Genomic DNA, 144,179 nt, shown 5'->3' with positions numbered 1-144,179 from the left:
CCAACTCTCCTTGCTTGGTCATCTTAAAATCATCTTCTCCATGCCCTAACCCATTCTGTCCAAAAGAGGACATAATGCCTTGCACTGACTTCCCCCAAACACACAGGACTGTACCCTTAACACAGCTGCTATCTATCAATAGCTGACTTACTTTGCTGTACAATAGAAACTAACATACTATTGGAAAGAAACTATTGCTGTTGTTGTTCAGTCACTAAAGTGAAGTTACGTTGCTCAGTCATGTCCGACTCTTTATGACCCCATGGACTGTAGCCTACCACGCTCGTCTGTCCATGGGATTTTCCAGGCAAGAGTACTGGAGTGGGTCACCATGTCTTTCTCCAGAGGATCTTCTTGACCCAGGGATTGAACCCAGGTCTCTCCTATTGTAGGCAGACACTTTACTGTCTGTGCCACCGGGGAAGTTAGCAAAGGCTCAAGGATATGAGAAGCACCTGGCAAAGAAGCACAGGACTACAGCAGAGGCGGTCACTCTGAGTGGACAGATTCCGTTTCACTCTGCAGAATATGGGAGAACTTAGTCTCTATAGTTTTCATCATTTGTGTTTCAGTCAAAATTCTTAGGTGTGAATTTAACATGCTATTGTATTACAACTTTCCACAAGCAAATATTCCACCAAAGAACAACACATACCCCTCAAAAAAATTAAATTCAGGTTTAAGATGAAAAAAAAAAAAAAAAGCTAGCTGCAGTGGTAATTTTCAGTATAAATGCATTCAATTATTCTTATTCTTGCATCCCAGGTTAATGCTGTAGATGAGACAAAGAAAATCATTCTGCTATTTATTTCCCATCTCATTCCTTTAAATCATTTCATCAAAATAATCTGAACATGAGTATATGGATACTTGTTTTGTTATAAGAATGTACAGTTTAAAAGTCCCTGAGACACATCCAAGAATGGATTGAAATGTATTCAATGTAATTCCATCTATGGGGTCACACAGAGTTGGCCACGACTGAAGTGACTTAGCAGCAACAGGAGCAATGTAATTATTTGCCATATTTTGACACTGGCTTTCTTTGGGATTAAAATGAAAACTGACCTTTCCCAATCCTGTGGCGATTGCTTAGTTTTCCTGATTTGCTGGCGCACTGAGTGTAGCACATTAACAGGATTTGGCTGGAATTCCATCACCTCCCCTAGCTTTACTAATTACCAAGGACTTGGCTCCCTTCCCTGATACTTAAGGAATGTGACTTTTAAAAAAGATATGCATGATATATATACACATATATAATATATATAAAATAATATTTACAATTTTCCAGGCCTGGTTTACAAAAAGCAGAGGAACCAGATATCAAATTGCCAACATCCATTAGATCACACAGAAAGCAAGGGAATTCAAGAAAAACATCTAATTCTGCTTCATTGACTACGCTAAAGCCTTTGACCGTGTGAATCACAGCAAACTGTGATCTTCAAGAGATGGGAATATCAGACCTCCTCACCTGTCTCCTGAGAAATCTGTTTGTGGGTCAAAAAGCAGCAGTTAGAACCTTGCATGGAACAACAGACTGGTTCAAAATTGGGAAACGAGTACGACAAGGCTCAGCCTGTTTACTTAACTTATATACAGAGAACATCATGAGAAATGCTGGGCTGGATGAAGCACAAGCTGGAATCAAGATGGCCAGGAAAATATCAATCACCTCAGATATGCAGATGATGCCACCCTTATGCCAGAAATTGAAGAGGAACTAAAGAACCTTGATGAGGGTAAAAGAGGAGAGTGAAAAAGCTGGCTTAAAACTCAACATTCAAAAAACAAAGATCGTGGCATCTGGTTCCATCACTTCATCGCAAGTAGAAAGGGGAAAAAGGAGAAACAGTGACAGATTTTCTTTCCTTGGGCTCCAAAATTACTGTGGATGATGACTGCAGCCATAAAATTAGAAGATGCTTGCTCCATGGAAGGAAAAGTATGACAAATCTAGACAGTGTATTAAACAGCAAAGATATCGCTTTGCCAACAAAAGTCTATATAGTGAAAGCTATGGGTTTTCCAGTAGTCATGTGAGAGTTGGACTATAAAGAAGGCTGATTGCTGAAGAATTGATGCTTTTGAACTGTGGTGTTGGAGAAGACTCTTGAGAGACCCTTGAGCTGCACGGAGATCAGTTAAACCTAAATGAATACAGCCTGAATATTCATTGGAAGGACAGATGCTGAAGCTGAAGGTCCAATACTTTAGTCACCTGTTGTGAAGCACTGACTCATTAGAAAAGACCCTGATGCTGGGAAAGATTGAAGGCAGGAGAAGAAGGGAACAACAAGGGATGAGATGGTTACATGGCATCAGCAACTTGATGGACGTGAGTTTGAGTAAACTTCAGAGGTTGGTGATGGATAGGGAAACCTGGCGTGCTGCAGTCCATGGGGTGGCAAAAAGTTGGACATGACTAAGTGACTGAACAACCATATATATATATATATATATACATGAACACACGCACACACACACATATGTGCTTAGTTGTTCAGTCATGCCCAATTCTTTGTGACCCCATGGACTGTAGCCCACCAGGCTCCTCTGTCCATGAGGACTCTCCAGGCAAGAATACTGGAATGAGTGGCCATGCCCCTCTCCAAAATGCACAAACACACATATATAAATATATATACTTTATTAATACTGCATAAGAATCTTCCTCTCTGGTGTCTGGCCTTTTTTTTTTTTTTTTTTTAACCAATTTACTGATGCTGTGTAGTAAGTCATTTCGAGACTACAAAGAAGGCATTCAGCCTGGTCAGTTCAGTTCAGTTGCTCACTTGTGTCCAACTCTTTGCTATCACATGGACTGCAGCATGTCAGGCTTCCCTGTCCATCACCAACTTCTGAAGTTTGCTCAAACTCATGTCCATCAAGCCGATGATGCCATCCAAACATCTCATCCTCTGTCATCTCCTTCTCCTCCTGCTTTAAATCTTTCCCAGCAACAGGGTCTTTTCCAGTGAGTCAGTTCTTCACATCAGGTGGCCAAAGCATTGGAGTTTCAGCTTCAACATCAGGCTTTCCAATGAATATTCAGAACTGATTTCTTTTAGGATGGACTGGTTGGATCTCCTTGCAGTCCAAAGGAATCTCAAGAATCTTCTCCAACACCACAGTTTAACAGCATCAATTCTTCAGTGCTCAGCTTTTTTACAGTCCAACTCTCACATCCATACATGACTACAGGGAAAACCATAGCTTTGACTAGATGGACCTAGTCGGCAAAGTACTGTCTCTGCTTTTTAATATGCTGTCCAGGTTGGTCATAGCTTTTCTTCCAAGGAACAAGCATCTCTTAATTTCATGGCTGCAGTCACCACCTGCAGTGATTTTGGAGCCCCCCAAAATAAAGTCTCTCACTGTTTCCACTGTTTCCCCATCTATTTGCCACAAATTGATGTAACCATACACCATGATTAGTTTTCTGAATGTTAAGTTTTAGGCCAACTTTTTCACTCCTCTTTCACTTTCATCAAGAGGCTCCTTAGTTCTTCTTCACTTTCTTCCCTAAGGGTGGTGTCATCTGCATATCTGAGGTTATTGATATTTCTCCTGGAAATCTTGATTCCAGCTTGTGCTACTTCCAGCCCAGCGCTTCTCATGATGTACTCTGCATATAAGTTAAATAAGCAGGGTGACAATATACAGCCTTGACGTACTCCTTTTCTTGTTTGGAACCAGTCTGTTGTTCCATGTCCAGTTCTAACTGTTGCTTCCTGACCTGCATACAGATTTCTCAGGAGGCAGATCCGGTGGTCTAGTATTCCCATTTCTTGAAGAATTTCCCACAGTTTGTTGTGATCCACACAATCAAAGACTTTGGCATAGTCAATAGGGTAGAAGTAGATGTTTTTCTAGAACTCTCTTGCTTTTTTGATAATCCAGTGGATGTTGGCAATTTGATTTCTGCTTACTCTGCCTTTTCTAAAACCGGCTTGAACATCTGGAAGTTCCCGGTTCACATATCATGGAAGCCTGGCTTGGAGGATTCTGAGCATTATTTTACTAGCATGTGAGATGAGTGCAGTTGTGCAGTAGTTTGAACATTCTTTGGCATTGCCTCCCTTATATGCAGAGTACATCATGAGAAACGTTGGGCTGGAAGAAGCACAAGCTGGAATCAAGATTACTGGGAGAAATATCAATAACCTCAGATATGCAGACAATACCAGCCTTATGGCAGAAAGTGAAGAGGAACTAAAAAGCCTCTTGATGAAAGTGAAAGAGGAGAGTGAAAAAGTTGGCTTAAAGCTCAACATTCAGAAAACAAAGATCATGGCATCTGGTTCCATCACTTCATGGCAGATAGATGGGGAAACTGGAAACAGTGTCAGACTTTATTTTTTGGGACTCCAAAATCGCTGCAGATGGTGACTGAAGCCATGAAATTAAAAGACACTTACTCCTTGGAAGGAAAGTTATGACCAACCTAGATAGCATATTCAAAAGCAGAGACATTACTTTGCCAACAAAGGTCCGTCTAGTCAAGGCTATGGTTTTTCCAGTGGTCACGTATGGATGTGAGAGTTGGACTGTGAAGAAAGCTGAGCACCGAAGAATTGATGCTTTTGAACTGTGGTGTTGGAGAAGACTCTTGAGAGTCCCTTGGGCTGCAAGGATATCCAACCAGTCTGTCCTAAAGGAGATCAGTCCTGGGTGTTCACTGGAAGGACTGATGCTGAAGTTGAAACTCCAATACTTTGGCCACCTGATGCAAAGAGTTGACTCATTGGGAAAGACCCTGATGCTGGGAGGGATTGGGGGCAGGAGGAGAGGGGACAACAGAGGATGAGATGGCTGGATGGCATCACTGCCTCGATGGACATGAGTCTGAGTGAACTCCAGGAGTTGGTGATGGACAGGGAGGCTTGGCGTGCTGCGATTCATGGGGTCGCAAAGAGTCGGACACGACTGAGCAACTGAACTGAACTGAACTGACTTCAGACAGATTAAAAGAAGAAAAAATTTTATTAGAACTATGACACTATAAAAGAAGAAAACACATTATTTTTTCACATACATGTAAGCGTCCACAAGAAAATGAAGACTTCTCAAATTGGCAAAATCTAAGTGCTTATATATTAGGTAAACAAAGAGAAGCAACTGTGAGAAAAGAGTAGAGACAGGAGTTATTTTTACAAGGTTTGTTTGTACAGACTACTCAGTTTCAACCCCTGGCTCCCCTGATAAAAATGTTTCCTCTTAGTATGGTATGGAAGGCATTTTCACTTGAGAAGAGTTTTATCTTCTGCTTTCAGGAAGAATGGGGTGGAGCGGGGCAGGGGGAGGGGGCTGTGGTCAGAGCATTCTTCTTGCACCTGCCATTTTTTTAAGTGCATTTAGCTCAAAATAATCCTTATGCCAAAGTGGTATATTTTGTCATTCCTTCAATAGTATTGGTTCTCACATTGTTCTTACTCTGGGTGATCAGCTCACAAAAATCCATAATTTATATATGTAGATTCTTTGCCATGTTTTGAGTGATACATATTTTTAAAATACAAAAAATTTTAGTATAAAATAATTATATATTAGCTCTATGCCAAAAATATAGTAAATGCCCAAGAAATATTAATTATTTTTATTGTGAGGGTAAAGTATTTAAATAAAAGTATAATAGAATTCAATCATTATATGCCGCATGGTCTCAATAAAACAGGACTTATTTTTATGGATAAAGAATAACTTGAAATAAATCAAAATGCTCACAATGACTCCTTCTAGGAAATGAGAGGCAGAGTAAATAAATAATGTCTTTCTGGATCTTTATGCTTAATAGCATTTACAAATCTTCTGCATTAAGGATGCTTAAATTACTAAGAGTGACAGCAGAACCAAATAGAACAGTCAATGAATAGAATGTCTGACACACATTATGCAATTAATCTGTCACAAAAATAAATTTAAAAATCTCATGTATTCAGTATTATCCAAATACTAAATGGTTTTGCTTTGCCATTTTATTCTAGCAATGTGACGAAACACCAACACAAGATATAGTCTAAAGGTCCCACACAGTTCCACGTGCTACTCTACAAAGCTTATTTAATCCTCACTCAGTATCTCAAAACTTTTCACTTTCATGCATTGGAGAAGGAAATGGCAACCCACTCCAGTGTTCTTGCCTGGAGATGGAGAATCCCAGGGACGGGCGAGCCTGGTGGGCTGCTGTCTGTGGGGTCAAACAGAGTCAGACACGACTGAAGCGACTTAGCAGCAGCAGCAGCAGTATCTCAAAAAGACATTGCAGAAACACAGAAGCAGGGCTAAATACCCACTCCATTCTTCATTTGGTCTTTGTGGGCCTTTATTACCCCAGTTGTAAACCCAAACAATACTGTTATGAAGAATAATGGAACTTACACCATAAAAGCAATGTGCACTCTATAAAGGGCAAGACAGCTTTGAGTTAACTCTTATCCTCCTACATTTTACATATCTTGGGGGCATAATCAGGTCTTTGTAATCCCAGTAGCCATCAGAGTTTTTAAAATAAAAAAAAAAGGATCAATAATGGCTTCTTAAATAGAATGTTTAAATGTCTTCCTCTTCCTCCATCCAATAATAGTTCTGACACTTCTGTTTTATAGATTATAAATCTTCAGTGATTAAGATGATTTTTGATAAAAACCAAAACTATTCTTAAAATTCAGCTGAGTGAACCTTTCTTCTGCTTTGTGTGTTGTACTTTCCTAGAAAACTGTTAACCTGCAAGGAGAAACTGTGTTACTTGTCTTGGATTCAATATAATACAATGTGTGGCAAGTGGTAAGCATTTAATATATAACCAAAATTCTTTCTTTCTTGTTCCAAAAAGTGAAAGGGCTTTATAAAGCTCGATAGCTTTAAGGAAATGTTGGAGTAATCACCCTAAATATATAAAAATTGCTGATGATCAAATTGCTGTGGGCAATTTGATAATAAGCCGCTCCTTGTGTTATAAAAGAAAGAATGAACATAGCAACATGCTTTGTCCATGATTTCAGCCTGACGTAATCCTAAAATTGGAAAGTGTGATTTGTGACACATGGACCTGAGTCAAGGACAAGTTTTCCTTAATGAATAGGCTTTATTGAATTAGTCATTGAGGGAGTAAATATACACAACCCAGTATCAGGGCTTATCTTCAAGACTTATAAGGGCAGGCTTCCCGTGACCACTCTAACGCTCTGCCCTTCAGCCCACACTGCACTCTCTCCATAGCTGAACCATGGCACAAGTATCAGGTACGTTAAAACTGTTGACAAACTGATAAAATGTCTTGGTTGAAAGCAATTTTAAAAGTTAAAGGTCATTAGTCAATTTTTTTCCCAACAAATATTACACAGATATTTTTTCACAGATACCCTCTATATTAAAATAGCCCTTCATGTTTTTTTCTTCTCCAACACACATAATATATGACATTTACAAGTGCAAATACCCTACCAGGCTATAGAATAAATAAGTACATTCACTATATTTTAACACCATCTCTTTCTCTCCTCTCAAGGAAGCAAGAAACAATAAGATTATGTGTAAATCCACCCTAATTTGTATTGTAAAAGTAATTACAAATTTTAATTCAATTCTTAGATGTAACAAATTACCTGCTAAATACATGACAACCAACTACTATTGTGAATTAAAGAGGATAATGGGATTCCCTGGTAGTCCAGCTGGTAAAGAATCCGCCTGCAATGCAGAAGACCTCAGTTGGATTCCTGGGTTGGGAAGATCCCATGGAGGAAGGTATGACAACCCACTTCTGTATTCTTCCCTGGAGAATCCCCATGGACAGAGGAGCCTGGCGGGCTACAGTCCAAGGAGTCGCAAAGAGTCAGACACGACTGAGCAACTAAGCACACACACATGCAATGTCACACAGAAGGGGTACACTTTGGGGGTGAAAAGTGCTACTGGTACACAGTTCAAGAGGATTCACAGGAAAGAAAATGTTATCAAGGAATCCTATGATGAGTTTGAACAAAGTCAAATGCTATAAACATCTGAATAAAATCATTAATGCACCGCTCAACAGATCTCTGAAAATTACTACCTATGAATACTGACTGATTCTAGCTCTCACTTCTGAGAATCCTATACTTGCCTATTCATGTACAAAGAAGAAATTTCTAAAAGAAATAAAACATTAGCAGCAAAGGGAACACTCTTGCACTGTTGGTAGGAAGGTAAATTGATACAGCCACTATGAAAGACAGTATTCAGAGTCCTTAAAAAACTAGGAATAAAACCACCATAGGACCCAGCAATCCCACTCCTAGGCATATTATACCCTGAGGAAACCAAAATTGAAAAAGACACATGTATCCCATTGTTCACTGCAGCACTATTTACAATAGCTAGAACATGGAAGCAACCTAGATGTCCATCGCAGATGAGTGGATAAAGAAGTTGTGGTACATATACAGAATGGCATATTACTCAGCCATAAAAAGCAATGCATTTGAGTCAGTTCTGATGAGGTGGATGAACCTAGAACCTATTATACAGAGTGAAGTGAGTCAGAAAGAGAAAGATAAATATCATATTCTAACACATATATACAGAATCTAGAAGAATAGTACTGAAGAACTTATTTACAGGGCAGCAGTGGAGAAACAGACACAGAGAATAGACTTATGGACATGGGGAGAGGGGAAGAGAGGGTGATAAGTATGGAAAGAGTAACATGGAAGCTTACATCACCATGTGTAAAATAGATAGCCAAGGAGAATTTGCTGTATGGCTCAGGAAACTCAAACAGGGGCTCTGTATCAACCTAGAGGGGTGGGATGGGGAGGGAGATGGGAGGGAGGTTCAAAGGGAGGGGATATATGTATACCTATGGCTAATTCATGTTGAGGTTTGACAGAAAACAACAAAATTCTGTAAAGCAATTATCCTTCAATAAAAAACAAATTAAAAAAAAACATTAGCAGTGTATCATTTGAAGATGGTATGACTAATATTTACTTTGTTGCTGAATTTTTTAAAACAGAGAGGTTGCTCCTCCATCTACCTAATTAAACATCATTATTTAAATGACAGATTAAAATTTTGGATCTAATCCTTATTCATTCACTATTGTGGGGAAAACTTAAAACCACTAAAAAGCGATGAGAATACTTTCATGATTATCAAATTCTTGGTAGTAAATTATGTCTGTTTCTTTTTTTTCTCTTCTATGATATTATACATGTTTTAATGCCATTCTCCCAAATCATCCCCCCCTCCCTGTCCCACAGAGTCCAAAAGGCTGTTCTATACATCTGTGTCTTTGTTTCTTTCATTAGTAATTCAATCCTAAGTAAGACTTATAACCTAGGAAAATAAGATTTAGACTAAAGAATTATTTGGTTATTTAAAAAACACATATGGTGATAAGCTGTACCTTTTTCCCATGAAAACTGAAAAACTGCAACCAAATAGTATTGAAAGCTAAGGATAGGAGCTTTATCTACACCCCTCCACATGTTTTACAGGATTTAGGTTATTACTTGTACTCTCATTCAAACTGATTTAAAATCTTAATGAATTTTCCTATTTTAAGTACAATGGTGAACTAGGTTTTGCACATCAATCTTCCTGTTACAAATAACTTAATGACCTGTAAAAGTACTTAAAAACATTTTTTTGAAAGCACTGAAAAATAATAAGACAGTAAAAAAATCATCAAGTCAGAAAAGTAAGAGGGGATTTCAAAAAATAGTGCTGGAAATACTAAATATTTACATTTGAAGAAAAAAAGATAAAGATACCTTACAAAAACTAACTCAAAATGGATCAAAGACCTAAATGTAAGAGCTAAAAGTATAAAACTCTTCATAGACAACATAGAGAGAAAGTTCCATGATACTGAATTTGACAATGATTTCTTAGATATGACACTAAAAACATAGGCAACAAAAGGAAAAAAAATAGATAAACTGGACTAAATCAAAATTTTAAACTTTTGTGGATAAAAGAATACTATCAATAGAATAAAAAGGCAACTGAAAAAATATTTGAAAATTACATACCTGATAAAGAATTCATATCTGGAAGCAACTCCTAATACTAAATTAAAATAGGGCAAATTAAAAAATGGGTTAAGGGACTTCCCTGGTGGTCCAGTGGTTGGGAGTCTGCCTGTCAATGCAGGGGACATGAGCCCAATCCCTGGTCCAGGAAGATTTCACATGCCATGGAGCAATTGAGTCTGTTGCTACTGAAGCCCATGCACCCTAGAGACCATGCTCTGCAATAAAAAAAGCCACTGCAATAAGAAGCCCATGGACTGCAACTAGAGAGAATCCCTGCTCACCACAAGTAGACAAAGCCCATGCAGCAAAAAAGACCCCACACAGCCAAAAATAAACAAACAAAAAAAATGTAACGGGCTAAGGACTTGAATAGACACTTGTCCAAAGAAGACACACAACTAGCCAATAAGCATAAGAGAAGATGCTCAACATCACTAATCACTGGGGAAATGCAAATTAAAATCACAATAAGATACCACTTCACACCCATTAAAAGTTATTTAAAAAAAAAAAAAAAAACAGGAAACAACAAGTATTGATGAGCATGTGGAGAAACTGGAACCCTTGTGTGCTGCTAATGAAAATGTAAAATGGTGCAGCTGTTGTGGAATATAGTGCATTGATTCCTCAAAAAATTAAAAATAGAATTACTATATGATCCAGCAATTCCACCCATGGGTATATACCCAAAGGAAATGAGAGCAAGGATTCAGATACTTGTACACCCATGTTCATAGCAACATTATAAACAACAGCCAAAAAGTAGAAACAAGTAAAGTTTCCAATCAGTAGATGAGTTGATAATCAAAATGTGGTATGAGTACACACAAACATACACACAGAAAGAGGAATATTATTCAGCCTTAAAAAGGAGTGAGATTCTGGTACATGTTATAACATGAACCTTAATGACATTATGCTAAGTGAAACAAGCCAGACACAAAAATACAACTACTGCATGATTCTACTAACATGAGGTGCTTAGAATAATCAAACTCATACAAAGTAGAACAGCAGTTACCAGGGGCTGAGGTGAGTGGGATAAGGAGAATATTGTGTAATGGGTTCAGTATGAGATGATGAAAAAGTTCAGGAGACGGATAGTGCTGATGTTTGTACAATGGTAATATATTATACTTAATGCCACTGAACTATGCACTTAAAAACAGTTAAAATGGTAAATTTTATGTTATATATTTTACATTATGTATATTTTACCACAATTTTCCTTTAAGTGAAATGGGAATGAAAATTCAGCATGGAAAGCAAATTCTAAAGCCACATTTTCTCTGAAGGGTCCTTGCTGATCTTGAAAAATTAGAACCTTTGTTTTTATTGATTATCAGGGTGACTGATACAGAAATAAAACTGAGGGCCTAAGCCCCTCTCATAAGAAGCTGGAATTCCAAAGAGATACAACCTTAAGTGAGAATAACCCAAAGCAGATAACAACTTTGGGTCAAACTGCTTTTCTCAAACTGTAAACCTGGGTTATAAACTGCATCCTGGATTGCAATACTCCCAAAGTGTCTGTCAAAAGCAAATGTAAATTTCCTAAGTATATACTCTATGGCCCAAAAAATATTCTTAACTTTTCAAATGTAGTATTCAAGGCCCAGATAAAGATAATGGAATGCACAGGAAACTAAAAAGGAATAAGAATTATCTGAAACAACAAAAAGGAAAAGGGGGTAAGGAAATAACTTAAGAAATCGGAATTATCAGATGTAGACCAAAAAACAATTTTGTTTTCTGTGATAGGATAAATAAAAGACAACTCTGAACTTTTAGCAGAGAACTGAAAAGTAACAGTGAAAGTCACTCAGTCGTGTCAGACTCTTTGCAACCCCATGGACTGAAGCCTGCCAGGCTCCTCTGTCCATGGAATTCTCCAGGCCAAAATACTATAGTGGGTAGCTGTTCCCTTCTCCAGGGTAGGCCTCGGCTCTACCCTCTTTCCCTCTCTCTCTCTCTGACGACCTCCGGAATAGGGAACTCTTGCCATTCGACTGTTCTACATGCAACACTCCACTCAAGCCGGCCCCTAGACTAAGGTAAGATCTGGACGGTGTTCTAGAGGCACCCTAGAACTCAGTCCTCTCTGGGTCCCAGGGATCCCTGGCCCAGGGCCACTCTGTAGGCGACGGTGGGGGACGCTCCACCTCAACACAGAGCTCTCTTCTCATAACTCCTATTGCAACTACGGGTGATGACTCAAGCTCTCAATAGGAGCCTCTGCTTGCCTTTCAATTATGGGGTCTGGCCAATCTGTCCCAAAAGATTCCCCTCTGACCTGTGTTCTCAAAAATCTCAAACCACTTGCACTCACTGAACTCAAAGCTAACCATTTAAAACAACTCTGTACACAGATTTGGCCTCAATACCAATTAGACAATCAAGACCGCTGGCCTGAAGCTGGCACATTTGATTTTAACATTCTTCAAAATCTCACAGACTTCCTTAAACGAAATGGCAAGTGGTCGGAGGTGCCCTATGCCAAGCCTTTTGGGCCCTTTGGAGCAGGCCCTCCCTATGCAAGGCTTGCTCCACCCACAAGATCCTTCTATGCACCTTGCCTCCCAAGCAAAAGGGCTCTTCTTCCTCAACTAACCACAGACTGTGACCTTCTGCACCCCCGGAGTTCGACCCGGCGGACGAGCCCCCTCCCTACCCGCTACCCCACCAACCCTCTCCTTCCCCTTCATCCAACTCACCTACTGGCCAGGAAACCTCTCCTGACTCCCCCTTGACCCCGCTACCCCATCTCCCCGACTCCCCCTCCCCTTTTCCCCCCCTGCCACATGGTCACGTACCCAACACATATTTCCCCTGAGAGAGGTGGCAGGACCAGAGGGCCCCACCCAAGTCCATGTTCCATTTTCATTGTCAGATATGAGCCAGATAGAGGAAAAGTTAGGATCATTTTCTGAAAATCCTACCAGATACAGAAGAGAATTCCTGAGACTCTCCCAGGCCTATAACCTCACATGGAGTGATGTCTATTATATCCTAAATGCCACTCTCATCCCTGACGAAAAAGACCATATCTGGCAAGTGGCAAAAGCCCACGGTGATCATTTCCATAACCAAGATTGGGATAGCCCAGTGGCTGATGAGGTGATGCCTCAATTAGATCCCCACTGGACTTACCAGCCCAGTGACCCAGGTATCAGGAGACTCAATCATATGATTACCTGCATTCTAGAAGGAATGTAGAAAAATACTCATATCCATGTCAATTATGATAAAGTCAGAGAAATCACCCAAGGGGCAGATGAAAATCCAGCCTTATTCTTGGCACGCCCCACAGAGGCAGTCCAGAGGTATACCAACCTAGATATCACCACCCCTGCTGGGTTACTCTACCTTCAAGTTCAATTCATCAGCCAGTCTGCCCCTGACATGAGACACAAGCTTCGACAACTAGAAAAGGGCCCTGAGACCCTCCAAAGAGACCTTCTAGAAGTAGCCTTCAAGGTGTTCAATAATAGGGAGGAGGAGGCTAAGAGAGAAAAAGAACGTGAGAGAAAAGCTAAATATGCCTTTTTGGTGGCAGCAATTAAGGGATGAGATCAGTTTGGCCCAAGTCATCCCAGAACGGGGCTTAAGACCCCCTCCCCCCGACCCTGCTTCCGATGCAACCAGTCAGGACATTGGGCAAAAGCATGCCCAACCTGTGGCCAATGGGGACACTGGAAGATGGACTGTCCCCAGGGATGCCCTGGCACCCCTGGGGAGGTCCCACCTCCCAGATCTGGAGAGTAGAATGTCCACAGGGACACCCTGGTGCCCCTGGGGAGATCCCCACTTCTCCCCAGAACCCCAGCCCAACCCTACGAGAGTTGTTGCAATGACAGGGGCTGGGTTCCAGCCCCCCAAGCCCGTGTCCTGAACACGAGCTTGGAACTTAGGGTAGACGGGGTAGTGGCCAGGGAAAAGACCTCTTTTATAGTAGACACTGGAGCCACTTTCTCTCTCTTAACTTCCTACTCTGGCCCAACTCAAGACTCAGAACTCACAATCAAGGGGGTCTCTGGAGTTCCCCTAAGGCAAAAAATCAGCCCTCCATTACTCTGTCAATTTGGAAAATCGACCCTTATACACTCATTCCTCATAATGCCTCAGTACCCAATGGCACTCCTAGGGAGAGATTTGTTATCCAAATTAGGGGTCTTTATTACCATACCCCACCTTGATACAGTCTATATATTCTGCATGCAGATGACACCTAGATGGTCCCTATCCCTCACCCCTGACCTTCCCTTAGATCTACCCGCCTTAGACCCCCAACTCTGGGACACTGATCACCCATCCATAGCCAAACATCAACCCCCAGCCCACATTACCCTAAAAGACCCCTCGACTATAATCACCCAACAACAGTACTCTCTCACCGCAGAGGCCCACAAGGGACGTAAGCCTATCATAGACCATCTTCTTCAAGCCTCTAGCCTAATTCCTACCCATTCACCACACAACACCCCTATTCTGGCAGTAAGGGAGGGACCAAACTCTTGGAGACTGGTCCAGGATCTGTGAAAAGTCAATGAGGCCATCACATCGACATTCCCAGTAGTCCCTAACCCTTACACCCTTCTGTCTACCATACCCCCGACTGCACCCACTTCACGGTATTAGATCTCAAAGATGTCTTTTTCACCATCCCCCTCCACCCCCACTCCCAACCCCTTTTTGTCTTCACTTGGCAAGACCCTGACACTCACGTTTCCCAACAACTAACATGGACAGTTCTCCCCCAGGGGTTCAGAGACAGTCCCCACTTTTTTGGACAGGCTTTACAAAAGGACCAACAGACACTCAACCTAGCCCCGAGTCATCTCCTTCATATGTAGATGACCTCCTCCTTTGTAGCCCAACCCAAAAACTCTGCCTCCAACATACTGCCAAACTCCTTGGGGCCCTGGGTATCCCAATCTAAGGCCCAAATAGCCCAGACAAACATCACCTACCTGGGGCTCGCCATATCCCATCAACAAAGAACTATTCCCCCAGATAGAATCCAGGCCTTAATTAATTGTCCAGTTCCAAAAACGAAAAGGGAGCTCCTGTCAATCCTCGGCCTCCTAAACTTTTTCCATATCTGGATCCCTAACTTCTCCCTCATTGCAAAGCCGCTCTATAAGGCAACTAAAGGATGTCTGGATGAGCCCCTCTTTAACCCCTCCTCACTGGCCAATCCTCTTCATCAGCTCACCCAGAGCCTCCTTCGAGTGCCAACTCTCCACCTGCCAGATCACACCAGACCATTCTTTCTCTTTGCACATTCCAACCAAGAACAGGCCCTGGGACTTCTGTGTCAGCGGACCGGAGACACCTGGGCTCCCAAAGCCTATCAATCAAAACACCTTGACATAGTGACCAAGGAGTGGCCTCCCTGTATACAGGCCATGGCTGCTGTCGCAGCCCTCATACCTGAAGCAAATAAACTCTTTAGACATGCCCCTTTAACCATCTGTTCTCCACACACCTTCCGAGACTTACTATCACATCGGGCTTTCCTCTCCCTTCCCCCTTCCAGGGTACAGGTCCTATTTGCCTTTCTCCTAGACCCTCGGCTCTCATTCTCCCCCTGCTCTCCCCTTAACCCCGCCAGCTTATTACCCATGTCCTCTGCAACAGACTCCCTTCTACATAGCTGCAGCCTAACAGTAGATCTTGAAAGGTTGTTTTTGAATTACAAGAATACACTGGGATTCTTGGCCCCCAGAGGAGAAGAATTCAATCCGGGGCCAGAGACGAGGCTTGATCGCTCAGAGCTTTTGTGTAATAAAGTTTTATTAAAGTATAAAGGAGATAGAGAAAGCTTCTGACATAGGCATCAGAAGGGGGCAGAAAGAGTACCCCCCTGCTAGTCTTCAGCTGGATGTTATATAGTCACTAGCAGTCTGTTAATGAAAGAAAGGAATGTCTTAAAATTCAGAATGGCACCAGGCCCCTCACCCATAAGATGCATTTTGGGATAATCTTGGCACCAAATGGTTTATCCTGGGCCATAAAATGATTAACTTGAATCTTGAAGAAGGGCAGACCACCATACAAATAGTTTCATTTACATAGATTAGGGGAACAATATCTGAGTATAACATACTGGTTTGTCAAGTAGGTTCTGGGCCAAGAGGCAGAACCGACTTGGAGACAGAGTTTGGGGTAAAGGCATAGTACATTAGCATAGCTTAAGACAAATATTTCCATAAGAAAAAGGCATTGGTTATCTCTAGGCTCAAGAGTAGCTAACTTCAGGCAAAACCAGGTGTCATTATGGCAACACAGTATTTTAAGAGAAACCTCCCTTTGAATTTGTATAGAGAAGGAAAAAATATTGCTAGTTTGTTTCCTCCTGCCGCTTAAGAGAGATAAAAATGTCTGACACTTGCAGGCTATTTCCTCCATTTGGAGACCCCTGGCCTTCCTGCCTGTTACCCTCTCATTCTCCCCTTTTCTTTTAGGAGAATTATGTTGCCTAGGGAAAAGGGGCATCGTTCTCATTCTATAACTACTTCCGAGCTGAACAAGGGGCGTTGTCCCTAAATTGGTGAGGCAACATATTCTCCTAATCCTCATATTGAGGATATCTGATCCAGGGGCCCCAAATAGTAGCTGGAGGAAGCTACAGCAGTAGCAGGAGTTTGAGCAACCATTTGTAACTTAAAAGCTTTCATGCGGCTAGAAACAAATCCAGTTATACAATTACAGATGCAGGGAGCAAACAGCAAGAACAAAACAACGAGAATTATTGTAATTAAGATAGTTGTCCACCATGGGGAACTAGTTAACGTTTCCCAAAGTGAGGCAATTGAGGCTTCAGGAGTGTCCAAGGCCCTAATCATCTTGTTCATGTGGTTAGTAAAATGAGTAACATTCGTGCTCATATCAGGTATATACAGCATTGGGTATGAATAATGGCACAAGTTCCTCCTTGTGCAGCTGTCAGAATATCTAGAGCCAATCTGTTTTGTAAAACCACCTTTCTAATTTGTGCTTGTTCAGCATTAAGAGCTGAAATAGCCTTTTGAGAATCTTGTAATGCCTGTTAAGTAAAATTAGTCAAAGCATCCACTCCTAACATCTGTGGTTCCCAAAGAGGGAACAAACGCTGTAGCCAAATAATCATACCAATAAAATACAGACCTTGCCCACAGAGTTCTAAGGTGGGGTAAATTAGCAGGCTTTTCTGGAAGCTCTGAAAATATAAAGCCATGAGTAAAGGCTAGACCCAGGGTGCATCTCCCTATCCAACCAGGGGGAAGCCATGCCCATAGGTAAGAGCCACATGTCCAATAAGTCCCATTTGGAGCAAGCCAGCACGACTGAGATATCCAGTCCCAATTCGTGCCTGGCCAGACAAAGGGAGAACCTGAACTGGGATTGGAAAACACGGGAATGATTACATTGCATGTTTCCTGAGACAAATATCTCACTTGTTTCCAATCATTGTAATTAAGTTGTTGGCTAACTTTTGGGGACGGCTCTGTTTGTTCCCAGCATATAGAGGCAGTAGATATTAAACGTCCTTTTTCAGGAATTAGCCATGTAACCTCATCCCGTATTTGATAAACGTCAGGTAAAAAACCATTAGATCTAGACCTATTTACCTTATATGTAGCAAAATAGTCGTTGAACCGAGACAATGTATAATCAAAATTAAAAGTCACATTATGTCCATAGTTAGAGTACAAAGTGTTGCACCAGTCCATTTTAGGGTTGGTAGATGTCATCAGATGAAGAAGAGGCATCGCATGTGATTGTTGTCGAAGGTATTCACAGACTTGGAGAAAGTCTTTTCCTTGAAGTGGGGATGTCCACCACGGGAAGCCTTCCACTGACAAAGAGGGGAGTGCTCCGCAGACCCAGCAGTTAGACCGATTGTGGAATGCAGCATAAGAGTGAGCCCAGGACAGGAAGACATTGTCTTGAGGATCCAACGGCAGACTCAGGATATTTGGAGTCAGCAGAAGTAAGCTCACATAGGTTATCAGGCCCATCTAAAAGGTACAAAGTCAGAGCATAGAAAGTAAAGACATAAAATGAAGTCACTTAATTTTGGTCAGGGTGCCACCTCTTAACTCGAGTATGATGTACCCACGAATCAATTCCTGGCACTTTGACAGTTGTGGGAGAAGAAAGAATAACCTGGTAAGGACCTTCCCAGAGAGGCTCGAGGGATGGGCCCCCAGATCCCAGTGTTTTTATGAGGACCTCGGTTCCTGGCTCAAATAGAGGCTTGCTTGTCTCGGAGGCTGGGTCAGGAGTCATCTCCCGGAGTTCTGTTAATGTCTGTTGAAAAGCTGAGAGCTGAGTTACATAATTAGTTAATTCCAAGGCTTCAGGGTCTATAACAATGTCTGTGTGTAAGAAAGGCCTTCCATAAATACATTCAAAGAGGGACAGTCCCTCCTTTTTGGGGGTAGTTCGAGCCCTCATTAAAGCTATGGGTAGGACTTTAATCCATTTGTCCTGTGTCTCTTGAGTTAATTTGCGCAGATGTCTTTTGATAATGTCATTAGCTTTTTCAACTTTCCCGGAGGATTGGGGTCTCCAGGAACAGTGTAAGTGATATTCTATTCCTAGAGCTTTAGATACCCCCTGAGTTACAGCAGCTTTAAAGGCGGAGCCATTGTCACTCTGAAGGCTCCGTGGCAGCCCAAACCTGGGGATAATTTCATGGATTAAAATCTTTATAACCTCCTTAGCCTGTTCACTACGACAGGGAAAAGCCTCAGTCCATCCAGTAAAGGTATCTACCCAAACTTGTAAGCAAGAATATCCATTCGCTTTTGGCATATGAGTAAAATCAATTTCCCAATCCTCTCCAGGATACTTCCCACTTCATTGTAATCCAGATTTTGCTAGCTTTTCAGTCTTTGGGTTATTTTTTTTGACAAATCTCACACCTTTTGATAATATTCTTTAAAGTTTTCATTACATTTTTACCTTCAAACAAACGAGAAACCATTTGGTAAGTACTCTCAGCACCCAAATGAAAACTCTGATGTAAACCCTTAAGAATTTTCCACTGAGCATTTTCAGGAATTATTAATCGTCCATCCTCAGACTGTAACCATCCTTTATCAGTAATCTTTGCTCCTCGTTTCTCATATCTTTCTAATTCTTCCTCAGTATATTGTGGTCTTTCCTGTTCCACAGGACCTGTCCAGATCAAAGGCGTCTGTAGTGAAGGGTTTTGTAAAGTGCCGCTTTTCTGGCTTGACAGCCAGCCAGATGATTACCTTCGGCTATTTTACTCCCATCCCTGCTGTGCCCTTTGCAGTGCATAACAGCTACTTCTTTACGACAATATATAGCAGTTAAAAGTCTCTTGATCTCTCTGAAATGCTTAATAGGTTCTCCTGTTGCTGTTTTAAAGTGTCTCTCTTTCCATATTGCAGCATGAGCATGTAAAGTCAAATAAGCATACTTAGAATCTGTGTAGATATTTACCTGCTGCCCTTTGCTTAACTCTAGAGCTCGGGTCAGGGCCACAAGCTCCGCTAACTGAGCACTGGTTCCCTGGGGGAGAGATTTTGCTTCTAAAACCTGTTCAGCAGTCACCACGGCGTAACCTGCTTTACGCTTTCCATCCTGAACAAAAGAACTGCCATTTGTAAATATTTCCATGTCAGGATTGTCTAATGGGGTATCCTTTAGATCCTCCCGAGCTGCATAGTTCAAAGTTAGGAATTGAGAACAATCGTGATCAGGTGTTTCATTTTCCTTCTCAGGAAGGAAAGTGGCAGGATTTAAATTTCCACAAACTTTAAGCTTAGTTACTGGTCCTTCTAACAACAATGACTGATACTTAAGAAGCCTACTGTCTGTAATCCAAATATTAACCTTAGAATTTAAGATTCCACTCACATCATGAGAAGTCAGTACAGTAAGGTTTCATCCATTAATTATTTTTAAAGCTTCAGGTGCTAATAAAGCCGCTGCCCCAATTACTCTTAGGCAGTGGGGCCACCCACGTGAAACTACATCTAATTCTCTGCTTAGATAAGCAACAGGTTGTTGGTGAGGCCCTTGGGGTTGTGTCAAAACTCCCAATGCCACACCTTTTCTTTCAGTGACAAACAAATTAAATTCTGACCCTGTGGGCAAGCTCAGAGCTGGAGCTTGCAGGAGAGCAGTCTGAAGAACCTTAAAAGCCTTTTGAGCTTCTGGAGACCAAACAAGTTTGTCGGTTTGGGCCTGCTGAGTTTCAGCTGTAAGTTTATATAAAGGCCGGGCAAGTTCCCCATAACCCGGAATCCAAATGCGACAGTAACCTGTGATTCCCCAAAATCCTCTCAGTTGTCTTAAAGTCATAGGTAGGGGGTGATTTAGTATAGGTTTAATTTTCTCAGGGCTTATGGCTCTAGTCCCTTCTGATATGATTAGGCCCAGATATCTAACCGATTGTTGACAAAGCTGAGCCTTTTCTCTTGATGCCTTGTAACCACAGTCTGTCAGAAAGTTTAAGAAATCTTCTGAGGCTCGCGAACAAGCTTCCTCTGTCTCAGCACAGAGCAAAATATCATCTACATATTGTAACACCACTGCTTCAGAGCTATTAAAGTTTTGTAGATCCCGTGACAAACTTTGTCCGAATAAGTGAGGACTGTCACGAAATCCCTGGGGCAAAACTGTCCAGGTTAACTGAGAAGCTGGCTGCGTAGGGTCTTCAAAGGCAAATAGGAATTGACTTTCTTCCGCCAAAGGCACTGAATAGAAGGCATCCTTTAAATCAATTACTGAGAAATATTTGGCCCGTTCAGGAATTTTAGACAAGAGTATAAGGATTAGGCACCATGGGGTGTAAAGGAACTACAGCCTCATTTATTATTTGTAAATCTTGAACTAGTCTCCATTTACCATTCGATTTCTTTATACCCAAAATAGGAGTGTTGCAAGGACGGTTACAGGGAATTAATAGTCCCTGCTCCTTTAAATTTTCGATGATGGGTTTTAACCCTGCCTTAACTTCAGGTTTCAGAGGATACTGCTTCTTATGTGGAAATATGTGTGGGTCTTTGAGCTTAACAACTACAGGAATAGCATTTTGTGCTCAACCCACAGATTTTCCATCAGCCAATACTCTAGGATTTACATTTTATTCAACTAAAGGGAGAGAAAGGGAGGGCTCCATATTCATGAAAACAGAGGCATGGACCTTGCTCAGTATATCCCTTCCCAAAAGGGGTGAGGGAGATTCTGGCACAATCAGAAACTCGTGTGAAAACAGCACAGAATCCTAGTTGCAAGATAAAGAATAACTGAAATAATACCTTTTGGCTCATCCAGACAGTCCCATTACGGAAGCAGATCGGGAAGAAAGTGGGCCAGGGGCTTCAGTAAGCACAGAATAAGTTGCCCCAGTATCTAAAAGGAAATCGACAGATTGGCCCCCCACAACTATTAATACCCGGGGTTCCTCAGGTGTAATTAGGACGGGAGCTTGTGTGGGGACCCCCGGGCACCTTCAGTCCTGATTGTCTTGAGAGTCCGACCCGGGAGACCTACGCCTCCGGGGGCAGTCTCTCTTCCAGTGTGGTCCTTTGCAGACCGGACATGGAGCCGGGGGCGGCTTAGATGCCTGAGGGCAATCCCGCTTGAGGTGCCCCTCCTTTCCACAGCAGTAGCAAGCCCATCCCTTTTCACCTGGGCCCCTCTGGGCATTTTTCTCAGGCTGTTTAAGAACGTTTTTCATAGCCATGGCTAAGGCTTCCGCCTTTTCCTTTGTCTTTTTTTGCCTTTCTTTCTTTTCCTCATATTCCCTATCATAATAGACTGTCTGAGCCAGTTGTAACAGAGTATCTAAAGACTGATTTGGTCCATACGCCTGTTTTAATAGCTTACGGCGGATATCTGGAGCCGACTGAGTGAGAAATCTATCCTTTAAGATCACTTTTCCCTCTTCACTTTCAGGATCAATCTCAGTGAATCTGCGAAGGCCTTCTCTCAGTCTATCTAGGAATTTACCAGGAGCTTTCTTCTCCTCCTGTTCTATATCTGCCAATTTGCCATAGTTTAAAGGCTTAGAACGTGCCTGCCTAAGTCCCTCAAGAATACATCTAACAAAATGACTCTGATCCCATCTTCTTTAGCTGTGTTGTAGTCCCAGTCTGGTTCTATAGTTGGGACCGCCTGATTCCCAGTGGGGAGGGCCGCTATCCCGTTCTCCCTCTTCCCTACTGATTCATTACCAAGCCACTCATCTCCATAAGCAACCGCTTTTCCCAAAACTCGAGTCTTTGACTCAGGAGTCAGCGTTTGTCCCAAGATATACATCACATCCTTCCAAGTGAGGTCATAAAGCAGAGTAACACCTTTAAAAGCTCTAATATATTTTTCTGGGTCCTCTAAATAGTCTCCCAGATCCTCCTTGATTCTTTGTATTTCTTGATAAGAAAAAGGCTTATTAACTCTTCACAGACTGATTATTTCTCCCGGTGGGTGTTTCATAAAGAGGCAACAGCTTGTGTGGCTGTTCCTCAGTCTCTCTGTCTGCTCTGCGCATATGATCCCAGGGATAGATTGGAGAAACCTGTTTTTCCCCTTCTCTTTGTCTCCTGTCCTCCATCTCATCTCTTACTTCGATGGTCTGAGTTTCTACTGAAACCAGAGTAGTCTGAGGTCGTACTGAGACAGGAGTTGTTTGGACCTCCATGTGGGCAGTTTGAATCCCAGTTTGGAGTCCCCGGTACGGGGGCAAAGTAAGAGGACAGGAGGGAGCTGAAGATTTCACGCCCAAATCTATACCCTTAGGACATAAGTCTAGCATATTTTGCAGAGAGAAAAGGGCAACACATATGCTACTTCTACCCATTTCCCTTGTTCCTTACAGAACCGGTCTAATTGTAGAACAGTATTATACTTAAGAGACCCTCCAACTGGCCACCGTTCGCCGTCCTCCAATGGATACCGTGGCCATGCAGTATCACATAGGAAGACCAGGTGTGTCTTCTTTAAGCCCTGGGGATCAAATCTATCCCAGTTTTTCAGGATACAGTTCAAAGGAGTGAGGCTGGAATTGTTAGCTCCCATCTGTAAGAGAGAAAAAAAGCGACCAGCGCCATTTTTTCTCCCGGAGGCGTCCCTCCCTGCTCTAGATGGGGGTGTAGACAGACGTTACACCAAAAGCTTTTCCTTCCTGGTCGGACTTAGTCTGTCCCTTACCGACGCAGGCGCCATACTCGTCCCTCCCGGTTCTACCACCAAGATGGGGTGGGGATGTACCAGGGGTAGACTTGATAGCATCCCTACTTGACGTCCAGCTCTTCACCCTTAACCTTGTTTGCCTCTGATGTCACCCGGGGTGAATCAGAGTAACCTTCTGGAATGCCTCCCAAGCTAAGACTACCGGGGGAAACATTCGTCACCTGAATGCCTGTGCACGACCCTGAGTATTTCCTGACCACAATAAGACCGACGCGAACGTAAAACTGAGATGTTCTTTCCAAGCATCACCACACCAGTATAACAGCCTCTTCTGATCCACTAAGAGCCGGCATTACCAAAGGAAAAAACCCATTGCAGTCCCAATCTGAGTAACCTTTAACCTCAGAGATGTTCTGGGAGCTAGAGCTCCATCTAGCTTCCGAACTTTCGATTCCTAGCGAGGCTAGACACTTTCTTGACTACCAATCCAAGTTTGGGACCTAAGCCACAGTACACAGTAACAGTATAGATCACAAGTCCCTTGAAAGTCTATGATCTGATAGATTAAGTTAGTACTTCTAATTCCCCAGGAGTTATGAAATGGTCAAAGAGACCGAAAAGTTTGACCGAGAAAGGAGAGTTCGGTCCACACGCTTTGCCCATTTCTGGTCGGTTCCCGAAGGAGACATTGGGTGTCTCTTGGCATTGGCAGGTCGGTATAACGCCCCGACAGGTTTCTGCCATAAGCCGTATGAGATCACCGTGGAACCACAGAGCAGGGCCCCTTACTTGCTTCATGCAGGGCATGCCATTCATTCACACAAGCACACCGTAGAGTTAGTAAAGCACGGCAGAAAACGTGTTCGCTAAGAGAACAAAGAACTAAAGCTCCAAGCATCCTTACCTTGTCCTGAAGGATCCCGGACGAGCCCCCAAGATGAAAGGTTGTTGTTGAATCACGTGAATACACCGGGATTCTTGGCCCCCGGAGGAGAAGAATTCAATCTGGGGCCAGAGACGAGGCTTGATCGCTCAGAGCTTTTGTGTAATAAAGTTTTATTAAAGTATAAAGGAGATACAGAAAGCTTCTGACATAGGCATCAGAAGGGGGCAGAAAGAGTACCCCCCTGCTAGTCTTCAGCTGGATGTTATATAGTCACTAGCAGTCTGTTAATGAAAGAAAGGAATGTCTTAAAATTCAGGATGGCACCAGGCCCCTCACCCATAAGATGCATTTTGGGATAATCTTGGCACCAAATGGTTTATCCTGGGCCATAAAATGATTAACTTGAATCTTGAAGAAGGGCAGACCACCATATAGTTTCATTTACATAGATTAGGGGAACAATATCTGAGTATAACATACTGGTTTGTCAAGTAGGTTCTGGGCCAAGAGGGGAACCAACTTGGAGACAGAGTTTGGGGTAAAGGCACAGTACATTAGCATAGCTTAAGACAAACATTTCCATAAGAAAAAGGCATTGGTTATCTCTAGGCTCAAGAATAGCTAACTTCAGGCGAAACCAGGTGTCATTATGGCAACACAGTATTTTAAGAGAAACCTCCCTTTGAATTTGTATAGAGAAGGAAAAAATATTGCTAGTTTGTTTCCTCCTGCCGCTTAAGAGAGATAAAAATGTCTGACACTTGCAGGCTATTTCCTCCATTTGGAGACCCCTGGCCTTCCTACCTGTTACCCTCTCAATCTTACCCAAAACCCCTTCCAACATTTAACAGGTCAGCCCATCCTAGACCCAGACACCCCACACTGGTTTATTGATGGCAGTTCTCAAAAATCCCCACCCTTTGCAGCAGGATATGCCATCATCCAGGGGGACCTTTGTCACAATCACAGAACCCAGACAATTGAAGCTTCACCTCTGCCACCTCACATCACCTCCCAACAGGCAGAACTGATAGCTCTCACCAGAGCTTTAACTCTGGCTAAAAATCTAAGGGTTAACATCCACACAGACTCCAAATATGCCTTTAACATACTTCACTCAAACATCCTAATATGGAGAGAAAGAGGTTTCCTAACCCAAAAGAGATCCCCCATTATTAATTCAGACCTGATCCACAAACTTCTAGAGGCAGCACTCTTACCAAACAAAGCTGCCATCCTCCACTGTAGGGGACATCAAAAGGGAAGTCTCATATCAGCCTACAACAATGCGGCAGACCAGAAGGCAAAGGAGATAGCCCTGTCCCATCCTTCCCTCCAGTCCCCTGTCATCTTAGGTCTGACTCCTCCCGACCCTCCCACCACCAGAGAAATCCTTTCTTGTCTACACTCACTTTTTCATCCCTCATCCAAGACACTCCAACAGTTCCTCCATAACCACGTCCCCATATCCAATGCTGACCAACAATATTTAGATAATCTTACCTGCTCCTGTCAAACATGTCAACGTACTAACCCCAATTCCAACCTTAAACTGACATCCTTTCCAACCCATCAAATGCGAGGCAGCCTCCCAGCACAGGATTGGCAGATGACTTTACTCATATGCCCCCGGTCGGGAGAGTCAGATACCTCCTGGTCCTTGTGGACACCTTTTCGGGATGGGTAGAAGCATTTCCCACTACAAACAAAAGAGCCCATACCGTGGCCCAAATCCTCCTCACAAAAATTATCCCAGGTTTGGCCTGCCTTCATCCCTACGGTCTGATAATGGCCTGGAATTTACATCCAAGGTCACCCAACAACTTGTCCAATTCTTACAGATACCCTGGAAAGTTCACATTCCATACCGTCCCCAGTCCTCAGGAAATGTAGAAAGGATGAATAGAATAATCAAAGAAACACTTACCAAACTAACCCTCGAAGTACATCTGGATTGGACTAAACTTTTGCCAATTGTTCTCTTCAGAATACGGGCTTTGCCCAGAAAGCCCCTGGGCCCAGCCCCTTTGAGGTGATGTATGGAAGGCCCATGCTCCCTCCTGGACCCCCCCTTGAACCTCCTCCCATGCCAAGCTTCTTACACTCCCTTCTGCTGGTGGAACTCCGCAATGCCCTCTGGAAATATGTCAACCACAACTTGCCTGCCCCTGACCCCCAAGCCTCCCTGCCCCCTTTACAAACTGGGGACATGGTCTATCTGTCTGATAATCCCCAGAGTGACCTAACCCCAAAGTAGCAGGGACCATTCAAAATCATCCTCCTTACTCCAACTGCAGCAAAACTCGAGAAGGTCACCTCCTGGGTACACCTGTCTTGCCTGAAACGGGTCACCTCCGATCCTGTGCTGCCCTCCTTAACTGACCCCTATCAGGTCTCCCTCACAGGACCCACCTCCTTAAAATTCACCCAGCGACAACCTCTGTCAACCATCCGAGAGGACACTGAATGACCTGGACTCTCTTCAACCTACAACTGTTCCTGACCCAACTACTACAAGACCTCTGGACCAGTGCCCTGACAGACCCTCCTTCAAAGATCTGACTACACTGGTGTCTCAACTGTGGCTCCAGGGAACCTCCTACAACCTGACTCTAGACGAAATTGATTTCTTTACTCTCATTCTCTACATCATTCTACATCCTAATGAACACTGTTCTCCCTCAGATTCAAACAACCACCAACTTGGGGCCTTTTTCCCCTCGCCCTGACTAGCCTCTCCCTGTTTCTCTAACTATAATAGTACTCTTAATCTTAATCCTTGCTATAGGCCTAGGAACTGTCTCCCCTCAGGACCGGCCACCTATCCTTCGTCTTTCCTTGGGTATCGCCTACATTGCTAGTTGTGTTCTACTCCTAGGGTGCTATTTCCTCTGCACTGCCTAACTAACAGCTCCATGACTCCTCTGTTCCTTATCTTTGCTGCACTCCCCAGCCTTCTGGCTACTCCCTGCCCCTGCTGTGACATTTATTCCTATGTACATTCCTCATGTTATAATACAGCTCCAAAACCATGCACCATGAACCTCGGGTGTGGGAAGTCCAAATCCCTACTCACTGTTAAAGTACAAAAGAAAGGGAGTTACATGAGTACCTGCCATAAGCCAAATGGAAGAAACATATGTTTCTATCCCATTACCCACTGGGGGTACTCAGACAGGGGCGGGGTACTAGATCAAAATCGGGAAAAGAAACAAGAACAAGTCATAAAGAACATAATTTCCTGGTTACAGGTGACCCCTGAGACATATAAATGCCTAGACCTTCTTTCCCAATTATGGCCTCTCCTAAAACCTCCCTCTGGCAACCAACACCTTACCCACCTTCTAAACTCTTCCTTCCAATTCTTCCAATACACACAACACATATCCCAGTGTTGGATATGCATGTCACTGTCTCCCTCACCACACATAGCAATTCCTTTACCTTCAACCTGGCTGTTATAGGGCAACTATACTTGCCCTTCCCAACAAAAAACTACACAACTCATTGGGCCAGTCTCTGACAATGTCCTACTCTCAACCTCTTCAAACCTAACCTGTATTAACTACTCTAGTCCCAACTACACTGATCTTACAAACTCTGCTCCCTCCTTCTGTTCCACTGGGGTCCTCTGGAACAGCACAAATAATTGCACCAATCTGGGAATCTTCATTCTCTGCGGGACCTATGCATATTCATGTCTCCCCTTGGACCCCGCTGGACCTTGCATCTTGGTCTTCCTGACCCCGGTCTAACATTCCTCAAAGAAGAGGTAGAACAAATAGTCTACCCCTAAGGGGAACTTTGCCACAGGAAAAGACGAGCTATCATAGCCCCCCTCCTGATCGGGACTGGCATAGCAGCAGCCCTAGGCACCGGGCTTGGAGGCCTCTCCACCTCTGTCTATTTCTACTACAAGCTGTCCCAAGAACTTAATGAAGACACGGAGCAGGTAGTGGAGTCCTTCGTTTCAGTCCCAAAACAAATTAACTCATTAGCCTCTGTGGCCCTACAAAATAGGCAAGCCCTGGACCTTCTCACCACAGAAAAGGGAGGGGCCTGCCTTTTCCTAGGAGAGGACTGCTGCTATTTTGTTAATAAAATGGGCATAGTCCAGGGCAGAGTCAAAGAACTTAGAGACAGAATTGAATGCAGCAGAAAAGAGTTACAAAACCTTTACAGTCCCCAAAACCTATTCCAACAGGTCCTCCCTTGGTTGCTCCCTTTCCTGGGACCACTGGTACTTATCATTCTATTCCTTTTATTTGGACCCTGTCTCTTCAATCTCTTTCAAAGGTTTCTCCAAGAACGGATTCAGATCATCTCTCAATTTCAGGTCAATACCATTCTTCTTCTTAAGAGCCTCACCCCAAGCTCAGAAAAACCCTGGGCCCTAAGACAATCCTCCATTCCAGACCCCAAATCATTGCCCCTATCCAGCAGGAAGTAGCCAGAGAGATACGGCACCCTTTTCCCCATTTTTTTTTTTTTTTTTAATGATTTCAGCGTCTGGAATGAAGGAGTCTTTTGGGCCTAGAAAAGAAAACAACAGTTTCAAAGGCCCTTGCTGAATCATCGTACTTCGGAGAAAATAAAACAGAATTTAGGTCCCGCCCTGATGCTCCAGGCCGGTTGCATCTATCTGGGACTTATTACCCCCTGTCCAGAAACCTTCCACCCCTACACCTGCCCAGAAGATTTATCACCCCCTGTCCAGAAACCTTGCACTACCTACACCTGCCCAGAAGACTAATCACCCCCTGCCCAAGTACAAATGCCATCTCAACTAAAGAATACCCAAAACATCCTGTCTGATTAATGTTTTCCTTATCGCTTCCACAAACCTCCCTATACATATGGAGCCTCCCTGATTCCTCTCCGTGCTCAGCCTGGTCGTTAGGCCGACTCTCACCCCTCCTTGCCTGAATAAAGGTAAACTACTTCTGTTGAGGTCGTCTTTCCTCTTTCTGCATCGGCCCGAACTATACCTTACATGTATCCCAGCTTCTCACTTCTCCTTCACTTATGATGCAGAAGGTGCCATGGTCTGGGCACAGGTTGGACAAGAATTTTCAGACATGAGACAGAATGAGAGGGAAATAAAGTTTATTAGAGTGGGAGACGCTGTTAGAACAGCAGGCCACCTCGAGGGAGAACTGATGTTAAACAGGGGTCCTTAGTCTGCTTTTATACCCAGAGTGCAAGGGGCGGGATAGGGGTCTTGCGGGTCATTTGCTGACTGGGTGAGTCACGTATACTAGATGGGGGGAAAGAGTAAGGCAGATGCCTTCTCCCTATGTGGTAGGAGGGGAGACAGGTTATACTGCTCAGGAGGACCTGAAATCCATTAATAGTTACCACATGGGAGAAGGAAGGATGATCAGGGTCTTGTTTTTCTGTTCCTGCATTCCAAGACCTGCCTTGGTTTTATCTACTCTGTTGTCCTTGGGTCACCACAGAAGGCTCAGCTTCTCTGTCCACCAATGCTGAGTCAAATCTTGGAGACAGAGTTTTGGGTAGAAAAGGAGAGTTTCATTGCTTTGCCAAGCAAAAGGGGACACAGTGGGCTCATGCCCTCAAAGTCCTCTATCCCCACTTGGGGAAGACAGTGAGAACTTTTATTGTCCAAAGACGGCGTGATCAGCTCTTGGACAATCTTCTGGTGGGTTGGTGGTGAGGTAAGCAAGTCAGCATCATCGTCCTTCTGGTCCAACTGGTCTAGGGTCTACATGCTGTGGGGAGCATACCATGGTTAATCGTTAACTTCTGCCACCAGGAGGGGTTTCAGTATCTGTAAACAAGCGCAAAGCCTTATTGTGTGTATCCTTTGATGGGGAAGCAAGACCTTACCCCAATGCTCCTCTTGACTATTTCTCTGGTTTCCCAATTCCTTCCTTCCCTAATTGACAACTGTTTGAATCTGCCCACTGGAGCTCAAGGAAGGTCATGGAGGCTGAGTGAAGGCTGTTTCCTGTGATCAGAGAAAGAGGGGACACAAAGGCCTTGGGCCCAGGAGCCCCACAGGGCCATGCATGCCTCCATGTATTCTTACACCCCTAATTGATTGCTCATTGTTTGCTAAAACCTCCATTATAGCGTTGAATAGTAGTGGGTGGGAACGCTTGCTTTCTTCCTGGAAATGTCTTCATTTGTGCATGCGTGCGTGTCTGCTCAGTTGTGTCAGACTCTTGAAACCCTATGGACTGCAGCCCACCAGGCTCCTCTGTCCATGGAATTTTCCAGGCAAGCACACTTGGGTGGGTTGTCATTTCCTACTCCAAAGGATCTTCCAGACCCAGGGATTGAACCCACTTTGAGTGTTTACCAATTAAGCAAGTGAGATAGCGGCTGAACTACAGCAGGGTATTACAAGTATGTGTATGTGTATGTGTGTGTGTGTGTGTGTGTGTGTGTGTAATCAAATTAAGCAAGTATTCCTCAATCACTATTTTCTTGTTTTTTTTTTTTATCACGAATGGCCATTGAATTTTATTAAAGACTTCTAAAAAATTATCTGTGAAAATAATTGAATGAATGACATTAACAGATTTCCCAATATTCAACCAGCCTCTTTGTTTTCTATCCTTTTTGGTCATGAGGTATCACATTCTTAATGGTGGTGTTGGCATCTATTCTCTATTTCTTTAAGTTTTGTCTTTTGTACTTCTACTTACTTTTAATTTACCTTACTTCACTTTTTCCAGTTTTTTTTTTAAAGTGAGAATTTATTTTCCTTCTTTTGAAAGTGAAAGTGAAAGTAGCTCACTTGTGTCCAATTCTTTGCAACCCCATGGACTGTATAGTCCATGGAATTGTTCAGGCCAGAATACTGAAGTGGGTAACCTTTTCCTTCTCCAGGGCATCTTCCCAACCCAGGTATTGAACCCAGGTCTCTCACATCACAGGGAGATTCTTTACTAGCTGAGCCACCAGGGAAGCCCTTTCTTTCTTCTACATTTTATTGAAGAAGTTTTTAGTGCAATGCATTTTACTCTGATCACTTCTTCCAATGAAGCCTACAGCTTCTGATATTTAATGTTTTCATTAGTGTGATCTTTAAGAAATTCTAAAGGCTCAGTTTGTATTTTTGTTTTCAACAAGAGTTGTTTAATACAATGTGTTTCAGTTTCTAGAAGGAAGCACGTTTTCCCAGAAGTAATTTCTGGTTTTATCTCATTATGATCAGAAAATATTGTTTATCATATTTTTACTTTATGCAACTCACTGATGTTTGCTGATATTTATTAATATATGATCAGTATTTGTGACTGTTCTATGCGCATCTATCTCCAAAAGATGTATTCTCCACTATTATGCAAAAAAGAATGTATTCTCTATAAATTCAAGAGAACTACTTTCTTCATTATATTTATTCTTCTGTCTCCTTACTTTATTTTTTGTATACTTGATTTGTCTTTTCTGAAAATGGTATATTAAAGTCTTATATTTTTTAGGACCGTTAATCCATATCCCCTTGCCTTTTTGTAGATTTTCCTTCATAAACACAATGCTATGTTATGTGGTGCATACACTTTCTTGATTTCTGGGAGAAATATCAATAACCTCAGATATGCAGATGACACCGCCCTTATGGCAGAAAGCAAAGAGGAACTAAATAGCTTCTTGATGAAAGTGAAAGAAGAGAGTGAAAAACTTGGCTTAAAACTTAAGAGTATGTGGAGAAATGGGAACCCTCTTACACTGTTGGTGGGAATGCAAACTAGTACAGCCACTATGGAGACCAGTGTGGAGATTCCTTAAAAAACTGGAAATAGAACTGCCATATGACCCAGCAGTGCCACTGCTAGGCATACACACCAAGGAAAGCAGAATTGAAAGAGACACATGTACCCCAATGTTCATCACAGCACTGTTTATAATAGCCAGGACATGGAAGCAACCTGGATGTCCACTGGCAGACAAATGGATAAGAAAGTAGTGGTACATATACACAATGGAATATCACTCAGCCATTAAAAAGAATACCTTTGAATCAGTTCTAATGAGGTGGATGAAACTGGAGCCTATTATACAGAGTGAAGTAAGTCAGAAAGAAAAACACCAATACAGTATACTAACACATTTATATGGAATTTAGAAAGATGGTAATGATAACCCTGTATGTGAGACAGTGAAAGAGACACAGATGTATAGAACAATCTTTTGGACTCTGTGGGAGAAGGCAAGGGTGGGATGATTTGAGAGGATAGCATTGAAACATGTATATTATCATATGTGAAACAGATTACCAGTCCACGTGTGATGCATGAGACAGGGTGCCCAGCGGTGGTGCACTGGGATGACCCTGAGGGAATGAATGGGGAGGGAGGTGGGAGGGGGGTTCAGGATGGGGAACATATGTACACCCATGGCTGATTCATGTCAATGTATAGCAAAAACCACTACAATATTGTAAAGTAATTAGCCTCCAATTAAAATAAATAAATTAAAAAAAATAAAAAGAATATGAGGACCCAAAAATAAATAAATAAATAATAATAAGAAAACTGAGATCATGGCATCTGGTCCCATCACTTCATGGCAAATAGATGAGGAAACAATGGAAACAGTGATAGACATTATTTTGGGGGGCTTCAAAATCACTGTAGGTGGTGACTGCAGCCATGAAATTAAAAGATGCTGGCTCCTTGGAAGAAAAGCTATGACCAAACTATACAGCATATTAAAAAGCAGAGACATTATTTTGCCAACAAAGGTCCATCTACTCAAAGCTATGGTTTTTCCAGTAGTCATGTAAAGATGTGAGATTTGGACTATAAAGAAAGCTGAGTGCCAAAGAATTGATGCTATTGAACTGTGGTATTGGAGAACACTCTTGAGAGTCCCTTGGACTAAAAGGATATCAAACCAGTCAATTCTAAAGGAAATCAGTCCTGAATATTCATTGGAAGGACTGATGCTGAAGCTGAAACTCCAATACTTTGGCCACTTGATGCGAAGAACTGACTCATTGGTACAGACCCTGTTGCTGGGAAAGATTGAAGGCAGGAGGAGAGGAGATGACAGAGGGTGAGATGGTTGGATGGCATCACCAACTTGATGGACACGAGTTTGAGCAAACTTCAGGAGTTGGTGATGGACAGGGAAGCCTGGTGTGCTACAGTCCATGGGATCACAAAGAATCAGACATGACTGAGCAACTGAATTGAACTGAACTTTTCTTAAGCTTTGTATTGTAGATGTAGGATTTGGAAGAAAGGATAATGAGATGGGAAAATGTTGTTTATATTTAATTCCTCTTGAGGTAATAGTTACCTTTACAGACCTAAAGTTTTGAACAAGTGTACAGAAAGGAGTCCTCTGAGACTATAAGTCAGTCACTCCCTGTGGAACAATTTCGAATCCACTGGAAACGGCCTCTGTGGCAAAATTAAACATATACTATGCTTAGGGAATACAGAGAAAAGTTACATGTTCACATTGTCTATAATTTCATTGTCTTTCCTAGGTCCTATCCATTATTTCCAGAGAAAACACATAATTAAATGTCTGCTCTCGTGTAAAAACCAGTCCAATCTGCTGTGTTAAAGAACCCCTTTAGGGACTTCCCTGGTGGTCCAGTGGTTAAGACTTTGCCTTCCAATGCAGGTGGTGCGGGTTTGATCCCTGCCTGGGTAGCTAAATATCCCACATGCCTTGCAGCCAAAAAACCAAAACAGAAAACAGAAAAAATACTGTAACAAATTCAGTAAAGACTTTGCCGGGGAGGGGGGGGGGGGGGGCGGTGGAGGGGTGGAGAAATGGCCCCTTTAGATAGTGTTCACTCTCCATGTAGGTGACTCAGACAGTTTCTGCAACCATTGTATTTATTTCCTCCCATGGACTTTGGATGCCTTATGGGACACTGGTTTGTGGAGAAAGATGGCATTCTCCAGGCTTCCCAGGTGGTGCCAGTGGTAAAGAATCTGCCTGTCAATGAAGGAGGTACAGATTCGATCCCTGGGTTGGGAAGATCCCCTGGGGAAGGAAGTGGAAACCCACTTCAGTATTCTTGCCTGGAAAGTTCCATGGACAGAGGGCTACTGTCCATAGAATCACAAAGAGTCAGACACAACTGAACACACACACATGCATGTACATATGGGGTCTCCAGCCTCAGCCTCTGTCTCCCCTACTTGCTGGGCGATGTCTCATGTCTGTCAAGCCTCTGAAGGCCTGCTGGTCCTGAACAAGAAAGTTCACAGGCTGGTGTAAAGGCACCAAGTGAGTGGATTTCCCACTCCAGGGGCTCCTCAACTGACTTGACCACAGCTCCAGATGGTCTATGTTCTCTGTGGCTGATCAGGCAGTGGCTCTCACTCAGCCCTGGAATATCAGCTAGAGGGTGATATTTCATGTGGTTGCAGAAAATACAACTTCACCAAAGTAGTTTAACAAAGGTTCAATTTTGATACAAGGAGTTTACAGCTGGTACTCCAGAGCTGATGTAACTATCCAAAGAACTTGATTTTTTTCTTCCACCCATTCTGGTATCTTTTGTCCTCAGAGTGGCAAGATGGCTGCTTCAGCTTCAGCCTCATGTCAGAACTGCAGGCAGAAAGAACACAGACACAAGAAGGAAGACAGGATGACACTTCTACTGCAAAAGCAAAGCCAACCCACAGGGCTTCTTCTACCACCTCTTGGTCATATGCTTACCCCAGCTATGAGAAACACAGTACACCTCAGCATTTCATGTGGGTACATTGCTGTGACAAGAAAAATTGTAGTTTTGTTAGTAATGAGGAGGGACAAATGCTAGTGAGCTGATGACTAGCAGCACCTGTCCTATGAGCTGGGGTGAATTTGCTGTACACATCTCGCCCTAGAGAGACCTCATTCTCAACGGTATGGTGAATTATTTTGACGATTCCCAACCAAACTTTCCTACAGTCCTAAACTCTTCCTCATTCTACACATGAACCAAGGAAAGAACAAGAAAATAGAACCTCAGTGCCCAAGTCTGGTTCCAAAAAACACAGTCTTGTAACATATTAAATATCCTGCAGATAAACTTTGGAATAAACTACATCTCACATGCTGGTAAAGTAAGGCTCAAAATTCTCCAAGCCAGGCTTCAGCAATACATGAACCGTGAACTTCCAGATGTTCAGGCTGGTTTTAGAAAAGGCAGAGGAACCAGGGATCAAATTGCCAACATCTGCTGGATCATGGAAAAAGCAAGAGAGTTCTAGAAAAACATCTATTTCTGCTTTATTGACTATGCCAAAGCCTTTGACTGTGTGGATCACAATAAACTGTGGAAAATTCTTCATGAGATGGGAATACCAGAGCATCTGACCTGCCTCTTGAGAAATATGTATGCAGGTCAGGAAGCAACAGTTATAACTGGACATGGAACAACAGACTGGTTCCAAATAGAAAAGGAGTACGTCAAAGCTGTATATTGTCACCCTGCTTATTTAACTCATATGCAGAGTACATCATGAGAAATGCTGGGCTGGATGAAGCACAAGCTGCAATCAAGTCTGCTGGGAGAAATATCAATAACCTCAGATATGCAGATGACAACACCCTTATGGCAGAAAGTGAAGAGGAACTAAAAAGCCTCTTGATGAAAGTGAAAGAGGAGAGTGAAAAAGTTGGCTTAAAACTCAACATTCAGAAAATGAAGATCATGGCATCCGGTCTCATCACTTCATGGCAAATAAATGGGGAAACAGTGGAAACAGTGTCAGACTTTATTTTTCTGGGATCCAAAATCACTGCAGATGATGACTGCAGCCATGAAATTAAAAGACACTTGCTCTTTGGAAGGAAAGTTATGACCAACCTAGATAGCATATTCAAAAGCAGAGACATTGCTTTGCTGACAAAGGTCCGTCTAGTCAAGGCTTTGGTTTTTCCAGTACTCATGCATGGATGTGAGAGTTGGACTGTAAAGAAAGCTGAGCACCAAACAATTGATGCTTTTGAACTGTGGTGTTGGAGAAAACTCTTGAGAGTCCCTTGGACTGCAAGGATATCAAACTGGTCCATCCTAAAGGAGATCAGTCCTGGGTGTTCACTAGAAAGACTGATGTTGAAGCTGAAACTCCAATACTTTGGCCGTCTGAAGTGAAGGGCTGACTCATTTGAAAAGACCCTGATGCTGGAAAAGATTGAGGGCAGGAGGAGAAGGGGAGGACAGAGAATGAGATGGTTGGATGGCATCACCAACTCAGTGGACATGAGTTTGGGTAAACTCTGGGAGTTGGTGATGGACAGGGAGGCCTGGCATGCTGCAGTCGTGGGGTCACAAAGAGTTGGACACAACTGAGTGACTGAACTGAACTCAACTGAAGTGAACAAAGAACAAATACTAGAAATTACTGAAGAGCCACTAAAGTAAATAAAAGGGAAAGTATTTCCATCTTTGAAACAAGGACCACATAAGGGAAATCCATGTTTGAAAAGTTTTTTCCAGACGGCACTCCCCAGACCACAATGCAAGAACTGACCAGAACTTTGCTATCTAATACATATACCTCTTGTTTCCTGAAGCTGGGGAGAAAAGTTTAGGACCATATGTGATTGCTTATTCCTCTGCCTTCCTGTTTCCTTTCCCCTAGAAGGGGAGTGACTGTTCTCAACTCTAATTAGCTGGACTTCTACCCTTGAACTGCAAGGAGATCCAACCAGTCCATTCTGAAGGAGATCAACCTTGGGATTTCTTTGGAAGGAATGGTGCTAAAGCTGAAACTCCAGTACTTTGGCCACCTCATGCGAAGAGTTGACTCATTGTAAAAGACTCTGATGCTGAGAGGGATTGGGGGCAGGAGAAGGGGATGACAGAGGATGAGATAGCTGGATGGCATCACTGACTTGATGGACGTGAGTCTGGGTGAACTCTGGGAGTTAGTGATGGACAGGGAGGCCAGGTGTGCTGCGATTCATGGGGTCGCAAAGAGTCGGACACGACTGAGTGACTGAACTGAACTAAACTACTGTGTAAAATGTTAGTGTCTAGTGACTACACCTTTTTCGGAAAATTGGAGAAGTGATAGGATGTGGACAATCCATTGGTTGACAAGGCCATCATCTTTTGAAAAAAAAAATCGATTAATATTTTTAAAAATATTGCAATCTGATCATTCAGATTTTTCCATATTTTGGGAAGCATTAGCATGCATCCGAGTCACCTGGAAGACTTGTTAACATACAAAGTTACTGAGTGAGTAGACCTGAGAATTTGCACTCCTAACATTTCCCTGGCATTGCCAATGCGGCTGGTCCTCAACAGTGATTTGGAAGTGATTACACTGGAGCAAATATCTTGTTTTTGACAAAGCAAGGGACAGTGGCTTCAAAATTTTTCAAAGCATTTCCTCTGCTCCAAGTATTACCAGCTAGATCCAGGGTGCCAAAGACCCTTCTCCTCTTCAGGATTCTGAAGGAAAAGTATACGCACAAAGAATTGAATCTAATAAAGCAAAACACCATATTGTTAGCAATATCCTAGGACTCCCTAGTAAAGATGAAGTGGAGACATAACAGAAACCACAGTTAGGAGTCCTCCTTCTCCTGGAAATGGAAGAGAGCCCAGTCCAATTCTGTTCATTCTCTCAGTTGTGTCCAACTCTTTGCAAACCCATGGACTGTAGCACACCAGGCATCCCTGTCCATCACCAACACCCAGAGCTTGCTCAAACTCATGTCCATTGAGTCAGTGATGCCATCCAACCATCTCGTCCTCTGTCTTCCACTTCTCCTCTGGCTTTCAACCTTTCCCAGTATCAGGGTCTTTTCCAATGAGTCAGTTCTTCATGTCAGGTGGCCAGAGTATTAGAGTGTCTGCTTCAGCATCAGTCCTTCCAATGAATATTCAAGACTGAGTTCCTTTAGGATTAACTGGATCTCCTTGCAGTCCAAGTGACTCTCAAGAGTTTTCTCCACACAGTCATCAAGACAGTATGGTACTGGCACAAAGACAGAAATATAGATCAGTGGAACAAAATAGAAAACCCAGAGATAAACCCATGCACCTATGGACATCTTATCTTTGACAAAGGAGGCAAGAATATACAATGGAGAAAAGACAATCTCTTTAACAAGTGGTGCTGGGAAAACTGGTCAACCACTTGTAAAAGAATGAAACTAGAACACTTTCTAACACCATACACAAAAATAAACTCAAAATGGATTAAAGATCTAAACATAAGACCAGAAACTATAAAACTCCTAGAGGAGAACATAGGCAAAACACTCTCCGACATACATCACAGCAGGATCCTCTATGACCCACTTCCCAGAATATTGGAAATAAAAGCAAAAATAAACAAATGGATCTAATTAAAATTAAAAGCTTCTGCACAACAAAAGAAACTATAAGCAAAGTGAAAAGACAGCCTTCAGAATGGGAGAAAATATTAGCAAATGAAGCAACTGACAAAGAACTAATCTCAAAAATATACAAGCAACCCCTGCAGCTCAATTCCAGAAAAATAAAAAACCCAATCAAAAAATAGGCCAAAGATCTAAACAGACATTTCTCCAAAGAAGACATACAGATGGCTAACAAACACATGAAAAGATGCTCAATATCACTCATTATCAGAGAAATGCAAATCAAAACCACAATGAGGTACCATTTCATGCCAGTCAGAATGGCTGTGATCCAAAAGTCTACAGGCAATAAATGCTGGAAAGGATGTGGAGAAAAGGGAACCCTCTTACACTGTTGGTGGGAAGGCAAACTAGTACAGCCACTACGGAGAACAGTGTGGAGATTCCTTAAAAAACTGGAGATAGAACTGCCTTATGACCCAGCAATCCCACTGCTGGGCATACACACTGAGGAAAGCAGAATTGAAAGAGACACGTGTACCACAATGTTCATCACAGCACTGTTTTATAATAGCCAGGACATGGAAGCAACCTAGATGTCTGTCAGCAGATGAATGGATAAGAAAGCAGTGGTACATATACACAATGGAGTATTACTCAGCCATTAAAAAGAATACATTTGAATCAGTTCTACTGAGGTGGATGAAACTGGAGCCAATTATACAGAGTGAAGTAAGCCAGAAAGAAAAACACCAATACAGTGTACTAACGCATATATATGGAATTTAGAAAGATGGTAACGATAACCCTGTATGTGAGACAGCAAAAGAGACACAGATGTATAGAACAGTGTTTTGAACTCTGTGGGAGGGGGCAGGATGATTTGGGAGAATGGCATTGAAACATGTATAATACCATATATGAAACGAATTGCCAGTCCAGGTTGGATGCAGGATACAGGAAGCTTAGGGCTGGTGCACTGGGATGACCCAGAGGGATGGTATGGGCAGGGAGGTGGGAGGGGGGTTCAGGATTGGGAACACGTGTACACCCGTGGTGGACTCATATTGATGTATGGCGAAACCAACACAATATTGTAAAGTAATTACCCTCTAATTAAAATAAATAAATTTAAATTAAAAAAAAAAAAAGAGTCTTCTCCAATACCACAGTTCAAAAGCATTAATTCTTTGGCGCTCAGCTTTCTTTATAGTCCAACTCTCACATCCATACATGACTACTGGAAAAACCATAGCTTTGACTAGACAGACCTTTGTCAGCAAAGTAATGTGTCTGCTTTTTAATAAGCTGTCTAGGTTGGTCTAGGTTGCTCTTCCAAGGAGCAAGTGTCTTTTAATTTCATGGCTTCAGGCACCATCTGCAGTAATTTTGGAGCCCAGAAAAATAAAGTCTGTCACTGTTTCCATTGTTTCCCCATCTATTTGCCATGAAGTGATGGGACTGGAGAAAAGGAAAGATATAAGCATCTGAATGCAGAGTTCCAAAGAATAGCAAGAAGAGATAAGAAAGCCTTCCTCAGCGATCAATGCAAAGAAATAGAGGAAAACAACAGAATGGGAAAGACTAGGGATCTCTTCAAGAAAATCAGAGATACCAAGGGAACATTTCATGCAAAGATGGGCTCGATAAAGGACAGAAATGGTGTGGACCTAACAGAAGTAGAAGATATTAAGAAGAGGTGGAAAAAATACACAGAAGAACTGTACAAAAAATATCTTCATGACCCTGATAATCACGATGATGTGATCACTGACCTAGAGCCAGACATCCTGGAATGTGAAGTCAAGTGGGCCTTAGAAAGCATCACTATGAACAAAGCTAGTGGAGGTGATGGAATTCCAGTTGAGCTATTTCAAATCCTGAAAGATGATGCTGTGAAAGTGTTACACTCAATATGCCAGCAAATTTGGAAAACTCAGCAGTGGCCACAGGACTAGAAAAGGTCAGTTTTCATTCCAATTCCAAAGAAAGGCAATGCCAAAGAATGCTCAAACTACCGCACAATTACACTCATCTCACATGCTAGTAAAATAATGCTCAAAATTCTCCAAGCCAGGCTTCAACAGTACATGAACTGGGAACTTTCTGATGTTCAAGCTGGTTTTAGAAAAGGCAGAGGAACCAGAGATCAAATTGCCAACATCTGCTGGATCATGGAAAAAGCAAGAGAGTTCCAGAAAAACATCTATTTCTGCTTGATTGACTATGCCAAAGCCTTTGACTGTGTGGATCACAATAAACTGTGGAAAATTCTTCATGAGATGGGAATACCAGACCACCTGACCTGCCTCTTGAGAAATATGTATGCAGGTCAGGAAGCAACAGTTATAACTGGACACGGAACAACAGACTGGTTCCAAATAGAAAAGGAGTACGTCAAAGCTGTATATTGTCACCCTGCTTGTTTAACTTATATGCAGAGTACATCATGAGAAATGTTGGACGGGAAGAAACACAAGCTGGAATCAAGATTGCCAGGAGAAATATCAATAACCCCAGATATGCAGATGACATCACCCTTATGGAAGAAAGTGGACAGGAACTAAAAAGCCTCTCGATGAAAGTGAAAGTGGAGAGTGAAAAAGTTGGCTTAAGCTCAACATTCAGAAAACGAAGATCATGGCATCTGGTCCCATCACTTCATGGGAAATAGATGGGGAAACAGTGGAAACAGTGTCAGACTTTATTTTTTTCAGCTCCAAAATCACTGCAGGTGGTGATTGCAGACATGAAATTAAAAGATGCTTACTCCTTGGAAGGAAAGTTGTGACCAACCTAGATAGCATATTCAAAAGCAGAGACATTACTTTGCCAACAAAGGTCCATCTAGTCAAGGCTATGGTTTTTCCTGTGGTCACGCATGGATGTGAGAGTTGGACTGTGAAGAAGGCTGAGTGCTGAAGAATTGATGCTTTTGAACTGTGGTGTTGGAGAAGACTCTTGAGAGTCCCTTGGACTGCAAGGCGATCCAACCAGTCCATTCTGAAGGAGATCAGCCCTGGGATTTCTTTGGAAGGAATGATGCTAAAGCTGAAACTCCAGTACTTTGGCCACCTCATGCGAAGAGTTGACTCATTGGGAAAGACTCTGATGCTGGGAGGGATTGCGGGCAGGAGGAGAAGGGGATGACAGGATGAGACGGCTGGATGGCATCACTGACTCGATGGACGTGAGTCTGAGTGAACTCTGGGAGTTGGTGATGGACAGGGAGGCCTGGCGTGCTGCGATTCATGGGGTCACAAAGAGTCAGACACGACTGAGCAACTGAACTGAACTGAACTGATGGGACTGGATACCATGATCTTCGTTTTTTGAATGTTGAGTTTTAAACCAGTTTTTTCACTCCCCTCTTTCACTTTCATCAGGAGGCTCTTTAGTTCCTCTTCACTTTCTGCTATAAGGGTGGAGTCATCTGCATATCTGAGGTTGTTAATATTTCTCCTGGCAATCTTGAAGCAACAGTTAGAACTGGACATGGAACAACAGAGTGGTTCCAAATTTGGAAAGGAGTACATCAAGGCTGTGTATTGTCACCCTGCTTATTTAACTTATATGCAGGGTACATCATGCGAAATGCTGGGCGACTAAGCACAGCTAAAAGAAGAGCTCATTGACGCAATCAGGCAAGAACTGAGCAAGTCAAATACTGCATAGAGAAGGAGAGATAGGACTTTCATCTGGGGAGAGAAGAAAAAAAAACCTACAAGGAATGACTGATAACAACAATAAGACCCTTACATTTTGTGAGCTGTAAGAAGAAAATGGAGACATGCAGTTGGAAGGAGGGAAAAACTAACATATTTTGAAAGCCTTCAAACATTACTACTCTGGGGATAAGCTATTTCCCTCCCAGTTTGCTGCTTTTTTTTTTTTTAATTTTGATTTTATTTTATTTTTTTGTATTAGTTTTGCCAAATATCGAAATGAATCTGCCACAGGTATACCTGTGTTCCCCATCCTGAACCGTCCTCCCTCCTCCCTCCCCATACCATCCCTCTGGGTCGTCCCAGTGCACCAGCCCCAAGCATCCAGTATTGTGCATTGAACCTGGACTGGTGACTCGTTTCATACATGATATTATACATGTTTCAATGCCCTTCTCCCAAATCTTCCCACTCTCTCCCTCTCAAACAGAGTCCCTAAGACTGTTCTATACATCAGTGTCTCTTTTGCTAAACTTAAAAGCTTCTGCACATCAAAGGAAACTATTAGCAAGGTGAAAAGGCAGCTTTCAGAATGGGAGAAAATAATAGCAAATGAAGCAACTGACAAAGAACTAATCTCAAAAATATACAAGCAACTCCTACAGCTCAACTCCAGAAAAATAAATGACCCAATCAAAAAATGGGCCAAAGAACTAAACAGACATTTCTCCAAAGAAGACATACAGATGGCTAACAAACACATGAAAAGATGCTCAACATCACTCATTATCAGAGAAATACAAATCAAAACCACTATGAGGTACCATTTCACCCCAGTCAGAATGGCTGTGATCCAAAAGTCTACAAGCAATAAATGCTGCTTTTTTTTTCTCTGACTTTTAAAGCAGGATGGAGGAGAGTCGTATAGGAGTTCCTGTATCAGTTATGCAGAAAATACTAAACCCATCAGGCAAGATCACTGTGCATTGAAAATATTTTCATGTCAAGAGAAAACCACACATTTCCATCCATTGCTAAAATAAAGAGGAGAAAGGCTTTAAAAAATCAAGACATACGCAAAGTGTTACATCGATCTTGTCTAAAGTCACACTTCTCATATAGCTCTAAAGAAAAAGACTTGCAATTTTTAAAACTTTAAGTCCATTAATCTTTGTTATTATTGTAAAGGTCTTCTCTGGGCAATTATTTGGTAAAAGGTCTTTCATGTTTTGTATACATTAGAATTTTTAGTTTTTTCTTTAAAAATTTGCAAGAAAACTTTTCATAACCAAAGTAATAATATTTTTCATCATCTCTCCGATTGAAATTCTTTTTTTCACCCAATAATCCAAGCTGTTTTATATCTGGCCCAAGTTCCAAGTGCCGAGTCTATTAAAAGCCGTCCAGTGTTTTTTGTTGGCCATTCAATTCTGGCTTCCGTTACTAGTTTTGTCAAGTCTGTTTTTGATGGCTAAGAGGAAACCTCTTATCTAACCCTGTATGTATTTACTGAAAAGATCTCTAACACCTTTTTTTGGTTTCTTTTTTCTTGGATTCACTGCACTGCAGCACACTGCAATTACCACTCATCGTGAATGTTGTGAAACATCTTCCCGGCTCTTTTCCTCTCTCCTGTTCCAGTTTAGTACCTGCTTTGTCATCTCCATTCATTCTGCACCAATATCATGCCTTCATTTTGAAGCTTAAATTTTCTCCATGCTTACTTTTAACTAAAACTTAATCTGAATCTATTATAAGTAAATAATCATCAAGATTTAAATTTAATAACCAATAAATGTAGCTCTGTGTCACTGTAACCCATGTTGTCTACACAAAGTGTTCATAAAAGTATCACAGCACTCATTAGGAAGATTGTTCAAAGGGAAACAGTCTTCAGACATCGACTAAATCGGTGATGATGTGCTTATTATGTTCTGACACTAGAAACGGTAAATGTGCCCAAGGTTTACATTGCAATACAACAATAATATGTGATACAACAGTTAGAGTGAAGTGTATTTCTACCCAAACAACAGAACTGTGTTGAATAGTAAAATATTTTACAGTGTAAATTTAAATTCAAGCAAATTATCATGAAATAAAAGTTCAGTTTCCCAGGTATAGCTATATTTCAAATTCCCAATAACCACATATGGCTAGTGTCTACCATACTGGATACTGCAATTTCTAGAAAATACTCAAATATTTGGAAATTAAATATGTTCTCCTTAATAATCCATGAGTAACAAAAGATATCACAAAGAATATGCAAAATATCATAAACTGAGTGATAGTGAAAAGAGAACACACAAAACATAATGAGATGCAGATAAGCATGTGTAGAGGGAAGTTTTATAACTTTCTACCTTCGTGTTAGAAAATAATAACTTTTAATAGTTTACAGGATATTGTCCATAGCATGTTGTAGAGACTCGGGATATTATTATGCTCTTCTGAAGGATCCTGGGTTTGCTCCAGCAGGCACTTAAATTACTGGTCGATGCCTCTGTGTCAAGTTCCCTATAGCCTCTCCCTGTACTTGGTCACCTCTCAGGGTCTTCCAACAATTGTTTAAAACTCTCATTATTTTGAATTTTCTACAGAGTGTATGAAAGTTATTACAGGATAATTCAAAGCTGGAAAGCTTCCCTGAGATTTTTAGCCACTGCTTTGACCACCAAGGAGGAAGCAGCCTGTGGACTCACTGGTCACTTCAGACTCTCCAGATCTCTCTCTTTCATGCTTTGCTCCTGCGTAGGGGTTTTTTTGAGAATAATGAATTCCAAAGGTCACTATTTTCACAGCTTTGGCCAAGACAACCCCCTCTCCTCCCCCTACCCATGACCTCATCCTCAGCACCTCTTTCTTTCTGGTTCCCAGACCATGGGATTTCCATGCTTTCCCTGTTCTCTGATGCTCAGGGAGTGATGGTGTGAAGCAACAGCTCCCCTTCCTTCTGAAATGTCATGGGAGGGATTTTCCTTGATTTTTAGTAGTAAAGGAGAGAAAACCCCATATTCCGAAAAATTTTAAGCAATTCCTTTAGAATTTTTAATGAATGACGTGTTTTGAGTGACTTGCCATTTGCCATTTAGTGACTTGACATTTTGTGAGTGACAGTGCCTGTCATTTGGTCAATACTTTTATTTTCTAGGATGAGATCAATTAAGCCAACAGGGTTAAAACAAAAGTACCTAAGTTAAAGATATTTATCTTCTTATCTTAAAGGAAATGCGAATGATTTTAGCTGTTAGTTTAGTGGCTATGAAGTAATGGGTCTATTCACTTAGGGAAAAAATGACTTTATCTCACTTATCCTTGAAGAATTTACAGATTCTCCCAGTTTTTTTTTTTTTAAATGTTTCAGATTTTTAATGTGACTTTAAATTTTTTCTTTTCTCATTGTGTAAATTTAAGGTGCGCTCTGTCTTACTTTGGTAGACTGGTATATTGTAGTTGGTTTTCATTTTAACAATCTTTAGCACATCACATACTTATACTACAATATTATTGTCTACATTCAATCTACTGTACTATAGACCTCTATGGCTTTTTAGTGCTTGTGACAAGTTTGTGCCTGGAACACCATCAGTCTTATCCCCTGTGCCCCCACGTCTTGGTAACCAACATTCTCTTCCTTTTTAAAACAGGTTTGACTTTTTAGATTCCACATATTACACAGTACTTGTCCTTCTTTGACTTATCTTGCTTCCAATTCTCCCAAATTCAATACATAAACATAAGACAACTCTAACTGGAATACCAAAAATGTACTTTTTAGAAAATTCAACAAGTAATTTTAATTTTCACACAGAAGAAGAAATGCCTGAAAATAACAAAAGAAATACAAAAATGGTGACTGGGGAGGAAATCAGAAGTGGAGGGGGTGAGTTGACATTACAATCAAAGCCACAGGAATCAAGTCAATATTTTATTCACATAGGAGTTGAGAAGATGGAAGACAAGAAGAGAGGCAAAAATTCTCACAGAAATCATAGGGAATTTGAAAATTTACCATATGATAACTGCTGTTTCAGTTCAGCAGGAGATGATCACCGACTTAGTAAATGATCTGGCACAAAGGCTATCTTAAGCATACTCCGATGTGTCTCTGTTCTGACTCCAGACCCTTTTAGCTAAAGACCTGCTCCAGCTTTCTCATGGGTCCTCTGGGTGAGGACGAGATGACACCCCGAGTTGCAGGACTCTCGGAGGCCCGTAGGCTGCTCCCAAGGAGGTTCACATGGTCTCCTGCTTCTTTCTTTGCAGCTTCCCTTCCTTCCTCCCTCCATTCTACACCCCCAAACACCTGGCTGGGGAACCTGGGTACACGCCCATACACCCCACGCTTTCTCCCTTCTCTCAGGGGAGAAGGGACGGGGTTGCAGGTCAGGCAGAGGCTCTGTTCTCCATGCGGGAGGGTGGGCATCAGAGGGGCGGTATCAGGTATGTGACTTCCCTTGTCCAAGCCTCCCCGGGAAGAGCTCCTCCGATGCCCAAGTCCACTTGGACCTCCAGGGGGATGCGTGTTCTGCAGCCAGGTCTAGGCCCCATTCCCTGAGCAGACCTGGCCCCTGGATACCCCTGCCCTGCTTTGCTCCTTCCCATGGGGTCCCTTTGCTGCAGGTGGTGGCCTCTTTCAAGAGCGAATCAAGAGCAGCTCCTTGTGGCCCTCCCCCATTTCTAGTTGCCTTCTCCTCCCCAGTCCAGAGCCTGTCCTGCCCCACTGGCACAGGGCTTTAAAAACCGTCGTGCCTTCCTCTTAACAGGCAAGGACACAGCCCAAGAGATGCAGAGTTGCCCGGTCCACAACCATGCTGATCTGCTGCATCGAGTTTTAAGCCAAGACTCCAATGGCCGGGATGCTGCCGGGGTTCTACGACAGAAGGGAACACAGGCCTGCCTCAGGAGGCTTGGCTTCTCTCAGAGTTCTGTTGCAGAGAGGGAACCCTAGAGATACATGAGGAATGGCTGGGGGTGCAGAGCAGGAGGGCCCCTGTGTTCTGGAAGGTGTGATGAAGGACCTGAGAACTCAGGAGCCCACTCACCTCCTCTCGCCTGACCAGAGGCTGCCCTGGAGACAGGAGGGGCCAGGGACCCCTGGAATGGAGCCAAGTGAGGGGCCTGGGAGCCGGACTCCCCAGGGAGGCAGGCAGGAAGCCGCGGAGGACTGCACCTCAGATGGGCACGCTCTGCGGGAGGTGGCGTCCAGCTTGCTCGGGCTCCTTCAGTATGCGGTGCAGGCCCCACAGCCAGGCCTGGTCCCTGTGCCCCTCCTTGGCGCCCAGCCACCAGAGGCCCCAGTTCTCATGGGGCGCGGTGCGGGGCTGAGGGGCGGCCCTCGTGCTCCCACAGGACCCCTTCGATGTGCCGCATGAGCTCCCTCAGCTGGGCCTCCTGCTCGGCTCCGTCCCGCTTGTTGTTGGAGCCACAGTGTCGCCTTGAGCAGACCTTGTCCAGCTTGGCCAGCGCCCTGTTGTCGGTCTCCCGCAGGTACGTCCCCAGCGAGCAGCCGTCTATGTCTTCGTTCTGCGTGAACACCAGGATGGTGCGGGCCAGGACGCCCGCCCCGAACACCTCCTGGAGGCGCCCAGCCATCCACTGGTCCTCCTTGGTGAACCGGCAGAGTTGAGTCACCAGGAACACCGCGTGAGGCCCGGGTGGGAAGTGGGCCCCGGCCTCGCCTACGCCCTGAGTGGTCCCCCTCGGCGCCGCCCAGCGGGACAGGATTTCAGGTGTGTAGATGACCTGCAGCTCCCTCCCTGCCCACGGGTGGCGCCCCTGCTGGAAGGCCTGGGTCACCAGGCGAGCACTGAGCATGGACTCTAACATTCTCCTCCAGAGGATGGTGGCGCTTTTCCCGCTCCCAGATTTTCCCACCAGGATGAGCCTCAGCACCTGCGGAGTCCCTTCATCCCCCCGCAGCCCTGGAAGCATCAAGAGAAGGTGGAGGGCCGCGGTTAGAGCCTGTCCCCCACTTTAGCCTCCCTGGGGCAGACGTCTGGGTGCGGGCAGGACAAAGGAAGACCAGTGTCTGCATCCGAGATGTGCCCTAGGTTCACATGCTTTCCTTCCTTTTCTCTTTTCTGAATTTTTTGGGTGAAAATAAGGTAGAAAATACATAATATAAAATGTACTGTTTGAACCACGTTTAGGTGTAGCCTTCGGTACATTCACATTGCTGGGCAGTCATCACTTGAGCATCTCAAGAACTTTCTGTCTTCCCGAATGACACCCTGTCCCATTAAACACTCACTCCCCATCCTTCCTCCCCACCACCTGACGTCCACTGCTCTTTCTGCCTCCATGTGTTTGACTGTTCTAAGGACCTCACATTGCTGTAATCAGGCAATTTTTGCCCTACTTTGTCTGGCTTATTCACTTTGCATAATGTGTTCAAGCTTCATTCATGTTGGAGCAAGTGTCAGAATTGCCTTCCTTTTTAAGGCTGAATAATATTCCACTGTAGGTGGAGGTGTAGACTTCCCTGGTGGCTCAGATGGTAAAGCGTCTGTCTACAATGAGGGAGACCCGGGTTCGATCCCAGGGTGGGGAAGATCTCCTGGAGAAGGAAATGGCAACCCACTCCACTATTCTTGCCTGGAAAATCCCATGGATAGAGGAGCCTGATAGGCTACAGCACGGGTCACAAAGAATTGGACACAACTGAACGACTTCACTTACTTAGGTGTAGGTGTATATATGAATGTAGGTGTATATATGAATGCATATTCATATATATATGATATGGAGTTAGGGGGTTGTTTCCACTTTTTGCTATTGTGAATAATGCTGCTGTGCACCTCAGCGCACATATATTCAGTATCTGTTTCAACTCTATGGGGTATATTCCCCAGAAGTGGAATTGTGGGATCATATGGTAGAATGCCACATTTTATGCTTCTGTTTTGAAACTTCTTCTCGAGCCACCTATTCCCACCAGGTGGGATCATCCCCTCATGAACTGGGAGCCTGAGCTTCCTCAAGCACCTCTGGTTGGAGACCTTTCCCAGGAAGAGGGTGAAGTTGGAAGCACACACCCTCTGTTTCCATCCTCTCCCTGCCATAATTGAACACACCACATTACCTTCACTTTTCCCGTCAAGGAGTGTTGTGAGGGTGGGGTCCTTTCAGCCAGACCCCCAGCTCCACAGCACAGCTCACACTGGGGTCACAGTCCTAAGCACCACTGTTGAAGTTTGGGCTGGACACCCTCACCCAGGAGAATATCAGAACCATCAGCTGTGAGTGTGTTTCATGCCCATCTAATACTGAGGACTCTACATCCAGATTTTAGAAATGACCGCAGCTGGAGGGCACGAAGGTAATTCCCTTCTCCTGGCCTTGCAGGTATCAGGACCCACAACACATAGAGAAGCACCAAAACCTAGCTGATTTCCAACTTGTTCCCAGGGAAAACACTGCTGTGTCTCAGTGCAGAGCCCTCAGCCTCTTGAAGCCAAGACTGGCACTGTCTTCTTCCAGGTCTCCCCAAGCAGGGGTGTGGTTTCTCCTACCTTTCTGCCTTGGTGGACTGACCCACCCACCAACTCTGACTGGAAGATCTGGGCTCCCTCCAGCTTCTGCAGGTGACCTGAATGACTGGGAGTTCCACAGAAGGAAGAAAGGGCAATGTCCGTCTGTACTCTCAGATGCAAAGCTGGAGGAAGACAGTGGTCTCCTGCCTGGGCAAGCCTGGAGACACTGATGCCACGCCTTTGGACTTAAAAGCCAAATACACTGAGCATGGAAGAGGAATTTTAAAGTAATACTTAACCCCGATTGCTGCAAAAAGGGTAAATCAGGTGTGAACAAGGGACTGTCACTTTCTATGCAGCTTAATATTATGGGTTTCTCCCAATGGCTCAGGCCACTGAAGTTTGTCTAATAAAAACATAGGTGCATGGAACTGCATAATAAATTGCCAATCAATTCCTTTATCCAGGAAAGTGATGGATTTCCAGCATTCCTAAATTCCTAAGTTCTGTCTCTCCAGGTTAGATGGTAAGTTGAGCCCATGAAAGTGAAGCCCCTGACCCTGATGAAACAGCTTTTGGAGGGAGGGAGCCCTTTGGGAAGACAGAGCCCAGACCTGTGGGCCCTTGATTGCATCCTATGTGTTCACTAGTGCTTTGCAGCCTCCGTGGTCCTGAGAGTCTCACAGCAGAGCCAGCACGACACCCACCAGGGGCCTGGGGCGAGTCATCTGTCACACCCACGAACACATCCTTCCTGACACTCAGTGAAGGGGCAGTGGCTGTGGTCTGTCATCCCTTTTGACCCAGAGCACCATCAGGGACTCTTCCCTTCTGTCTGGCTGGGGTGAAGGGAGGCCCAACCCAAATGCCCAGTGATGGCCACCCCGGTGGGCGAATCTCTGACTGGGGAGACTCCTGCTGCCCCTCCCAGCACACCACCTGCCCCTCAGGCCCCAGGCCCGCCTCTCTCAAGTTCATGTCTGCTAGAAAGTTGTTTTACCTCCTGACCCATCTGGAGAAGGATCCTGAGATGCGCCTTCTTCAGGTTACTCCAGGAAAAGGATTTTGAATTCTTCTTCCTCAATCTAGAAAAAAACCACAATGTGTCTTACTGATGTTTCCTCTGAGCTTTCAGGGGCTCCTGACTTTTGTCATTCTCTTGCCCATGGAAGCTGTTTGCATTGGTTTGTTGGCATGGGACTGCATAAGAGGGTGTCTGAGATACCCGCTACCTCCTTTAGGGACCCTGTTTCCCCCTTCCTTCCCCTGCACTTGTTCTCCACTTGGGGAGATTCTGTGATGGGGAGAAATGACCAGAGACGTGTCCTGACAGACACTGTCCTGGGAGCAGTGGCCAGGGTGCTGGGTGGACGTGAGCAGGATGTTGCTGGAGGGGCTGGTGAGGAGCTCATGGGGCCAGAACAATCTGTGGGGGGAGCCTGGCAGTGAGGGCCGCAGAGGCCAAGTGCTGGGTGGTGAGGAGGGTGGCAGACACGCACAGGCTCCCTCTCCACGTGGGGTCCAGTCCTGCTGGGAGCCCCGGGTCCTCAGCGCTCAGCTCCAGGGCACCAACTCGGGTGGTCACACTGCTGGGGCCTCCGTGTCCCCGGAGATGTGGATGCTGAGTCCAAACTACATATTCCTAAGATCTTGTCCCCTTGGAATATTCGAGGACATTTTATGATGTTTTCTAGAGCAATTCCCAGTCCTCTTTGCCAAGGAGGGCATTGTCACCCACCAGGAACTCCTGTCATCCACTCTCAAGCCCAGAGAGCTGTCTGCCCAGCCCCCGGCCCCCTCACCCCAGACCCTGCCCGATGGGGCATCACCACACATGCACCATGAGCCATTGTTTGTCTCCAACATGGAGCAGATCTGTCACCTTGTGAGGTTTCTCAGGAGAAAAGTGAGACTCACAGAGCATCCTGCCCAAGGATAAATGGGGAGCACCAGGCAGAGCCCAAAGGCTGCAAGGTCCTCTTGATTCCCCTGGCTCCTCCCATTGCTCCTGAAATAGGCACACTCACACAGACACTCACAAACATACAAACAAAATATAAACATAAACACAACACAGACACTACACACATGCACTTACAGAAGTAGAAACATAGCACACACGTACGACACACGTGAACACACATTTACTCACAAACATATGAACATACGTACACAGCACACAAACATAAGACACAGAGACCATTCACACACATATATTCAAACAACCAATAGATAGTAACAACATACACCATTCATGCATACACTCACAAACATACAAACACATGTATAAACGTACATGCAACACAAACATAACACACACAGAAAACACACATATATTCATCTATGTACAAATAGACACACACAACACTCACATACACACATAACACACACACTTATTTATACACATATACACACAAAATCACTATGCACAGCATCCCCACAACACACTCTCAAGCACAATACACACACACAGACTCACACACACAGGCACGGTCACCACGGCCTTGGACTTACCACCCTGCTGTCCGTGGGACAGGAGGAATGCCCATGTCTTGTGTCTCCTGGGGCCGTGTGCTCTCCTGAACATTCTGTTTCTCCTTTGAGAGCTAACACGCTGCAGGCCGAATGGAGGAGATCAGTGACAGTGCCCCAGACGTACACACACATAGAGGACATGGGGGATATTTTTTCAGTAATATGTGATCCAGACACTCAGCTCAAGAACTGCCCTTGAGAGCGCAGCCATCAGCCGTGAGAAGAGGGAAGAGGAAGTGGGCGGAGCCCCCCAGCAAGGCCCCCTACTCAGAAAGCTCTGCAGGCTGCACTTGTCTGAAGCCCTGGTGGCAACCCCCTCCAGTATTCTCACCTGGAAAACCCCATGGACAGAGGAGCATTGCAGGCTGCAGTCCATGGGGTCACAGAGAGTGGGACACGACTGAGTGACTTCACTGGTAACATCAGCAGGGGAAATAGGAACACTAGTGTTGTCATTACTTTTATCCTGAATTAGGACAAGTGGAACTCAGAGGCTTAAACCAAAGCAGCAGATCTTTCAGAAAACGTGCTGCCAGCAGAATGATTTTTTACTGATTTCCTCCCTTTTTGAGAATTCCCCTTCCTGCAGACATCCTCTGTCTTCTCCATCATGACACATACTCCCTGACTCTCTTCCATCCCCAGCTCCTCCTTCAGCTGCTCCATTGGCTCCAGGGTTGCCAGTTTGCTGACCCTAGATCTTGAGATTCATCACCTCCATCATCCCATGAGCCTCACCGGCCAATTCTTTACAATAAGTGTCTCTCTGTACCTGTGTATATCCACACACATTCTGTGCCTGAACATTCCAAGATCTGTGTCACATCAGAGTCTGGGTCTAAGGTTTGCTTTCTGTGTTTTCTCCTGCCTTTAGCACATGCTGTAATGTTGTTGAAAGTCAGACATGATAATATCAGATATGAGGAATTAAGGTGAATAGGCCTGTGGTGTGAGAGTTTATGTTGACCTGGCTGGGAGCTGGGCTGTGTTTAACGTTTGCTGGAGCTTCATTCTCCTCTGGTGCCCTTGTTTGTCTCCCCAGTTGTCTGTGGGTTTCCCTAAAACCCCTTCTTAAATAGAACTTGTATCTTGCTGTTCACTCCTCTTTATTCACTGTTTTCATCCTGTGTCCTGTGATGTGGGGAGGAGTGAGGAGGGAAGCATTATTTGGGGATTGAATCTCACTCTTTCAGTGGGTCTGTGTTCCTGGGCTGTGGGCATCACAGTGTTTTTTTGTTTGTTTGTTTTTTCTTTTCCTCCTCTTTTCCCCCTTTAAGTGTTACTGGCCATGTCTGGTCACTTCTGACCTTTCCCACCTTATTTTATCCTAAGATTTTCTTTTCTTTGATGGTCTGGCCTTCAAGAACATCTTTGGTTACTTGAATGCTTCATTTCCACCTTTATTCTCTGGAACTGCTGCAAACAGCTGGTACTAAAAGATTTTTCAGGGAGTGTATTCTATTAATAAAAATATTTCAATTAAGATTTTGGAGGTTTAGTGGTGCTTCGGAGGATTCAAATGTTCACTATTAACACTATTTTAATCTTTTTTCTAGAGGAAATATATACTGAAACCATAAAAGACAAAGAAGCTGCATGTATAAAAATGTAAAGAAGGATGTGAAATTATCATTATTTGTAGGTGCTTTGATTATATATCTGGGAAAGATTAAGAGAATAAATTAATAAACTATGCAAACAATAGAATTTAGTAAACCGATGGATGCAAAATTAAAAAAAAAACATAAAATTTGTCTTACAAACAATAGCCAAGTACAAATAACTTGTGATTTTTAAAACAACTGCAATACAAAATAAAATTAAAAGCCCAAGAATAATTTAAAAATTGTTTTAAAAATATAATAGAGAAAACCCTGAGAAACTTCTGAGACTATGAAGCAAACTGAATTCTCCCATGTTTAGTGAAAATATACATTAACTAGAGAACTTTCAGATGTTCAAACTGGATTTAGAAAAGGCAGAGGAACCAGAGATCAAATTGCCAACATCCGTTGTATCACAGAAAAAGCAAGAGAATTCCAGAAAAACATCTACTTCTGCTTCATTGACTACGCTAAAGCCTTTGACTGCTATGTGGATCACAACAAACTGTGGGAAATTCTTAAACAGATAGGGATACCAGACCACCTTATCTGCTGCCTGAGAAATTAGTATGCAGGTCAAGAAGCAACAGTTAGAACTGGACATGAAACAACGGACTGGTTCGAAATTGGGAAAGGAGTATGTCAAGGCTGTATATTGTCACCTTGCTTATTTAACTTATTTTCAGAGTACATCATGTGAAATGCCAGGCTGGATGTAGCACAAGCTGGAATCAAGATTGCTGGGAGAGTATTTGGTTCTTCTCGGAGATGCCCAGCCGGGGTGAGTGACCTGAGGACTGCATTGGGCTGGTCCCTGCTGAGAGCTCGATCCTGCACAAGGAAGAGCTCAACAAAGATTAAAGAACAAAAAGTTGTTGTGGATGAACTTTCTAACCTGAAGAAGAACAGGAAAGTACATAGGCAGCAACAGAATAGCAACATATTCTTTCTTGCAGACCGAACAGAAATGCTTTTTGAAAGCAAAAATATATTGGATGAGCTAAGGAAAGAATATCAAGAACTAGAAAACTCAGAGAAGACCAAAATCAAGAAATAGTCAACTTGATTTTACATAGCAATGTGTGGCATTTGTTGTGCAGTAAGCTTTTCTGTTGAGCATTTTGCAAAGATTTGAAAGAGGATTTACTGTGTAATCTTAAACGACGGGGGCCCAATAGTAGTAAACAGTTGTTAAGGTCCAATGTTAACTACCAGTGTTTATTCTCTGGCTGTGTCCTTTACTTAAGAGGTGTGTTGACTGCCCAGCCTGTGGAAGATGAAAGAGGCAATGTATTCCTGTGGAATGGAGAAGTCTTTAGTGGGATCAAGGTCTAAGCCGAAGAGAATGATACTCAAATCATGTTTCATTATCTTTCCTCTTGTAAGAATGAATCTGATATTTTGTCGCTCTTCTCAAAAGTCCAAGGTCCTTGGTCTTTTATATATTATCAAGCATCTAGCCATTCTTTATGGTTTTGTAGAAACTTTTTTGGTCATCGTAGCTTGCTTTGGCATTTTAGTAACTTGGGCAATAGTTTCTGCCTCTCTTCAGTTGGTGCTCAAGCATCTGGAGTGGCTGGTCAGTGGCAGGATGTTCCAGCATCTGGAATTTTCAGAATTGATCTCAAGTCTGTTTCCATTTCCAAATCTGTAGTTTAAAAGTTGTATCCTTGGAAGTACAATTCTGGGCGGGGGCGGGGGGGGGGGGCAGGGGGCGGGGAGGGAATGATATCAGAGAATGTGTTAATAGCCTGACTGAGATTTCAGCAGACTTGCCAACATTTGTCTTGGTGGCAGCAAATGAAGCCAAACTGTATCTTAAAGAACCTGTTGTCCCTTTAAGTATGGCATTGCCACAAGCCGCATTTGAGACCCATTGCAGCAGCATTTCCAGGAGGCCACTGACAAGAGACCCTTCAGGTCTTTCTTACTGATGGACACATGAAGGAAGTAGTTCAGCAGTTCATTGGTGTCCTGAGTATCGCAGTCAAGAGACGTGTCTTGTGTTTACCTAGGGATGAAAACCTGACGCCAAGCGAAGTTTTGAAAACTAGTAATAGGAAAGCAAATGTTGCAATTCTGTTTTCTGGAAGGATTGATTCCATGGTCATCACAGCCCTTGCTGACCATCATATTCCTTTAGATGAACCAATTGATCTTCTCAATGTGGCTTTCATGACTAAAGAAATGACCATACCAGTTAATTTTAACAAAAAAGAAAGAAAACAGAAAAATCATTGTGAAATACCCTCTGAAGAATTCTCCAAACGTGTTGCTGCTGCTGCTAGCCCTGGTGAACAGTTCAATGCACCAGATCGAGTCACAGGAAGAGCGGGACTGAAGGAACTGCAAGCTGCCAACCCTAACAGATTTGAAATTTTGTTGAAATTAATGTTTCTCTAGAAGAACTGCAAAGATTAAGAATAACTCGAATATCGCACTTAATCTAGCCCTTGGATACAGTCCTGGATGATAGCATTGGCTGTGCAGTCTGGTTTGCTTCCAGAGGAGCTGGTTGGTTAGTGACCCAAGATGGAGCAAAACTGTATCAGAGCAGTGCAAAGGTAGTTCTTACTGGAATTGGTGCAGATGAGCAGCTTGCAGGTTATTCTTGTCATCATGTCTGCTTCCTGACACATTGGCTGGAAGGACTGAATAAGGAAATTGAAATGAAACTGGGTTGAATTTCTTCTAGAAATCTTGGTCATGATGATAGAGGTATCAGTGATCACGGAAAAGAAGCAAGATTTTCTTTCCTGGATGAAAATGTTGTCTCCTTTCTAAATTCCCTACCAGTCTGGGAAAAGGCAAACTTGACTTTACCCTGTGGGATTGGTGAAAAACTAATTTTGCGTCTTGCAGCAGTGGAACTTGGTCAAACAGCCTCTGTTCTTCTGCCAAAGTGGGCCATGCAATTTGGATCCAGAATTGCAAAAATGGAAAACAATAATGAAAACGCATATGATAAATGTGGAAGGCTCCAAATAATCTCGTTAGAAAACCTTTCAGTTGAAAACTAGATGTTTTATAGTGTAACAACATTTACTGAATGATGGTTTTTTAAAAAATAAAATAAAATACTCTGCTGCTTTCAGTTAAAAAAAATGCTGGTAGAAATATTAGTAACCTCAGATATACAGATGACACCACACTTATGGCAGAAAGCAAAGAGGAGCTAAAGAGCCTCTTGATGAAAGTGAAAGAGGAGAGTGAAAAAGCTGACTTAAAACTCAGCATTCAAAAAATGAAGATCATGACATCTGGTCCCATCATTTCATGGCAAATAGATGGGGAAACCATGGAAACAGTGACAGACTTTCTTTTCTTGGGCTCCAAAATCACTCCAGATGATGACTGCAGCCATGAAATTAAAAGATGCCTGGGTACTCTTTCTGCCTCCTTCTGATGCCTATGTCAGAAGCTTTCTCTATCTCCTTTATACTTTAATAAAACTTTATTACACAAAAGCTCTGAGTGATCAAGCTTCGTCTCTGGCCTGGATTGAATTTTTCTCCTCTGGAGGCCAAGAATCCTGGCATCTTTGCATGGTTCAGCAACAACCTTTCATCTTGGGGGCTTGTCCAGGATCCTTCTGGACAAGGTAAGGATGCTTGGAGCTCTAGTTCTTTGTTCTCCTAGTGAACACGTTTTCTGCTGTACTTTACTAACTCTATGGTGTGCTTGTGTGAGTGAATGAAACACCCTGCATGAAGCAAGTGAGGAGCCCTGCTCTGCAGTTCTGCGGTGACCTCATACAGCTTATGGCAGAAACCTGTTGGGGGTTTATACCGACTTGCCAATGCCAAGAGGCACCCAATGTCTCCTTTGGCCCGAGCATAAATGGACAAAGTATGTGGACCGAACTCTCCTTTCTCCGTCAAACTTTTCAGTCTCTTTGACTATTTCATAACTCCTTGGAAATTAGAAGTACTAACCTAATCTATCGGATCATAGACTTTCAAGGGACTGGTGATATGTGCTGTTACTGTGTCCTGTGACTTAGGTCCCAAACTTGGATTGGTAGTCAGGAAGCGCCTAGCCTCACTAGGAACTGAACGTTCAGAGGTTAGATGGAGCTTTAGCTACAACAGCGTCTCTGAGGTTAAAGGTTACTCAGATTGGAACTACAATGGTCCTTCCCCCCCCCCCCCACCCCACTTTGGTAACACTGGCTCTTAGTAGACCAGAGGAGGCTCTTATACTGGTGTGGTGACGCTTGGAAGAAACATCTCAGTTTTATGTTCCTATCAGTCTTATTGTGGTCAGAAATATACTCAGGGTCATGCACAGGCACTCAGGTGACAAATATTTCCCCCAGTGGCTTAGCCTGGGAGGCATTCTGGAAGGTTACTCTGATTGCACCCCGGGTGGCATGAGAGGTAAGCAAGGTTTTAATGGTGAGGAGCTGGACAGCAGTCAGGGATGCCATCAGGTCTACCCCTGGTGCATCTCCACCGCATCTCGATGGTAGAACCTGGAGGGACGAGTATGTCGCCTGTGTCACTAAGGGACAGACTAAGTCCGACCAGGGAAGGAAAGCTTTGGTGTAAAGTCTGTCTACACCCCCGTCTAGAGCAGGGAGGGATGCCTCCGATAGAAAGATGGCACTGGTTGCTTTTTTTTTTTTTATCTCTTACAGATGGAAGATAACAATTCCACCCTCACTCCTTTGAACTGTATCCTGAAAAACTGGGATAGATTTGATCCCCAGGGTTTAAAGAAGACACACCTGGTCTTCCTATGTGATACTGCATGGCCACAGTTATCCATTGGAGGATGGTGAGTGGTGGCCGGTTGGAGGGTCTCTTAAGTATAATACTGTTTTACAATTAGACCGGTTCTGTAGAAAACAAGGGAAATGGGTAGAAGTAGCATATGTATTGCCCTTTTTCTCTCTGCGAAATATGCCAGACCTATGTCCTAAGGGTATAGATTTGGGTGTGATTCCTTCAGCTCCCTCCTGTCCTCCTACTTTGTGAGATGAGATGGAAGACAGGAGACAAAGAGATAAAGAAAAGCAGATTTCTCCAAATACCCCTGGGATTATATGTGCAGAGCAGCCAGAGAGACTGAGGAACAGCCACACAAGCTGTTGCCTCTTCATGAAGCATCCACCGGGAGAAATAATCAGTCTATGAGAGTTAATAAGTCTTTTTCTTATCAAGAAATACAAAGAATCAAGGAGGATCTGGGAGACTATTTAGAGGACCCAGAAAAAATATATTAGAGCTTTTAAAGGTGTTACTCTGCTTTATGACCTTACTTGGAAGGATGTGATATATATCTTGGGACAAACGCTGACTTCTGACTCAAAAACTTGAGTTTTGGGAAAAGCGGTTGCTTATGGAGATGAATGGTTTGGTAATGAATCAGTAGTGAAGAGGGAGGAGGAGATAACCGCCCTCTCCACTGGGAATCAGGCGGTCCCAATTACAGAAGCAGACTGGGACTACAACACAGCTAAAGGAAGATGGGATCAGAGTCATTTTGCCAGATGTATTCTTCCCCCTCCCCCATCCTGAACCCACCTCCCACTTCCCTCCCAATACCATCCCTCTGGGTCATCCCAGTGCACCAACCCTGAGCATCCTGTATCATGCATCGAACCTGGACTGGAGATTCGTTTCACATATGATAATATACATGTTTCAATGCCATTCTCGCAAATCACCCCACCCTCGCCCTCTCGCACAGAGTCCAAAAGACTGTTCTATACATCTGTGTCTCTTTTGCTGTCTTGCATACAGGATTATCATTACCATCTTTCTAAATTCCATATATATGCGTTATTATACTGTATTGGTGTTTTTCTTTCTGGCTTACTTCATTCTGTATAATAAGCTCCAGTTTCATCCATCTCATTAGAACTGATTCAAATGTATTCTTTTTAATGGCTGAGTAATACTCCATTGGCAGAAGGCAATGGCACCCCACTCCAGTACTCTTGCCTGGAAAATCCCATGGACAGAGGAGCCTGGAAGGCTGCAGTCCATGGGGTTGCTAAGAGTCAGGCATGACAGAGCGACTTCACTTTCACTTTTCATTTTCATGAATTGGAGAAAGAAATGGCAACCCACTCCAGTGTTCTTGCCTGGAGAATCCCAGGGACGGGGGAGCCTGGTGGGCTGCCGTCTATGGGGTCGCACAGAGTCGGACACGACTGAAGTGACTTAGCAGCAGCAGCAGCAGCAATACTCCATTGTGTATATGTACCACAGCTTTTTTGTCCATTCATCTGCTGATGGACATCTAGGTTGTTTCCACATCAGATGTATTCTTGAAGGACTCATGCAGGCACGTGCTAAGCCTGTGAACTATGGCAAATTGGCAAACTTAGAACAGGAGGAGATGGAAGCTCCTGGTAAATTCCTAGATAGACTGAAAGAAGCCCTTCACAGATTCACCGAGATTGATCCCGAAAGTGAAGAGGGAAAAGTTATCTTAAAGGATAGATTTCTCACTCAATTGGCTCCAGATATCCGCTGTAAGCTATTAAAACGGGAGTATGGACCAAATCAGTCTTTAGATACTCTGCTACAACTGGCTCAGACAGTCTATTATGGTAGGGAATGTGGGGAAAAGAAGAAAAGGCAGAAAAAGACAAAGGAACAGGCGGAAGCCCTCACAATGGTTATGAGAACCATTCTTATACAGCCTGAGAAAAATGCCCACAGGGACCCACGTGAAAAGGGATGGGCTTGCTACTACTGTGGAAAGGAGAGGCATCTCAAGTGAAATTGCCCTCAGGCATCTAAGCCATCCCCAGCTCCATGTCCGGTCTGCAAAGGACCACACTGGAAGAGAGACTGCCCCTAGAGGCGTAGGTTTCAGGGGTCGGACTCTCAAGACAACCAGGACTGAAGGTGCTTGGGGGGCCCCACGCAAGCTCCTGTCCTAATTACACCTGAGGAACCCCGGGTATCAATAACTGTGTGTGTGTGTGTGTGGGGGGGGGGGGGGCAATCCATTGATTTCCTTTTAGATACTGGGGCAACTTACTCCGTGCTTACTGAAGCCCCTGGCCCATTTTCTTCCCGATCCACTTCCATAATGGGACTGTCTGGACGAGCCAATCTGCTTTATTGACTATGCCAAAGCCTTTGACTGTGTGGATCACAATAAACTGTGGAAAATTCTTCAAGAGATGGGAATACCAGACCACCTGACCTGCCTCTTGAGAAACCTGTATGCAGGTCAGGAAGCAATAGTTAGAACTGGACATGGAACAACAGACTTGTTCCAAATAGGAAAAGGAGTATATCAAGGCTGTATATTGTCACCCTGCTTATTTAACTTATATGCAGAGTACATCATGAGAAACGCTGGGCTGGAAGAAACACAAGCTGGAATCAAGATTGCTGGGAGAAATATCAATAACTTCAGATATGCAGATGACACCATCCTTATGGCAGAAAGTGAAGAGGAACTAAAAAGCCTCTTGATGAAAGTGAAAGAGGAGAGTGAAAAAGTTGGCTTAAAGCTCAACATTCAGAAAATGAAGATCATGGCATCTGGTCCCATCACTTCATGGGAAATAGATGGGGAAACAGTGGAAACAGTGTCAGACTTTATTTTTTGGGGCTCCAAAATCACTGCATTGGCGACTGCAGCCATGAAATTAAAAGACACTTACTACTTGGAAGGAAAGTTATGACCAAACTTGATAGCATATTCAAAAGCAGAGACATTACCTTGCCAACAAAGGTCCGTCTAGTCAAGGCTATGGTTTTTCCAGTGGTCGTGTATGGATGTGAGAGTTGGACTGTAAAGAAAGCTGAGCACCGAAGAATTGATACTTTTGAACTGTGGTGTTGGAGAAGACTCTTGAGAGTCCCTTGGACTGCAATGAGATCCAACCAGTCCATTCTGAAGGAGATCAGCCCTGGGATTTCTTTGGAAGGAATGAAGCTGAAACTCCAATACTTTGGCCACCTCATGCGAAGGGTTGACTAATTGGAAAAGACTCTGATGCTGGGAGGGACTGGGGGCAGGAGGAGAAGGGGATGACAGGGGATGAGATGGCTGGATGGCATCACCAACTCGATGGATGTGGGTCTGAGTGAACTCCGGGAATTGGTGATGGACAGGGAAGGCTGGTGTGCCGCGATTCGTGGGGTCGCAGAGTCGGACACAACTGAGCGACTGAACTGAACTGAACTGGATGAGCCAAAAGATGGGCCTGATAATCTACGAGAGCCTACTTCTGCTGACTCCAAAAATCCTGAGTCTGCCGTTTGATATTCAAAACAATGCCCTCCTGTCCTGGGCTCACTCCTACGCTGAATTCCACAATCAGTCTAACTGCTGGGTCTGTGGAGTGCTCCCCTCTGTCAGTGGAAGGCTCCCCATGGTGGACATCTCCACTTCAAGGAAAAAACTTTCTCCAAGTCTGCAAATACCTTCAACAACAATCGTATGTGATGCCTCTTCTTGAACTGATGACATCTAACAACCTTAAGATGGACTGATGTAACTACGGACATAATGTGACTTTTCATTTTGATTTTAACTTGGTTTAATGACTATTTTGCCTTACGTCTGTAACTGTATAATGGGGTTTTCTAACCATCTAAAAGCTTTTAAGTTACAAATGATTGTCCAAGCTCCTATGAGTGCCACAGCCTCCTTCAACTATTACTTGGGCCCCCTGGGTCAGAGACCCTCAATATGAGTGTTAGGAGAATATGTTGCCTCAACAATTTAGGGACTACACTCCTAAACAACAGGAAGTAGTTATTGAATGAAAACGATGCCCCTTTCCCTTGGCAACATAATTCTCCTAAAAGAAAAGGGGGGAATGAGAGAGTCATTACCTAGGCATGTTGATAAGAAGTCTAGGGGTCCCCAAGGAGAGAGGGGTCTGGAATTCTCAAGGAGGAAGAAAGGACAAACCTTTTTTTCCCTCTACATCCCTTAGGATTATATAACAATAAAATATCCTGCTTGAGGACAGTCTCTGGATTAAGCCTTCTGGCTAATTCTGTTATCTTAAAATGTAAATTATGGGAATAGGTCTGGTCTTTACAAAGATTATATAACAGTAATGTATTCTGCCTAAGGACAGTCTCTGGATTAAGCCTTCTGGCTAATTCTGTTATCTTAAAATGTAAATTATGGGAGTAGGTCTGGTGAGGTCTTTACAACCTCCAGGCATTCTTTGGATTCATTGGAGAGTATATAACTCCACTGCTAACACTAGCAAGCAGGTACTCTTTCTTCCCCTTTCTGATGCCTGTGTCAGAAGCTTTCTCTGTCTCCTTTATACTTTAATAAACTTTATTACACACAAAAATAAATAAATAAAAAATAAAAGATGCCTGCTCCTTGGAAGAAAAGCTTTGACAAACCTAGACAGTGTATTAAAAAGCAGAGATATTACTTTGCCAACAAAGATCTGTTTAGTGAAAGCTATGGTTTTTCCAGTAGTCGTGTATGGATGTGAGAGTTGGACCATACAGAAGGCTAAGCGCTGAAGAGTTGCTGCTTTTGAACTGTGGTTTTGGATAAGATTCTTGAGAGTCCCTTGGACTGCAAAGAGATCAAATCAGTCCATCCTAAAGGAAATCAACCCTGAATATTCATTAGAAGGACTGATGTTGAAGCTGAAGTTTAATACTTTGGCCACCTGATGAATAGAACTGACTCACTGGAAAAGACCCTGATACTGGGAAAGATTGAAGGCAGCAGGAGAAGGGGACAACAGAAAATGAGATGGTTGGATGGCATCACTGATTCAATGGGCATGAGTCTGAGCAAGCTCTGGGAGTTGGTGATGGACAGGGAAGCTTTGTGTGCTGCAGTCCATGGGTCGCAAAGAGTCAGACACAACCAAGGGACTGAATAACAATAAATATTAATAGAACCACTTTGGAAAACACTGTGGAGTATCTCAGAAACCTGAATATTACACACAGGCCACCTTCACCATTCTACCACAAGGTTCATAGCCAACAGAAATGTGTGCTTGTCAACCAAAGGTAATGTCCACAGTATTTATAGCAGGATATCCAGAATAGCAAACCACTGGACATAGTGTCAATGCTCTCACCACAAGAAAAGAAAGGAAGGAAGGAAAATGTTAACTATGTGAGGTGATGGATATGTCAATTAGCTTGTGTTGACTATTTCACATTGTACATATCAATCCATCAAGTTGTATATATGTTAAAGATATACAATTATAATTTGCCAATTTTACCCCCAATAAAACCTGAGAAGTAAAACATCTGGGGGAAAAAAAGCTGATTTTTAAAATGAAAAAGCAAAACAGCATGGTCCAAATTAATGGGGTTAACTATATAAATATCTTCATATTACAAATTAAATATGTTGGGTTATAGTCATACAATGAAATAGTATACAGCAGTGAAAATACACAACTTATTGCTACATATAACAATATGGATACATCTCAAAATACAATGGTAAGCAAAAAAAGCCAGATACAACAGAATACCTCATGCATGATTTCATTGCTATAAAGTAGAAAAACAGCTAATGTTAATCTATGCTATCACAAGTTCAGTGAGAGGTCACCCATAGAGGGAATAAGGGGTTTTGGTTTGCCAACAACATTCTGTGTCTTGAGTTGAGTGCTCGTTACTTGGGAGTGTTCAGTTTGTGACAACTGAAAATTTAATGTGCTGTAAATTTATATGTTCAAAATTCTCCAAGCCAGGCTTCAGCAATATGTGAACCGTGAACTTCCTGATGTTCAAGCTGGTTTTAGAAAAGGCAGAGGAACCAGAGATCAAATTGCCAATATCCATTGTATCACAGATAAAGCAAGAGAGTTCCAGAAAAACATCTATTTCTGCTTTACTGACTATGCCAAAGCGTTTGACTGTGTGGATCTCAATAAACTGTGGAAAAGTCTGAAAGAGATGAGAATACCAGACCACCTGATCTGCCTCTTGAGAAATTTGTATGCAGGTCAGGAAGCAGCAGTTAGAACTGGACATGGAACAGCAGACTTGCTCCAAATAGGAAAAGGAGTATGTCAAGGCTGTATATTGTCACCCTGCTTATTTAACTTATATGCAGGGTACATCATGAGAAACGCTGGGCTGGAAGAAGCACAAGCTGGAATCAAGATTGCCGGGAGAAATATCAATAACCTCAGATATGCAGATGACACCACCCTCATGGCAGAAAGTGAAGAGGAACTAAAAAGCCTCTTGATGAAAGTGAAAGTGGAGAGTGAAAAAGTTGGCTTAAAGCTCAACATTCAGAAAATGAAGATCATGGCATCTGGTCCCATCACTTCATGGGAAATAGATGGGGAAACAGTGGAAACAGTGTCAGACTTTATTTTTCTGGGCTCCAAAATCAGTGCAGATGGTGACTGCAGCCATGAAATTTAAAGACGCTTACTCCTTGGAAGGAAAGTTATGACCAACCTAGATAGCATATTCAAAAGCAGAGACATTTCTCCAAAGAAGACATACAGATGGCTAACAAACACATGAAAAGATGCTCAACATCACTCATTATCAGAGAAATGCAAATCAAAACCACTATGAGGTACCATTTCACGCCAGTCAGAACGACTGTGATCCAAAAATCTACAAGCAATAAATGCTGGAGAGGGTGTGGAGAAAAGGGAACTCTCTTACACTGTTGGTGGGAATGCAAACTAGTACAGTCACTATGGAGAACAGTGTGGAGATTCCTTAAAAAACTGGAAATAGAACTGCCTTATGATCTCGCAATCCCACTGCTGGGCATACACACTGAGGAAACCAGAAGGGAAAGAGACACGTGTACCCCAATGTTCATCGCAGCACTGTTTATAATAGCCAGGACATGGAAGCAACCTAGATGTCCATCAGCAGATGAATGGATAAGAAAGCTGTGGTACATATACACAATGGAGTATTACTCAGCCATTACAAAGAGTACATTTCAATCAGTTCTAATGAGATGGATGAAACTGGAACCTATTATACAGAGTGAAGTAAGCCAGAAAGAAAAACACCAATACAGTATACTAATGCATATATATGGAATTTAGAAAGATGGTAACAATAACCCTGTGTAGGAGACTGCAAAAGAGACACCAATGTATAGATCAGTCTTATGGACTCTGTGGGAGAGGGAGAGGGTGGGGAGATTTGGGAGAATAGCATTGAAACATGTATAATATCATGTATGAAATGAGTCACCAGTCCAGGTTCGATGCACGGTACTGGATGCTTGGGGCTGGTGCACTGGGACGACCCAGAGGGAGGGTAGACGAGGGAGGAGGGAGGAGGGTTCAGGATGGGGAACGCGGGTATACCTGTGGCGGATTCATTTCGATATTTGGCAAAACTAATACAATATTGTAAAGTTTAAAAATAAAATAAAATTAAAAAAAAAAAAAAGCAGAGACATTACTTTTCCAACGAAGGTTCGTCTAGTCAAGGCTATGGTTTTTCCTGTGGTCATGTATGGATGTGAGAGTTGGACTGTGAAGAAGGCTGAGCGCCGAAGAATTGATGCTTTTGAACTGTGGTGTTGGAGAAGACTCTTGAGAGTCCCTTGGACTGCAAGGAGATCCAACCAGTCCATTCTGAAGATCAGCCTTGGGATTTCTTTGAAAGGAATGATGCTAAAGCTGAAACTCCAGTACTTTGTCCACCTCATGCAAAGAGTTGACTCATTGGAAAAGACTCTGATGCTGGGAGGGATTGGGGGCAGGAGGAGAAGGGGACAGCAGAGGATGAGATGGCTGGATGGCATCACTGACTCGATGGACATGAGTCTGAGTGAACTCTGGGAGTTGGTGATGAACAGGGAGGCCTGGCGTGCTGCAATTCATGGGGTCGCAAAGAGTTGGACACGACTGAGAGACTGAACTGAACTGAAATTTATATGAGCCCTTTCCTTTATTAATACTATATTTCACAAACAACTTAAGATTAAAAACAAAAAGAAGAAAGTTACTGATGAACACACATGAGCGCAGAATAAAAAAAAAAAAAGCAACATGCCTGGAAAGAAAACTATCATGAAACTATCGGTACACCTTCCTAGGTATTCGAATGCATTTAATTCAATTCTGATTTTTTTTTTTTTTAAGTCCTCTGTAACTTTGGTTTTGTATACTAGATAGGGACATTGGTTCTGAAGTATGAAAGTACACTTGTAAGGATAGCCAGCTTCCAGAAGGACTAAAATAATCTCAAAGGATGCAGTCACCAGAAAATGCCCCAAGCCCTACGTTCCACCACAGAGTCCACAACAGGGTCCGCAGGATGCTAAGCCAGGCCCCACCTCCCCAGGTCTTCCCCGCTTCGTGCTCAACTGGGGGAGGAAGATCACACTGTGTGCTTGCACGGGTGTCACTGGCTGAGTTCACCAGGAGCAGATTCTGAGATAAAAATGCTGCATGAGTGAACTTTCTTTAGGAGAGCTCTTGGGATGGAAACCTGTGCGGCCCCGAAAGATGTAGGACAGGGCGGAAGGAGACGCTGAGCTGTGATGAGTCACAAGAGGCTGCAACCGCATCACCTGGTTCTGGAGCTTGGAGGGTGGGGCAGAGGGGTCCCAAACTGGGATCCTTGTGCCTCTGCAGGGACCAGTCCTAAAATGTGAGTGCTGTGGGAGTAGGGGGGACCATCTCGGAAGAGAGGAGTCTCTTCAGCTGAGAATAACCCTGAGGGGATGCCATAAGGCTGTGGGAGGGTGCTGGCTGGCCCATAAGAAAAAGACCCAGATTGCCCCAGAGTCAGTCTCTCCCATCAGGGAGCTTCCACAAGCCTCTTAGCTGTCTCCATCAGAGGGCAGACAGAATGAAAACCACAATCACAGAAAACTAACCAAGCTCATCACATGAATCTCAGCCTTGTCTAACTCAATGAAGCTATAAGCCACGCTGTGTAGGGCCACCCAAGAAGGACTGGTCATGTTGGAGAGTTCTGACAAAACATGGTCCACTGGAGAAGGGAATGGCAAACTGCCAAGGTCCAGCCCTGGCTGATCCAGGGTATTCAAAGGAAAGACGACTTCGGCGACCTATTCAAATGTTAATTAGAGATATAAAGAGTAATAGAATGAGGATAGCTCAGTAGGAAAATTCAGTGGAGAAAAGAAGCTGAGTAGCTTGGTTTACGCGGAAAATCAATATAACCTGTGACACCAGGTTAGCTCTGACCACGGAGGCCGCAGGCGCCCTCTCGAATAGCGGAAGGTGCCCCACCTTAGACACCTTCTTGAGTAGGTCTTAGAAGCCCAGTCAAATAAATGGTCGCAGAGGATTTCCACGCTCCAGATGGAGACTCAGCTGGAAATTGAGGGGAAGAATGACATGGGGAGACCAAGCTTTGGCGAGCAAGGCCCGTAGCTTTATTTTCAACAGGGGCTTATATAGCCTAAGTTACACATAGAGGATAATAGGGGATGCAAAGTCAGCAGTCTTTGATCCTTATCAAAAACCAGGGTTTCTTTCCTGCAAATTTATCGTATACAAATGGTTTAGGTGATTTACATCATCTTCTGGCCAGAAGGCCTATTAACATTTTATGACTCTTGACAAAGACTTATTTTCTCTAAGAGTAATTATTTTAAGGTTTGGCACCATCTTCTGAAGGTGTTAGATAAAATTTCATTCCTATAGGCGGATGTGTAATGGGTTTACAACAAAGGAAAGAATTTATTACCTTAAAGGTCTAAAGTTGCTAACACCAAGGCCACTACCTATATTTTTTCTACATACCAACTATATTAATTAATACACATTCAAGGATACAATACAGGGGATGTGAAAACTTGGCAGCAAGCATTGGCTCATCAATGAAATCTTTTACTAGTTTTATTCTGACAGTTTCTAACTCTCTGAGAGGCTCTAAGCTATTTGAATATCTTAAGCTTCCCGTGCCCCTCGAGGCTGGGAGACAGAAAACAATCGTATGCATAGCTGTAGGAGTCCGGGTAAACTTGTCAGGCGAGTTAGAGAGCTACCTGAGGGGTTTGGATTTAAACACTCCTAGTTGCCCAGGAACTTTATTAATTGGAGCTGTAAGTTAACTCTTTGACAGAGAGAGCAAGATGGTGGTGGGGGACAGCCTCCAGTAAAGTCAGAGGTGAGAGCACAAAGCAATAAAGTAGGCAGACTCTGGTTTTTTGGGGGTAGATGCTCGAGAATATCCAGGGGGACTCCTGAGACTCGATCCCGCCTTTGCGTATGCCGAGCCTCCTTCCTCACGACCTTTGTCACGAGTGGAATGTCTCTCGCCGGCTCCTGGCAGCAAACCACTTCAGTATTCTTGCCTTGAGAATCCCATGAACAGTATGAAAAGGCGAAGAGCGACTGAACTGAACACTCCTGTCAGCAGGGAGACTGGAGGCTTCAGTCCTGAAACTGTGGTGGGGGTGGATCTCAGTGGCAGACGACAGCAGATACTATACTGAGCAGAATTTGGGCCATTTCACCATCTTCAAAAAGTCTACAAATGACAAATGCTGGAGAGGGTGTGGAGCAAAGGGAACCCTACATTGTTGTTGGGAATGTAAATTGGTACAGCCTGAATGGAAAAGAGTATGGAGGTTCCTCAGAAAACTAAAAATAGATGTGTCATGTGAACCAGCACTCCCACTCCTGGGCATATATCTGGAAAATATAAAAATGTTAAATCAAAAAGATATGTGCATCCCTGTGTTCATAGCAGCATTATTTATAATAGGCAAGACATGGAAACAACCTAAATGTTCATCAACAGATGAATGGTTTAAGAAAATGTGATATATATATATGCACACACACACAATAGAATATTACTCAGCAGTAGAAAAGAATAAAGCCATTTGCAGAAACATGGACGGAGCTAAAAATTATATGAAGTGAAGTAAGTCACAGAAAAATGAATATTAATATCACTTATATGTGAAACCTAAAATACAAATGAACTTACTTACAAAACATAAATAGACTCACAGACATAGAAAACAAACTAATGGTTATTAAAGGGGAGAGGAAGTGAGGAGGGATAAAATATGACTTTGGGGTTAACAGATACAAGCTACTGTATATGAAATAGATAAACAGCAAGGACCTACTTGCATAGTATAGTAAACTACATTCAATATTTTATAATAACCTATAATGGAAAAGAATCTGAATATATATATATATATATATATATATATATATATATATATATATATATTCTGTTGTTTATTTGCTAAGTCATATGCAACTCTGTGCAACCCTATGGACTGTAGCCCACCAGACTCCTCTGTCCATGGGATTCTCTAGGCAAGAATACTGGAGTGGGTTGCAGTGACCTCCTCTAGTGGATCTTTCCAATGCAGGGATCAAACCCACATCTCTTACGTCTCCTGCACTGGCAGGCAGTTTCTTTACCACTGGAGTGGGTTTTTATTTCTTCTCCAGAGGATCTTTCCAACCCAGGGATTGAATCCATGTCTCCTGCATTGGCAGGTGGATTCTTTATCTCTGAGTCACCAGTTCAGTTCAGTTCAGTTGCTCAGTCGTGTCCGACTCTTTGCGACTCCATGCGTGCAGCATACCATGGCTTTCTTGTCCATCACCAACTCCTAGAGCTTGCTGAAACTCGTGTCCATCGAGTCAGTGATGACATCCAACCATCTTCGAAGATATATATATATATATATATATATATATATATATATAAATTTGCTGTACACCTGAAAGTAACAAAAATTATAAATCAATGCTAATTGTGATTAAAAAAAAAAATTGGGACCATTTCACAGGGCTTTCTGGAGCCAGGGCTATAATCCAAAGCAATGGCTAAGATTTTGGAATCTTAGTGGTTCAGCAGGTGCATGGGGGTAAAGGTTTCAGAGAGCAACACTGAAGCACCAAGCAAATTACTGGGAAATGCTTTCTGTTTCTATTTAACCACAAAATGTAGTCTTCACTCCACCCAGCCTCACCTTCCTGTGGTCAGAGACTGCAGGAGTAGAAAACACAATTTTCTTCAAATAAAGCAAATACCAGATCAGGTAGCTTTCCTGGAGAGGAGCTGAGATCTCACCAGTTCTGCCAGAGAAGGTGAGACTGGCCAAGACAAGGCCAATGGAGCTTATGAGAGGGCTACGGGAAGGGGCAGAGGGAAGAGGAATAGACAGGGCCGCCCGCATGGGAGTGGAAAGGTTGTAGGAGGGGAAGCTGAGGGATTTATTCATGTGATGCCATACATCTCATATTTAATAGGACAGGCCTTTTTCATGCTTATAAGAGTTTTAGTTGTTCTCAATATTCTCTATGATATAATGTTATGTATAAGAGTCAAGATATAAAATCATTAATATGTTACCACTAGAAAAACAAGACACACAAAAAGAAGGAAAGATTTTCATGTAAAATAACCTCTAATTTAGGGGTGGGACTATATATAATTTTTATTCTAGTCACAAACTTGTCTCTATGTTATTTCAACAATGTGCCCCTATTTTAGTGATGAACATTTATCACAAAAGGTAGACAAAAGTTTGTGTTTTTAGAACATTTAACACTTAAAAAAATTTTTTTTGATGGCACAATACACACAAGATTCTCCTCTGGAGCAAGAGTGCACAAACTACCTACCTTCCATGGGTCATATACAGCCTGCCACCTGTTTCAGTGTAACACAGTTATCTAATCCATTTACGAGTTTACTGTGATCTGAGGTTGCTTTTGTGTTCCAACCAGGGCTGAGAGGCTGTGACTGCAAAAGTCTAACTGCTGGCCCTCTTCAAATTTGCCAACTCCTGTTTAAGAGTAATAAATGCAACTCTAATAAATGATTTATACTAAGTGATAATCAACTTCTTTTTCTTGAAAATATGTCCAGTTTCACATGCATATTCTGGAAGCAAATGTAACTCAAAAGGAACAGGGCAAGCTATAGCTCATCCTTAGTTTGTACCACACACACATTTATATTCAGAGCCAGACCTTGGTCCTTGGTAAGTTGATGATTTATTTATTCCAGAAAGAAGTTTCAAGGATTAAGAATTTATGCAAAACACTAAGTGGTTTCTGTTTAGACGTTATACAAAGAAAAAGCTGCAGATATTTTTCCATCTCCTCTCTCCAACCTCCCACTTTTTGCTATGTATTATTTTTACTTTTTTCAGGTGTAGAATATTAACATTCTATTGTGAAACCACCAGTGCTACTGTTTCTATGTTGATTATAGAAAATTGTGAAGCTAGCCTGACCCCCTTTCACAGTTCCTCATTTGCATTTTTCTTGGATAACTTAAGAATTTCTTCTTTGTGCTTGGAATGTGATATGTTATATCAGATGAAAATTCAATATTGAATATTCTGTATCAAGTTTCCCAGGAATGAAATGTGCTCTTTTTTTCTAGAGAGTTAGATTTTAGTTTGGGATATTTTTCCCATTTCAGAGAAGTTATTAGATTATGCTTCCTCAGTTGTATTTATTGATTTGTTTACTCTAGCAACACCAGTCCTTTTTAAGTAGAATTTATGGTCGGTTCTACTCATGTTTTAGTTTTTCTCTAAGTGTTGTATCTTCTAGCCTTTCAGATTTGTATCTGTTGTGTTTCTTATTAAGCTTTTCCTATTAATAAGACATCTATTTTTGACTTATATGTTTTCTGACCACTTTGCTTCTAACTCTTTGATGGATCCTGTAATGATAATACCTTTTGTCTTCACTTTGTTTCTTCAAGTTTGTAGTTTCTTCTCTTTCTTTGTTCTACCATCTCCTCTTGGAACTTTGTGTTTTTGAGTTTGTGTTCTTATTATAATGTTTCATAGTCTAAAACACTTACGAAAGTGTTCTCTACTTTTGGTTATGGCCTCTGTAATTTGGTTCCATTTTATGTATCATATACATGTATGTGGAGAGAGATGCATGTGTACATGTGTGTAGGTGTACACACAAATTTTGCTTAACTTCTTCCTTTTTCATATTTTGAGTGGTGTTTGCCCAGTTGATGCATTGGGATTTTTTTTTTTTTTCATCATGATAACTTTCTGTTTTCTATTAGCCAAAAAGTTCATTGGAGGATTTCCATACTTACAGAAAAACCCAAACAAACTTCTTTGCCAACCCAATATTACGTAGTATTGTGATCTGTTTGTCTCACAGGCCTATGGTTTTATAGTCATTCCTATAACCACTACATAAACCATCATAGTTTTCAAATTTTTAAATTTTATTTTATTATGGTAAGACTACTTAAGATGAGATCTAACCACAAAACAGTCTGGAGGTGCCTCAAAAACTTAAAGTTAGAAGTACTATATGATACAACAATTCCACTCCTGGGCATTTATCCAAAAAAATTGAAAACTGGATCTTGAAGAAATATTAGCACTTCCATGTTCATTGTAGCACTGTTCCAAGTGGCAGCTTGCAATACTAGCCAAGACGTAGCCAATACTAGCCAAGAGGTGGAAACAACCTGAATGTCCATTGACAGATGAGTGGATTAAAGTGTGGTATTGACAGGCAGTGGAATATTATTCAGCCTTAAAAAAGAAGGAAATCATGCCATTATGAGACAATATGGATGAAATGTGAGAACATTATTCTTTAGTTGAATAAACCAGTCACAGAAATACAAATACTGTATGAATCCACTTATATACAAATTAGGCAAAGTCACAGAATCAGTGAGTGGAATGGTGGTTGGCAGAGGCTGTGGGATGGGTAATGTACTGTACACTTACTCTTTTGTTAGGAGGGGCTGACCTTGTCTTAACAGTGAACTTTCTAGCCAGTGTCTGTTGTGATAACGTTACCTAGAAACCTGTGGTTTTCCTTTAAGACACGTTAGTGACCCCACAGCAGACCCTTCAGAACTGGAAGACAATTTAAACAACATTCCATTAAACCTATTCTAACTCCCTTTACACTGAAAAATAACCAAATTCCAGAGAACAACTGACTCTCCAAGGCTCGTAGAGGTTGACAAGAGAGGATTAGAACCTTCCCTACTGACTTCCTGTTTTGATTCACCCAACACTTCACAAGAAACCCTGTATCCCTCAAGGCGCAAGGTATGGGGTGAAGGAGGGGTGGCTATAGGGAGCAGATGAGCTACTCTGAAGAAAGAATATAACCTGTAACTGCAGCTGGATCGTTAAACTACAATGTGTTCTAATCTATTGCTGTTAGGTTTCAGTCCACAGTTTTCTTATATCAATATTTCAATGCATTTAGCAGCACTGCCTGCTTATTGAGTGGCTGCCATTCCCTAGAGATCTTTGTAGAAATCATTCTACAAAAGCCTCATGACACGCCTGCAAGATTGGTTTTATTGTCCCTTTTCATTGAAAAGGGAACTGAACCTTGGGTAGCTGAAGGAATTTTCTAGAAGTGGTGGATCTGGGCTCACGGCATAAGTCACTTCTTTCCTGAAGCACTGGGTTTTTTCATTTTATAGCCTTTCCTTCAGCTGGGGGTGCTTGACATCTTAAAACCACTGGAGAAACTTTTTTAATGATTTTTGTCCCCGACTATGTCTCCCATGTTTGGCTTCCCGATATTGGACAGAGACTAAATAAGATCCATGAAGTCTGAAAGCATCCTCCTTGCCTTCCCTAATTGCAGGCTTGCTACTCATTCACCATTTGGGAAAAAGAGTGAACTATTTTCCTCTCATCTACCTTTGAGCTGGTATAAACTACAGAATGGATGGAGCTGAGAAGGAACCTAGGAGAGGCTGTAGTGTGTAGTGGTTAAGAATGAGCATGGTAGTCAGACGTACTTTGAATTGCATCACTGTTTGGCCCAATATGATGACCTTGGGCATGTTTCTCAGTATTTGAACCACAGTTTCCTTGCTTATAACATCAGAATAATAGTACCTTCATTCTAGAGTATTTATAAGGAATAAATATTCCTGTAAAAAATGCATATAGGAGTGTCTGGAATATAATATATATTAATAGTATTTACAAAGGCATACATACATGTTAAATCTTTTACTGAAGAACATTTCAGACATTTACAAAGGAATAGTATAAAAACCTCCGTATATCCATCATCAAGCTTTGACAGTTATCAACTCCTGACCATTCATGTTTCATGTGTATTCAACATACTTTCCATCCTAATCCTGGGTTATTTTGAGGCAAATAATAGACATTGTATCATTTACCTATAAATATTTTAGGATGCATATTTAAAACAAAAAGTTTGAAAAATATAACTACAAATTAAAAGGTAGTATAAATTTTTTATATTGTCAACTATCCTTTCATTAGATTTCATGGATTATCTCATGATTTGTTTACAGTTTAGTTTGTTTGCATCAAGATGCAAATATAAGTTGAATAAGATGACCCCAGGTCACTTTATGTATTTCCTGCCTCAGACTATGAATCACTCATTTCTCCAACCAGTCATTTTGGCTTGGTTTTTTCAGCAGTAACTGGTCCTGAAGACTATAATCTGGACTGGTCTAACTAGAACATCAAAGGTATGTTCTTCTTTCCTGTTATATTACTTTTAATTGAAAGCATTTATTTTTGTTTTTTTTCTTAGGATTTCTTGTCTCTGCCTATATGGCCCATCTGTTCTTACATTAGAGCCCTAGAATGTTCATCTTAGTTGTTTTAAATTCCTGGTCTAATCATTCCAAGATCCCTCTGTGGACAAAGAAAGCTTGCCTGCCATCTCAATAAGCAATGAATGTTGCCCACCATCAGGTCATCAGCATTGCAGCCTCTGATAGTGTGCCCTGAGGGGAATTTAGAATGGAAAAAAAGAGGATACTGGCCCTAGATAGCTAACATGCATATCAAAGGAGTGGTTTCAATGAGCCCAGACTCTTACATCTTCCCATTTATACAAAAGCTCTACAATCATTAACTTGAGTGTCTGGTTTTTTTGTGATGAGAAGTGATCTTCTGATGTTTGACCATGCATTTTCTTTTCTTTTGTTTTGTTTTCAAAAAGACTCCTATATATCCTGTCTCCTCCACTACTTCTTTGGAACAGTTCCTCAGAGTCATCTGAGAGAGTGTCTCCCAAGCTATAGTCCTCAGTAATTCCTCAAATACAACATTTTTCTTAACTTGTAGGTTGTGCATTTTTGTTCAGTCGATGCCTGTCATGTCTGGTCCTAATGCTTGCTCTGTCTTCTCAAATTATTATTATTATTATTTGCTCTTTATTATGTCTGTTCATTTTTCTCATCAGCTGGACCTGATGTACTGGGTAAACAGAACTGCTGCTGTAAAGACTTTAGTAACGTGGTGACAGGGTTGGGGAGGGGACATAGTCTATTGTACTACGAGCACATTTCTGTTCTAGTGAGCCTTTGCCTCTGGACTGTGAGCTTCACAAGTGTTTTTCTCCCCCACCCCAGGTGGGACAGGAGAGTTCAAGTAGACTGGAAGTGGATATTTCCCTTTTCCTATGTGAGCGGCTTAGAGCTGACTGTAGTTGTATACTTTTTTTCCTCCAAGTGAGTTCAGTTCAGTCACTCAGTGGTGTCCGACTCTTTGAGAACCCATGGACTGCAGCACGCCAGGCTTCCCTGTCCATCACCAACTCCCGGAGATTATGCAAACTCATGTCCATTGAGTCGGTGATGCCATCCAACCATCTCATTCTCTGTCATCCCCTTCCGTCCCACCTTCAATCTTTCCCAGCATCAGGGTCTTTACAAATGAGTCAGCTCTTTGAATCAGGTGGCCAACATATTGGAGTTTCAGCTTCAACATCAGTCCTTCCAATGAATAATCAGGACTGGTTTCTTTTAGGAAGGACTGGTTGGATCTTCTTGCAGTCCAAGGGACTCCCAAGAGTCTTCTCCAACACCACAGTTCAAAAGCATCAATTCTTTGCTGCTCAGCCTTCATTATGGTTCAGCTCTCACATCCAAACATGACTACTGGAAAAACCATAGCCTTGACTAGACAGAACATTTTTGGCAAAGTAATGTTTCTGCTTTTTAATATGCTGTCTAGGTTGGTCATAACTTTTCTTCCAAGGAGCTAGTGTCTTTTAATTTCATGACTGTAATCACCATCTGCAGTAATTTTGGAGCCCCCCAAAAATAAAGTCTTTCACTGTTTCCACTGTTTCCCCATCTATTTCCCATGAAGTGATGGGACCAGATGCCATGATCTTTGTTTTCTGAATGTTGAGTTTTAAGTCAACTTTTTCACTCTCCTCTTTCACTTTCATCAAGAGGCTCTTTAGTTCTTCTTTGCTTTCTACCATAGGGTAGTATCATCTCCATACCTGAGGTTATTGATATTTCTCCCAGCAACCTTGATTCCAGCCTGTGTTCCATCCAGCCCAGCATTTCTCATAATGTATTCTGCATAGAAGTTAAATGAGCAGAGTGACAATATACAGCCCTGACATACTCCTTTCCCAGTTTGGAAAGAGTCTGTTACTTCATGTCCAGTTCTAACTGCTGCTTCCTGACCTGCATACAGATATCTCAAGAGGCAGGTCTGGTGGTCTGGTATTCCCATCTTTTTCAGAATTTTCCACAGTTTGGTGTGATCCACACAGTCAAAGGCTTTGGAATAGTCAATCAAGCAGAAATAGATGTTTTTCTGGAACTCTCTTGCTTTATCTGTGATACAATGGATATTGGCAATTTGATCTCTGGTTCCTCTGCTTTTTCTAAATCCAGCTTGAACATCTGGAATTCATGGTTCACATGCTGTTGAAGCCTGCTTGGAGAATTTTGAGCATTACTTTACTAGCGTGTGAGATGAGTGCAATTGTGTGGTAGTTTGAACATTCTTTGGCACTGCCTTTCTTTGGGATTGGAATGAAAACTGACTTTTTTTTTTAAATTTAATTTTATTTTTAAACTTTACATAATTGTATTAGTTTTGCCAAATATCAAAATGAATCCGCCACAGGTATACATGCGTTCCCCATCCTGAACCCTTGGAATGAAAACTGACTTTTTCCAGTCCTGTGGCCACTGCTGAGTTTTCCAAATTTGCTGGCATATTGAGTGCAGCACTTTCACAGCATCATCTTTTAGGATTTGAAATAGCTCAACTGGAACTCCATCAACTCCACTAACTTTGCTCGTAGAGATGTTTTCTAAGGCCCACTTGACTTTGCATTCCAGGATGTCTGGCTCTAGGTGAGTGACTACACCATCGTGAGTATCTGGGTCATGAAGACCTTTTTTGTACAGTTCTTCTGTGTATTCTTACCATCTCTTCTTAATATCTTCTACTTCTGTTAGGTCCATACCATTTATGTCCTTTATTGAGCCCGTTTTTGCATGAAATGTTCCCTTGGCACCTCTAATTTTCTTGAAGTGATCTCTAGTCTTTCCCATTCTATTGTTTCCTGAGCGACTTCACTTTCACTGTCTTTCAGTCCATTTTATTTCGCTGATTCCTAAAATGCCAACGTTCACTCTTGCCATCACCTGTATGACCACTTCCAATTTGCCTTGATTCATGGACATAACATTCCATGTTCCTATGGAATATTGCTCTTTACAGCATCAGACCTTGCTTATATCACCAGTAACATCCACAACTGGGTGTTGTTTTTGCTTTGGCTCCATCTCTTCATTCTTTCTGGAGTTATTTCTCCACTGATCTCCAATAGCATATTGGGAACCTACCAACTTGGGAGGTCATCTTTCAGTGTCCTTTCTTTTTGCCTTTTCATACTGTTCATGGGGTTCTCAAGGCAAGAATACTGAAGTGGTTTGCCATTCCCTTCTCCAGTGGACCACATTTTGTCAGAACTCTCCACCATGACCAGTCCATCTTGGGTGGCCCTACATGGCATGGTTCGTAGTTTCATTGAATTAGATGAGGCTGTGGTCCATGTGATCAGATTGGTTAGTTTTCATTCTGTCTGCCCTCTGATGGAGGAGGATAAGAGGCTTATGGAAGCTTCCTGATGGGATAGACTGACTATGGGTTGGGAACTGGGTCTTGTTCTGAGGCAGGGACATGCTCAGTAAATCTTCAATCCAATTTTCTGTTGATGGTTGGAGCTGTGTTCCCTCCCTGCTATTTACCTGGAGCCAAACTATGGTGGAGGTAATGAAGATAATGGCGACCTCCTTTAAAAGATCCTATGCATGCACATGTAGTACACTGCCCCCAACCCTGCAGCAGGCCACCACTGACCCATGACTTGGCTGGAGACTCCTAGACACTCCTGGGCAAGTCTTGGTCAGTCTCTTGTGGGGTCACTGCTCCTTTCTCCTGCATCCTGGTGCATACAAGTTTCTGTTTGTACCCTCCAAGAGTTTATCTCTCAGTCCTGTGTAAGTTCTGGTAGCTCTGTGCTGTGGTTAATGGTGAGTTAGGCTCTGATAAAACCACAGAAGGTCAAAGCCTGGTTAACTGCTTTCCTCTGAAGGCAGGCCTTTTGAGAAGAACAAGATACCCTGTCCTGTATCAAACTGGTTTCTTTTCCCCTCCCCTGCAGGAAGCACCAGGGGATTTTTTGGATATGTACTATCAGAACCTAGTGGGGCTTCCAGGATTAAAACACACAAAAGTGTGGGGTCACTCTATGAATGGGTCATCCTGACTGTCAAGCAATTGGTCAATCACAGCCTAGGTTTTCCTGCCCCAGCACAGTGTCCATGGTGAGTCAGTCTCTGTTCAACTAAGCCATGACTCCCTGTATTTGCCTGTCTGTTCTCCAGTCTAGGGGGCAGCACTTTGCCCTGTGTCCTTAAAGGAATCTGTTAAGGATTTAAGAGTTGATTTTTCAGTCTGTTCAGCTTTTGACTAATTCTTTGAATGGAGTAGTGACTTCCAAGCTCTGGACCTGTAACTAGAAATTTGAGGTCAACTTTGTCAATTGGATTCCATATTCCATCTGTGCTTTCAGTAAGTTAAAAAGCTTTCCTCACTCTCAGGTTTTGAAAGAATTTGTCTGTTTTCTTCCAAAAGTACATAGTTTAATGTTTTAACAAATATCTGATGCATTTGGTACATTTCTTTGGTTGACACAAGGGATGAATCCACTTTTATATGCTTTAAAACGATTATTTAATTACAATGTCCATCTTCTCTCCACTGATATAGGATATTGCCTTTAGTATATACTAAATTTTCCTAGGCAAATGAGTATTTTTCTAGATTTTCTGTTTTCTTCCACTGATTTTTCTATTTGCGTGCCAGAACTCTAAGGGGCTTTTCCATATTATTTATATTCTGGCTTCCCTCTTTGTTCTTTTTTTTTATTCTCATTCCTATAGTTACTTCTTCTTCTCTTTGCATTGACAGATTTCTCAAATACCATGGGAAAGTGAGGTGGAGATGGTTTTAGTTTTAGTAACAAAGTATTTCCCCATTAAGTAAGTAGGTGAGTATAGAAATAGGTAAGAGAGTACATGTCAATTCACATTTTGTAGAATGTTTTTACCATGAATGACTATTGGTAGATTATATTAATGATTTTCCTCTTATTGAAACTTCTCCCTCACTCTAGTTTTCTAGAATAAATCCCACTTGGTAAAGATTGAACCCTTTTAAAAATGTCAGATTCTGTTAATATTTTATTAAGATTTTTGAACTGACATTCATTAATGAGATATATAACTAGATTTTTTTTATACAGACTTTATCAGCTTTGCAGCTCAAAGTTACATTTACTTTTTAGAATTTGAAGTTTTCCCTTATTTCCTTATATTCTGGGATAACTTAGTTAAAAGTGGGATTCTTTGATTGCTGAGGGTTTAGCAGAATTCTCCTGTGAAACCATATGAGACTGATGCTGTTTCATGGGGGGCTCTTCAACCACAAGACCCTTTGACTGTGTGGGTCACAAAAAAGTGTCAAAAATTCTTAAAAAGATGGGAGTACTAGATCACCTTACCTGTCTCCTGAGAAACCTGTATGCAGCTCAAGAAGCAACAGAACTGGACATGGAACAACTGACTGGTTCAAAATTGGGAAAGAAGTACAAGGCTAAATATTGTCACCCTTTTTGTTTAACTTACACACAGAGTGCATCATGAGAAATGCTGGGTTGGATGAATCACAAGCTGGAATCAAGATTGTTGGGAGAAATATCAATAACCTCAGACATGCAGATGACACCACCCTTATGGCAGAAAGTGAAGAGGAACTAAAGAGCCTCTTGATGAGGGTGAAAGAGGAGAGTGAAAAAGTTGGTTTGAAACTCAGCATTCAAAATACTAAGATCATGGCATCAGGTCCCATTACTTCCTGGAAAATACAAGGGGAAAAAGTGGAAGCACTGACAGATTTTCTTTTCTTGGGCTCCAAAATCACTGCATTGACTGCAGTCATGAAATTAAAAGACACTAGCTCCTTAGAAGGAAAGCTATGACAAACCTAGACAGCCTATTAAAAAATAGAGACATCACTTTCCAACAAAGGTCCATATAGTCAAAGCTACGGTTTTTCAAATAGTCAGGTACGAATGTGAGAGTTGGGCCATAAAGAAGGCTGAGCACTGAAGAACTGATGCTTTCAAATTATGGTGCTGGAGAAGACTCTTGAGAGTCCCTTGGACAACAAGGAGATCAAACCAGTCAGTCCTAAAGAAAATCAACCCTAATATTCATTGGAAGGACTGATGCTGAAGCTGAAACTCCAATACTTTGGCCACCTGAAGCAAAGAACTGACTCACTGGAAAAGACCCTGATGCTGGGAAAGATTGATGGTGGAAGAAGGGGATGACAGAGGATGAGACGGTTGTGTGGCATCACCGACTCAATGGACATGAGTTCGAGCAAGCTTTGGGAGCTGGTGATGGACAGGGAGGCCTGGCATGCTGCAGTCCATGGGGTCGCAAAGAGACATGAGTGAGCAACTGAACTGAACTGACTGAACACTAATACTTCTCAAACAAAAAGTAAGAGAGGAGAAAGTAGTTCACAACTTTTGTATGAGCTCAGTATTATCCAGACAAAGATATTACAAGAAAAGGAAACTACAGACTAATAACCTTATGAATATAGACATAAAACCCTCAACAAAATACTAATAGAGTACAGCAACTTATAAGAGCAAGTATATTCCTGGATTTACCCCAGGAAAGCCAGATTGATTCAATACATGAATGTCAGTCAATGTGTTCCACCATATCAGTAGAATGAAGGACAAAAATCACATGATCATCTCAATAGATACAGAAATAAGTTTGACAAAATCCAAGACCCATTTAATGAAAAAAACACTCTATAAACTAGGAAGAAACAGAGTCATGATATCCTTTCACTTATTATCCTTGTATGCTTCTCAACTGTTTTACAAATTCTAGACTCCTTGGTATTTTAAGCAAAGTTCTTCATGGTGGGGCATCCATTCAGATCTCCACTATTCTTAGTCCTGCAGTCATACCCGAGGCTCCTGCCCTTCTGCCTGCATTGCTTCCTACAGCAGCTCTCACACTTCTCCCAGTCCCCCCACCTTCCCAGACATACACACACATGCTGTGGATGACTACGACCCCAGTTCATCATGGAATATTCATTTTAAATCTCACTTTTTTTTTTGGTCCTTGCCATGTGTCACATGAGATCTTAGTTCCTCAGCCAGGGGTTGAACCCGTGCTCCCTGCAATGGAGGCATGGAATCTTAACTCCTGGACCACCAGGGAAGTCCTTTAAATCTCATATTCTAAAGGAAAGTTTTCTGACTCATCCAAGACTGACTGAAGTGCCTCTATTTGATTCTATCACGTTTATTGCACACCCAGATCAGGCTTGCTATGCATATTTCTTGTCTGTATCTCCAAGTATATTGTAAAATCCTTGGTGACAGAAGACTCCATTTTGAATTATATCCTGATATTTAATATGTCCAAGACCTTTAATTTATGATTTGTCACTCAGATGTCACTTGAGATCCCCTACTCCTTGATGAATTGGTGAAATTTGATCCAGGCTGAAATTACCACAAATGTAAGAGTTCAAAGTCCTTCCCACAATTTCTGAGTTCTTTTTACTTCTTCCTCAGCTTTTTCTGTTTCCTCATTCCTATGAAATTAAGCATTGTTTCTATTTCAGCCTATGACTCTAACGCAGAGTTTTCACTGTTTTTTAAAAACCAGCATTCACACACATTTATTCATATTCAGCCTTTTCTTTCTTTTTTCAGTTTTAGACAATTTACCAGAGACTCTGCAGAGTACAAGAGTCAGCACACAGGATTCCTCTCCCTTTTTGGTCACTCACTTTTCTTTGCTCTCCTCTCTTAGAAAAAGAAAAAGAAAAAAAAAACAAATAAAGGGACTTCCTTGGTGGTCCAGTGGTTAGGAAGCCTCCTTCCAGTGCAGGGGATGCAGTTTCGATCCTTGGTCAGGGAACAAAGATCCCATGTTTAGTGAGGCAGTTAAGCCCATGAGCCACAGCAAAGATCCTGCGTGCCACAGCTAAGACTCAACACAGCTAAATAAGCAGATATTTACAAAATCTTTTTAAGATGTTTTAACTCATGTATGAGATCCTGTCCCTGAGTAGATAGTAATATCTCTCTTTTAGTTCAACAAGCTTTGGTTGAAAAAACAACAACACACCTTACTCCTCATCTTCCCCACATTGGAAAAAAATCAATTGAACAAACATTAGAACCTTTCCTGTGTATTCAGAATATTAAATAAATAACAGGTGAACAACAAATGTGGGCCAAAGAATATTCAGAACACTCAATCAGGTTTAACAAGAAGATATATTTGTACTGATTTCTGGTATGCAACTTGTTTTCTATGAATATTTAAAAGACTCAATTCTAAATCTTTTAGCTCCTGGAGAAGATCTGTCTCTTTTTAAATTTTCTCTGTTTTTCCTCCTCCAGCTGTTTGCTGCCTGTTATTTCAGGCTGTTTGAGTGCTGAAAGCACTGAAAATGTCTTCTCTAGGTTCCTGATTTTCCCCTGTGTCTCAGGATCTCCTGCTGTTGACTGAGCTAAGATACTTGATGATGCACTTCCTGTTTTGCAGATTTTTGCCTCCTTTGCCCTTTATTTTGTAGGGGCTGTTTATGATAATGGCGTAATATTTCTCCCTTGTGGTTTCATATTCTGGGGTGATTTCTCATACAGCTTGAGAACAGTACTTGTTTGTTTCTTACCGCTGGATTTCTAAAAGTCTTTCCAATCTTGGCTCCTCACTGGGTACTTCACTTAGAACTGCTTTGTAAATTACTGATTTCGCTGGAAATACTATGCCCCCAAATTTCTACTAATACTGTGGCCATATTTCTGTATTTGATGGCAGGTTGTGTCTGTGAAGAATAAAGCCGGTAGAATCCAATTGTGTAGTCATTGACACGTAACCTGGCAGCACACGTAGCCGTTTACTGTGCTCCTCTGTATTTGGGTACCAAGGAAAGTCTGTGTAAGCAGAGGCCACTGGTTTGGAAATATCTGTTTTTAACACCCCTTGCCTTCCTTAGTCTCCTTGATTTCCAAACCCAAACAGTACTAATACGGCTGTATGAAAGTTTCAATAGACTGCATATCAAGAACCAGGTCCAAAGTGAAATTTACAACCACATAACAAGTGGCAACAAGCAAATTTTTGCTTTGACAAGAGTTTGGCTAGAAGGCCAAGATCATCATCAATGGTGTCTTTTTTGTTGTTGTTGTTGTGGCAGAGTTTATTTTTTAATTTAGAGAACCTTGGGTATACTGACAAGTTCATGGAGTTTTAACAGCCAGGGCCTATTTCAAAGGTGTAATCTGATAGGAAGGAAGAAGTAGGCAGAGAGCTCTTTGCTTGCCTCTGGAGTTGATGACAAGTGGCCCCACCAGTGTTGCTCAAAATATTCTAGAACCTGTGCTTCCAGTTTGACCAAGACAGTCCATTTGCCAGGTTTGCTCATGGTTGTGTTGGCAAGTATTGTTCTGAGCAAAGAACTGATGGGAAAGTAGACACAAAGGCTGAAAAAGCAGAAAGAACAAAGATTGGGACCTCAACAAACCCAGGCACCTCTCACTGCACCAAGACAGTCAGACAGTAAAGCCATTGGCATTTCTTTTTTTGTTGTTGTTGATTTATTTATTTATTTCTTTTACTTTACAATATTGTATTCATTTTGCCATACATCAACATGAATCTACCACGGGTGTACACGTGTTCCCCATCCTGAACCCACCTCCCACCTCCCTCCCCATACCATCCCTCTGGGTCGTCCTGGTGCACCAGCCCCAAGCATCCTGTATCCTGCATCGAACCTGGACTGGCGATTCGTTTCATATATGATATTATACACGTTTCAATGCCATTCTCCAAAATCATCCCACCCTTTCCCTCTCCCACAGAGTCCAAAAGACTGTTTCATACATCTGTGTCTCTTTTGCTGTCTCGCATACAGGGTTATCATTACCATTTTTCTAAATTCCATATATATGCATTAGTATACTGTATTGATGTTTTTCTTTCTGGCTGACTTCACTCTGTATAATTGGCTCCAGTTTCATCCATCTCATTAGAACTGATTCAAATGTATTCTTTTTAATGGCTGAGTAATACTCCATTGTGTATATGTACCACTGCTTTCTTATCCATTGATCTGCTGATGGACATTTAGGTTGCTTCCATGTCCTGGCTATTATAAACAGTGCTGTGATGAACATTGTGGTACATGTGTCTCTTTCAATTCTGGTTTCCTCAGTGTGTATGCCCAGCAGTGGGATGGCTGGGTCATAAGGCAGTTTTGTTTCCAGTTTTTTTTAAGGAATCTCCACACTGTTCTCCATAGTGGCTGTACTAGTTTGCATTCCCACAACAGTGTAAGAGGGTTCCCTTTTCTCCACACCCTCTCCAGCATTTATTGCTTATAGACTTTTGGATAGCAGCCATTCTGACTGGCATGAAATGGTACCTCATTGTGGTTTTGATTTGCATTTCTCTGATAATGAGTGTACGTTGAGCATCTTTTCATGTGTTTGTTAGCCATCTGTATGTCTTCTTTGGAGAAATGTCTGTTTAGTTCTTTGGCCCATTTTTTGATTGGGTCGTTTATTTTTCTGGAATTGAGCTGTAGGAGTTGCTTGTATATTTTTGAAATTAGTTGTTTGTCAGTTGCTTCATTTGCTATTATTTTCTCCCATTCTGAAGGCTGTCTTTTCACCTTGCTTAGAGTTTCCTTTGTTGTGCAGAAGCTTTTAAGTTTAATTAGGTCCTATTGGTTTATTTTTTATTTTATTTCCAATATTCTGGGAGTGGGGTCATAGAGGATCCTGCTGTGATTTATGTCAGAGAGTGTTTTGCCTATGTTTTCCTCTAGGAGTTTTATAGTTTCTGGTCTTACATTTAGATCCTTAATCCATTTTGAGTTTATTTTTTGTGTATGGTGTTAGAAAGTGTTCTAGTTTCATTCTTTCACAAGTGGTTGACCAGTTTCCCCAGCACCACTTGTTAAAGAGATTGTCTTTTCTCCATTGTATATTCTTGCCTCCGTTGTCAAAGATAAGGTGCCCATAGGTGCGTGGATTTATCTCTGGGCTCTCTATTTTGTTCCATTGATCTATATTTCTGTCTTTGTGCCAGTATCATACTGTCTTGATGACTGTGGCTTTGTAGTAAAGCTGGAAGTCAGGCAGGTTGATTCCTCCAGTTCCATTCTTCTTTCTCAAGATTGCTTTGGCTATTCGAGGTTTTTTGTATTTCCATACAAATTGTGAAATTATTTGTTCTAGCTCTGTGAAGAATACCCTTGGTAGCTTGATAGGGATTGCATTGAATCTATAAATTGCTTTGGGTAGTATACTCATTTCCACTATACTGATTCTTCTGATCCATGAACATGGTATATTTCTCCATTTATTAGTGTCCTCTTTGATTTCTCTCACCAGTGTTTTATAGTTTTCTGTATATAGGTCTTTAGTTTCTTTAGGTAGATATATTCCTAAGTATTTTATTCTTTATGTTGCAATGGTGAATGGAGTTGTTTCCTTAATTTCTCTATTTTCTCATTATTAGTATATAGGAATGCAAGGGATTTCTGTGTGTTGATTTTATATCTTGCAACTTTACTACATTCATTGATTAGCTCTAGTAGTTTTCTGGTGTAATCTTTAGGATTTTCTATGTAGAGGATCATGTCATCTGCAAACAGTGAGAGTTTTACTTCTTCTTTTCCAATTTGGATTCCTTTTATTTCCTTTTCTGCTCTGATTGCTGTGGCCAAAACTTCCAAAACTATGTTGAATAGTAGTGGTGAAATTGGGCACCCTTGTCTTGTTCCTGCAGTTAGGGGAAATGCTTTCAATTTTTCACCATTGAGGAGAAGATCCTTTAGCAATTGGTGGAGAGCTGGTTTGGTGGTGCTGAATTCTCTAAGCTTTTGCTTGTCTGTAAAGCTTTTAATTTCTCCTTCATATTTGAATGAGATCCTCACTGGGTACAGTAATCTGGGCTGTAGGTTATTTTCTTTCATCACTTTAAGTATGTCTTGCCATTCCCTCCTGGCCTGAGGAGTTTCTATTGAAAGATCAACTGTATCCTTATGGGAATCCCCTTGTGTGTTATTTGTTGTTTTTCCCTTGCTGCTTTTAATATTTGTTCTTTGTGTTTGATCTTTGTTGATTTGATTAGTATGTGTCTTGGTGTGTTTTGCCTTGGGTTTATCCTGTTTGGGACTCTCTGGGTTTCTTGGACTTGGGTGATTATTTCCTTCCCCATTTTAGGGAAGTTTTCAACTATTATCTCCTCAAGTATTTTCTCATGGTCTTTCTTTTTTTCTTCTTCTTCTGGGACTCCTATGATTCGAATGTTGGGGCATTTACCATTGTCCTGGAGGTCTCTGGGATTGTCCTCATTTCTTTTAATTCATTTTTCTTTTTTCCTCTCTGATTCATTTATTTCTACCATTCTATCTTCCACTTCACTAATCCTATCTTCTGCCTCCATTATTCTACTATTTGTTCCCTCCAGAGTGTTTTTGATCTCATTTATTGCATTATTCATTATATATTGACTCTTTTTTATTTCTTCTAGGTCCTTGTTAAACCTTTCTTGCATCTTCTCAATCCTTGTCTCCAGGCTATTTTATCTGTGATTCCATTTTGATTTCAAGATTTTGGATCATTTTCACTATCATTATTTGGAATTCTTTATCAGGTAGATTCCCTATCTCTTCCTCTTTTGTTTGGTTTGAAGGGCATTTATCCTGTTCCTTTACCTTCTGGGTATTCCTCTGTCTCTTCATCTTGTTTATATTTCTGTGTTTGGGGTGTCCTTTCTGTATTCTGGCAGTTTGTGGAGTTCTCTTTATTGTGGAGTTTCCTTGCTGTGGGTGGGGTTGTACAGGGTGGCTTGTCAAGGTTTCCTGGTTAGGGAAGCTTGTGTTGATGTTCTGGTGGGTGGAGCTGGATTTCTTCTATGGAGTGCAATGAAGTGTCCAGTAATGAGTTATGAGATGTCAATGGGTTTGGAGTGACTTTGGGCAGCCTGAAGATTGAAGATCAGAGCTGTGTTCCTGTGTTGCTGGAGAATTTGTGTGGTATGTCTTGCTCTAGAACTTGTTGGCTCTTTGGTGGTGCTTGGTTTCAGTGTGGGTATTGAGGCGTTTGGTGAGCTCCTGTCAATTAATGTTCCCTGGAGTCAGGAGTTCTCTGGTGTTCTCAGGATTTGGACTTAAGCCTCCTGCTTCTGGTTTTCAGTCTTATTTTTATAGTAGCCTCAAGACTTCTCCATCTATACAGCACCATTGATAAAACATCTAGGTTAAAGATGGAAAGTTTCTCCACAGTGAGGGACACCCAGAGAGGTTCACAGAGTTACATGGAGAAGAGAAGAGGAGGAGGGAGTTAGACGCGACCTGAATGAGATGAGGTGGAATCAAAAGAGGAGAGAGCAAGCTAGCAGTAGTCACTTCCTTATGTGCTCTCCACAGGCTGGACCGCTCAGAGATGTTCACAGAGTTATACAGAGAAGAGAAGAGGGAGGATGGACACAGTGGTGGCCAGGAGGATAAAGGAGGGAATCAAAAGAAGAGAGACAGATCCAGCCAGTAATCAGTTCCCTAAGTGTTCTCCACCATCTGGAACACAAAAAGAGATTCACAGAGTTGGGTAGAGAAGATAAGGGGGAGGGAGGAGATAGAGGTGACCTGGTGGAGAAAAAGGAGAGTCCAAAGGGGGAGAGAGCAGTCAAGCCAATAATCTCGCTCCCAAGTAAAAATGGGTACTGAAGATTGGGTTCTTAAAGGTACAAAATTGATAACAAATACCAAAAAGCAAAGATTAAAAATCTACAGTAGAGGTTGGATTTTCAAAAATACAATATTAAAGAAAAGAAAGGAAAAACAAAAGACAAAAAATTATAAACAAAAAATATATATGAAGTTTGCTTTAAAAATAGGGCCTTTTTTTTTTTTGCAAAGTAATAGTAGGTTATAAAAATGAAAATTAAAGGAGTAATAGAGGACTTAAAAATTAAAAAAAAATTTTTTTTAAAGAAGAATGATAGTAAAAATAGTAAAAAATATATCTAGGACTTTCTCTGGTGTTGTTGTGGGCAGTGTGGGGTCAGTTCATTTTCGGATAGTTCCTTGGTCCGGCTTATATTTCTCAAGATCTATAGGCCCCTTCCTATGTAGTCGGTACTAACTACAGGTTTGTAATCTATTGCATCTGTCACTTCCAAAGTGGTTCCCTCTGAGCTTCTTCTGTTTGCTGGTCTCTTCAGTGTCTGATTTCTGCCCTGACACAAGGGGTCGGTGGTGGACACTTTTTTAGGCTCACCTGTTCAGTTGCACTGTGGGGAGGGAGAGACGCTGCAAACAAATAACATTGGCATGTGCTTGCAGTGTCTCAGCCACAGTGGGCCTGCCCCCGCTCACGGGGCATGTGCCCTCTCTGCCCACACTGCTCAGGCTCTAGGTTGCTTTGCTGGGAACCATCTGAGGCCAGCCCTGGGCTGAATGCCCCTTCCAGGTCTAAGCCGCTCAGGTTCAGACACTCAGATAGTCCTCAGAGGCGCAGACTTGGTTGGACCTGCATTTTGTGCCCTTCCCAGGTCCGAGCAGCTCAGGCGATGAAGTGTTTGCCGAGCGCCATCGCTGCAACTTATCGCCTCCCCCGTCCCTGACGCTTGGTTTTCTGGGTGTACAACTGGCACACCTTCTCAGACGGATGTTGACTGTCCAGAAGCCCAAGAAGTCTTAGTTAGCAAAGAAGCCTGCTTGCAGTTTGGTAGATAATGCCTCTCTGCAGCTGCGATTGCCCACTTCTGGTTCTGGCTGCCTATCACCGGAGGGGAATGGTCTGCTGCCGGCTAGCTCTGTTCAGTCCTTTGTTCTATGAGTGGGCCTGGCAGTGTCTTATGTTAGGGCTTTTCATGTGGTAGCTATCCCAAAGTCTGGTTTGCTTGCCCAAGTTAGTTCCCTCAGATTGCCCTTGGGGCATTCAGGCCCGGTCTTTAAGCAATGCAGCCCCTGCTTGCTAGTGGCAGGTGCAGGCATCTGTGCTGCTTCTCCTCTGGGGCAGTTATCGTTGGGCACGTAATCTGTGGGTTTTAATTATTTATTTATTTATCCTCCCAGTTATGTTGCCCTCTGTCGTTCCAAGGCTCGCCACAAACTCAGCAGTGAGATTGTTTCCTGGTGTTTGGAAACTTCTTTCTTTTTAAGACTCCCTTTCAGGGACAGAACTCCATTCCTACCTCTTTTGTCTCTCTTTTTGTCTTTTATATTTTTTCCTACCTCCTTTCAAAGACAATGGGCTGCTTTTCTGGGTGCCTGATGTCCTCTGCTGGTATTCAAAAGTTGTTTTGTGGAATTTACTCAGCATTTAAATGTTCTTTTGATGAATTTGTGGGGTAGAAAGTGGTCTCCCCGTCCTATTCCTTCACCATCTTAGGACCGGCAATGGTGTCATTTTTGGTAGTTGCCCCAAGGCACTTTCTTCATTTGTTCCAGTGTAGAAGGATGTTTCTTGTCCACAGTTGGAAACTATTGTTTTGCTGACATCTGTACTAGGTATTACAGTAGTAGCTTTACATTCTATATGTCTGAATTTTTATTGTCTATAGACAGATTTGTGGCTAAAGTTTCATGATACCTATCACAGTAAGGTACAGATTTACTCTAATAAAATAAGGTGCACCCTTATTTTTAGGAACATACACATTTGACTGTATGGTTGAGGTCCTGGGGATAATACAAAAGTATTGATCTTTCTGCTGTTTAATTTTATGTGTAAAATATAATCTAATATGTCTTGCCAGATAGTGTTAGTGGTAAAGACTCCTCCTGCCAATGCAGGAGACCCAAGAGTCGCAGGTTCAATCCCTAGATTGGGAAGATTCCCTGGAGAAGGAAATGGCAACCCATTCCAGTTTTCTTGCCTGGAATATTCCATGGATGGAGGAGCCTGGTGGACTACAGTCCATGGGTCCACAAAGAGTCAGACATAACTGAGCAACTGAAAAGTGAAAGTGAAGTCATTCAGTCGGGTCTGACTCTTTGCAACTTTATAGACTGTAGCCTGCCAGGCTCCTCTGCCCATGGGATTTTCCAGGCAAGAATACTGAAGTGGGTTGCCACTTCCTTCTCCAGGCGATCTTCCCACCCCAGGGATTGAATTCGGGTCTCCCACATTTCAGGCAGACTCTTTATTGTCTGAGCCACCAGGGAATCCGTTTCTGTTAAGGGAGGTTTGGAAAACGGCATTTTTACCTTTGATTCCTGCTGCATTTCTTCACCCCAGCATTAGTAAGCTCTGTGCTTTGGATGAAAATTTGCAAATTTGTGCTTTTTTTTTTTTTTTTAATTGAAACTTTGCAAATTGGTCTGTTCTTTTTTTTTTTTTCCCTCTCATCCAAAATGTACTCATTTAAATTATTCATCACAAGGGCTCAACCAGAGACTAAAACTAAAAAATAGAAACAAAACAAAGATGACACAATTACCGACTCAAGTCCTTGGACACTTTAATCAATAGAAACTGGTAAGAAGTCAGATGAGAAATTCAGGCACAGATTTTCTGGGACCTATGCTATAGTAGGGGGGAGTGATAAGAGAAAACAGGTGCCCTGGCTCACTATCTGAGGAGGACAGTCTGGTTCCTAAAAGGAGTGAGGGTGGGGGCAGATCAGCAGGTTGACCATAGGGGCAGCTTAGGTGGTCTGCCCACCTTCTTGGTGGTGCTGGGCACAGTGATCATGAGCAGTACTTTATTCAGAAGTGTATCTTATTTGTTCATAATTGCCCAACTTTGACTGTACATGCGTGCAGTTATTTTTATTTTATTATTTATTTGGCTGCATCAGGTCTTAGTTGCATAATGTAATGTAATATGTTAGTTGCTCAGTTGTGTCCAACTCTTTGCAACCCCATGGACTGTAATCTGCCAGGCTCTTCTGTCCATGGAATTCTCCAGGCAAGAATTTTCAATGGAGTGGGTCGCCATTTCCCTCTCCAGGAGATCTTCCTGACCCAGAGATTGAACTCAGGTCTCCTGCATTGTAGGCGGATTCTTTACTATCTGAGCCACCAGGGAAACCTCTAAGCATGTGGGCTTCTAATTGAGGTGGGTGGGCTTAGTTGCCCTGAGGCATGTGGGATCTTAGTTCCCCAACCAGCAATCGAACCCATGCGCCCTGCATTTCAAGGTAGATTCTTAGCCAGTGGACCACCAGGGTAGTCTCTGTCCTTTCATTCATTTTTTTTTGTTTTCCAAAAGAAGTGTTTTATTTGCTCACAATCCTGTGGGTCAGAAATTTGAACAGGGCTTGACTGGATGGTTCTTCTGCTTCATGTTGGCATCAGCTGAAGTCTCTCATGAGGTTGAAATAAGATGGTGACTGAGATTGGAGTATCCCTGATGGCCTCTGTCCTTTCATTCTTGAAGGATGTTTTCTCTGGTTATAGAATTCTGGGTTGACAGTTCTTTTCTTTCAACACTTGGAAAATATTGTGTCACTTCCTTCTGGCCCCCATGATTTCTGATGAACAGTCTGGAAATGGTTCTGAACCACCATAGAGGCAGAGCATGACATGTCTCTCAAGCATCTGCCATTTCTGTCTCCCTGTCTAAAGAACAGTAGGATCCAGGCACTACTCCCCATCCCACTATGTAAGTAGGGTTGGGGATAAAAGTCTCCTATTGTTTCTGAGTTTGGCCTTGCACATTAGCTACTTCATGATCATGGTTTACTTGAATGTCACTCAGCTCTGGAGTGAGTCTCAGCTTGATTTGGTTTTGGTCAGCAGCTGACCTCCAGGATCCATGTCCTCCCTAGGTGATTGCTGCCACCACCATGCTATTCTCAGGGGAGACTAATGTGGAGGCAGCCTGCATTCCCCTTTAGTGCCCTGCTGACCCAGACCTATGTAAGACTTGCCATTTTATCTCCCTGAATGGCAACAAGATGTAATTGTTGTGTGTTGACTGGGGATAACTAGAGAAAATCACCAGAGAGGGACATGTTCATTTCCCAGGGCTGTCATAACAAAGTAGCACAAATGAAGTGGCTTATAATAACAGATAATAAATCATTTTTATAATAATTTATTCTCTCTCAAGTCTGGAGGCCAAAAGTCCAAAATAAAGGTGTTGGCAGGGCCATGTTCCTCCTGAATGCTGTCAGGGAGGATCCTTCTGAGAAGGTAACAGGCAGGAAGCCTAGGGGTCCTCCCAAGGGGAGGAAATAGACTGCAAGTGTCAGACGGTTTTTCCCTCTCTCTTAAGAGGCAGGAGGAAACAAACCACAAGTGTCAGATTTTTATTCCTTTTCTATTAATTAAACGGACTTTTAATTTTAACAAAATTAAAAGGAGTTTTCTTTTAAAATTCTATGTTGCCCTGATGACACCTGGTTCCCCCTGAACTTTTCTCAAACCTTGAGCTAACCAATGCATTTTTCTATGAAATGTTTTTCTTAAGCTGTGTTAATGAACTATGTATTTACCTTAGAATCTGCCTTTGTTCAAGATTCATGTCAATTGTTTCACGGCCCGGGATGACTCACCTGGTGCCAATGCTATCACAAAATGCATGTTATGGGTAAGGGATCTGGTGCAACTCTCTCAGTTTTGAGGCATTTCCTTTCTCTAATTAGCATCTTGCTAATAGGTATATAACCCCTTACTATAAACTAGCAAGGGGGCACTCTTTCTGCCCCCTTCTGATGTCTATGTCAGAAGCTCTCTCTATCTCCTTTATATGTTAATAAATTTTATCACACAAAAGTTCTGAGTGACCAAGCCTCATCACTGGCCCTGGATCGAATTCCTCTCCTCCAGAGGTCAAGAATCCAGGTGTCATTCACGGCGCATGGTGACAACCTTCCTTGCCTCTTCTAGCTTCTAGAGGCCTCAGGGAGCCTTACTTTAACCTCTGCTTCTGCCTTCACATGACTGTCTTCCCAATGCATGTGTCTGTGTCCAATATCTCCCTTCTAATAAGGATACCAATTGTATGGATTAAGGTTCATCTCAGCAGCTTTACCTTAACAATCAAATCTACAGAGACCTTATTTCCAAGCAAGTCACATTTGTAGGGTTAGGGCTTCAGTATCTTTTGGAGGGGAACACAATTCAAACCATAAGCGAGAAGAAAGGCTTAAAAAGTGAAGCTGCATATAAACGTTAATAGAGTAGAAGAAACTAAAGCTAAAACCTTCCTAAGGACACTCTTATGAGCTCATTGTCATTTTTGGACATTCATGTAAATTAATCATATCTTTATGTATCTTTTTCCTGGTTTCTTTCACTTAGTATACTGCTGTCAAGGTTCATTCACATTGTAGCATGTAGCCAGACTCCATTCCTTTTTATGGTTAAATGATACTCCATTGTATGCATATATCCATTCATCTGTTGATGTGCACTTGGGTTGTTTCCACTGGTTTTGGGCTATTATGAATAATGCTGCTTAACCATTCATGTAGAATCTTTGGTATGAACACGTCTTGGCAGTCCTCTTGGATGGACACTTAGGGAGTGGAATCACTACATCATGTGGTAATCCATGTTTTAATTTTTTAAGGAAACACTGAAGTGTTTTCTGCAGCAGCTGTGTCATGTTATATCCTCCCCAGCAGGGTATAAAGATTAAATTTATCCACATACTTATCAGTATTTGTTATTTTTTCTTTTTGAAAGATTATAATCATCCCACTGAGTATGAAGTGGTATCTTATTTGATGTAGATTTTTATTTCCCTGATGACTGATTAGAAAGCATCACTATGAACAAAGCTAGTGGAAGTGATGGAATTCCAGTTGAACTATTTCAAATCCTGAAAGATGATGCTGTGAAAGTGCTGCACTCAATATGCCAGCAAATTTGGAAAACTCAGCAGTGGCCACAAGACTGGAAAAGGTCAGTTTTCATTCCAATCCCAAAGAAAGGCAATGCCAAAGAATGCTCAAACTACCGCACAATTGCACTCATCTCACATGCTAGTTAAGTAATGCTCAAAATTCTCCAAGCCAGGCTTCAACAATACATGAACCGTGAACTTACTGATGCTCAAGCTGGTTTTAGAAAAGGCAGAGGAACCAGACACCAAATTGCCAACATCTGCTGGATCATGGAAAAAGCAAGAGAGTTCCAGAAAAACATCTATTTCTGCTTGATTGACTATGCCAAAGCCTTTGACTGTGTGGATCACAATAAACTGTGGAAAAGTCTGAAAGAGATGGGAATACCAGACCACCTGACCTGCCTTTTGAGAAATCTGTATGCAGGTCAGGAAGCAACAGTTAGAACTGGACATGGAAAAACAGACTGGTTCCAAATAGGAAAAAGAGTACGCCAAGGCTGTATATTGTCACCCTGCTTATTTAACTTAAATGCAGAGTACATCATGAGAAACGCTGGGCTGGAAGAAGCACAAGCTGGAAACAAGATTGCTGGGAGAAATATCAATAACCTCAAATATGCAGATGACACCACCCTTATGGCAGAAAGTGAAGAGGAACTAAAAGCCTCCTGATGAAAGTGAAAGTGGAGAGTGAAAAAGTTGGCTTAAAGCTCAACATTCAGAAAACGAAGATCATGGCATCTAGTCCCATCACTTCATGGGAAATAGATGGGGAAACAGTGGAAACAGTGTCAGACTTTATTTTGGGGGGCTCGAAAATCACTGCAGATGGCGACTGCAGCCATGAAATTAAAAGACGCTTACTCCTTGGAAGGAAAGTTATGACCAACCTAGATAGCATATTCAAAAGCAGAGACATTACTTTGCCAACAAAGGTTCATCTAGTCAAGGCTATGGTTTTTCCTGTGGTCATGTATGGATGTGAGAGTTGGACTGTGAAGAAGGCTAAGCGCCGAAGAATTGATGCTTTTGAACTGTGGTGTTGGAGAAGACTCTTGAGAGTCCCTTGGACTGCAAGGAGATCCACCCAGTCCATTCTGAAGGAGATCAGCCCTGGGATTTCTTTGGAGGGAATGATGCTAAAGCTGAAACTGCAGTACTTTGACCACCTCACACGAAGAGTTGACTCATTGGAAAAGACTCTGATGCTGGAAGGGATTGGGGCAGGAGGAGAAGGGGACAACAGAGGATGAGATGGCTGGATGCATCACTGACTCGATGAACATGAGTCTGAGTGAACTCCGGGAGTTGGTGATGGACAGGAAGGCCTGGCGTGCTGCAATTCATGGGGTCGCAAAGAGTCGGACATGACTGAGCAACTGAACTGACTGAACTGATGATGTTTATCTTCTTTTCTTATGTTTATTGGTCATCTGTGTATCTTATTTGAAGAAATTCTTATTCAAATCTTTTGCCCATTTAAATATTAGGCAATTTGTCTTTTTATTGTGGAGTTTTTAGAGTTACAGCTTCCCTGGCTGCTCAGTCGGTAAAGAATCTGCTTGCAATATAGGAAACCTGGGTTTGATCCCTGGACTGGAAAGATCTCCTGGAGGAGGGCATGGCAGCCCACTCCAGTAATTTTGCCTGGCAAATCCCCACAGATAGAGGAGCTTGGCGGGCTGCACTCCATGGGGTCGCAAAGAGTCAGACACCATTGAGCAACTAAGCACAGCACAAGAGTTCGTTATATATTCTGGATATTAGATCTTTATCAAATATATGGTTGGCAAATATTTTCTCTCATTCTGCAGGTTGTCTTTTCACTTTTTGGATAGTGCTCTTTGATGGGAAAGTTTTAAATTTTGATTAAATATAAATTATCTGTTTTTCTTTGGTGTTTTGGTGTCATATATTAGAGTGGGACACAACTTAGTGACTAAACCACCACCACCATTAGAAACTATTGCCTAATCTTACTTATCAGACATTTAGTCTCTGCAGATCAGAAATGCTACCCCTATTGGTAAGATACTATACTCTCAATGATTAACTGTGGGGAAAGGGAGCCTCATCTTCTTGGCCACCCCTGCCAAGAATGGAGTTTCTGTCAAACTGAGGCTGGGCTGGGGAGGGAGGAAGTAGGTCATGGTTCAAGTATGATGCAGATGCTCACTGTTCTTTCTAAGAGTTAGTATATTTTTTTCTGAATAAATGTTTCTTCATTTCTTATATGAACATAGGACAATGTTTAGAGACTTTTTAATTTTTTTCTTTAAATAATGTTTGTCAGTTATGGATGTTCATCAGTGTAAGTTTGCAGGGCTCCTCTCAATGTTTTGGAGGAGACCCTGTCAGTAGCTGAAATTAAACATTGGCCATGTTGCTAGCTCCCCTCCTCTTCCTTCCTGCAGTGTGCCTGGGCTTTGGCCAGTTTAGTTTCCCCTTCTTGCTGTCCTTCATTGTAGTTGAATGAAACAGAGCTAATGGGGACCTAGGTGGCACTGTCTTCCAGATTGCTATTTTCTCGGGAATCTTTGACTCTCCACTAAACACAAATATGTTATACTTGCAGAGGATAAGAGAAATGCTAGTGTCACTTTTCATTTCCAAATAGTCACCTGTAACCTCTCAAAGCTTAATGTCACTTAAGTACCATTCTAGAGGGTTTTTTTTTTTTTTTTTCATGATAAACAACAGTCAAAAGCCACGAGGCTGCTCAACTATTTATTATCCATCTCATTTATTTATTTATTATTTATCTTAGGCTTTGAGAACTTCATTGTTAGGATCTTGAAAGATGGAAATATCCACACACTATTCCAGTTTACAATAGAGTTTATTTCGTTTCATTCATGTGGAACTCAGAAGTGCTGCCTGCTGGGCCTGCTTTGAATGAGTCCTAATGTGGGTTTGGAGACTTCCAGGAAAGCCCTTGCACTTCATCCTCAGGCCAGGTCTGCCTGAGGAGGGGTCTGAAAAGGATTCTAAGGACAGTTCAGTGCAATTTTCATGATGAGATTTCTCCCTGGCCCAGCCTTTCTCCTCCTATCCCTTCTGAACACTTCAGCAGGTATAACCAGGGGGACCCAGGCCTGTAACCTAGGCTGTCTAGCCTGTGCTATGACCTCGTGGTGATGAAGGTGTGCTGTGACCTTCAAGTGCCAAATAAGAGAGTGTAGTTTCTGAGGCAGGATGTGTATTTTTCTCTGCACAAGTGAATTTACAATAAATCACCCAGTTGCCCATTTCTTGAAAATATAGGGGTTTACAAGAAACAGAAAGAAGTCTGTGCTGTGATATACTGTGGTGTACATTGCAATTGTTCCTTTGAAAGTGAAAGTGGCTCAGTCGTGTCTGACTCTTTGCAACCCCATGGACTGTCCGTGGAATTCTCTAGGCCAGAACACTGGAGTGGATAGACTTTTCCTTCTCCAGGGGATCTTCCCAATCCAGGAATCGAACCGGGGTCTCCTGCATTGCAGGCGGATTCTTTACCAACTGAGCTATCAGGGAAGCCCAGTTGTTCCTTTACTACTTGTTAAAGTTTTACTTATAGCATCTGTCTCTACTAAGAAAGCACTGAAGAACATTCTCCTTGGGGAAGGATTGAAACAAAGCAACAACAGTTGTCAAACTGAAACCAAAAGGAAGTAATGAAAATAATAGCAGAAATCGTGCAAACCAAATGACAAACCCCAGAAAGAAGGCAAGTTATGGGATGATGTCTGATGGTTATGGCAGCCTCCACATTCTTTCCTGAATTCCTGTTATCCTAATCAACCTCTTCCCACCATTAGGATCACGGAATGGCTAAGAATTCAGGGGATAGCTAAGCAAATATTGTGGATTTTGGAGGTGTGGGGCTAGAAACCTAGGTAGGCATATAAGGAAAGGAACTGTGGATTTCCTGAAAGAAATAGAAAACTGTGGGAGAAAAACCCATTTCCTTGCTTCTTGCTTTTTTGGCTGTTGAAGCCAAGTGGCAAATAAAGCTTATATCTGTAACTATCTGTAACTATCCATGGCTCTGATGACCCTTAGGACTCAGGAACACCAGGAGTGAGCCTGGACTAACAGTGATTCCTCATGCCAGACTCCTGGAGCCAAGGGCCCTACGAATGGTCCCTTTTAAAGGGAGACTAAAGTCTCCCGTTTAGTACCACTGCTCTCTGTTCCACTGCTGGAGGTTTATAACTATAACCACGTACATCTGAGAATTCGTGTGAGTAAGCACACCAGGTTCATTGGTGCGAACTGGTTCCTGCCAGTGGGAATCTGGGGATTTGTTCTCATTGGGTAAGGCTTAAATATTAGAGTTGATACTATTCCATAGGCTTCCCTGATAGACCAGTTGGTAAAGAATCTGCCTGCAATGCAAGAGACCCCGGTTCAATCCCTGGGTTGGGAAGATCCCCTGGAGAAGGGGGAAAGGGTACCCACTCCAGTATTCTGGCCTGGAGAATTCCATGGGCTGTATAGACCATGGGGTCACAGAATCAGACATGACTGAGTGACTTTCACTTTCACTTCACTTTATTAACCCCAAACAACAAGTAAAATTTTCAAAATTCTGGTGTCATAGCAGGCACATGGAGAATAAGCTTTCAACTTGGCAAAACTGAAGTAAAGTCACTCACTTCAAAGGTATCTGACCCTTTGTGACCCCATGGACTGTAGCCTACCATGCTCCTCCATCCATGGGATTTTCCAGGCAAGAGTACTGGAGTGGGTTGCCACTTCCTTCTCCAGAGGAGCTTTCTGATGCAGGAATCGAACTCTGGTCTCCTGCATTGTAGGCAGATGCTTCACCGTCTGAACCACCAGGCCAAACTGAACCACCCATCAAATTATGGGGCAACATTTCTGTCTTTTTAAAAACAAAACACTTTTTTCACTGGCCCCACCCAATCTGCTTCCTGGCTCCGAGGTCTCAGAGGTGCAGCAGTTAGAGCAAACGCAGGGGCTCAAACAGCTTCTCTGGAGGAAACCAGACAGCTCATCAAGTCCTTAAATCAGGTGAGCTTGGCTGAGAACAGATCCCAGGGAGACAGAGCTGCAAGGACAGTAGGGTAGGGGAGTCTGGGGAGGGTGTGGATTCTGGCCTGAGAAGGGACCTGGTGCTGTGCAAACAAGTCAGGAGGATGCTACCAGAGCAGGGGAGGTGGCGGTAGGGAGGGGACTAAGAATGTCTGTTAACACATTGTCCATGCACTCTCATTTTAACAAGACAACATTTTGCTGAATATTGCACCTTCCATCCAGTTGTTGTTGGGATAGACATTGAGTACACTTGATAAGCCAGACATTTCTTTTAGTAGGAAATGTGTCCCCAAGGTCTTTAGATTTGGAAGGCAATTTAGAGACCACTCAGTGTAAATCTTTTTTTTTTTTTAATTTAATTGTTATTTTATATTGCACTGGCATCCGGTCCCACCACTTCATGGGAAATAGATGGGGAAACAGTGGAAACACTGTCAGACTTTATTTTTCTGGGCTCCAAAATCACTACAGATGGTGACTGCAGCCATGAAACTAAAAGACGCTTACTCCTTGGAAGGAAAGTTATGACCAACCTAGATAGCATATTCAAAAGCAGAGAGATTACTTTGCCAACAAATGTTCATCTAGTCAAGGCTATGGTTTTTCCTGTGGTCATGTATGCATGTGTGAGTTGGATTGTGAAGAAGGCTAAGCGCCGAAGAATTGATGCTTTTGAACTGTGGTGTTGGAGAAGACTCTTGAGAGTCCCTTGGACTGCAAGGAGATCCACCCAGTCCATTCTGAAGGAGATCAGCCCTGGGATTTCTTTGGAAGGAATGATACTAAAGCTGAAACTCCAGTACTTTGGCCACCTCATGCGAAGATTTGACTCATTGGAAAAGACTCTGATGCTGGGAGGGATTGGGGGCAGGAGGAGAAGGGGATGACAGAGGATGAGATGGCTGGATGGCATCACTGACTCGATGGATGTGAGTCTCAGTGAACTCGAGGAGTTGGTGATGGATGGACAGGGAGGCCTGGCGTGCTGTGATTCATGGGGTCGCAAAGAGTCAGACATGACTGAGTGACTGATCTAATCTGACAGCTGTTGTTTAGTCACTAAGTTGTGTCTAACTCTTTACGACCCCATGGACTATAGCCCGCCAGGCTTCTCTGTTCATGGGATTTCCCAGGCAAGAATACTGGAGTGGGTTGCTGATTTCTCCAGGGGATCTACCTGACCCAGTGATCGAACCCGGGTCTCCAGCATTGTAGGCAGATTCTTTACTGTTGAGCCACCAGGGAAGCTCATACTGCAGTATGTGTAAATCAACTAATGTTTTGGCAGGAAATGGGCATTTGAAGACTGCAGTCTGGCACTAAAGGTACTCATTTCTACTGGGCTTATCATTGTTTTGATGTCTTTCCAATGGGCTTCAAAACTATACAAACACACACACATACACATACACACAATGAAGAATAAGATTCCTGAAAAGTCTTTGCAGATATTTTGGGGCAAGTTTTCGGGAGACTTAAAGTACATCCCACTGGAGATGGACAGAGAAATGACTGCGTTATCAAGTCTCTTGGAACAATTTTTTGTGTGGTTCATTCATTACACAAAATACAATTAAGCCTGTTTGTTACATTTGCTTTTGATTTTTACTAGGATTTTAAATATAATTTTTGCTGTATGATTATGTAACTATTTATATGGTTTTAAGATCAAATCAATGAAATATAAGTATATCCAAACAAGTCTGATTCCCAGTTTCTGTCCCTGTCCTCTCCCTCCTCTTTTTCCCATACCCATATAAGTAACTTTTTTGTTTGTTTAGCTTTTAGATTATTCAGCCATTGTTTTTACAGATGAATGAAAAATATATGTATTACACATTTTATATATATATAGATCATATTCCTCCTGGTTAGAGAAATGCTAGTAAACTGTGCATTACTTTCTTCTTTGCTTTTTCTTCTTAATGCTATATCCTGGAGATGTCTCCGTACTAGGATATAAAGATATACCTCATTTTTTCTACAGTTGACCGGTGCTTCACTGTGTGAATATACCTTAGTTAATTCAACTGGGTCCCTACCCTAATGATGGCATTTGATAGGTTTTTGGTGTCCTGAGATTCAAATAGTGGCACAGTTAACAGACTTCTGTGGGCTTCCCAGGTGGCCCAATGGTAAAGAATCTGCCTGCCAATGCAGGAGATGCAGGAGACGTGGGTTCAACCCCTGGGTCATGAAGATCCCTTGGAAATGGCAACCCACTCCAGTATTCTTGCTGGGAAAATCCCAAGGACAGATGAGCCTGGAAGGCTACAGTCCATAGGTCACAAAGAGTTGAACATGACTGAGCACACACGTGTGCATACACACACACAGAGCTTTCTGCATAATTTTCTTCCATATTCTTTTTGGGTACTTTGGAATAAATCCTAAAATTGAGATTGATAATAAAAGGGTAAAGGCGTATGTAAATGCACATATACAAGACCTTGCTAACTTCTCCTCCAGTTGTTTTAGACTGTTCTTTTATTCCCAACAGCCATGCAGGAGAAGATCTCTTTCCCCTACATCTTTTATTTATTAAAAAAACATGTATTTATCTATTTGGCTGCATTGCATCTTAGTTGCAGCATGCGGGATCGTCCTTGCCTCGTGTGGGATCTTTCATTGTGACACACGGACTCTCCAGTTGTGGAGGGATTAGTTGCTCCGTGGCATGTAATATCTTAGTTCCCTGACCAGGGATTGAACCCACATCCCCTGCATTGCAAGGTGGATTCTTAACCACTGGGCCACCAGGGAGTCCTTCCGCTATACCTTTTATCAACAGATTATGCCAACTAATTTCTGGGTTTTTTCAAACCTGTAGGTGAGAAATTGTATCCTAGTGCAATATTAAATAATTAACTTTAGTTTTTCTATGTTTTGATATGTTTTTCTCTATTACGAGTGGATGTTGATATCTTTTTACATATTCAAAGGATATTTACATTTTTATTTGGACTGTTTATTCTTATCTCTTACTCCACTTTCTATCAAGTTGTTGGTCTTTTCTTTCTCTACTTTTAGATATTGTTTGTTTGCTAAAATATTTTTATTGAAATATAGTTGATTTATTATAATTATAGCCAAGCCATTCAGTTTTACACATACATGTGTCCATGCGTATGTGCATGCTCAGTCACTTCAGTCATATCCAACTCTCTGCGGCCCCATGAACTGTGATCCTCCCGTCTCCTCTGTCCATGGAATTCTCCAGGCAAGAATACTGGAGTTGGTCGCCATGCCTTCCTCAAGGTGATCTTCCTAACCCAGGGATCAAACTTGTGTCTCCTGTGTCTCCTGCATTGCAGGCAGATTCTTTGCTGCTAAGTCACTGGTGAAGCCCATACATATGTGTATATAATATATATAATGTATATATATATATATATATATTCTGATTTTTTTCAATTATAGGTTAATACAAGATATTGAATATAGTTCCTTTTTACTATACACTAAATTCTTGTTGTTTATGTTATGTTATATATAGTGGTATGTATATGTAAAGTATATGTATATGTAACATACCACTATATATAACAAAAGGTCAGCTTTCATTCCAATACCAAATAAGGGTAATGGCAAAGAATGTTCAAACTACTGCACAACTGCATGCATTTCACATGCTAGCAAGGTAATGCTCTAAATTCTCCAAGCTAGGCTTCATCAGTACATGAACCAAAAACGTCCAGATGTACAAGCTGAATTTAGAAAAGGCAGAGGAACCAGAGATCAAATTGCCAATATCCATTGGATCAAAGAAAAAGCAAGAGGATTCCAGAAAAACATCTACTTCTGCTTCATTGACTATGCTAAAGCTTTTGATGGTGTGGATCACAACAAACTGTGGAAAATTCTTCAAGAGATGGGAATACCAGACTAGCTTACCTTCCTCCTTAGAAACCTGTACACAGGTCAAGAAGCAACAGTTAGAACCGGACATGTAAACAGACCGGTTCAAAATTGAGAAAGGAGTATGTCAAGGCTATATATTGTCACCCTGCTTATTTAACTTATATGCAGAGTACATCAAGCAAAATGCCGGGCTGGGTGAAGCACAAGCTGGAATCAAGATTGCTGGGAGAAATATCAATAACAGATATGTAGATGACACCACCCTTATGGCAGAAAGTGAAGAGGAACTCTAGAGCCTCTTGATGAAGGTGAAAGAGGAGAGTGAAAAAGCTGGCTTAAAACTCAACATTCAAAAAATGAAGATAATGGCGTCTAGTCCCATCACTTCATGGCAAATAGATAGGGAAACAATGGAAACAGTGACAGACATTATTTTCTTGGGCTCCAAAATCACTGCAGATGGTGACTGCAGTCATGAAATTAAAAGATGCTTGCTCCTTGGAAGAAGAGCTATGAGCAACCAAGATAGCATATTAAAAAGCAGAGATATTACTTTGCTGACAAGTCTGTCTACTCAAAGCTACAATTTTTCTAGTAATCATGTATGGATGTGAGAATTGGACCATAAAGAAGGGTGAGTGTCAAAGAATTGATGCTTTTGAACTGCGGTGTTGGAGAAAACTCTTGAGAGTCCCTTGGACTGCAAGGAAGTCAAACCAGTCAATCCTGAAGGAAATCAACCCTGAATATTCACTGGAAGGACTGATGCTGAAGCTAAAGCTCCAATACTTTGGCCACCTGATGGAAGACCTGACTCATTGGAAAAGACCCTGATGCTGGAAAAGATAGAAGGCAGGAGGAGAAGGGGACAACAGAGGTCGAGATAGCTGAATGACATCACGGACTCAATGGACATGAGTTTGAGCAAGCTTTGGGAGATGGTGAAGGACAGGGAAGCCTGGCATGCTGCAGTCCCTGGGGCCAGAAAGAATCTGACAGGACTGAAGGACTGAACAGCTACGATGTATCCATAAACCCCATACACCTAATTTATCCCTCTTTCCTGATTTTCCCCTTTGGTAGTCGTAAGTTTATTTTCTATGTCAGTTAGTCTGTTTCTGTTTTGTAAGTAAGTTTACTTGATTTATTTTTGATTCCACATACAAATGATATCATGTAATATTTGTTTTTCTCTAACTTCCCTCAATATGATAACACCTCAGTTCATACATGTAGTTGCAAATGGCATTATTTCATTCTCTTTTACGGCTGAGTAATATCCCATTGTATATATGAACTGCATCTTCTTTATGCATTCATCTGTCAATGGACATTTAGTTTGTTTCTGTGTCTTGGCTACTATAACAGAACTGTTATAAAGCTGAAACTCCAATACTTTGGCCACCTCATGCAAAGAGTTGACCCATTGGAAAAGACTCTGATGCTGGGAGGGATTGGGGGCAGGAGGAAAAGGGGACAACAGAGGATGAGCTGGCTGGATGGCATCACCAACTTGATGGACGTTAGTTTGAGTGAACTCTGGGAGTTGGTGACGGACAGGGAGGCCTGGCATGCTGCAATTCATGGGATTGCAAAGAGTCGGACAGGACTGAGCAACTGAACTGAACTGATGTACATAGAGGAGAAGGAAATGGCAACCCACTCCAGTATTCTTACTTAAAGAATCCTGTGGACAGAGGAGCCTGGTGGGCGGCTGTCCATAGGGTCGCACAGAGTTGGACACGACTGAAGCGACTTAGCATGCCTGCACGCATTGGAGAAGGAAATGGCAACCCACTCTGGTATTCTTGCCTGGAGAATGCCAGGGACAGAGGAGACTGGTGGGCTGCTGTCCATGGGGTCACACAGAGTCAGACACGACTGAAGCGACTTAGCAGCAGCAGCAGCTATGAACATAGAGGTGAATGCATCTTTTCAGATTAGAATTTTGTCTGGATATATGCCCAGGAGTGGGATTGTTGGATAATATGGCAACTCTATTTTTAATTTTTTGAGGATCTTCCAGAGTATCCTCCATAGAGGCTCTACCAATTCACGTTCCCACCAACAGTGTAGGAGAGTTCCATTTTCTCCACACTCTCTCCAGCATTTATTGTAGATTTTTTGATCATGGCCATCAAATCATCACTGTGAGGTGATATATCATTATAGTTTTCATTTGCATTTCTTGAATAGTTAATGATACTGAGCATCTTTTCATGTGCTTATTGGCCATCTGTACAGATATTCTTTGTATAAAAGTGAATGACCCCTCTTTTACATAACCAGGAAAAAAATTTCCCCTAGTTTGACAGTTGTGTTTTAATTTGTGTATGGTGGCATTATTCTCCCACATTATGTTTCTGATTTTTATATAACCAAATTTAGGAGTCTCTTTCCTTGTGGCGGTTTAGTAGCTAAGTTGTCTGACTCTTTTGTGACCTCATGGACTGTAGTTCACAAGGCTCCTCTCTCCATTGGGTATCCCAGGCAAGAATACTGAAGTGGGTTGCCATTTCCTTCTCCAGGGGATATTCCTGACCCAGGGATTGAACCCCAGGTCTCTTGCATTGCTGGCAGATTCTTCACCGACTGAATCACCAGGGAAGCCTGTCTCTTTCCTTACTCTATTTCAAATTTTAGAAATATTTTCCTGACCTCTAGGTTACAAAGATTTATCCATGTTTCTTCTATTATTTACACGGAATTTTCAACATTGGAAATTCTACCCTATTTGGAGTTTGAAAGGCATCAGGAAATGGATACAGTTTTATCTTTTTGTATATGATTGTCTCCATGTTGCTTATTAGTCTATCTTTCTTCCTCTTGATGTGAGATGCTACATTATTGAATATAAATGTTGCATAATGTAAATGAATTGAATATGAATAAATACAATGTGGTTAATTTGGCCTGTTTCCAAATTTTCTGTTTTTGCTTTGCTGTTCTCTCTATTCAGGGACCAACATCATACTGCTTTAATGATAGAAACTGTGATGGTAAGTCATAAGGGGCTTTCCCTCCCTGGCTCCCCATGCACACTTCATTCAGACTGACACCAGCTATAACAGGCCTGTTCAGCCATTGGTCAGGCATCCGAGTGGGTCCCTCCTCCCAAGCACGTGAGCAACTGGTAACCAGCGACCAGTTAACAACCTCCTTCTGCCACTGGTGAGGCCACTGAGAGTCCCTTCCCCCTCTCTATTGTATATAAAAGGACCCTAAATGCTGAGTGAGATGAGAGGGTTCTTAGAGACGCTAGACTGCCATCCCCTCGGTCTACTGGCCTTCTGATTAAAGTCATCATTCCTTGCCCCAACAACTCGTATCCGGATTTATTGGCCTGTTGTTCGGTGAGCATAACAGCTTGGGCTTGGTAACAGACCTGACGCTCCTTTGTGGGGATACTGGAACTACTTTGCTGTTTTATCCACAGCAATTAAACTGTTTAATTTTTCTGTTTCTTTTGCAAACAATGTTGGTAATAGAATATTACAAATTTCAGGGAGGCTGCTGCTGCTGCTGCTAAGTCGCTTCAGTCGTGCCCAACTCTGTGCGACTCCATAGACGGCAACCCACCAGGCTCCCCCATCCCTGGGATTCTCCATGCAAGAGTACTGGAGTGGAATGCCATTGCCTTCTCCGTTCAGGGAGGCAAAGGAAGTTAAAAAAAGACTTGAGAATGGTTCCTATTTGCCTAAATTGACTCTCTTCCCCTCTCCTTCCTTTTCTTAAGGTGGAGTCTGGGTACCCCAGAGCCTCTTGATGTTAACATGGCTGCCACCCCTAACAACGCTCTGAGGATAGTGCTGGTAGGGAAGACCGGAAGTGGGAAAAGTGCGACTGCAAACACCATCCTCGGGTACAAAGTATTCGAGTCTAAGATTGCTGCCGAAGCTGTTACCAAAACTTGTCAGAAAGCGTCCCGGGAATGGAAGGGGAGAGAGCTTCTTGTTGTTGACACCCCAGGGCTCTTCGACACCAAGGACAGCCTGAACACCACCTGCAGGGAAATCAGCCTATGTGTCCTCGCCTCCTGTCCTGGGCCTCATGCCATCGTCTTGGTTCTGAGGTTGGACCGCTACACACAGGAAGAGCAGCAAACCGTGGCGTTGATCAAGGCTTTGTTTGGGGAAGCAGCCATGGAGTATATGATCATCTTATTCACCCGCAAGGACGAGCTGGAGGACCAGAGCCTGAGCGACTTTTTGGACAATGCGGATGTAAACCTACGAAGCCTCCTCCAGGAGTGTGGGGAGCGCTGCTGTGCCATCAGTAACAGCAAAAACACAAACCAGGCTGAGAAGGAAGCTCAGATACAGGAGCTGGTAGAGCTGATAGAGAACATGGTGCAGAACAACCAAGGGACTTACTTCTTTGATGCCATATACAAGAACACAGTGGAAAGACTGAGGAGGCGGGAAGAAGTCTTGAAGAAAATCTATGATGATCAATTAAAAGGAGATATCCAAAAAGTGGAAGTGAAGTATGCTCAGGCGTACAAGAATAGGATACAGGAAAAAGAGAGAAAAATTAAGTTACTAAAGATGGAATACGAAGAAAAACTAAGATGTGTTAGGGAGGAGGCCCAAAACAGTATCTTCAGAGATAAACATGATGGACCTATGAATTTTCTTTCAAGAATAAGTAATTGGTTTAAGAATTAACTATTTTCTCTCAGTTTACTATGGTTAGCAAAGCATCTTTCCAGCTCACTCCCTACCCTCTCCATGTTTGCCTCCCCACCAACAGACATCAGCCAGTTTAAGAAATTACAAAATTGCCAAGTTTGAGTGCTAGCTCATTACACATGGTAAAGACTCAAATGAAAGGAATTTCAAGGCTGAAATGCATCCTGCATTGAGCCTTACCACTGCCTGTGAAACACATTACACAGGCCCCTTGTGAACATTGTGTGACTGTCAGCAAAGCTTCCGGTCCCCCCCCCAGCATCATTCTCTGGCTCATGAGAGATGAGATAATAAACGTTTGTTGTTTTTAGCCACTAAACTTTGTGGTAATTTGTTACACAGCAGTAGATAACTAGTACAAGATGTATGTTAATACATATATATAAAATATTTCTTTAAATACTGGCCACTTGCTTCTGGGGAAGGGAACTTTCAGTTTCTGAGAATCAGGGGTGGAAGGAAACTTACTTTTCACTATATACTCTTTGATCCATTTCAGCATATTGTTTATTCAACCAATGAACAAAGAGATAAATAATAACATTTGTAATATTCTCCAACAAACAATAATTCCAAAGGGCCATTTCAAAAACAATTGTCTTATTTGTCTTCACTTTCCTTTTCTAGGTGCTGGCTTAAAGTTCTTCTGCCTATAAATTCAGATAGCTCTGTGCCAGAATGTTCCATTTCCCCCTGCAGATCCACTGTCTTCCCTTTTTAGTCCTTTGGCCCTACCAGGGGCCTGCATCCTGGGGTGCAATGTTCTCTGACTCTCTCAGACACCACCAGTGAGAAGGCCAACAGAGGATCTATGGGAGCCAGAGAATTATATGAGGACATTTGTCTTCTGGATGCCTCTCTGCTCAGTCCTATCTGACTAGCTGTCACCTTCAACTAAAGGTCCAGCCACAGGCACTGGGGGCTCTTAGATCTGACCAGTAGAATACACCTGTATAGGAGTCCTGTTGTACCTGTAGTGTGTCTAAAACAAAACTTTTGACTGTTTCCAGAGATCACAGCTTGATCCAAGAATGAATTTTAATTTTCAAAAATGCCCAATCTGGTGATTAGGGTAAATGGTAAAGTTGTAAGGGATAGTCATAAAATAGGATCCTTAAGTCTAAAGTCAATGCTTCTGGAAAGGTTTCAGTTGTGTTGTGAAATGTGGAAAGAGGCTTAGAATACATGCCTTAGCTCAAAGGGGGGAGAATTTGAATGATGGCAATAATTTAACAAAACAAAACAAAGCTTTGTTAAAATAAAGTAATTGTTGAGAATGTATGCCTAGTTTCCTGTATGTTTCTTTTTTTTTTGATTTTTTTTTTAATGTGGACCATTTTTAAAGTCTTTATTAAATTTGTTACAGTATTGCTTCTGTTTCATGTTTTGGCCTTTTGGCCAGGAGGTATGTGGAGTCTTAGCTCCCCAATCAGAGATCAAACCCACATCCCCTGCATTAGAAGGCAAAGTCCTAACCACTGGACCACCAGAGAAGTTCCTCTGGTATGTTTCTTAGCACAATGGTCTTGTTTGCAATAGGTCTGTCTAGATTTCTAGAAAAACATAAAGGAGTCAGATATTTAAAGGATAAAATTTGGGAAATAGTGAGAAAGTATTTTTTCTTATGGGATTAATAATGCTATTGGTTTCGTTGTTACCTAAAATTGTATAGTTTATTTTTAAAAATTATCTACTATCTGTATTTTCAAATTTATTGACATAAATTTATTCATTAAATTCTTCAAAAAATTTTAAATCTCCTTTGCATATATAGTTATAATCCTTTTATAATGTTTAGTATTTCCATTATACACTTTTTTTTATTTCAATTGAATCATACTGATTCATTCCAAAGAATCAGCTTAGTTTTTAAATTTTGATATGCTTATTTGTGCTGTCTTATAGTTCATTAATTTCTGTTCCTTTATTATTTCCTTTTTTTTTTTTTTTTTTTGAGTTCTTTGGTTTTTTCAGCTCTTCTTTTTTTAATTGGCTTCTTATATTTGAGTATACATACTTAAGATTATTAAGTTCCCTCTAAATACTGCTGTAGCTTAATCCAAAAGTTTTATTTCATTGTTATTCAGTTCTCCATGTAGTTGTATTCATTAAGGGAATTACAAACCACTCTGCTCTGATTTCTAATAAAACATGAATTCCCTCTACTCCATTTTCACTTATATCTTTGAAATTTCAGTGAGAAGTGTATCAATGAGCAGGAGATATAAAGGTAGTTTAAGGACATACACAGGGGGTGAAGGCGGGCAGGCACAAAATGGGGTGGGAGCCCTGGTTTATCCACACATGGCACTGACTTGGACTTCACACCTGTTCTAACTGGGTGGTCTTCCTTCAGCCTTCCCTGCAGGGCCAGGGCAGGGTGATGTGCAGAGAAGCAGAAAAGGGGGGGTGGGGTGAATCTCAAGTTTGCAATAGGTCTGAGAATCTCAAGTCTGAGATTCTCAGAACCCCCAGCAGGGCCCTGCTCCCTAAAGAACTATCAGCTGCCTTTTCACATCACCGGTCCCCGTAACACAGGCCGGCTTCCTGCTGCTCTCTTCCCCTAGCCCCTGACTTCTGTTTCATGCATTTTGGGTCCCACACAAATCGCTGCTTTATTTTACCCTCTATGTCCTGTGCTGAGACTTTCCCCCCGACTAGGCTGAGATCTCCTCTTATAAACACCACTGCCCAGAGCTGAACACATAGCAGGTGTGCAGTGAATACTGGTGTGAAGGAATGAGATAAAATGGAACAAAATGGAAAGAGGAGGAAAGGGTGGGATGGACAGAGCCTGTCCAGTCCATGAGCAGAGGCAGGACTTTCCACGGACTCTTGCAGGGAGCCCCTTGCTCATGAGGACTCTGGTGCGGACACCATGCCCTCCATGTCCCTTATGAGATATAAACTTGCTGACAAAGAGTAGCCACGGGCAAAAAAAATGTTAGAATTACGGGTCTTGAGCGTGGATCCTGTTCTTTGGGCTGCCCCCACTACACCCACACCCCATCCCTCCTTACAATCTAACAAGGACCCCTTCCCTGACAGACATCCCCCAGGCCTCCTCTTCTCTCACTGCTTCAGGTCCCTGGGGCTTCTTGAGCTGAGGTTTGAGTGATGCATTAAGGTCCCTTCTTGTCCTCAGCATCCAGGTTTTTCTGACCAAAGCCTCAGGACCTCCTGACCAGGCTCCCTCTGTCTTCCAGAGCCAGATCATCTAGAAGGGCTACACGAGGTGTGCCAAGAAGACACCAACAATGGTTTCCACGCCCTTTCTCTTTGGGAACCAAGACACCAAAAGGGAGCTTGTGAGCTCTGGGTTTCCAGGGGTGAAGATTGGGAGATGAGGCATTGCCCTTGGGAATAGAATCTCACACAGGAGGATGAGAAGATGAGCCAGATGTTCTAGAGAGTTCACCCATGGCTTTTCCTGATCACAGATCAAGATATGGGTATTCTCATCACAGAGTGATAGCATGCAGTTTGCAATGCCATATCCCGAAAGCTAGTGCCTCTGCTCGACTCTTTGGGACCCTCAGACTCATCAGTTCTGGAATCTGTTGGGACCCAAAACCAGAACCGAAGGAAACAGTATTCTCATAGGGTTGGGTATTTCAGACTCCCTGATGTAGTGAGGCAAGGACATGGAGTCAAGAGTGTTAAAAAAGACATTGTGTGAACCTAAATGTCCATCAACAGGTGAATGGATAAATCTGTCAATTCCAACCAAGGGGTATGATCTGTGACATACAGAGGGAGACTCTTGAGCAACAGACATGGGATAAAGCTGAGCTGCATAATCTTGATTTGGTAAGTGGTGATTAAAGAAGCAAAACAGGGACAAGAGGGAAATTACCATCTATCCACACAAACTCCTGTTTTTCTCTCACTTTCCCATTATTTTTCCTTACTCTGCCCACTCTGCTTCCCTTGTTCAGTAAAGATTTACTGAGAAGGGCCCTGCCCATCAGAACAAGACCCAGTTTCCCCTAAAGTCAGTCTCTCCCATTAGGAAGCTTCCATAAGCTCTTATCCTTATCCTTCAGAGGGCAGACAGAACAAAAACCACAATCAAAGAAAACTAATCAAACCGATCACATGGACCACAGCCTTGTCTAACTCAATGAAACTATGAGCCATGCAGTGTAGGGCCACCCAAGAAGGACAGGTCATGGTGGAGAGTTCTGACAAAACATAATCCACTGGAGAAGGGAATGGCAAACCACATCAGGATTCTTGCTTTGAGAACCACAGGAACAGTATGAAAAGGCAAAATATATGACATTGAAAGATAAAATCCCCAGGTCCTATAGATGCCCAATATGCTACTGGAGAAGAGTAGAGAAATAACTCCAGAAAGAATAAAGAGATGGAGCCAAAGTGAAAACAATGCCCGGTTGTGGATGTGATTGGTAGTGGAAGTAAAATCCGATGCTGTAAAAAACAATATTGCATAGGAACTTGGAATGTTAGGCCCATGAATCAAAGCAAATTGGAAGTGGTCAAAAAGGAGATGGCATGAATGAGCATCAACATGTTAGGAATCAACGAACTAAAATGGACTGGAATGGGTGAATTTAACTCAGATTACCATTATATCTACTACTGTGGGCAAGAATCCCTTAGAAGAAATGGAGTAGCCCTCATAGTCAACAAGAGTCTGAAATGCAGTATTTAGGTGCAATCTCAAAAATGACAGAATGATCTCTCTTCGTTTCCAAGGCAAACCATTCAATATCACAGTAATCCAAGAAAAGCTATGACCAACCTAGACAGTATATTAAAAAGCAGAGACATTACTTTGCCAACAAAAGTCCATCTAGTCAAAGCTATGGCTTTCCACTAGTCATGTATGGATGTGAGAGTTGGACTATAAAGAAAGCTGAGTGCCAAAGAATTGATGCTTTTGAACCGTGGTGTTGGAGAAGATCTCTTGAGAGTCCCTTGGACTGCAAGGAGATCCAACCAGTCCATCCTAAAGGAAATCAATCCTGAATATTCATTGGAAGGACTGATGCTGAAGCTGAAACTCCAATACTTTGGCCACCTGATGTGAAGAACTGACTCATTTGAAAAGACCCTGATGCTGGGAAAGATTGAAGGTGGGAGGAAAAGGGGACGACAGAGGATGAGATGGTTGGATGGCATCACCGATGTGATGGACATGAGTAGGAGTAGGCTCCAGGAGTTGGTGATGGACAGGAAGGCCTGGCACGCTGCAGTCCATGGGGTTGCAAAGAGTCCAACACAACTGAACAACTGAACTGAACCAAAAGCTTACTCATTGGCATGGAATGTTATCATCTCCCGTCTGCTTTTTGCATTTGGAGATCCAAAGAAGACAAAGTCGAGCTCACCAGGTGTTCTCATAGCATCATCCCAACTCAGATAAGGCTCCTCCAATGCTTTCCCTAAATTCCAATGCTCAGGGGAGAGGAGAAACTATGAGTGGGGTCACCAGCTCTTTGGATTTGGCCAGATACATTGTAGGCAGTTATACCTATTTGATGAATGAATGAATGAACAGTGTCTGGGACTCTTTCAGTTAATCATGGGAAGACAGAAGGTGGTAAGAGATGAAGAAAATGCCTATGGTAAGAATACATCTCATAATGCATGTTTGCCCCCAGGTATGAGCTCTGGGTAGTAGGGGGAAGGGCTCACTCAAGACTGAACAGAGAGAAGCCAAGAGGTGACTCGATGCTGGGGTGAAGCAGCAAGAGGCCTAGGGCTGGCACTTCACCTGGATCTTTACTCCTGCCCTGCTATGAGATATTAAGTTCTTTGACTAACCTGCAGCTCTGTTCCCAACGTAAAATGAATAAACAGAAAGGGATGTAGAGGGCATCAGATCGTGTATTAGAGGGAACATGATGCACCAGGTAAAAGGTGTTAGGGAACACGGATGGAGGTTATTAGGCAGCAGGTTTAAGAGAGAGGAGAGGAAGAGGGAGGGAGGGAGTGAGGGAGGGAAGGAAGGGAGATGGTCTCCTCTTATTTTTCTGATAGCCAACGAGGACAGTACTTACAGTATTGATCTCACTTGTGCAGAAGAGATTTAACACTTTGATTAAACAGCTTCCCAGGATTACAGAGCTGACAGAGAGTGGGGCTATGAACCAGGGGTGTGGTACCTCAGGCAGCCCTCATGGCCACGCCTATTGCCACACCACCACCACCACCCCCAACTTTCTTTGGTAGAAGAATATCTGGGGGAAAAGGCAGAGGCTCCTTAAGTTGTCAAATAGGGACCAGTTCTGGATGACAGGTTTATTGGTTAATATTTTATGACGAAAGCTACCTGATGAGGTTGAAGGATAATTATCACTAACAGCCTTTTATTTGAAGAGGAAAATAATCTACCGAGAGCCTAGTGACTCTCTAAGGGGAAAAGGCGGCAAATCAGAACTTGAACCTATTTTTTATTTACCAAACTGGACATGGAACAACAGACTGGTTCCAAATGGGAAAAGGAGTACGTCAAGGCTGTATATTGTCACCCTGCTTATTTAACTTATATGCAGGGTACATCATGAGAAACGCTGGACTGGAAGAAGCACAAGCTGGAATTAAGATTTCCCGGGAGAAATATCAATATCAGATATGCAGATGACACCACCCTGATGGCAGAAAGTGAAGAGGAACTAAAAGCCTCTTGATGAAAGTGAAAGAGGAGAGTGAAAAGTTTGGCTTAAAGCTCAACATTCAGAAAACGAAGATCATGGCATCTGGTCCCATCACTTCATGGAAATAGATGGGGAAACAGTGGAAACAGTGTCAGACTTTATTTTTCTGGACTCCAAAATCACTGCAGATGGCGACTGCAGCCATGAAATTAAAAGACGCTTACTCCTTGGAAGGAAAGCTGTGACCAACCTAGATAGCATATTCAAAAGCAGAGACATTACTTTGCCAACAAAGGTCCGTCTAGTCAAGGCTATGGTTTTTCCTGTGGTCATGTATGCATGTGAGAGTTGGACTGTGAAGAAGGCTGAGCGCCGAAGAATTGATGCTTTTGAACTGTGGTGTTGGAGAAGACTCTTGAGAGTCCCTTGGACTGCAAGGAGATCCAACCAGTCCATTCTGAAGGAGATCAGCCCTGGGATTTCTTTGGAAGGAATGATGCTAAAGCTGAAACTCCAGTAGTTTGGCCACCTCATGCAAAGAGTTGACTCATTGGAAAAGACTCTGATGCTTGGAGGGATTGGGGGCAGGAGGAGAAGGGGACGACAGAGGATGAGATGGCTGGATGGCGTCACTGACTCGTTGGCTGTGAGTCTGAGTGAACTCCGGGAGTTGGTGATGGACAGGGAGGCCTGGCATGCTGCGATTCATGGAGTCGCAAAGAGTCAGACACGACTGAATGACTGAACTGAACTGAATTGAACTGATAGGAAGAGTTTCCTTAAGGAGTTGTGGTGGTTTGGTTGCTCAGTCATGTCCGACTCTTTGCAACCCTATGGCTCCTCTCTCCATGGGATTTCCCAGGCAAGAATGCAGGAGTGGGTTGCCATTTCCTCCTCCAGGGGCTCCTCCCAACCCAGGAATCAAATCCACGTCTCCTGCACTGGCAGGCGGATTCTCTACCACTGAGTCACCAGACACAGGGTCAAAATATTATAACTTCTCAAAAGCTGTCTATTTAAGTGAATCTATAAATTCATACCAACTAGGTATGTCTTCTCTCACCTTTTCTTTTATCTCCTCTTTGTGAACATCTTTGATTGTGTGTTGATGAAGTTTATTTCATATTTTCGTGTCCTGCTGCCTGGATCAGCTGTTATTTTACCCAAAGAGGTTCATCTTTGGCTTACTTCTGAGAGTTGTTTTTGGCCATGATCAGATTTCTGAGCAGATTTCAAACAATCCGTACCCTCTTATATAGTCTTGTACCATATTCAGTATTGTACAATGTACAATATTCATCTGCCTGGCTGGACAGAAGCCACTACTCATTCCAGTGAATACCATGTGGGTTGAATTCCCTAGAAGAGGAATACCTGTAAATTCGTGGGGACTCCAGAGCTAGACTATGATCTAAGACTCACTTTTTTTTTAAGCTTTTTTGAATTTATTTTTAAAAATTTTTATTGGAGTATAGTTGCTTTACAAAGTTGTGTTGTTAGTTTCTGCTGTGCAGCAAAGTGAATCACTTGTATGTATGTTGTAGCCACGCGTTCTGGGAAACAAACTCACTCAGAAGGACAATGCAGATAGTGGAGTGAAGTTTATTACACCGGTGGGTCCAAGGCAGAGTCTTCTCTTAGCCAAGGACCCTGACCAGTTTTTGTGAAAAGCTTATATACCCTAAGTGTATAAGGTTCCCTGAAACTAGTCTGAACAAAAGAAAAAGAAAGATACAATCAAAGTTAACCCGTGATCATATGCCTTAAGCCTAGGTAGTTAACAGTGGGCAATTATCAATAGGCCTGTGGTCATACCCCAATAAACATAACTGAATGTATGATTCTATTGGGTTACACAGATAATTAGGGTATTCTTTTAGACGATAGAGAGCCCTGGGGCTCTTCCTGCCAGGGGCCTGGTTTTCCAGTTGGTATGTCATTTCCATAGATACTGGGCATATAGCTCAAAGTCCACAGTCCAGCCCAAGATGGAGTCCCGCCCTCAAGAGAGTCTGTTCTGTTTCCTCCTTCACTTATACATACACCCCATCTATTATAGATTTCCTTCCTATTTAGGTCAACAGAGAGCCTTGAGTAGAGTCCCTGTGCTATACTGTAGATTCTCATTAGTTGTCTATTTCATACATAGTAGTGTGTATATTTCAATCCCAATTTCCCAGTTCATCCTATTCCCCCATCCCCCCTTGGTATCCATAAGTTTGTTCTGTATATCTGTGTCCCTATTTCTGCTTTGCTAATAAATTCATCTGCATGACTTTTCTAGATTCCATATATTGATATTATACAGTATTCGTTTTTCTGACTTGCTTCAGTCTACGTGACAGTCTCTAGGTCTATCCACGTCTATGCAAATGGTACTATTTCATTTCTTTCTATGGCTGAGTAACATCCCATTGTGTATATGTACCACATCTTCTTTATCCATTCCTTTGCTGATGAACATGTAGGTTGCTTCCCTGTCCTGCTTATTGTAAACAGTGCTGCAATGGACATTGGAGTGTATGTATCTTTTTGAATTATGGCTTTGTTCAAATCAGGCACAGGGGTGGGATTTCTGGGTCATATGATAGTTTTATTTTTAGTTTTGTGAGGCACCTCCATACTCTTCTCCATAGTGACTGTACCAGTTTACATTCCCACCAACAGTGTAGGAAGGTTCCCTTTTCTCCACACCTTCTTCAGCACTCATTGTTTGTAGATTTTTTTGGTGATGGCCATTCTGTTCAGTGTGAGGTGATACCTGATTTTAGTTTTGACTTGCATTTCCTGAATAATTAGTGATGCTGAACATGTTTCCTGGCCATCTGTATGTTCTCTTTGCAGAAATGTCTGTTTAGGTCTTCTGCCCATTTTTTTTATTGAGTTACTTGGTTTTCTGATATGAAGTTGCATGAGCTGTTTGTATATCTTGGAGTTTAATCTTTTGTCAGTTGCTTCATTTGCAAATACTTTCTTCCATTCTGAGGGTTGCCCTTACATTTCATTTATGTATTCCTTTGCTATGCAAAAGCTTTTGCATTTAATTAAGTCCCATTTGCTTATCTTTGTTTTTATTTTCATTACTCTAGGAGGTGTGTCAAAAAGATCTTGCTGCGATTTATGTCAAAGAGTGTTCTGCCTATGTTTTCCTCTAAAAGTTTTATACTTCTGGGCCTTACAGTTAGGTCTTTTATTGTTGTGTAATGACGTTAGGTCTTTTTTTTTTTTTTGCTCTAGGAGCCTTAATATGATAGTGACAATGTTGCCTTTTCTATACAAGTGAGTAAGTATTTGCTTATTCCAGCAATAAAATATTTTGAGATTTTTTCCCCTAAATTTGTCTTTTACCTCTTTTAAATATCTTCCCGAATGATGTAGTGTTTTGTTTTTATTATTTTGGGTCATAATTATTTTTATACCTTACATTCAGTCTCATTCTTGGTCCAATTTTTATTTTGTATTTCCCTTCACACTTTATCCCATGAAGTTTAGGCACTCCTTTTTACTTCAAAAATAGACTTAAATCGTGTATATCCCTTGACTTATTACGTCTGAAAACATCTAAGATTTGTTCTTCCACGCGCTGGTGAAATAGCTCAAGGATACACCAAAGACAACCATGTATCACTCCTCAGAAATCATACACATACACGCCTCCTAAGAACAGACACCTCAACCCCAAGAGACAAAAGGCAAAGAACAGTGGCTCTCTGGCTCCCAGCTCTGCGGAGTTTCTGGAAAGGAGGAGGGCTCCACTCTAACCTGCTCCACACCTGGCTCCAGCTTTGCACGAAGGTAGAGAAGTCCTCCGTGAAAAGTCTGTGATTCTTTCTTGCGCCAAAGAAAATAACTAGCTTTCTAAGTTGATCTCTTTGGAGGTGCTTTAACGGAGAAGGCAATGGCAACCCACTCCAGTACTCTTGCCTGGAAAATTCCATGGCTGGAGGAGCCTGGTAGGCTGCAGTCCATGTCGCTAAGAGTTGGACACGACTGGGCGACTTCACTTTCACTTTTCACTTTCATGAGTTGGAGAAGGAAATGACAACCCCCAGTATTCTTGCCTGGAGAATCCCAGGGACGGGGGAGCCTGTTGGGCTGCCGTCTATGGGATCGCACAACGTCGGACATGACTGAAGTGACTTAGCAGCAGCAGCAGACGTGCTTTCACGGGGAGACTGGGATCAGAGTGGTCTCTTTTCACCCTTCTTAAAGAGGAAATGGGAGGGGGCGAGGCGCTCGTGGTCTCAGAGGGCAAACATCCCTTGGGGGTGCGCACGCTGCGAACTCGCCGCTCTCCGGTTTCCGCGGCAGCAGTTTCGCCCTGCCCGGAGGGGTGTCCCCAGCTGCGGGGACAGGAGGCGCGCGCGCTCGGTCAGTGCCGCTTTCCTTCTAGCCCAGCAGTCGTGCCCTGCAGCCTTCGGCCGCGCGCTCCCGCCGACCCGCCGGCATCCAGCCCGCAGAGCCGAGCCTGGTAAGGGGACCCCTGCGGGGGTCCCTGCGTCCTGGAGGATTGGGAGCCGGGCGAAGAGGGAGGGTTCTGGAGGCCGCGGTTGAGTCAGGGCTACTGATTTCTGGTGGGTCCTCTAACCGGTTCCATGCTTCTGGGGTCTCCTGTCAGTGAAACCGGGCGCCGGTGGAAAGCTTATGGACAACAGCAGGTTCCCAGTGCGAACCAGGCGGATTTGGGGACCGGACGCTTACCCCGCGTTCCCGCCCATCGCTTTCCACAGTGCTGCAGTCTTTTATGTCTAGTTGCCTACTTCTGAGCTCTTTTGATTTTCATTAAGCTTCACAGCATTTCACAAAGCTTCGCTAATATTCTCAGACGCTGGGAAAAATTGAAGGCAAAAGGAGATGGGGGCTGCAGGAAATGAGATGGTTAGATAGTATCACGGACTCATTGGTCATGAACAAACTTCGGGAGATAGTGGAGGACAGGAAAGTCTGGCGTGCTGCAGCCCGTGGGGTCGCAAAGAACTGGACAGGACTGAGCGACTGAACAACAATTTGACAGATGAGAAAACTGAAACTCACAAGTAAGCCCTAACTAAGTAGAGCGAACATCTTAAGTTTTACCTTCGTAACTTCACCCATACCACCCCCGCCCGGGCCCTGACCAGCACCACCTCCCAGAGAAGCCTGGTGCAGGAATCCACTCCTAGGGCTCCACACGAGGAGAACCCTCACTGAGCCAAGTTCACAAGGAAACCTCTCAGTGGACATTGTTCCATAGACCTTGATCTTCTGAAAGCCACCCCATTCTTCCCCAGATAGCCACGTTTCCTACCACACGATGTAGAATTCGACACTATGGCAGAGAGACCCCAGCGTGTACAGGAACCATCCCTTGGTCTGTTGTCAACCCCCTGTGAAAGCCGTGTTATGAAGTCCTGAGACTAAACTGTGAAACCAAGTGATGCCGGGAAACAGAGGGACTCAAGCAAATGGGGAAGGAAAGACTCATGAATCAGGCAGACAAAAAACAGTTTTACCTTTCCTAAAACAGCAGGAAAGAGCCTACTTTCTACTGATTTGATAAAATGAGATAGGATCAAGATAACATCAGGTTCATCCAATTTAAAGATCCAAAGGTATATGACATTCATTTGCTTCAACCTCCTCCATAAGCTAGATCCCCCTGCTGTTCCTGTCAGATACCCGTATAATCTCTGCTCCCACACCAGCTCTTTCATGATTCCTGATCGCATGTGGGGAAGATTCGGATTTTCCTTGTGGAGAAGAAATCTGCCTCCACTCTTCATTCCCCCACTTTTGTCTGTTCTGCAATTGACACGTGTCACATTGCTTCAGGTTTACAATGCTTCCGGATGTCTTCCTAGGCTTGATTCAGTCCTTTTAATATCCTTTCATTTCAGCATTTCCATCAATATCCTTTTTGACTAGCCTCTGGACACTTTAATATTTGTTAATATCCACCCCCAAAAATCTATTCCTCGGTGAGACATGTCTCCCCCTGGCAACCTGACCCACTCAGAAGACGCTTCAGGAGGACAGTGCTGCACCTCTGCTCCCCAATTCGGGACTTTGATGGTGTTTTGTGGCAGCCACAGAGCCCCATTTGGGTCACACTGATCATCAAGTCATGTAAAAACACCAGATTATTTAAACTGAAATCTTTCCATTCTGAGCAACTTCTGTCCCCTACGATATTATGTTTGAATAGTCTTTAAAAAAAAAAAAAGCACCCAAGATTTCAAGATTTTGCAATACAGTTCTGTTTGTTGGTTTTAGGGCAAGCTTCCAGCCTAACTGCTTCAGTTTATGTCCTGACCATGGATGGCAACATGGTATGTGGTGTTCCAAGAGGCTCAATGACTTTATCGTCACTTCTCCTCCCCAATGAACCTAGGAGAATATGCAGGCAAAATGAGCCAGTTTTTGTTCTTAGCTCCATGACAGTTGTGTGAACATGGGCATGTTAGTTGAGACTCAGTTTCTTAATATTTTAACAGAAATTTTAATACCTATCTCAATCACTTCATAGGGAATTAGGGCAAACAATTAAAATAATGGATATGAAAGCAAAATTGAAAATCACAAACGGCTGCACAGAGGGTTATTATGATGGTGAAGTTCATCATCAACATTGTCACGACTCGTCATTGTCTTTACTACTTCAGTATACTGGTTCCAATAGAAAATGTCATCTGAGACAGAAAAGATGTCAGAGAATTTGAGCAATTTTAGCAGAGGCTGGAGTATAATTTACCAGAGGCAAGTACACCAAGTGGGAGAAGGTGGTAAGGAAAATGCTCTTCTCAAGGGTTAAGGAAAGGAAAGAAGTTATTTTAGTATATTCTGATAGTGTGACAGGGGATGGTTTCCTTAATGAGGACCATTTCTATGCATCTTGACTGAGTGAATAGAAAAATGTGTAAAGGTAGAAATAAGAAATTTGCTGAATTGCAAATCAACTATGAAAATCATTTTTAACTCAATGTTCATCAATACAATGCAAGTTTAAACCAATTAAGACATCCTACTGTATGCCCAACAGGGTGACCAAAAAATTAAAAATATAGTATTACCAAGTGTAGGAGAAGATTTGCAGGATGCTGGTACGTGGCTGCTGCCAGCACGACTCAGCACAAGTTTCATGGAGTCAGACTTGGCAACATCTAGTCAGGTGGAGTGACTTCGTTTTCACTTTTCACTTTCATGCATTGGAGAAGGAAATGGCAACCCACTCCAGTGTTCTTGCCTGAAGAATCCCAGGGACGGTGAAGCCTGGTGGGCTGCCATCTATGGGGTTGCACAGAGTTGGACACGACTGAAGCGACTCAGCAGCAGCAGCAGCAGCAGCAGTCAGGAGGAAGTTGGACATTCCAGAGAGATTGTCATGTTGGTAGTAACACTACTGTTGGCAGTAACAAAGATGCATTTGGAACACCAAACGTTCGTTAAGAAAGAACTGGATAAAATGTTACATAAATAATGTCACTTCTGTAAAAGATTAAAATACCAAAAAGTACTGTATCTTAATTATAGATAGATATGTATGTACAAGTGTAAATACACAAGTGAGATAGACACATAAACATCTCAGAATACTGTTTGCCTCTAAAGGGAGAGGGAGAATGAGACTCAGGGTTGGGGGAGTCCAAAAGTAAATAAATGAAACTATATGTGTAAAGTTTTAACTTTCTCAACCAAACTGAACAGCAGTAATAAAAATGCCAAAATACTGAGATTTGTTCATTGCACATTGTGGAATTTGTTTCATTACTCAGTGTATTTATTTCTCTTCTTAAAATATTTATTTCATAACTGCATAATCTTTAAAACTGAATAAATAAAATATAGGCTCAGTGATGGTGGTTTAGTTGCTAAGTTGTGTCCGACTTTTGTGACCCCATGGACTATAGCCTGCCAGGCTTCTCTACCCATGGGATTCTCCAGGCAAGAATACTGGAGTGGGTAACCATTCCCTTCTCCAGGGGATCTTCCCAACCCAGGAATCTAGCCCAGTTCTCCTGCATTGCAAGCCCATTCTTTACCAACTGAACTATGAGGGAAGCCCACAGGCTCAGAGTTCATCTTAATTATAATTGCAGAGTGCATACTTGCCTTTTCCAATGTATGCTTACCTTTTCTAGCACCAAGAATGACGCAATAGTATGCCTCATCTGAATGAAACATTTATCTCCATGGTTTTGCCGATTTCTGCTTATGTCTACTGGGATTTTTCTTAAGTTGTTATTGGGAGACCCACAAGGAAAGACATTTGATTTAAAACAGATCAGGAAAGGACTTTATCCTGAATTTGTCCCAAATGTTGCTGCTGTCCCTCAGTCAAGGCACCAGTTTCTCTTCCCCCAGTTGCTCAGAGGGAAGGAGGTGGTGACCACACTCGGGCCTCTTCCCCTTCTCCCTCTCATGTGCATCCTCAAAGGAGCCCTGGACCCCAATTCAACATTCCCACTGGAAGGTGCATTGTACTTTCCCCTTTGCCACTGGGATGTCCATCTGATACAAAGAGTTTCTGGGACTGGAAATGCCCAGTACTTCAAACAAACCACTATTCATTTACAGTAAGGCAACTTTTATTCTCTAGTCTAGCAAGTTTGCTTTGATTCCAATAATAATAACAAATAATTTTAAAGTCTTGCTTCTTATTCCATATAAGAAGGCTTTCTTTATTTCATGCCTTTTCAGTTTGAAGGGAGATAATCAACTGATATGTATTCAAACATTTCTTGCTTTCCTGCAGAATGAGGAAGAAAACAAGAGTTCACTGTGTTAACATAACCTAGCATCACCTGGCTTGCTTAAAGTTCTATATGGATATTTGAAAATAAAATGTGTTAGAAAATTAGCAATGGAAATGGCTCATCTAAGGATAATTGTTCTCAGCTGTCTGAATTGGAGGTGTTCTCAGGTCTATACCAACTCCTATAAGGACACTTGCTTTTATTCCTTCCTTCTTTTTATTCTAGAAGTGAATGGAAGCGCTGCATGGGAGCAGATATGGACCATGGCTGAAGGTAAGAAACCCTCCAAATTCTCAAGCACTCTGGACACCAGGCGACAGTTACTGTCTTCCCTCCTCCACTCCCTGACCTCAAAAACTGAGACAGAAGAGAAACCCAGTTACTTTAAACTGCAGGAGGAAAAGGCAGCTATCACGTTCTTTATCTTCCCTACTGTCATCACACCCTACACACCCGAGTATGACACTCTGACCTGTGTGGTGATGTATGGGAAATGTGGAAACAAAACTTCAAGTCAGAAGTCAGTGGATTTGGAACCAAATTGTGAAAATGAAATCTTCCCCTGCCTGTGCTCAGCTGAAAAGAGGAAAAGTTCCACATAGAGATTTAGTAATCATGTTTGAAAAATAAAATTTCAGAATACTTAAGTAAGGGAAGAACCGACACAGAGTAAAAGGAACAAAATAACAGATTTTAGGAGCCTGGAATGAACCTAATTCACGTGGGCTCATTAGAACTCCAGAAGTCCTTGGATTCTCACTCCATCTCTTGAAAATTTTAGCTCTTGGCACACTGTCACCCTTGCCAACTCTTGTTGTTGTCTGTTGTTGTTTAGTCACTATGTCATGTCCAACTCTTTGCAACCCCATGGACAGCAGCCTACCAGGCTCCTCTGTCCATGGGCTTTTCCTGGCAAGAATACTGCAGCAGCTTGCCATGTCCTCCTCCAGGGAATCTTCCCAACCCAGAGATCAAACCTGTGTTCCATGTCTCCGGCATTGGCAGGTGGGTTCTTTCCCACTAGCACCACCTGGGAAGCCTATCATCAACTATACTCTAAGATAAAATAAAAACTTTTAAAAAAGAATCACAAACTTAGTAAAACCGGAAAAATTCTTTTTTTTTTTTTTTTTTTTTACAGGCAGGATAGAACATCAGGGCTTTGAACCCTCCTCCTCCTTGAGGATCATCCTGGTAGGCAAAACAGGCAGCGGGGAGAGTGCCACCAGGAACAGCATCCTCTCCCAGCCCATGTTTGAATCCAAGCTGGGGGCCCAGTCGGTGACCAGGAAGTGTCAGAGGGCAACAGGCACGTGGAATGGGAGGAGCATCCTGGTGGTGGACATGCCCCCCATCTTTGAGTCCAGAGCCCAGGATCAAGAGGTGTATGAGAATATCGGAGCCTGTTACCTGCTGTCAGTGCCAGGGCCCCACGTGCTGCTGCTGGTGACCCAGCTGGGGCGCTTCACCGAGCAGGATGCGGTGGCCGTGACCAGGGTGAAGGAGGTCTTTGGGGCAGGAGCTGAGAGATACATGGTCATCCTCTTCACCCACAAGGAGGACTTGGCGGGCGGATCCTTGGATGAGTACATGGCAAACACAGACAACCTCAGGCTGAGGAGCCTGGTCCAGAAGTGCAGGCGGAGGTACTGCGCCTTCAACAACTGGGCCTCTGGGGACGAGCAGAGAGGGCAGCTGGCCCAGCTGATGGCTGTGATTGAGGGGCTGGAGCGGGAGCACCAGGGTGCCTTCCTCACCAACGAGCTCTTCTTTGATGCACAGATGCTCCAGCAGATGGGGGGTGGCGCCCATGGAGAAGGTCAGAGGCGCTACCTGGACAAGGTACGGCTGCAGGTTGCAAAGCAAAAGCAAGACCTGAAAGAGGCGGAGAGAAACTCTGCCTTCAAGGCGCTCCTCCGACTCAAAGCCTGGATCGTTTCTCATGCCAAAATATTTGTTCTTGTCCTATGCCTTTTGATTTTTCTTGCCATTGTAATTAGCTTGTATAGTACGCATCAACATTGAGCATTTTCAGATGACACCTGTCCTTGGCTTCCATTTTTCCAGTCGGCATACCTGTCTGTGTTGATCAGAAACTTTATTTGCTTTTTACATAATTTCATTTTCAATTTTGCTTCCTTGCATCAGACACACCATCCCTTTTCTTTGGTTCCTTTTTAGGAATAAAATCCAAAAGGAAAAAAAATTTCCGCTTTCTGTTGTGTTAAAAATGGTGAAGGTGGAAACTTCCCCGGCAGTCCAGTGGTTAAGATTGTGCTTTCAATGCAAAGGGTGCAGGTTCAATCCCTGGCTGAGAAACTAAGATCCCATATGCTGTGCAGCCAAAAATTAAAGCAAATAAATAAATTTAAGAGCAAAATCTTCTCCAAAAAATGGTGAAGACAAATAATAAACTACCTGCACACCATCAAGAAATATTGTGGAGCTTGCAGAGAGGAAAGTGAGTGGACTGACTGTGTGAGCGAGCGTCTCACCGGGGACCCCGTTTTTACAGTTGGAATTCCTTATTTTATTCAGAAACATACTCTGACTTCCTTGTAGGTTTAAAAAAAATAGTAATAATAAGACACCACACAAAAGAGAAAGACTAGGGTGTTCTGGGATATCTCTGGGGTGTGAAGAGGCTGGGGGAGGAAGGAGGAAGGCCCTAGAGACGGGGTGGGGAGGAAAATCTCTGCATAGTCAGCCACTGGGAAATTAGAGAACCTTAATCCTTAGAGCAGGGCTAGACAAGAGCCAGATGGTGAGTGTAGGAATTCAGGCTTAGCCGGCCATCTGGTCTCCTTCAACATTCAACCATCTCCTTGTAGCATGAAAGCCACCCTGGAGAAGAAGGAAGTGACCTGCAAGACTGCATTCCCTACAAGTTTATGAAATTTGAATTGCATGGACTTTTCATATGTGGTGATGAAACATTATGCTTCTCTTTATTTTTTGACCCGTGTTGTTGTTCAGTCACTCAGTCCTGTCTGGCTGTTTGCAACCCCATGGACTGCAGCACACCAGGTTTCCCTGTCATTCACCATCTCCAGGAGCTTGCTCAAACTCATGTCCATTGAGTTGGTGATGTCATCCAACCATCTCATTCTCTGTCATCCCTGAATCCTCCTGCCTTCAATCTTTCCCAGCAAAGATTTTTTGAAAGATTTTTTTCAGTCTCTTCTAATGAGTCAGCTCTTAGGTAGCCAAAGTATTGGAGCTTCAGCTTCAGAATCAGTCCTTCCAAAGAATATTCAGGACTGCTTTCCTTTAGGACTGACTGGTTTGATCTCCTTGCAATCCAAGGGACTCTCAAGAGTCTTCTCCAACACCATAGTTCAAATGCATCAATTCTTTGGCGCTCAGCCTTGTTTATACTCCAACTCTCACATCAACACATGACTGCTGGAAAAACCATAGCTTTGACCTTTGTCAGCAAAGTAATATCTCTGTTTTTTAATACACTGTCTAGGATTGTCATAACTTTTCTTCCAAGGAGCGTCTTTTAATTTCATGGCTACAGTCACCATCTACAGTGATTTTGGAGCCCAATAAAAGAAAATCTGTCATTGTTATCATTGTTTCCTCATCATTTTACCATGAAGTGATGGGACCAGATGCCATGATCTTTGTTTTTTGAATGTTGAGTTTTAAGCCAGCTTTTTAACTCCTTTCTTTCACTTTCATCAGGAGGCTCTTTAGTTCCTTTTCACTTTCTGCCATAAGGGTGGTGTCATCTGCATATCTGAGGTTATTGGTATTTCTCCCAGCAACCTTGATTCCAGCTTGTGCTTCATCCAGCCTGGCATTTTGCATGATGTACTCCACATACACATTAAATAAGCATGGTGACAATATACAGCCTTGATGTACTCCTTTCCCAATTTGAAACCAGTCCATTGTTCCCTGTCCAGTTCTGAATGTTGCTTCTTGACCTGCATACAGGTTTCTCAGGAGGCAGGTAAGGTGGTCTGGTATTCCCATACGTTTAAGAATGTTCCACAGTTTGTTGTGATCCACACAGTGAAAGGCTTTAATGTAGTCAATGAAGCGGAAGTAGATGTTTTTCTGGAATTCTCTTGCTTCTTCTATGATTCAAAATTGTAAAAACATTCCTCAGTTCACAGAACTGGCCTCAGCCTGGATTTGCTCTGCAGGCTGTCATTTGCCCACCCCCATCTTAGAGGAGGTTTTCCATCATGGGTTGAGCTTGGATGTAGTGGAACATCTTGAACCCCAAGGTCAGCACAGTCGTGTGCAATACCTGTAGGAATTTGGGGAAAGGGTGGCATTGCAAATTTCAGTGGCAGGAAAGAGAAGTGGAAAGACACCAGGGTGAAGTCTGAGTGGTGGTCACCAAGTCAGTGGAAAGAAGAAATCAGATGAGGAAGGGTATGGGTGACCCCTTCCCAACTTCTTCTTCTATGGAATAGCTGCCCGTCCCTTCAAACCCTGTAGGGGAGACCCATGGTTGCACAGGCATTCTGTGACTGGGTGGGTAGGTGATGAACTCTCTGTGACACCCAACTCATTGTCCATATCCCCACTGGTGATAAAGGTGCAGTTTATCTCAACAGTGCTATCCCATAGCCGATTCCAATCTTGTGCAAGGAGTGTTATGTGTGAGCTCCTCAAACCCTTGAAACACCAAGCAACCTCCTCCTCAGTGCAGTCTTCCCAAACTGTCTGACCCAAGTTGGCCTCTCCCTTCCTTGACTTCATCCAGTCCCACTCCACCCACATGTAGCTGAGTGCCCAATGTCGGGGTCTCTGCTGGTCACCAGGGATCTGAGAGAAGTAAGGCCAAAGGCACCTGTATAGTAGAGGGAGGAAGGCATATAAAACAAGGGTGAGCCAGAAGTGAGCGTCCACACAGGGAAGCAAGAGTAGCCCTCACTGGTCATGACTGGAGAAAGCCCGGGCAGCAACAAAAACCCAGTGTGGCCAATGAATAAATTAAACTAAAAATGGGTGTGAGAGAAATTTGTCCATGGTGGGATGTCAAGCAGAAGAAGAGTATAGGCTTGGGGGGAAGAGGCGCCCTGGCCAGGGTGGGGCCGGGGCTTCTAGAAACATGCCAGCCCCTCCTTCCAGGACTGACTTCAGGCAGAGGGAGCAGGCAAGCCATTCAGAATCACAATAATCCAAGTCTGTGCCCCAACCAGTAATGCTGGGTCAGGCAGGAGATTGAGAATCACTGGAGGAGGCAGGGAGGGACCTGGCTGGATGGGTTCAAGGGCTTTCTCCCCGAGGTTTTTAAGCAGCTTAGGAATTTCATGAAGTTCACGCTGTAGCAATGTGGTGGTTGGACAAAATAAGTGTGAGCCTAGGAACATGGCATCACATTCAGAATAAAAGAATTCCATCTCAGCCATCCATCAGGGCCTGAGCCGCAACAGGAGGTGTGGGGATGGAGAGGATATGACAGGAATGGGGACACCAAAGGGGTGAATTGACACAGAGTGGCACTGATATCAAGGTTGGGAGGGAGCCAGCTTTCTGTCAGCCTCCTGGGGACCCTGGCTCCCCCCACTGCCTGGGCTCTCAGAGGAGACTGGGCTGAGCAGAAGAGAGCGGAGACTTCAGATCTGGTGGAGTCCACCTTGAAGCCCTCTGGGCTGGGTGGTCTCCTCCTCCCTCCAGGGAAGGCACTGGACCAGGGAAACTCACTAAAGAAAGTATTCGGGATCAGGGCTGTGGGAGGATGGCTTCCCTCCCAGGATGCAGATGGTCAGTTCCCAGGCCTCCCTGCAATGAGAAATTATCTCTCGCCCCAGGAGCAGCGTTTCTCAGTGAGCCATATGGCATTCCACCTTTGTTGACTTTCTAGGGGAGTAAAGCTGGAGGAAGAACCCAGGAATATTTTACAGTAGAGAAGACAGGGTCATGCTCCACCTTGGATGTTCGCCAAAGTAATTCCTTTGAAAGTGTTCAACTATGAGCTCTAATTCTCCCTCAAAGTGTTACAGAAAGAGGATCCCTTCCAGGGCCTGAAAGGGGGCTCTTGTCTAACACTCGGAAGTGAATTGTCTGATAAAGCAAGAGACTATTGGGAAGGGCCCCCTTCCCCACCCCCCTCCCTGAGGGGAGAGCAGTAGGGTAAGGGAACCCAGGAGAACTGCTCTGCCATGTGGCTCGAAGTCTCAGGTTTCATGGTGATGGGATTAGTTTCCCGGTTGTCTTTGGCCAATCATTCTGGCTCAGGGTCCTTCCTGGTGGTGCATGCATTGCTTGGTCAAGATGGATGCAAGCGAGAAGGATTCTGGGAGGTGGTAGAACATGTGGCTTCTCCTTTTGACCTTTCCTGAACTCTTCCAGTTGGTGGTGGCTTATTAGTTTGTGTTCCTTAACAGGACTTTCTATGACAAAGTAACTCAAGCAAGTATTTACTGTGGTGCCTGGCCAGGGTGGGCAGTTTCAGTCAGTGTGCAGTCAGGCAGTTTGACCCTAACCAAAGGGTGAAAGAAGCACAGAAAAGACTCACCCAAGGACCATCCCATTTCCTCTGCTTCTCCCTTTGTCATTGTTAGGATAGTTCAGCTCCATGGATTTTTCACATTCTTCAAGATTCCAGGGAAGCCCCTTCAGGATTCAGTGGATGTTGACTCTCTAAGCAGGAGCTTTGGCTGTACACAGAGGTCCTTCCTGATACTAGGAAAAGAGAAGTTCGTTTGCTTGTTTATTCTTTGCATCTTTGAAAGTTCACAACTTGAAGATTCCCATGTAGGAGACGTACTGTATTTATTACGCTGGTCTGTGGTCAGTGATCTTAGATGTTGCTACTAGGACTTGCTGAAGCCTCAGATGATGATTAGCACTTTTCAGCAATAAAGTATTTTTAAAGTTATGTACATTTTTTTTAGGGGGCTTCCCTAGTGGGTCAGTGGTAAAGAATCCACCTGCCAGTGCAGGAGATACAGGATCGATCCCTGGATGGGGAAGATCCCCAGGAGAAAAAAATGACAACCCACTCCAGTATTCTTGCCTTGGAAATCTCAGGGACAGGGGAGCCTGTGGGCTACAGTTCATGGGGCCACAAAAGAGTTGGAGAGGACTTAGGGACTGAAGAACAACAACAACAAAGAAAAGGAAGAAACTAGATCTCTCTCTCTACAAGATGAGGACACAGCAACCAGGAAGTGGGTTCTCCCCAGACAGCAAATCTCCCACACTTTGATCTTGGACCTCCCAGCCTCCAGAGCAGTGAGAAATAAATATTTCTTGATTACCACCTAGTCTTTGCTATTTGTTTTAGCAACCTTAACTGACAAAAGGAGTACTAAATGCCTCTTGAGGAGGAAAATAAGAAAAGATAAAAAGGAAAAGGCCTAGAAGGACTAGCACCCCTGGATCAATTCAGCTATCACACCCTTTATTCCCACCACAGGCCTGGGCTCAGAGTAGATATTCTTACATAGAGAATAAAGGGAGCTCACACAGTGCTGGTGGAATAAATCATCCCAGATGGCCAAAGTCTTTAGGATCAGTCCTTTGCGGTTATTGGATTTTTCCAACCTTTCCAGAACCTTCTTCCTATTCTGCCTCCACCAGAAGCCTCTTTGATGCTCAGAACTTCCTACAACCACTGAATTAACTGTTTGTCCCATGCTTTCAACTCCTCCCATCCCTGCCTGGTCTCTGTTTTACAAGATGGCAGAGTTTTATCTGAAAAAAAACTTACCCTCAGTAAGGAGAGCATGACAGCAAATAGTCTAGTAAGCTCTATATCCTGGGGGAAAGCATTTGTCTTCAGATGACTCTAGTCTTGTACCTTTCACTGTATGTGGGAAACACCTGACTGCTCAGGGGTGTGCACCTAGGCCATGCCAAGAATCAGCCTCATGGGACACTAGGTGGAAGCACCATGAACCAGCATCCACCTCCGACTGCTGACTGATTTCAGGGGCTCTGGCTTTACTTTCAGCCAGAAGAGAAACTAAGATTTTTTTTTAAAAAAGGAGCAAACTGAGGCCCAGAAATCTTAGATGGCATGCACAAAGCACCCCCCTATGCAGGACCTACAGATCAGTTCAGTTCAGTCACTCAGTCATGTCCGACTCTTTGCGACCCCATGAATCGCAGCACGCCAGACCTCCCTGTCCATCACCAACTCCTGGAGTTCACTCAGACTCACGTCCATCGAGTCAGTGATGCCATCCTGCCATCTCATCCTCTGTCGTCCCCTTTTCCTCCTGTCCCCAATCCCTCCCAGCATCAGAGTCTTCTCCAATGAGTCAACTCTTTGCATGAGGTGGACAAAGTACTGGAGTTTCAGCTTTAGCATCGTTCCTTCCAAAGAAATCCCAGGGCTGATCTCCTTCAGAATGGACTGGTTGGATCTCCTTGCAGTCCATGGGACTCTCAAGATTCTTCTCCAACATCACAGTTCAAAAACATCAATTCTTCGGAGCTCAGCCTTCTTCACAGTCCAACTTCATATCCATACATGACCACAGGAAAAACCATAGCCTTGACTAGACAGACCTTTGTTGGCAAAGTAATGTCCCTGCTTTTGAATATGCTATCTAGGTTGGTCATAACTTTTTTTCCAAGGAGTAAGCATCTTTTAATTTCATGGCTGCAGTCACCATCTGCAGTGATTTTGGAGCCCAAAAAAATAAAGACTGACACTGTTTCCACTGTTTCCCCATCTATTTCCCATGAAGTGATGGGACCGGATGCCATGATCTTCATTTTCTGAATGTTGAGCTTTAAGCCAACTTTTTCACTCTCCACTTTCACTTTCATCAAGAGGCTTTTTAGTTCTTCTTCACTTTCTGCCATAAGGGTGGTGTGTTATCTGCATATCTGAGGTTATTGATATTTCTCCCGGCAATCATTCTTCCAGCCCAGCGTTTCTCATGATGTACTCTGTATATAAGTTAAATAAGCAGAGTGACAATATACAGCTTTGATGTACTCCTTTTCCTATTTGGAACCAGTTTATTTTTCCATGTCCAGTTCTAACTGTTGCTTCCTGACCTGCATATAGGTTTCTCAAGAGGCAGGTCAGGTGGTCTGGTATTCCCATCTCTTTCAGAATTTTCCACAGTTTATTGCGATCCACACAGTCAAAGGCTTTGGCATAGTCAATCAAGCAGAAATAGATGTTTTTCTGGAACTCTCTTGCTTTTTCCGTGATCCAGCAGTTGTTCGCAATTTGATCTCTGGTTCCTCTGCCTTTTCTAAAACCAGCTTGAACATCTGGAAGTCCACAGTTCATGTATTGCTGAAGCCTGGCTTGGAGAATTTTGAGCATTACTTTACTAGCGTGTGAGATGAATGCAATTGTGTGGTAGTTTGAGCATTCTTTGGCATTGCCTTTCTTTGGGATTGGAATGAAAACTGACCTTTTCCAGTCCTGTGGCCACTGCTGAGTTTTCCAAATTTGCTGGCATATTGAGTGCAGCACTTTCACAACATCATCTTTCAGGATTTGAAATAGCTTAACTGGAATTCCATCACCTCCACTAGCTTTGACTTATAGCCACAGTATAAGTCTTTGAATTCATTCTCCTTCTGTTCCTCCATGCATCTCTTCATCCCAACACACTCACTCAAGGATAGATTGTGGGAAATGGGGAAATGAAACCATAAGTCTTTGATGGGAAGAAATATGAATTACAAAACACAATTTCCTCCCCTCGTTTGTGTTCAATCTTAAAAGAAAAAGGAAATAATAAATATTATTGGTACATGAGTGTTTAAATCTCCAACTCTAACTGTGGACTTGTCTATTTTTCCCCATTTATTTCTGTCTGTTTTTACTTCTTGAATTTTGAAGTTCTCTGGGATTTTTCTGAATCTCAGTTACATATGAGGAGCATCACATTCAACATGACTGTGTTTTGTTGATGAATTAGCCTTTTTACCAAGATGAAGTGTCCTCCTTTAGCCCTGAGGTAGAGATAGTATTGTCCTGAAACCACTGATATTATAGCCACTGTAGGTTTCATATTCTTAATCTATGCATCATATATCTTTTTCATCTCTTCTACTTTCACCTCTCTGTGTCTTGATATTTAGGGTGAGATTTCCTTAGACAGTTTGCAGGCAGGTCTTGCTTTTTCACCCCATCTGTCTTATACTTGAAGAGTTGAGATAACTTGCATCTAATATGATTATTGATATAGTTGTGTTTAAATTCATCATCTTGCCATTTCCTTCTTTATGTTTATCCCACCTGTCTTTTTTTTCTTTTTCTCTGCTTTTTTTTATGATGAATTTTTAAGTTTTCATTTTATTTCCACTATTGCTTTGTTAGCTATACCTGACTTTATTTTCTTAGTGATTGCTCCACAATTTACAATCAGTTCACTTCAGTCACTCAGTCGTGTCTGACTCTTTGCAACCCCATGGACTACAGCATGCTAGGCCTCTCTGTCCATCACCAACTCCCGGAGTTTGCTCAAACTCATGCCCATTGAGGTGATGCCATCCAACCATCTCATCCTCTGTCATCCCCTTCTCCTCTCACCTTCAATCTTTCCCTGCATCAGGGTCTTTTCAAATGAGTCGGCTCTTTGAATCAGGTGGCCAAAATATTGGAGTTTCAGCTTCAGCATCAGTCCTTCTAATGAACATTCAGGACTGATTTCCTTTAGGATGGACTGGTTGGATCTCCTTGCAATCCAAGGGACTCTCAAGAATATGTACATTTAATTTCTCATCCTCTCTTCAGAGAGGGTTATATCACTTCACATATACTGGGAGTTCTTTAGAACACTCTTTATTTCCTCCCTCCCATCTTCTGCATTACTTATATTATACCTTTTACATTTAAGTGAAATACAAACAGGCTTCCCTGTTGACTCAGTGGTAAAAAATTCACCTGCCAATGCAGGAGACTAGGGCTCAATCCCTGGGTCAGGAAGATCCTCTGGAGAAAAATAATGGCAACCCACTCCAGTATTCTTGCCTAGGAAATCCCATGGACAGAGAAGCCTGGAAGACTACAGTCCATGGGGTCACAAAAGTGTCAGGCATGACTTAGTGACTAAAGAACAACATGATATAAACTCAGTAATATATTCTTCTAGCTTTGTCTTTAAAAGCCAACTATCTTTAGGAAAACTTTAGATGATAAAAATAATCTTTCTTCATTTATCCAGTTATTTGCTATCGCCTGTCATTCTTTTGTGTCGATCCCACTTGTCATCCACTTCCACTTTCCATCCATCTGACCCATCTATGGATCAGTCCAGAGCAGCCTGTTGCTCAGTGTCTGGAAACAGTCCTCTTACACAGGCATACCAGGAAACATTGTCGATTTGGTTCCAGATCACTGAAACCAAGTTAATATCACACCAAGTTTTTAGCTTCCCAGTGCACATAAAAGCTCTGTTCACACTACACTGTAGTCTATTAAGCGTACAATAGCATTTTGTGTAAAAAACAATGTACATACCTGAATTTAAAATCACTGACAACCATCATCTAAGCCTTTGGTGAGTCATAATCTTTTTGCTGGTGGAGAGTCTTGCCTCAGTGTTGAGGACTGCTGACTAATCAAGGTGAAGTTGGTGGATGCTTAAGGCTGGCGTGGCTGGGGCAATTCCTCAAGATAAGACAGCAATGCAGTTTGTCACATCAATTAACTCTTCCTTTTATAAATGATTTCTCTGTAACATGCACTGCTATTTCTCAGCATTTTACCCACTGTAGAGCTTCTTTCAGAATTGGAATAAATTTTCTCAAACTCTGCTGCTACTTTATCAATTGTTGTTATTGTTCAGTCACTAAGTTGTATCTGATTCTTTGAGACCACATGGACTGCAGCACTCTGGGCTTCCCTGTCCTTCACTATCTCCCAGAGTTTGCTCAAACTCATTTCCATTGAGTCGGTGATGTCATCCACCATCTCATCCTCTGTCTCTCCCTTTTCCTCCTGCCTTCAATTTTTCCCAGCATCAGGGTCTTTTCCAATGAGTCAACTCTTCGCATCAGGCGGCCAAAGTACTGTAGCTTCAGCTACAGCATGTGCTGTGATTAGTCACTCAGTTGTGTCCAACTCTTTGGGACCCCATGGACCATAGTCCACCAGGCTCCTCTGTCTATGGGGATTCTCAAGACAAGAACACTGGAGTGGGTTGCCATGCCCTCCTTCAGGGGATCTTCCCAACCCAGGGATCAAAGCCAGGTCTCCTGCATTGCAGGCGGATTCTTTAATGTCTGAGCCACCAGGGAAGCTGAAGAATACTGGGGTGGGTAGCCTATCTCTTCTCCAGGAGAACTTCCCAGCCCAGGAATCAAACCAGGGTCTCCTGCATTGCAGGTGGATTCTTTACCAGCTAAGCTACCAGGGAAGTCATCAGTTCTTCCAAAGAATATTCAGGATTGATTTCCTTTAGAATTGACTGGTTTGCTCTCCTTGCTGTCAAAGGGACTCTCAAGAGTCTTCTCTAGCACCACAGTTCCAAAGCATCAATGCTTCAGTGCTAAGCTTTCTTTTACATGACTACTGGAAAAACCATAGCTTTGACTATACGGACTTTTGTTGGCAAAGTGATGTCTCTGCTTTTTTAATATACTGTCTAGGTTTGTCATTGCTTTTCTTCCAAGGAGCAAGCATCTTTTAATTATATGTGTTGAGTCCCTTAAAATCACCTATGAGGACTAGAATCAGCTTCTTTCAAACTCCTGTTAATGTTGATATTTTGACCTCTTCCTGTGAATCATGAATATTCTTAATGGCATCTAGATTGATGAGGCCTTTCCAGATGGTTTACTACTAACTTTGCCCAGATGCATCAAAGGAATCACTATATATGGTAGCTACAGCCTTATGAAGTGTATTCCCTAAATAATAAGATTCAAAAGTCAAAATTACCCCTTGATACAAGGGCTACTAATGGATGTGTTCACAGGCATGAAAACAACATTAATCTCACAGTACATTTCCATCAGAGCTCTTGTGTGACCAGGGGCATTGTCAATTAGCAGTAATATTTTAAAAGGAATCTTTTTCCCTGAGCAGTAGGTCTCAACAGTGGGCTTAACATCTTCAGCAAACCATGTTGCAAACAGATAGGCTGTCATCCAAGGTTTGTTGTTCCATGTGTAAGGCACAGGCAAAGTAGATTTAGCATAATTCTTAAGGACCCTAGGATTTTCACAATGGTCAATGAGCATTGGCTTCAACTTAAAGTCACCAGCTATGTTAACCTCTAACAAGAGAGTCAGCCTGTCCTTTGAAGATTTGAGGTCAGGCATTGACTTCTCTGGGCTTCCCAGGTGGCGCTAGTGGTCAAGAATCCTCCTGCCAATGCAGCACCTGCAGGAGACACAGGTTCGATCCCTGGGTCAGGAAGATCCTCTGGAGGAGGAAATGGCAACCCACTCCAGTATTCTTGCCTGGAGAATCCCATGGACACAGGAGCCTAGTGGGCTAAAGTCCATGGGATTGCAAAGAGTCAGATATGACTTAGCAATTAAGCATGCATACATGATTGACTTCTCCTCTGTAGCTATGAAAGTTCTAGACAGCATTTTTTCCAGGATAAAGCTGTTTCACCTACTCTGGAAATCTGTTGTTTATCTTAGCTAAATCTTTTGAATAACTTACATGCATTTCTACATCAGCTCTGGTTGCTTCACTGTGCACATTTATGTTATGGAGATGGCTTCTTTCCTTAAACTTCATTAACCAGCCTCTGCTAGTTTCAAACTTTTCTTCTGCAGCTTCTTCACCTCTCCTAATCTTTAGAAAATTGAAGAGAGTTTGGACATTTCTCTGGATTAGGCTTTAGCATAATGGAATGCTGTGGTTACTAAAACTCTCTCCATATCAGAATAGCTATTTCATTTTCTAATCATTCTAAGTTCACTGGAGTAGTACTTTTAGTTTCCCTCAAGAACTTTTCCTTTGCATTCATAATTCAGCTAAATGCTTGGCAAAAGAAACCTAGCTTTCAGCCTGTCTTGGATTTTGACATGCATTCCTAAGTTTCACCATTTTTAGCTTTTGATTTGAACTGAGTGATGTGTGAACCCTTCCTTTCGCTTGAACAGTTAGAGGCAAGCGTTGGGTTATTAATTACCTAATTTCAATGTTGTTGTTTCTTGGGCATAGGGAGACACAAAGAGAGAGAGACAGGTGAAGGGCTGCTTAGAGGAGCAATCAGAACACACACATTTCCCAGTCAAGTTCATTGCCCTATATGGGTGCAGTGTATGGCACACCAAGACAATTACAACAGTAGCTTCAAAGACCAATGATCACAGATCATCATGATGGAAGAGGGGCATGGGAAATTCACACTGGTTTATACACAATTTAACTTGAACTTTAACTAAAACAGCCCATTTTGTGATCTATTAGACATATATGGTTCATCTGCCTTAACCGTTGAAGAAAACAATGCATTTAAACATCACAATGGAGGGTCCAGTGGTTAAGGATCTGACTGCCAATGCAGGGACACACATTCAAATCTCTGGCCAGGGAACTAACATTTCACATGCCTGGTGACCAAAAAACCAAAGTATAAAAAGAAAAAATATTGTAATAAGTTAAAGACTTTTACAGTGGTCCACATAAAAAATAATCTTAAAAAAAAAAATCACAATGGAAGGAATTACCTGGCAGTACAATGGTTAGGGTTTCTCATTTTCACTGCAGTGGGTACAGGGTTCAATCCCTGGTCCGGGAACTAAGATTCCACAAGCCACACACTGTGCTGAATGAAAAATAAATCTTTTATTTTTTTTTTTTGAAAAATAAATCTTTTAAAAAATTCAATAAAGCTGAAAAATTGCAGCCATCTAGGTACATTTTTTCAATAGAAAGGATCAACAAAACTAAGAGATGGATTTTTTTTTTTTTTAAGAAAAATGGATAAACTAGAAGAAATAGATAAATTCCTAAAAATAAGCAACCTACAAATACTTAATCATAAAGAAACAGAAAATTTGAACAGACTAATAATGAATACAGAGATTGAAACAGTAATGAAAACCTCCCAACAAGGAAAAGCCTATACCATATGGCTTCACTGGTGAATTCAACCAAACATTTTGAAAATTAATACCAAGCCTTCTCAAATTCTTCCAAAAAGCTGAAGAGAAAGGAACATTTCCAAACACATTTTGAGGCCAAATAGACCAATACTATATATATATATATATATATAAATACAAGGCCATTACAAAAAAAATACATGCCAATACCCCTAACAAATATAGATTCAAAAAATTAATAGCAAGCCAAATTTAACATACATTAAGACCATCATGCACCATGATCAACTGAGACTTATCCAAAGATGCAAGGATGGTGCCACATTCACAAATCAATAGATGAAACAAATGACGTTAATAAAATGACAAATGAAGTAAAATGAACGTCCATTTCAACATGTAAACACATATATAAGCTAATGAGAAATACCAAGACTTAGAAATATTTTAATTAATTTTTGAATATACTGCAAAAAAATCCATAAATTTTATTTTATGCAAATTAAAATTCAATAAAGAAGAAAAATACACAATTTAGGCACAATTGGATGTGAGCAGGATACTCATTTATAGGAGACTGATTGTAAAACTGGCCCAAGTTGTCACACTACCTTGTCTCCAGGCCCTTTTACAATGTAAATTTGGATTTCTACCCATGCAGAGTTGGGATCTATTTTTCCACCTCTTGAAGCTCAAAGCCACAAAGCCTTTGCAGTTTTACTTTCAATAGTTTCTGCTCTTTTAAGCATTTCCTGTTTGTGCTTCATAATTTGACACCCCTGTTTCAGATCAGATCAGATCAGTCACTCAGTCGTGTCTGACTCTTTGCGACCCCATGAATCACAGCATGCCAGGCCTCCCTGTCCATCACCAACTCTTGGAGTTCACTCAGACTCACGTGCATCAAGTCAGTGATGCCATCCAGCCATCTCATCCTTTGTCGTCCCCTTCTCCTCCTGCCCCCAATCCCTCCCAGCATCAGAGTCTTTTCCAATGAGTCAACTCTTTGCATGAGGTGGACAAAGTACTGGAGTTTCAGCTTTAGCATCATTCCTCCCAAAGAAATCCCAGGGCTGATCTCCTTCAGAATGGACACGACTGAGTGACTGAACTGAACTGAACTGAATACTGTATTAGTGTTTTTCTTTCTGGCTTACTTCACTCTGTATAATAGGCTCCAGTTTCATCCACCTCATTGGAACTGATTCAAATGCATTCTTTTTAATGGCTAATAGTCCATTGTGTATATGTATCACAGCTTTCTTATCCATTCGTCTGCTCCTGGACATCTAGGTTGCTTCCATGTCCTGGCAATTATAAACAGTGCTGTGATGAACATTGTGGTGTACGTGTCTCTTTCAATTCTGGTTTCCTTGGTGTGTATGCCCAGCAGTGGGATTGTTGGGTCATAAGGCAGTTCTATTTCCAGTTTCTAAGGAATCTCCACACTGTTCTCCATAGTGGCTGTACTAGTTTGCATTCCCACCAACAGTGTAAGAAGGTTCCCTTTTCTCCACATGCTCTCCAGGATTTATTGTTTGTAGATTTTTGGGTAGCAGCCATTCTGACTGGCATGAAATGGTACCTCATTGTGGTTTTGATTTGCATTTCTTTGATAATGAGTGACGTTGAGCATCTTTTCACGTGTTTGTTAGCCATCTGTGTGTCTTCTTTGGAGAACTGCCTGTTTAGTTCTTTGGCCCATTTTTTGATTGGGTCATTTATTTTTCTGGAATTGAGCTGCAGGAGTTGCTTGTATATTTTTGAGATTAATTCTTTGTCAGTTGCTTTGTTTGCTATTATTTTCTTCTGTCTTTTCAGTTTGCATATAGCTTCCTTCATTTTGCAAAAGCTTTTAAGTTTAATTAGGCCCCACTTGTTTATTTTTGCTTTTATTTCCATTACTCTGGGAAGTGGGTCATAGAGGATCCTGCTATGATTTATGTCAGAGAGTGTTTTGCCTATGTTTTCCTCTAGGAGTTTTATAGTTTCTGGTCTTACATTTAGATCTTTAATCCATTTTGAGTTTATTTTTGTGTATGGTGTTAGAAAGTGTTCTAGTTTCATTCTTTTACAAGTGGTTGACCAGTTTCCCCAGCACCACTTGTTAAAGAATTGTCTTTTCTCCATTGTATATTCTTACTCCTTTGTCAAAGATAAGGTGTCCATAGGTGTGTGGATTTATCTCTGGGCTTTCTATTTTGTTCCATTGATCTATATTTCTGCCTTTGTGTCAGGGCCATACTGTCTTGATGACTGTGGCTTTGTAGTAGAGCCTAAAGTCGGGCAGGTTGATTCCTCCGTTCCATTCTTCTTTCTCGAGATTGCTTTGGCTATTCGAGGTTTTTTGTATTTCCATATAAACTGTGAAATTATTTGTTCTAGCTCTGTGAAAAATACCTTTGGTAGCTTGATAGGGATTGCATTGAATCTATAGATTGCTTTGGGTAGTATACTCATTTTCACTCTATTGATTCTTCTGATCCATGAACATAGTATATTTCTCCATCTATTTCTGTCCTCTTTGATTTCTTTTTCAGTGTTTTATAGTTTTCTATATATAGGTCTTTAGTTTCTTTAGGTAGATATATTCCTAAGTATTTTATTCTTTTCATTGCAATGGTGAATGGAATTGTTTCCTTAATTTCTCTTTCTGTTTTCTCATTGTTAGTGTATAGGAATACAAGGGATTTCTCTGTGTTAATTTTATATCTTGCAACTTTACTATATTCATTGATTAGCTCTAGTAATTTTCTGGTAGTCTTTAGGGTTTTCTTTGTAGAGGATCATGTCATCTGCAAACAGTGAGTTTTACTTATTCTTTTCCAATATGGATTCCTTTTATTTTTTTTTTCTGCTCTGATTGCTGTGGCCAAAACTTCCAAAACTAAGTTTAATAGTAGTAGTGAGAGTGGAGACCCTTACCTTGTTCCTGACTTTAGGGGAAATGCTCTCAATTTTTCACCATTGAGGATAATGTTTGCTGTGGGTTTGTCATATATAGCTTTTATTATGTTGAGGTATGTTCCTTCTATTCTTGCTTTCTGGAGAGTTTTTTATCCAAATGGATGTTAAATTTTGTCAAAGGCTTTTTCTGCATCTATTGAGATAATCATGGTTTTTATCTTTCAATTTGTTAATGTGTATTACATTGATTGATTTGTGGATATTAAAGAATCCTTGCATTCCTGGGATAAATCCCACTTGGTCATGATGGTCTATTAGACTTTTAATGGACCATTAAATAATTTTTAATAGACCATTTTTAATAGACCATTAAAAAGATGGTCCATCTTTTTAATATGTTGTTGGATTCTGTTTGCTAGAATTTTGTTAAGGATTTTTGCATCTATATTCATCAGTGCAAAGAATTAAAGAGCCTCTTGATGAAAGTGAAAGAGGAGAGTGAAAAAGTTGGCTTTAAACTCAACATTCAGAAAACTAAGATCATGACCTCTGGTCTCATCACTTCATGGCAAATATATAGGGAAACAGTGGAAGTAGTGACAGACTTTATTTTGGGGGGCTCCAAAATCACTGCAGATGGCAAACTGGCCATATGTCAGCCATTCTAGAAAATGAACTGAGAACAAGTGTCATGAAATCAAAAGACGCTTTCTCCTTGGACGAAAAGTTATGACCAACCTAGATACCATATTAAAAAGTAGAGACATTACTTTGCCAACAAAGGTTTATCTAGTCAAAGCTATGGTTTTTCCAGTTGTCATGTACGGATGTGAGATTTGGACTAAAAAGAAAGCTGAATGCTGAAGAATTGGTGTTTTTGTACTGTGGTGTTGGAGAAGACTCTTGAAAGTCCCTTGGACAGCAAGGAGATCCAGCCAGTCAATCCTAAAGGAAATCAGCCCTGAATATTCATTGGAAGGACTAATGCTGAAGCTGAAACTCCAATATTGGCCACCCGATGCAAAGAACTGACTCATTGGTAAAGACCCTGATGCTGGCAAAGGTTGAAGGCAGGAAGAGAAGATGATAACAGGGGATGAGAGGGTTGAATGGCAGCACCAACCCAATGGACATGAGTTTGGGTAAACTCTGGGAGTTGGTGACTGACAGGGAGGCCTGGTGTGCTGCAATCCATGGGGTTGCAAAAAGTCAGACACGACTGAGTGACTGAACTGAACTGAACTACCTTCTCATGCCTGTAAAAATATCTGTACCTATTCACTAGAAATTCTGTGGTAAAGAGGATGATTTTCACACATGTAACAGCACTGTCCCCAGGAAGTCTGTGGTTTACCCCTTTCTCAGAATCTTCTCACAATAACAAGAATGGCTGTTATAAAATTTCCAGTAAACAGCCAAAACCATTTCCTGCCTCATCTGCTTCACCTTTGACCTTACCTGTCACTCATAGCTGCGGTCACTTCACAGGATAGAAAGCTTAAGCTGCAAGGTCCACTTCCCCACTACACGGGGTGATGCTTACAATGGATTCAGACATGTTGAGGAGGCCTGACTGAGGACAGTCACAGCTCTGTTGTGAGCTGAGTGGAGAATCAGTGCAATCAGTGCACACAGGTTGCTTTGCTTTCCTATGCCTTTTAGAATCCTGACAATGGAGTTTTAAAAGTCTAAACTGCTTATAGAAAACTTAACAACTCAATTATTTTTTATTATTGCCTATTTTGAAGCAGCATGAAATTTGCATTAGAATTTCTCTATTTCCAAGCTGTAAATGGCGACCAAAAAAAAAAATCTGTGTATAAACATGTAAAAGTAGTTTGCTAGTTTTCTTTTACTATGTTTTATCTCTTTGTAACACGAGATCAGGGATTTCAGCGTTGAGATGGCAAACTGGCCATATGCCAGCCATTCTAGAAAATGAACTGAGATCAATTATAGACCACAGATACTCTTTTCAAAAACCCTCATAAAATCAGGATGTCATAGAGAACTTGTTGTTCAGTTGTTAAGTCGTGTCCTACTCTTTGCGACCCCATTGGCTGCAGCTGGCCAATCCATCACCAACTCCCAGAGCTTGCTCAAACTCAGGTCCATCGAGTCAGTGATGCCATCGAACCATCTCGTCTTCTGTTGTCCTCTTGTCTTCCTGCCTTCAATCTTTCCCAGCATCAGGGTCTTTTCCAAGGAGTCAGTTCTTCGCATCAGGTGGCCAAAGTACTGGAGTTTCAGCTTCAGCATCAGTCCTTCCAATGAATATTCAGGACTGATTTCCTTTAGGATGGACTGGTTGGATCTCCTTGCAGTCCAAGGGTATCTCAAGAGTAGTCTCCAAAACCATGGTTCAAAAGCATCAATTCTTCAGTGCTCAGCCTTCTTTATGGTCCAACTCTCACATCTATATATGACTACTAAAAAATCATACCTTTGATTAGATGGACCTTTGTTGCCAAAGTAACGTCTATGCTTTTTATATGCTGTCTAGATTTGTTAAAGCTTTTCTTGCAGGGAGCAAGTGTCTTTTAATTTCATGGCTGCAGTCACCATCTGCAGTGATTTTGGAAAC

The 144,179-nt window shown here is 42.4% G+C and overlaps 2 protein-coding genes, 1 long non-coding RNA gene and 3 pseudogenes across 17 annotated transcripts; 4 read left to right on the top strand and 2 right to left on the bottom strand.

Moving 5' to 3' along the window:
- Window positions 1-17,681: 17,681 nt before the first annotated feature.
- On the bottom strand, window positions 17,682-22,429 carry LOC132345151 (uncharacterized). The gene is made up of 2 exons (XR_009494288.1): window positions 22,226-22,429; window positions 17,682-18,028 (listed from the first exon to the last, which is right to left on the bottom strand). It is a non-coding gene; the product is annotated as an uncharacterized lncRNA (long non-coding RNA).
- A 24,543-nt stretch (window positions 22,430-46,972) lies between these two features.
- LOC100298331 (GTPase IMAP family member 6-like) lies at window positions 46,973-52,184 on the bottom strand (annotated as a pseudogene).
- A 2,218-nt stretch (window positions 52,185-54,402) lies between these two features.
- Window positions 54,403-54,817, top strand: LOC112446455 (ASNSD1 upstream open reading frame protein-like; annotated as a pseudogene).
- On the top strand, window positions 54,713-56,654 carry LOC100299303 (asparagine synthetase domain-containing protein 1-like; annotated as a pseudogene).
- A 13,953-nt stretch (window positions 56,655-70,607) lies between these two features.
- Window positions 70,608-109,653, top strand: LOC530031 (GTPase, IMAP family member 7). 9 transcript variants are annotated; one of them, XM_059885629.1, is made up of 5 exons: window positions 70,608-70,654; window positions 94,615-99,796; window positions 100,292-101,145; window positions 106,641-106,680; window positions 107,418-109,653. In XM_059885629.1, exon 5 carries the CDS (start codon window positions 107,455-107,457, stop codon window positions 108,346-108,348), a length of 894 nt encoding a protein of 297 aa, XP_059741612.1. In that variant the 5' UTR covers window positions 70,608-70,654; window positions 94,615-99,796; window positions 100,292-101,145; window positions 106,641-106,680; window positions 107,418-107,454; the 3' UTR covers window positions 108,349-109,653.
- An 8,997-nt stretch (window positions 109,654-118,650) lies between these two features.
- Window positions 118,651-125,769, top strand: LOC511617 (GTPase, IMAP family member 5-like). 7 transcript variants are annotated; one of them, XM_024990616.2, is made up of 4 exons: window positions 118,808-119,469; window positions 121,251-121,306; window positions 123,956-124,003; window positions 124,872-125,769. In XM_024990616.2, exons 1-4 carry the CDS (start codon window positions 119,216-119,218, stop codon window positions 125,753-125,755), a joined length of 1,242 nt encoding a protein of 413 aa, XP_024846384.1. In that variant the 5' UTR covers window positions 118,808-119,215; the 3' UTR covers window positions 125,756-125,769.
- Window positions 125,770-144,179: the final 18,410 nt, after the last annotated feature.

Source organism: Bos taurus, chromosome 4, assembly GCF_002263795.3.
Source record: "Bos taurus isolate L1 Dominette 01449 registration number 42190680 breed Hereford chromosome 4, ARS-UCD2.0, whole genome shotgun sequence".
Taxonomy (NCBI): Eukaryota; Metazoa; Chordata; class Mammalia; order Artiodactyla; family Bovidae; genus Bos; species Bos taurus.
This window is presented reverse-complemented; position numbering and strand designations above follow the sequence as displayed.

Coding starts and splice junctions, on each gene's coding strand:
- LOC530031 (XM_059885626.1), top strand. CDS start 106,716: ATGCACACTTCATTCAGACTGACACCAGCTATAACAGGCCTGTTCAGC. Junction 106,853..107,417: donor ACAACCTCCTTCTGCCACTG/GTGAGGCCACTG, acceptor CCTTTTCTTAAG/GTGGAGTCTGGGTACCCCAG.
- LOC511617 (XM_024990616.2), top strand. CDS start 119,216: ATGGGAGGGGGCGAGGCGCTCGTGGTCTCAGAGGGCAAACATCCCTTG. Junction 119,470..121,250: donor AGCCCGCAGAGCCGAGCCTG/GTAAGGGGACCC, acceptor TGTTGGTTTTAG/GGCAAGCTTCCAGCCTAACT. Junction 121,307..123,955: donor TGACCATGGATGGCAACATG/GTATGTGGTGTT, acceptor TTTTTATTCTAG/AAGTGAATGGAAGCGCTGCA.